Below are 115,037 nucleotides of genomic sequence, written 5' to 3' on the forward strand. Positions count from 1 at the left end.
ACACATTTTACGCCTTAATTGCTACTACTACTAGTACTGTTTTTGTTTTTCTCTTCTTTTATTAAACTTACAGCATTCATTTTTTTGTGTGTGAGTATTTTGTGAAAGGAGATATAATATGTGAACTAATTACTTCATTGTTATAATGTAATTATAATCAGTCTTGTTCAGATCACGTGGGTAACTTAAAACAATCAAATTATTTTGTAAACCCCTAAAAGTAGTTTTTTGTATATTTTATTTTTACTTACCACCATTTGACAATGGTATACTTCAAGGCTTTGTAATACAGAAACACTAAATGTCCAGAATTTAGGTTCTCCCTTGTAAGTAAATCAGTGTCTCTGTCTCTGGTCTATATAAGACCTCAAATTTTTACAGGGATTTTTGGAAAGTAAAAAAACAAAACAAAAACAGTGGGCTTTACCAAAGTCCGGCTTTACCCTTTTACACTCTATGGTTTAACCTTGGCAGCCACAGTTTTCTCTGCTTTACTTTAGTTAATACAGTTATTGTTACTACTGCAACATCACCAATTACAATAGGTAAATATTGGCATACATTTCATTACATTGGTGCTGAATGCCAAGTTATCACAGCTTTATTTTTTTTTTTAAAGTAATTATTTCTAAATAAAATGTTATGAACTGACTGGTCTGTGGTGACTTTTATTTTTTAAAATATTGCGTTTCCGGTTTAAAAAAAAAAAAAACGAGACAAGAAGAACAGCCTTCATCACAACTGCTGCTTTACAGACCTTCAGTGATCATTTTTTCCAGCTTGTGTAGGTGAGTTTATATAAATGGTGAAGACTAAATGATTAGTTTCTACGTAATATCTGTAATTTGATGATGCGTCATATCGTATTACTGCTAGCGGAAATATGGCGCTTAGCATCAGGCCCAAACGCAAACGATTCAGCATTCATGCAAAACAATCCCAAATTGCTCTTTATCTTTATGTTGTAAAAACGAACGCATTCCACGATTCCCCCATTGAGGTAGTTTATATGAAATCACCAGCTTTGACATGCAATCTTTTATTTGTATTTATTAATTTTTTTATAAATGCCGTTTTAATTTCTCTATTGTAACTTCATGTCAAAGACTACATAAAAGTGCTTTGTAAAAATCATGTTGAAATGAAAGCAAAAGTGATTAAAAGTTGTGGGGAGACTACACAACAGTACTTTGTAAAACCATGTTGAAATGAAAGCAAAAGTGAATAAAGTTGTGGGGGGAAATTTTTTAAAGGTAAATGTATCCAGTTAAAGTTGCTTTCCTTTATCGCTGTGTATACAATTTAGCCTAAAATATTAATTAACTAAGAAAAGTTTATGGACATATGTATATCATTGTATTGATGTACCAAGGTTATTTACTTTACTAATTGTCATAGTACTGGCTTGATACAGCTGAAGTTTTAAAAAGCAAATCCAGTGACATCCACAAAGTGTGAATGATTTGATTTTTCATCTCAAGGTAAGACTGAAACAGGTGACGCACCTCACTGGATTCATCGGCAGATCTTTCACCTGGAGCTGACCTCTACAACATTTTAATATCAGTAAGGAGATTCTCCTTATTGACATCTTTTTAACAGGTGAGCAGCAGCCATCACTGCAAGAGTTGCTTTGTTTAGCAGTACCTGAAGGGTCCTACACTCATTTGACCACGTGGAACTTTGACTTTGAGACATGTCTTACAATCATCCATATCGAAACCCGCCAGACGATTTCAGCGCAAACAATGACAAGTACAAAGACTCGCAACGAATCCATCCCCGGGAGTCTAATGCTTACATGTCAAGAATTAGGAACACATCTCAAGAGCAGACTTCTCTATCTTCATCAGAAATGTCGATCTTCCCACCTGGTAAGGCTTTGTCCTTTCTGCATAGCTGTGGACTGGATGCTGAAGACCTGAAAACTCTGGCCGAGCTTCCTGAGCATCTCATCACAGCCGATGCCCTTCCTGACCTTCTTGCAGAGATCAAAAAGAAGAAAATGTCTAGCACTTCTTCATCTAGGTCCAGTGCGCTCCAAGCCAGTACATCAACTCGCTCCTGGGATGATAGGAGCCACACTCAGTCGGTTGAGTATTCATTAGATTTGCCCGTGCGTCAGTCGTATTCCCTTAATCGAGAGCAGGTTCCAACCTGGGATGACCGCTGGGGAGATGTCCAACAAACAAGCTCTCAAACACGCACATACACCAGTTCAGAGCCAAACTATGTGGTTGAGTACAACCATCTGAAAGACAAAAAGTCTTATTTTGATAATGCGTCGCCTTATGCCACAGAACCATCAAGGCAGAAAACGTCAGTTGTCTCGCAGTCTTACGCTAACTACAGCAGAGACGTCGGTCAATCATCACATCTGTCCAGTAGGGATATAGGTCAATCCTCACATCGCTCTGGCAGAGACGTCAGTCAGTCCTCGCATCTGTCCAGTAGAGACGTCAGTCAGTCCTCACATCTGTCAAGCAGGGACGTTGGTCTTCCGTCACTCCTGTCCAGTAGAGATATCAATCAATCCTCACAGCGCTCTAGCAGAAACGTCAGTCAGTCCTCACATCTGTCCAGTAGAGACATCAGTCAGTCCTCGCATCTGTCCAGTAGAGACATCAGTCAGTCCTCGCATCTGTCAAGCAGGGACGTTGGTCTTCCGTCACTCCTGTCCAGCAGAGATGTCGGTCCGCCCTCAGTTTTTTCCAGCCGAGGCATCGGTTCACACTCACTCATGTCCAGAAGAGACATCGTTCCCCCTTCAAACCTGTCCAGCAGAGACATCGGCCCACCTTCGTTCTTGCCCAGCAGAGACGTTGGTCTACCCTCACTCCTGTCCATTAGAGATCTTGCTCCACCGTCACGCCTGTCCAGCAGAGATGCCAGTCAATCTTCACATCAACGGAAGAAACCGGTGATTCATATAGTGCCTACAAGGAAGGAGGCGTCAGATTTCCATGGGAAAACTCCACCAGTGTTTCCCTATGCATGCGTACTCTGCGAAATCACTGTCCTCTCTAACAAGGTAAGTAGCCTTTTTGTTCTCAGATTCTACATTACCAGCTATTTACCAGACAATTTCAGGCAAAATACACATGAGCGTACCTGGGCATATGAGGTAAGTCCAAGTATGTTTATTATCCATGTAGGAAGCAAAGCATTAAAGGCATAGTTTAATCCAAAATGAAAATGTATTTATCCTCATGTTGTACCAAACATGATAAAGACAAAAGTAACATAAAAGCAGTCACCTTGCACACTATATGCCAAATTTTCAGAAGCCTATAGCTAGACTAAAGTCGTTGTCCCTCTGCCATTGTCTTTAAATCTCATTCCCGCTTTCACATATATGCGAATTTGCTGCATCATGACCGGTCACGAGACATGCAAGAACCAACGAAGTAGATGTCACTGATGCCATACAGGGTGTGACGCATGCTCCTGCAGGAATGAGATTTTAGAAATACGGTGGAATGTAAATTTTTCACAGAATAATGACTGGATAATTGACTTACTGGTCATTGTGCTTTTGTTTGACTTATTCTGTTTAGAAATAGAACACCCAAAATTCAAAATCTAGTTGAATTTGATTTAATATTCAGTTGGAGGGCTTGAGATTTATCACTGTGAAATCAGCACAAACAGTATGCATGACATTTGTAAATGCTTTCATTTAAAATTGACATCCATAATCCGTATGGACACAGAAAGTCTATACATTTACTTTGTCATATTATAAATTATGGTGAGTTATAACTGAATATTGAGAGATGTTACTTGTGTTTTAGGACTGGTCTGTGCATGTAAAAGGACCCCAACATGCTAATAGTCAACTCAGTCTTGTGGAAAAGTAAGTTATCTTCAACTTTGTTGTCAATCATGTTGTCGCTAGATATTCATTTCTGGCCAACACAAAATGTCAAGTGGTTTAAGAAACATATTTGGAATGAGGACGGTAACAATGTAACATGAAACATAAGTCAATGTACAAACAAAGGATGTGCAATTCTTTGCGACATTTTATAAAGGAGTAATAATATTTTGTATTTAAATCTGTTTTTATAATGTTGTATAACCTCTTTGTGTACCATTAGGTATCCAGAGTGGGATCAGACAATCCAATCTGCTCGAAGGTAGAATTATTCCCCCATTATATCTTTCGTAAAAACACAGCACAATTCCAGAAATGTGTTGGTTTACATGCTAAACGTATAACACTGTTACAGAATTGAGTCCCGTTCCGAGGATTCAAAGTCCAGATCGACGCAGGAACGAGGTAAAGCCTTTTCCCCCTCAATAGTCATTTGATCATCTTTAAGATGTGCTCTTTTATTTTGATCGTGTTTTGTTTTTTTCAGGTGGAACTTCAAGCAGTAGAAATGGATCGTCAAGCAGCAAAATTGCAACATCGAGCAGTAAAAGTGGATCATCAAGCAGTAAAAACCTGACTAAAACCCAAGCCACAACAAAGGTGGGTTTTTGTTTTTGATGTTCTGTTTGATTTGCTGTTAGCAAAAATAAATTGTAAACACCTGATAATTTTTTCTCGTCATGAAAAACATGGCGTTTGCTGCTGTAAATATTATAATGTTTTGACAATATTTGAATACAGTGCAAAGTGGTGTGTGTAAAGTTCGAAGTGGATGAAGTGGACGAAGCTTACCTGAAAAAATTGCTTGGCCAGTTTGGAGCGATTGTCAAAATTATCATGTTTCCTAAATTGGTATGGCATTTTATTTTTCATTTATATATGGGCCATTCTACAGAATTTGTTCAAATGCAGAGTTGGAAATATCTTGAAAAAATATCAAGAAAAATAAGTATGTATGTATAACAATTTTATAATATCCCAGGTACACATTTCTAGTAATTGTGCACTTAATTCTCATATTGTATTTTCAGAAAGTTTTGTAATATTTTTCTTCTTCCCAAATTTGTCACTACCAAAACGCAATAATATATAATTTAATAAGAAAGGTTATATTGAGCTATTAAGATTTTCTTTATATCTTCTACCTTGTGTGTGTGTGTATATATATATATAAATATATATATATATATATATATATATATATAAATATATAAATATGTTTGTGCTATTTTATTAAAAAGGTTTCACAGGTAAATCAATTAAAATAGCATTTTATGGAATTACACCCCAAAAAAGTATGCTTACTTGCAGAAAAAAGTGTTTGGTAGTGACGTTCCTTAAAGTTACACACAGATTTTCAGACTTTTGAATACATTTACCTCAAAATGATGGGATGTAACTATGAGAGAGAAGGACAAAAATATAGGGGTGTGGTTCAAATCAGTCTCAGCCAATGGACTAAAACATTGGTTTTGGTAGTGACATGAAAATGTGGGACAAATTTGTTTACATAAAGTGTAAAAAGTAAAGTAAACTTTACATAAAGTAAAAAACAAAAAAACAAAACTGCAAACTTTTTAAAAACAAAAAGTTTTTATAAGTTCGGGACACCCACCTCTCATTTGAAAGTACCCAATAAATGATGTTTATATATATATATATATATATATATATATATATATATATTAGGGGTGTCGCAATATATCGGTGTTGACGATAATCGTGATATTCAAAGCATGAAATATCGACATCGTGTTAATTTAGAGTGTGACAATATACCGGTATTGGCGATAACCATAATGTTTAAAATGAATAGGACTCTTATGATAACATGACACATAAATACTCCAGCGCCAGTACCTGGTTGACCTCTCAGGTGGCAGTATTGCACCCGCTGACACCTGTCAAATAAGAAGACGACGCAGCGCTCGTCCGCGCCCGCGCAGCTAGAGTGGAACACTGTCCACACCCGAAAAAAGTAAGCTCGCCAGTATTAAGAACAGAGTTCTTCGGCTTCAAAGAAAACAGCACCTTAAAGGTGGTCGCACACCGGACGAGAAGCGCAGCGCCACGTCTTTAAAATTCGAGCACATTCTCTATGAGTGTAACTTAAGGCCAATTTATACTTCTGCGTCGAGTGTACGCCGTAGTGTACGTCGTAGGCTACGCACGTAGGCGACGCCGTCGTGAGCATTTATACTTCTGCGAATGTCTGTGTTGCTCTGCAGTTACACCGCCGAAACGCTAGTTGGCGCGGGTGGGTTTTAATGTTCCACTGTGTTTACATTCCTCGCGGCTGTTTTGAGTTTAGGTTTCTACGAGCAATGGCGACTGAAGGAGTCATACAGATGGCTGTATTTCCGCACTTCTTCAAGCAATCTCTCGGTCACTTGGTCTATTTCCATGGCTCTTCACTGATCTTCGGAATTTAAAAATGGCGGGCGGGCGGTGCAGAGTGCAGAAGATCATTCCGGAAATGCGCATTCTCTATGAGTGAACGCGATGCGAGTGAACGCGATGCAAACGCGATGCTATCCAGCCGACCAATCACAGATCTTGCGGTCCGCGTCGCCGCGACGCGTAGTTACATTTTTGAGGAGGTGCGCGTCAGGGTACGGCGAAGGGTACGACGTATGGTACACGTCAATGCGTATGCTACGCTGTACCTTCTACGCGTACCCGACGCAGAAGTATAAATTGGCCTTTACACACACCGGCGGCCGCGACGCCCAGCAACGGCTCAGGACCATGCTCAAAATCCTGCCGCGACACAGAGCGTCATTTACATCGTTTTATATTAAATTTACATTATATTTGTTTCAAATCATCGTAAATGATTTCACCCTGTGCTGCAATATACATTTAATTTTACATTAATTTACAGAAATCAGCTGCTTGAATGAAAATTGCTGATGTTATCGGATTTTCAGGTGATATTCTTAAATTCATTCAGTTAACGGACGCTCTGAGGTAAAGTGTTCAGATCACAGACACAGCAACTATTATTTAATTGTACAGTGTAATCATAACATAGTACAGACATTATCTCAATTCCATAATGTCCTTAAACAATGATATTGCTGGCCATAAACTGTGACGCGCGTGCGTGTGCGATACCTCGAGTTGTCATAGACGCGACGCGGCTATTATTTTACTAGTCATGGAATGGGAAACGTGACATTAACTGTTAACGGGGTTTCTGTGTTCATATATTAATAAAGGGTGATTATTCAAATTAAGAACCCCGTTTTCTTTACTCATCTTATTTTTGTCTTTGCACTTGATTTTTTTTATTCAAATCTGCTATCTGCATGACTTTATTGGCGCCGGTGCAACAATAGGTTTAAGAGCTTTTCAGTTCTTTAGGAAACCTTCAGACAGTGTTTTGCTTCAATTTGAAACCAGATAAACGTCACATAACATGCTTGTCTTCCTTCACAAGAATTTGCCATAGATTGAGTACGCAAGAAGTAAAAAATGCATGTGCCTTGTCTATCAGTATCCTTATGTTTGTTGGGTAAAAAAGAAAAACTACTGTATATAAACAAAGTAAAAATGAATTTGACTGATAACTACCCGAAATAGATTCTATAGATATCGCGATATATCGATATCATGAATTCTTTTGGCCACAATAACCGTGGTGTGAAAAATCTAACATCGTGACAGCCCTAATATATATATATATATATATATATATATATATATATATATATATATATATATATATATATATATAATATCAGTAAGCTTTATATATATAAATAGTATTGTGGGTTCCAATAGATAACAGAAGGATCTTAGTAAACATCTAAGATTGTAATACTTAAATGCTTTTTAAATGTGTTTTTTGGTTATGGACAGCAGTTTGCACCATTTTTGTAGAATGGCCCATATAACTCCTTTAACACATTTATTTGAATCTGTTTTATGCTTAAATGGGCTTTAATAATTGTTCTTGTAATTTGTCAATAAATATTTACTTTTTGTAGGCTTTTGTGGAGATGGGAACAGCAGGCCAGGCAGAGGATATAGTAAAATATTTCTTACACAACCCCTTGTGCATCAGAGGAGAAATGATAAAATTTTCTCTGTCTGCAGCATTCAGTTTCCTACAGGTGAATTATGATTTTGGAATTTTATGTTAAATGCTTATGTTGAAAGATTGAAGGTGCTGTAGACTAGACCACCAAATATGAGTACCCTTTTCCTCAAATTTTAACTGCATATAAAGCTGGATATGATGATTACATTGAATAATTCACTTCAACTTAAAGGGATAGTTCACTTTGAAATTAAATTTTGGTATGTTTTAGCTTACCTCAAGGGCATCCAAGATGTAGGTGTCTTTCTTTCCGCAGTAGTTTCAATTTTGATATTTTTAGGTCAAACCGTTCTTGTCTGTCAGTCATATAATGCAGGTCTATGGTCACGGTCTCAAAGAGCATGCAGTCCAAATTAAAACAATTCCCCATCGTCCAAATTAAACAATTCCCCATCGTAAGTACACATTGATGGCCTAAGACACGAAACGAGCGGTTTGTGTGAGAAAGCGGGATGTCGCCTTGTCTACGGCAGTTCATTGGAACGAATGTCTTTAAGGCGACATCTAGTGTATATATCTATGCACCAGTCTGCGTACACGTCACACACCAGGATGCACGAGCGCCCTCAGATCACTTGGACGTGGCTGTGTATAAGAGCTAAAATCGATATAAATACTGTTCGTTTTCTCACACAAATCGCTCGTTTCGTGTCTTAGGCCATCAATGTGTACTTACGATGGGGAATTGTTTAATTTGGACGATGGGGAATTGTTTTAATTTGGACTCTGTGCATGCTCTTTGAGACCGTGACCATAGACCTGCATTATATGACTGACAGACAAGAACGGTTTGACCTAAAAATATCAAAATTGAAACTACTGTGGAAAAAAAGACACCTACATCTTGGATGCCCTTGAGGTAAGCTAAAACATACCAAAATTAAATTTCAAAGTGAACTATCCCTTTAATGCGCTCAGCTTCTTGCTTCCCAGTCTAAAGGCCCGTACACACCGGGACGAATATCGGCGCGCGTTATTCTCCAGCGTTTTTCAACGCGTTTTTTATGTTCACACCCAAGCATTTTTCGCTGACGATGAGCCGAGTGAACATGCAAATTCATTCCCTGACATTAGATGGCGCTTAATGTAAAACAGAAATACAATACCACTCCATAACAGTCTATACTCTGCAATACCACTACATAACAGTTCTCTTTTAACAAGATTTTTGTAGTCGCTGTCGCGTTTGTCATATAGTTCTTTATTCCGACACCAACGAGACCAGCAGCTCTACATTCATCTTGCCTTGCATCTTCCTCGTCATTTCTTCCCGGCAGTGTCTGTCTATGGGCAGTGTAGACGCTACTTGGTGTATATCTTCTTCGCTGTTACGTATGTGTGCTCGGCAAGACCGTTTTGTGTTTGAGCGCCCCCAAGTTGTGTTTTACTGTAACTTCAGAAGCTCCAGACACGTGAGCAAAAGCGCCAATCTCATTGGTCGGATAGTTTTTGACGCGGCGCGTCAAACCAAAAAAACGAACCCGAGGCGTTTAAAAAAAAATTACGCCTATTACGCGTGCCGTTTTTCGCGTCGGTGTGCACACTCACATTGGCGCCCTTTGTTTAGTCACGAGGCGTTAAACGTCGGCGAATATCGCGCGCGAAATTCGTCCCGGTGTGTACGGGCCTTAAGGCACCTAATTCAGTTATATCTGGAAGTTGTCAGGGATATTTTCCAAGTGACTTAAATCCACTTGATTTGTTTTAGTTTAGAGATTCGGCACTAATGTAGATTGAATGATTTCCTTTGTTTCACAGAGTTCTCTTGTTGTGAGCTTTTCACCATTACCTTCTGGAGAGGGCATAAGCTCTGAGTTGACGGCCATTGCTAAGCGTTTCGGATCAGTAAAACATTCGCTGTTTCTGCCAAGCCGGGTAGCCAAACTTATTATTGTGCAAATATTTCTATTTACTTATTCTTATGCCATGTTCTGTCTCTTCAGTTACCTATATAGTGTAAAGACTTTGTATTTGTACAGGGATATGTGGAGATGGCCAATGTGGAAGAGGCCAACAAATTGGTGGAGCACTATTCAACCAATTTACTCAAATTAAAAGGAAAAACCATTAATGTTTGCTTCTCAGCTGAGTACCAGACGCTTGGGTAAACCCATTCTGCTGATTTTAGGCTGACTTGTAAATACAATATTTTAAATTTTTTGTTGCATTTTGACAGTACTATGCTAGTGATATTATGAACTTAATTTGATGTAAAAAAAATAAAATAATCCATTCTGCTTCTAAAATGTTAACATGTTTGTTATTTCACTCCATGGTCCAGTGATGTTGAAAAAGAAAAATCACCAGTTCCTTATAGCAGCAGGAGGAGGAGGAATAGCAGCCCAAAAAGGAGATCCCGTAGTTCCCGAAGAGACTCTCCGAGCCCCAAAAGAAGAGCCTCTGAAGAGAGGTCGAGGTCTCGCAGGAGTCACGACTCTAAGAAACGTGAAGAAAGTCGACGCTCTCGGGAGAAAACCAAGGAGAGCTCTAGACGGGACAGCTCATCTAAATCCCATTCCAAAAGAAGCTCTCCTTCAAAAGACCAGAAACAGAAAACAACAACAGAAGAGAGTGTGGAGGAGATGGTTGAACAAGACAACGATCAGTCTGACATCATGGGGGATGATAGTGATCTTGAAGGAGTGGCAGTTATAGCAGATGACTGTGAAGAACTGAATTCAGAAGATGAGCTCACAGTAGATGACGAGCTAGATGATGAGGAATATGATATCACAGATTCTCTGACAGAACAGGATACACTTGAAGATGTCCAAACTGTGAAAGAGTCAAATGATGAGACTAAACCTTCAGATATGGACACATCGAACGTACAGTCAGAGACATCAGAGTGTGTACCAACTGCTACAACTTCAGATAGATCAACTGATTGTAAGGAACCCCAGGAGCTTCAACAAGGAGGGAAAAAAGAGCTTCAACATGGTGAGCAAAAAGAGCTTCAAGAAGGAGAGCAAAAAGAGATTAAACAAGAAGAGCTTCAACAAGGAGAGCAAATAGAGCTTCAACAAGAAGAGCTTCAAGGAGAGCAAAAAGAGCTTCAACAAGGAGAGCAAAAAGAGATCCAACAAGAAGAGCTTCAACAAGAAAAGCAAAAAGAGATTCAACAAGAAGAGCTTCAACAAGGAGAGCAAAAAGAACTTCAACAAGAAGAGCTTCAAGGAGAGCAAAAAGAACTTCAACAAGGAGAGCAAAAAGAGATCCAACAAGAAGAGCTTCAACAAGGAGAGCAAAAAGAGATCCAACAAGAAGAGCTTCAACAAGGAGAGCAAAAAGATGAAACAGTGGAAATGGAAGAGGTAAACACAACTGAGAGTAACAGTTACATACATTTTGAAGTTTAGCAGCTAGGGAAACCAATCATAAAATTGTCATGCCAACCGTCAGTCTGCTATGAGCGAGGGATGAAGAGGAGGTGCGGTAAAGTAAAATCCCTGCCCTCAATATGCCATTTCACTTGGAAATACTGTGATCAAGATCTTGACCAAAAATGTATGCACCTCTTGATGGAAATAAATGTTGTGATGTTATTTCCATCAAGAGGTGCATCAATTTTTGGTCAAGATCTTGTATTGACAATGCTAGAGTCGAGCACTGTGTAAAGTCTCCTCCAGCACATCCCAAAGACTTTCACTGAATTTAAGGTCTGGACTCAGAGGTGCCAATTCATGTGTGAAAATGATTTGTCATGCTCCCTCACAACCATTCTTTCACAATTTGAGCCTGATGAATCTTGACATTGTCATCCTGGAATAAGGCCATGATGTGTCTTCCTACATGGTTGATTAAGAAATGAAAAGCTACACACTCCATCAATTTTCAGGTTTAGAAGAACTGTTGCTAAACATATAACATACTAGAAACAATAATGATCCAGTCCTAGACTCTCAAGTTAAATCCAAACAGTGACTTTTCTTACTTGTTTTGACAGTGTATTGGCAGTGTATTTGAGTTGATTTGGTAGTGATACACAGTTATTAATTGCATTATATATTTAAAAATATAAAGAAACACATCTTTTTTGTTCTGTTTGTGTAGAAGGCAACAGATTTTACAGGGAATCTAGAAAACTTGCCCACCCCAGATGAATTTGAGGAGGAAGTGCTGAAAGAACAAGGTATTTATTTTGCACAGTTATTTAATAATTCAACCATAAAAACAATAAAGTTCTGCTGTATGTTTGTGTAGTTTTTTCTTTATTAATTTTGGATATTTCAGAGATAATTGAGGAAGTATGCTTATTCTGTTTTAGGTAATAAAATGGAGATCTCCGCTTCAAGCACTGAGGTTAGTCGGTTTTCGCTTCAAAAGCGTATGTGATTTCTTTATTTAAATTTTTTTTTTATACGGAAAAAAAATTATGAATTTTGAGTTCTGTGTAATTTGCTTAATTTCTTTAGGAAATGTATGGCAAAGTTCTTGAGGTGGCAGGTTTTCCAATGGCTAAAAAATTCAGTAAAAAAGATTTGCTGAAAATTGGGGGGAAATACGGAGATGTGGTAGACTGCTGTTTGGTTCGCTGCAATCGAAAGGTAAAATGATTAAATTCAACATTGAAGAGAAGGAAAAAGTGTTTGCAAACCGTCAAACTGTTCATATGCAGCCATTAATTCTTGTATTTCAGTTTAAACCATTATACTTGCATGCATATTAAATGTGCGCCTCTTTTAAACTCGCACAAAAGAAATGGATGTACCAGTGTACAGTTTCAATCGATGTTATCAAATACTTAGCATCTTAACATAGTCACAAGTCCAAAAATAAAGAAGTCAAATGATACAATCTTAGTGGAATTATTACCAAAAGTAATTTATATAAATGAATACATTTCAGAAGATTCTCATGGTTGGTTATATGATGTTTTCATTGCAGGTGGAGAAGGCATTAATTGAGATGGTGAATGCTGCTGATGCTGCAAAACTTGAAGCTGATTCTAAAAGGCAGCGCATTAGACTAGGTGGCAAAATATTGAGGTTAACTGTGTCAAAGACGTACAGCCAAATAAATGAAGGGTAACTTGAAATTTCTCAAATAAAATCCTTTTCCTATTGCTTTATTGTGCTTTGGTGTTCTGATGTGCCCAGTCAAATGAGAATCACAACAGATGATGTTTGATTCCGTTTCAGGAAAAGTGGTGACTCTGACTCTGGGAGAGCGGATGGTCAGGAACACGTTGAAGAGAAAAATAAGGAGCCCTCATGCTTATTGACATCCAGTGAGGAGAGTACAGTAGTGATGGCCTCTGAAGAAGCTGCTGAGACCAACATGGATGCAATCATGCAAACTTCTAGTGATGAGGAGGTAAAATCAAGAAATGATTTAACTCTGGGTCTAAAATGAATCTCTAATATAATAAAATGGTCTTTTTCTGGGGGCTACAAAACATGTGTAAGCATTGCAGTATCATTCTTTTTCCAATACTTCAGGAAGAGTATGGTAGAGTCCTCCGGATCAGAAATCTTCCAATGCCTGATGATTACAATGATGCAGATTTTCTGAGCATCGCAGAGCCATATGGGAAAGTAAAACGTCATTGGATGTTTCGCCTCCATCGAACCGTTAGTAAATATAACTGCCGTATATATTTCAAACATATTCAGTGGTTTCATCAATGAAATCTTAAAATTCTCTCTATTTTTTCCCCAGGGATTGATTGAAATGGAAAATGCCTGTGATGCTGAGAAGGTTGTATCTGCGGCCAATATGAATAAAATTACAGTCGCTGGAAAACATCCCAAGGTTTCAGTGTCTACCAAACATTCCCATTTAAATAAAAGGTATTTAATTGAATTTATGGACTTAATGCACATTCAGAACTTTGAACCCATATGGAGAATCTTTAACTAAGAGTCAGGGTTGCAAAAAAAATTTATAGTCAGCAATTCATTGAATTATCAATTAGTCAAGTGATGTCACTTTACAGTAATGAAAGATGCATTTCTATTGGAAAAAACATTTGAAATAAGCTGCTTTGGAAAAAGTGCACAACCCAACACAGTCACCATTAGATGTTACTGAGCTAAGTGCAACAGAAAAAAAAAGTTAAGCATGTTTCACTGCACACACTTTTGAAATATTTATTATAATTAAATAAATGTTGGATGTTAAATGTAGGGTTAATTAAATCCTACATATAACAGGTATATAAAAGTCTCTTACAATCACAGGAAATATAAAGTCACTGTTCTTCTGATTGAAAACTGGAAAAACACTTAGTTTTGTGTTAAAGCATTCTGTTTATTTATTTTGGGCGTTTTAGCCTACAATGTGCACATAGTTTGAAGGAAAACAATGTATTTTTTCATAAAAGACGTATAATTCTGAAAATAATAAATCATTGTGTCACTATACTGATTTAGCATCTTTCTGTCTTGTATTGTTTGCTAGGTACTTTCTACATGGACCTAGTGATGGTTCTGTACAAACATCTACTGAGTTGGAGAAGGTAAATGATGAATCCAAAACACAAAACTGTTTTTTATTTGTGTGCAGCCATCTATCCAAACATCAGTGAATGTTGAGGTCAATTATTGTCACTATATTATTTTGCAATTTAAACACCTGTCAAATCCCTGTTTTGTAAGCTTTTAGCTGCTGCTCTGCTGTATACCTACTGATACTGTGTTTGTTTAATGATGAATTACACTGGTTTTAGGAGTTTTGGAGTGATAATCAGGATGTCGACTCAAAGGAAGATGAGAAGCAGGTTTCTGACGTTGATGGTGGAAATGGAATGGAGGCTGAAAATTCTGACAGTTTGTCAGAGGCACAAACACCCATTCTGGATCCAGTGGGTAAGAGCATGTTTCACTGCACACACTTTAGAAGCTGCTGTTACAAGCCCAACCTGGAAAGATCTGAGTAGGGTTCCACAAACCTGGATATAAGGAATTTTAAAATTATGATTTCCAGACCTGAAGCTGCCCTGGAAATACATAGCGATGGAAATATCTATAGAGCTTCAATGCATTTAAAGGAATTTTTTACTCAAAAACTCACCCTCAAGCCATCCTCGGTGTAAATGAGTTTCTTTTTTCAGCCGAACACAATCAGAGATATATGAAATAATAGCCTGGCTCTTCCCAACTTTGTAATGGCATTGAATAGTGCCCGAGTTTTTGAAGCTCCAAAAAGTGCATTCATTATAATAGTAATCCATACGACTCCAGTCTCTTAATAAATGCCTTCTGAAACTGTGCACGTATGGCCTTTACTGAAAGCGTTCAGGAGAGAGTCGAGTTCCGGCGGAAGGGTGACCTCTGACCCGACATATGGCGTATGATGTAAACGTAGTGTAAACTTAGGTGAGAATTGACAAAAGCAGAAGCGCAGAGTATAGGGAAAAACAAAACGCCAGTCACGAATTAGAAGTCTAAAACGAGAAGTTTTAAGTAAAATTGCCAAACCACATGAACGCGTGGGTTCAGAGGTCACCCTTCCGCCAGAACTCCACTCTCTGGTGAACGCGCATAAGGCTATTGCCGGTAGACAGTGATTATAGTTTATAAAGTTTTAAATATGGATATTTTTCTCTCAAAAACCCTCCGCTTCGCTTCAAAGGGCATTTAATAACCCACTGGAGTCGTATGGATTACTTTTATGATGAATGCAGTTTTTGGTGCTTCATAAACTCTGGCACTATTCAATGCCATTACAAGCTGGGAAGAGCCAGGATATTATGTTAAATAACTCCGTTTGTGTTCGGCTGAAAGAAGAAAGTCATTTGCACCTAGGAAGGCTTGAGCGCAAGTAAATTGTGGTATATATTTTGGGTGAAATATTCCTTTAATGAAAATATGTGTGTGTATGTAGCTAGTATTGGCTACCATATAAGAAAAGCAGAAAGGCACTCATGTCTGTGCTATATGCATAATCCAGCTCTGCCTCTGCACAACTGATCTGTTGCACTTTACCAACAGGGACAGAGTTTATTCGACCTGTGGTGGGTTACTTCTGCAGCATATGTAATGCCATCTATGCCAGTGAGGAAGAGGCCAAGGATAACCACTGCAGGACCCCCTTGCATCATCAAAAGCTGAAGGCATAAATATTTTGCATATCTATATATCTGTTTGCATGTGTATCATATTTGATATCTTATTTGTAATGTGGTAAAACAAAATCTACAGGATTTACATATATATGTTCTTATTCTCTTTCTCTTAGGATCACAAGGAGTGAAACAGTTCATCATAAACCTTGACTATAATCAAGCCAATCAAAGAAAATCCTTCATAGACATTCATGATGATAGCATACTCTAGTTTAAGGGATAGTTCACCCAAAAATGTTTAATTATGTTATCATTTACTCACCCTTGAGTTGTTCCAAACCTGTATGAGTTTTTTCTTCTGTTGAACTAAAACTTCTGTTGATCTTTTGAAAAATGTTGGTAACTAGACAGTTGACGGTAGCCATTGATTTCCATAGTAGGAGGGGAAAAAATACTATGGAAGTCAGTGGCTACCGTCAACTGTCTGGTTACCAACATTCTTCAAAAAATCTTCTGTTGTGTTCGACAGAAGAAAAAAACTAATACATGTTTGGAACGACGTAAGTTTCATTTTTGGGTGAACTAACCCTTTAATTCACATATGTTATAAGTGTTGTGATTTAATTTCACCCTCTTTGTTGTGGTGTTTTTCTCTTTCATTAATGATTTTATTAGTAATCTAAAACAATTTTATAGTAATCTACAAAAACAGTCCTGTTGTTGTTAAAAAGGCTTGTATTTTCTTACAGTGTACTGTATTAAACTTATAAGTAAAACAGAATACAGTAATATCGGTTCTGCTCAAATAAAGTCATATCAAGCTGTCAAATACGCGCGCTTGTTTTCTTGATGCGGGTTTTGATTTGACGGATGGTGTCTGTCTCCGCCCACAATATGCCGTTTCCATGGCGATCCAACATGGCCGCACACGGTAAGCAGGACGCTGATGTGTGGGATTTTATTGTAACGACTTGATTTTAGCTCAATGTCGTCACACATTAACCTATGTTTTATTGTGAATACAGTACGTGTCTTTAATGAAACCAAATAAACTGTTTTGTGAAGAAACAAGCAGTCAAATAGTGACCTTCTGTATCGGATGGAGAGGAAGCATCGTCTAGCTAATGGTAGACATTCACAACACTATTGTGTTGTCATGGCATGCAAAGAAAAAATTATTACTGTTTTGAATTATCTGTTGTCTATGAATCTCAATGTCTTATGAGCTGAACGTTTCGAAATTTTTAATTCATCTGCTAGATCGGGGATGATTGAATCGGGTTACTGACTAAGTTAACGTTAGTTGTTACCGCTTGTGACACAAAACATGGTGAAGCTCGACTCGTTTTGTCATTATTGTAACATACCCACTTTGTTCTTGTGGTATTTATGTGTTGCTTCTGTCTAATAGACACTGTAGAAGTTGCAACTAAAGCTCGCTGTCTGAGAAGACTTCCAAAGGCGTTGTCGTTTCGGTAGTGAAACTTTAAACTGAAAAAAATTTAAAAAGATAAATCAACGCACCAACTAGGATTTTTTCGTTGTTGTTTAACGTTATTAAAAAAAAAAATGTAAGAAAGAAATTCATGAGACTGAAGAATATTGATAACCAAATGTTTAATGTTAAAGATTACCTAAGTATTTTCATGTATTCAACATCATTTCTTTCAAAAACAGATCTATAAATATTTACAGTGATTAGATTTGTGTTAGATTTAGGACCAAAACACAGAGATCCTCCAGACCTACGTTATGTTCATTAATTCAGTATTTTTTACTTTTGCAGGAAAACAACCTGTTGTATCCTTTCAGGTCTTTCATCCCTTCACTTGACAGTTTCCTTGTTAATTACACGTATATATATTTTATGTTTCTTCTTAACAAAGTCTCTCAGCTGTCCTCCACACCACTGCAGATCCTGTTTCATTTGAACGGCTGGTATTTTGCAGCATTCTTCATCGCTGAGATTCTTATGTTTATCTATAAAGGTGGGGTACGGACTCATATATGTACTCGAGTTTATATGTGTATGTATATATTTGTGATGTAATCACTGTTTGCTCTGGCTTTTGTAGGGGTGATACTCCCTTACCCACAAGCTAACCTGATATTAGATGTTGTCCTGCTGCTCCTCTTCTTGGGCCTTGAGACCCTCAGACTCTTCTATGGTCAGTGTGATAAAATGTTGTTTTGTGAGCGGTGCTTTGTACAAGTTGCAGCTGTAGAACTGACTCTTTATGTCAATCTGAGGACTGAAATGATCCTCATTGGGGAGCAGGGTTGATCAAAACTTGAAATGCCAGGCAGAGCGATTTGCTGTGTTGCCGTTCAAAGAAATAAAATAGTCACACAACAGATGTATTAATCTTATAAAAGTTTTGCGAAATAATAATATTAATAATTACACTATTCATTTTCATTAATCGCTTATTTTTTCCTTGATATGTACAATACATTTTTCTCTAATTAACTAATTAGACACTTTTTTTTTTATTAGAATTTTTTTTAGTTTGGGGGAAATTAATATTTTTATTCAGTAAGGAAGGATGCATTAAATTGATCAAAAGGGGTATCACAGTTTCTACAAATATATTAAGCTAAAAAATTGTTTTTAACAAATATATTTTTAATAATCAAGTAATTTAATATATTGATAGAGGTTATTTTGAATTGCAATAATATTTAAAATATTACTGTTTTTACTATATTACTGTATCAAAATTCAGTCTTGGTAAGCATAAAAGACTAATTTCAAAAACATTAAAAAAATCTTACCAACCTCAAACTTTTAAACGATAGTGTATTTCTAATTAATTAATCAGAGAAAATATATTATACAACGTACATATCAAGGCATAAAAAGCCATAAATAGTTAAATTGAATAATGTAGTTGTTATTATTGTGCAAAACTTTTGTAAGACTGATTCCTCTGTTGTGTGACTATTACATTTCTTAGAATTGGAATGCAATAAATTCCTCTTACTGGCATTTAAAGTAGTGAAAACTAGGGAACGCTTCAATATAAGGTGACATAGGTACGCATTACCACATGTACTTACTTTAGTAATGACAGTAAATTATGCATAATTACAAGTAACTAACCTTAAACCAAACCCTAACCGTATCTCTATAGTAACTACATGTAGTTCATTAATATTACTCAGTACTTATAACTACAATGTAACCACATCACCTTAAAATACAGTGTTACCGAAAACTAAATTCAGTTCAGTTCAGTTAGTTTAGATATATATTGTTTGGCTTGATTTTGAAGACATAAATTATTGCGTTATGGAAAATTGGAAACGTGTCTTTCCATTGTCCTTAAAATAAATGTAATTTTTTTCAACTATAATGAAACATTAATGAAATGCAAAGAACAATACAGTAATAATTCATATGAAAATGGAAAATATTTAAAAACTACTTGTTTTACTAATTATTATTATTATTATTATTATTATTATTGTTTTTCTGATTGCCTACCATTTGAATTTGATTTGCAATTCTACATTCTGTTTGCAGCATCAGTTTAAGTTCAGTTAGAATTCTGGAATTTAATTCTAAAGACATTCTCTGCTCAGCTCTGAATGCAGCACAAACCCTGCTTTGGCGATGAGTGGATGATTGTCATAACAGCTTGATAACAAAGATTGATTGCCCTTTTTGCTGAGTACACTTTGTATTGGTGAAAGTGCATTGATCCATGTAGCAAATGAAATAATGGCGTGTGAAATGTGACTTTCAGGCTGGAAGGGGAACCTGTGTCAGCGCTCTCTGGCTCTGTGTGTGAGTGTTGGTGTTCTGGTGCCCTGTGCAGTGCTGAGCGTCTACTTCCTGCTGCTTCAGACCTTTGTTTTACGCCTTGAGTTTGTACTCAATGCTGTGCTGCTCTGCTTTTACAGCTTTGAGCTGGTTCTGGGAATGATGATGATCTCTATTTTTTCAAGGTGACTGTTTTTGTATCTTTTTTAAAACATATTTATCCCATAGTATTAAAGAGGCATACACATTATACAGAGACATATACATGGATTAGAATAGATATATGAAAATGGGAATTTAGAGAAGCACTTTTTGGAACATAATTCTCAAGGTAACAGACTTGCTTATTAACATACAAGGTTTTTTAAAATACTAGATATTTATACCCAGTATTTTTTCACTCTCTTTCAGGGCCAACATTTATTAAGTCCATCTGCTTTTTTGATGTCAGGATGAACAATCTTTCAGACTTACTGCTGTCAAAACATGTATGTTTCATCAAACAGACATTTCATATGTACACTTTTTCAAAAATATAAATGAAGCGCCTTAAATATGTAGAACTTGGTATGTTTTAAAAACTTTTTTTTAATGTAAATATAAAGATTGCCATTATTAAATGGTAGAGTTAAACAATTGTCGTCATACATTTACTAAACACACACACACACACACACACACATATACTCTGCCGTTCAAAAGTTTGTGATGTGTAAGATTTTTATGTTTTTAAAGGAAATCTCTTATGCTCACCAAAGCTGCATTTATTTGATTAAAAATACCACACAAAAAAAAGTAATATTGTAAAATATTATGATAATTTAAAATAACTGCTTTCTATCTGAATATATTTAAAATATAATTTATTCCTGTGATGCAAAGCTTCATTTTCAGCATAATTACTCCAGTCTTCAGTGTCACATGATCCTTTAGAAATCATTCTAATATGCTAATTTGATGCTCAAAAAATATTCATTAAAAATATCAATATTGAAAAAAATTCTGGACAAAAAAATTTCAGGATTCTTTGATGAATAGAAAGTTCTATTTCATTTATTTGAAATATATATTTTTTGTAACATTATAAATGTCTTTACTGTAACGTTTGATTATACTAATTTAACGCTTCCTTGCTGAATAAACGTATTGATTTCTTTTATTTATTCCCCCCCAAAAAATTCTTACTGACCCCAAAGTTTTGAACGTTGGTGTATAATGTTACAACAGATAAATACTGTTCTTTTGAACTTTCTATTCATCAAAGAATCCTGAAAAAAAAAATGGTACATATCTGTTTTCAACATTGATAATAATAAACGTTTTTTGAGCAGCAAATCATCATATTAGAATGATCTCTGATGGATCATGAGACACTGAAGAGTAATTATGCTGAAAATTCAGCTTTGTATCACAGGAATAAATTACATTTTAAAATATATAAAAATAGAAAACTGTTATTTTAAATTGTAATAATATTACTATTAAATAGCTGAATATGAATATATTTTAATATATAAAAAAAAAAAAAAAAAAATTTTGTCACAAAGCTGAATTTTCAGCAGCCATTACTCTTCAGTGTCTCATGATCCATCAGAGATCATTCTAATATGATGATTTGCCAGTCTTTATTATACTCCAAATATGCTGATTTGGTGCTCAAAAATATTTCTTATGATCATCAATGTTGAGAACTTGGAAACCATGATACATTTTTTGTAGGATTTTTTGATGAATAGAAAGTTCAAAAGAACCACATTTATTTGAAAAATAATATGTAAAAACATATTACTAATACATATTACATATATGCTAATATATTAACATTATATTGTATTATATTTAATGCATCCTAAATAAAAGTAATTATAAAAAAATATATATATTCTTAACAACCCCAAACTTTTGAAAGGTGTGTTTGCATTTTGAGTAGGGATACAATTTATGAAGACCCTCTTGTGCTTTACTGAAAGACAGTCTTGTTGTCTCTATGCAACCTTAATCCTAAAACTAAAGTTACACATTTTTCAGATGTTCTAATTGTGTCAACAAATGTTTATGCAAAATGGCTGTGGCTGCTGTCAGGTGAATGTCATAATCCTTATTACAATTGGACAGGATTATGAGCACACGTAGATGCTTCTTTAAAACAATCTCCAGTAATCCCAAAGGTTTCTCGGCGTCCTGCTGCCAGGTTTCATAGGACAACTATAACGCAATTTAGAAAAGTGTAATACTTCACTGACAGCTAAGATAAAATGGCTGCAGTGGACAAGGATGTGGCTGAGAAGTTTTTGGACAGTAATCCAGCATTTGCCAAGCAGTACTATGACTCCAGGTTCCGGGCGAAGGTCATCTCCGAACTTCTGTCGACCACCAAGAAAACAGAAGTGGACGTCAGCTCTTACCATGACCTGAGCTCTACTGAGGAGTGCGAGATCATTTTCGATATGGTGCGGGACATGCAGGAAAACCTGCAGATGGAGAGGGCCGTGTTCAACCTCATGCGGCATCTCACCTTCATGCTACGAGCAGACCGCATGAGTCTCTTCATGTACCGCCAGAGGAACGGCATAGCTGAACTGGCCACGCGAATCTTCAATGTCCATAAAGATGCCACATTGGAGGAGTGTCTGGTGCCACCGGACAGTGAGATTGTGTACCCGCTGGACACAGGCATTGTGGGCCATGTGGCCACTGCCAAGAAGACTGTCAATATACCTGATGTCACACAGGTAGGATTATGGAAACTTGTTTCTGCCACAGAATAAAAAAAAGGTATTTACAACTTTTTATCTTACAATTGATTTATTTTCTCGTAATTGCAAGTTTATATCTCATAAATCTGACTTTTTTCTCAGATTTGTGACCCAAACTTGCAATTCTGAGATAAAACGTCAGAACTGCGATATATAAACTCATAATTCAGGATTGTGGGGGTAAAGTCGCAGATACCTTTTTATTGTTTTATTATGTGGCAGTATATAGAAACAAGCTTTCATTTAGGAATAGGATAACTAACCATACCTAGTTAAGCTGTTATATCATAAATACCTAGTTAACTTACAATGTAAAAAAGTGATCAATAAGTTACACTGATCAAAAAGTTATTACAACATATGTTTTTACATTGCTTTAACTCATCAAAGTTATATTGTTATATTGTTATACATAAGTTATGCAAGATTCAACTCATTTTAATGTCAGTTTAATGTAATTTAAGTTGAAATGACTTGAAATGAAACATCCAAGTTGATTGTACTTCAAAATGTAAGGCAGCAACACTGTATCTCGGTCCTGTGAGTTATTAATATGAGAGTGCAATTCACATTATTACCAGTAGAGAGCAGTGCAACACTAACATTTTATATTCATATTTTCATCAGTTATGATCAGACAGACCAAAATATAAGTTAATGACTGTGTGACTATTCAAAATTTCATTTTTATTAGAAGAATAAATTGTCCTTCCTGTTTTTATTGAATTATGTATGAACCGAATTTTCTCCCATTAAAAAAAATATATATAAAAAAATAAATTAAATAGGCCAACAGACACTCCTTATCTCTAAAATAGGATTTTATGCTAATTATAAGGGCCCATTGCTGATAAATTTGAGAAATGTGCAGGAGATGATGTTGCACAGACAGATATGACTGAATGTGTTGTGCAGAAACAGCCATGAAATCTCCCTCTCTCTTTGATTATAAATTACTTTTTTCTTTGGCACACAATGTGCTTTACTGCTTCTCAGACAGCAATATACTTTCCTCCGTACTGCTCATAATCACTTAAAAAAAATGGGGTTTCTCAATCTTTGACAAAGGCGTTATGTGACTGAAATACCAAGTAAGCCTATTTGAAACCCTCAAGGTGGCAACAGCATCCTATCTCAGTTTAAGATGTCTGCCAGACTCAGATGTGCTGATATTTGTAAGCAAGCACATATGCGAAAAGCGTTGCCCTCTTTTTAAGCGTAACACATTGGACAGTGTGTTATTTTTGTAGGCTACATTCTGAGAATCATATTTCTTCAATTTTTATGTGTATGGCACTGTAGCTCAGTTATTAAAATGCAAGGCTAGTGCTGGTGGATTAGAGCAGGTCAGCGCTCTTCCTCAGTTTGTTATGTTACCAGGTCTGGAGGGGATAAAAGTATTTAATCTGAGTTGAATTAGAGCGATCCTGGATTAAATCTAAAGGTCAGTGCCTAACGCCATGTTCCACAAGTCAGCAGAATATCAGTGCTTACATTAAACTCTACATTTAACATTCCCTTTCTATTGTTGATGTGGAACAGAATATGGAGAATTTAATGTTTCAAATGAACCTGTGTGTTTATTAATATCAGTTATTCAAATATTATCTAGAATTATATTTTTGTCTGATATTGGCCAATAGAAAAAAAAAATGGTTTCACTTTATGTTAAGGTATGTAATTATGCATGTAAATACTGAGTAATATTATTTAACATTATGTACTTACTATAGGATTAGGGTATGATTTAGGGTTAGTTGCATGTAATTATGTATGATTTAAAGCGTTACCAAATATTTAAATGCATTTCATTAAATACACTGCAAAAAATGATTTCTTATCTGTTATTTTTGTACTGGTTTCCAGTACAATTCTTAAATCAAGATAAAGACAATTGCTTGAGATGCAAAATTACATAAGATATTAAGTAAAAAAAAAATTTTTTTTAATTTCTGGCTTACAACAAAAACAAATATATGCCAGTATCGCAAAAAAAAAAAAAAAAACTTTTCCCCTTTGAATTGAGAATTTTTTTTTACCACGTTGGCAGATATTTTTTCTTGTTTTAAGCTCAAGCTCACTTAATTTTGATACACTTTTTTTTAGAAAACAAGTATTACTATCATTCAAGTTGCTTAAGTAGTGTTATCTTGATTTAAGAATGTGTAGATATTTTAATCGGAAACCAAGACAAAAATAGTGAGTAAGAAAATGTATTTTTTTTTGCAGTGTAAAAATATTTGGGAACACTTTACAATAAGGTTCCATATGTTAACATTAGTTAAATGCTATTAGTTAACATGAACTAACAATAAAAAAATACTTCTAAAGCATTCATTAATTTAAATTAATGTTCATTTCAAAATGTACTAATACAAAAGTTGTAATCTTTTAATATTATTTAATGGACCTGAGGTTGATTTAAATTTTTTTATTAACTAACATTAAAATACAACAAATATGTTGTCTATTTATTTTTAATTAATGTTAATGCATTTTTATTATTGTAAAGTGTTTTACCATTTTACTAGGCATTGTAACTGTAGCAATAAATCCTCCAAACTTTTATTCAAAGGTAAATTAAATGATTTAATTGTGCGCATCAGTGACGCTTTAGCTTAACACTGATTTAACGTTAACATTCTCACCATGGATAAATGTGCTTCCCTCTCCAGGACAGCCACTTCAGTGACTTTGTAGACACCCTGACAGATTACCAGACCAAGAATGTGCTCGCGACTCCCATTTTGAACGGCAAAGACATGGTGGCCGTCATGATGGCGATCAACAAGATCGGTGCTCCACATTTCACTGCTCAGGATGAAGAGGTATTCACTCATATCATCCTCTGTAATACTAGTGAGTACAGCGCTTTGGGTTTAAACTCAACAATAAGTCTCGGTGAGGATGCCAATTTGAAATGTAAACAATGCAGAAAATAATTATATGCATTGTTCTCGCCACCCATATTTTTAATCTCAATCTCAAAAGTTATGACAACAGTTTTTTTTACATTGCTTTAACTCATCAAAATAAGTTAAGCAAGATTCAGCTCATTTTTGAATCAGATTAATGTAATTTAAGTACAAAATTTAAGGCAGCAACTTTTCGATTAATATTAATACAGTGAAAGCACTTTGATTAAACTGACTTCTACAGAACAGATGAAATGCTCTATTGAAGTAAATCAAACTCTGTGTCTTGTAGACGCTGAAGAAATATCTCAGCTTTGCCAATCTTGTGCTTCGAGTGTTTCACCTGAGCTACCTGCACAACTGTGAAACCAGAAAGGGACAGGTAGGATTTCTTCAAGACATTAACCATTAACAAGACTTTAAGACATTTACCAATAAACGCTGCCACTTAAAGTCTTTTTTCATTTTTCCCTCATATCTTCATTGAAGGTGTTGCTCTGGTCTGCCAGCAAAGTGTTTGAGGAGTTGACTGACATTGAGAGACAGTTCCACAAGGCCCTCTATACAGTCCGAGCCTTCCTCAACTGTGACCGCTACTCCGTGGGCCTCCTCGACATGACCAAAACTAAAGTGATTATTTATTTATTTATTTATTTATAATATGAACTATGCAGCTGGATTTGTAACTTGAGTTTGTAACTATTTGTAAATAGTTTGGGTCACACTTTAGTGCACATTCATAATTTTTTTTTGGGTACGTCACTTTTGCTGCTATTGATGTAGGATACGGGTAAGGTTAGGGTCCGGTTTGGTGGTATGGGTAGGTTTAAGGGTGGGTTAAGGGGTAAGGTAAGGGTCAACAGTGTAATTAGATGTAATTACATGCTGGTATTTCTTTAAAATATAAGTACAATGTAAAAACATCTATACGCAATAAGTGCATTGTATCAAATTATTAATTATTTTGTCTTGACAAACCAAACTCGGGCCAGACTTTCAGACTGTTCTGACTCGGTTCTGTTATTTTCGAACTGATCCGATTTATGTTAAACGGATGATCAAAACTACGAAAAGTTCCATAGACTTTCATTGAGGGGGTCAAAACTTTAATACAGTAACTCTGATAGAGTATTTAAGCTTCATCCACTACATATCTTTCACTTGCAACTAGCTTAGGACATGCTAGCAAAATGTTAAATCATGCTAGCAACATTCTAAATCATACTAGCAACATGCTAATTAATGCTAGCAGTGTGGTAAAACATGTCAGCAACATGTTAAATAATGCTAGCTGTGCTAAACATGACAGCAACATTCTAATTCAAGTTAACAACATGCAAATTATTGTTAACAATGTGCTAACATAGGCCAGCAACATAATAAGAAAAGTTATCAATGTGTTGAAACCTGTTAATTCATGCTAGCAAAACGTTAATTCAGGTTAGCAATGTGGTAAAACGTGTTAGCAACATGCTAATTCATGTTAGAAAAGTGTTGAATCATGTTAGTAATGTGGTAAAACATTTTATGTGGTAAAACAGTAATGTGCTAAAACATGCTAATTCATGTTAGCAACATGTTTAATCATGCTAGCGACAGTAAAACCTTCAAACTCAGAGCTTTTCAAAGTTAGTTTAAACTTTCAGAGCAAGCCAACATCAAAGTTTGTCATCTAACTTTACTCATCTAGTTTACTGTTACTACATCGTAGTTAAAGACACTTAAAATAAAGTGGGACTGTAAACTGTAGTTTTTATTCGCTTGTATATTTCCCAGTTGATGCATTTTGATTTTTTTTTGTTGATTTTTGTTATTTCTTTTGCCTGTAGGAGTTCTTTGATCTTTGGCCCGTACTAATGGGAGAGGTGCCCCCATATAGTGGACCAAAGACACCTGATGGCAGAGTGAGTGATACACATTGCATAAATAGGAAAAGTGTATTTAGTTAATCATGTCAAGAGCAACACAAAATTTCCCTGAATGAATCCTTATGAGTTCTTACTTGCTGTCACGTCTGTTGTGTTTGACTTACGCTATTATTTATGCTTCAGGAAGTGATTTTCTACAAATTGATTGATTACATATTGCATGGAAAGGAGGACATCAAAGTAATTCCGTAAGTTAATTCATTTTTATTGCCTGTTAAATTTGACTGTGCGCTACCATTTGGCATTTAATTAAGCCCACATGCTTTATCATGCATCATTCTACATTACATGCATTGTAAATGTTGTACCTTATAAACATATTAAGAAATGGCAAGATGCAAGCTGGCCAGATAGTTTTTGGGTGTTTGCAAGGTTGGACCAAACTGGCCCTCCTGTAGAGCCAGATCTGAGCAATAATGATTTTATTATTTTTTGAGATAACTCACTGTTATATTCTTAGCACATGTACTCTATTCTTATTATTTTATTTAAGAAAAAATAAATTATTTAAATTCAGTAAGGATGCATTAAATTGGTCAAAAGTGACACTAAAGACATTTATAATGTTACAAAATATTTATTTTTCAAATAAATTGTTTCTGCATTTCATCAAAGAATCCTAAAAAAAAAAAAGAAAAAAAAGTATCACACAAAAGTATTTAGCAGCAACTGTTTTAAACATTGATAATAAGAAATGTTTCTTGAGCAGCAAATCAACATTTAAAAATATATTCAAATAGAAAACACTTATTTTAAATTGTAATAATATTTTACAATATTTTTATGAAATAAATGCAGTCTTGGTGAGCATGAGACTTCTTTCAAAAACATAAAAAAATCTTACAAACCCAAAACTTTTGAACAGCAGTGTATATTTTTGATTTCTCTAGACCACCTAGAAAATGAAAGATGGGGTTTATTATAGGAAAGTTCTGTATTGTTCTGATCAGACGCATATTCGTTGTCGTTACAGTAACCCTACTCCTGACCACTGGGCATTAGTAAGTGGGCTTCCCACCTACGTCGCAGAGAACGGCCTGGTGAGAGTCTAGACCTCCATCCTCCTCCACTGACGCCACAGTAGTCAGACAATTTGAAAGCTATTATGGTTTATAATGCTCCTGTCATGTGCACAGTGAGGGGGAATAGAATGTGCTCCCACACTGAAATGATGGATAATTGTAATTTTGTGAACAGTAATTAATCAGCAAGCAATACCCCTTCTCAGTGAGCGTGACTGCTGCTTTCCCTTCACTCTGTCTTACAGATCTGTAATATCATGAACGCTGCTCAAGACGAGCTCTTTGACTTTCAAGTGAGATCACCTTAACTTATGCTTCCTACATAATCCATTCAATTAAATGAACAGTCTTCCAAAAGCTGTATATCTTACCTTTTTTGTATATCTACTAAACTAAATATGTTCCTGAAATATTATTGAATTTAATTATTTTTGTCCTGCCAGAAAGAACCTCTGGATGACTCTGGATGGACAATAAAGAATGTGCTCTCTTTGCCCATCGTGAACAAGAAAGAGGAAATCGTTGGCGTGGCCACATTCTATAACAGGAAAGATGGAAAGCCTTTTGACGAACAGGATGAAACACTAATGGAGGTATTTGAGGCCACAGTATAGACCGGTAGTGTGTCATAGCTAAATATACAATAATGGATGAATCAGCAGACTCTGCATTATTTATCCATAGTGTGTTTTGCCCCTTGAAAGCTAAACCAAAGCTCTAAAGACAAAAAACTACTTAATGTCTCTTTGAGCTACAGTCCATAGAAAGCATTTTAATTTAGTTCAACCATTCTTTGTGGGCACGTGACATTTTTTTGTAGTCTTCAGATTCATTTCTGACTGATCTGTCTTTTTTTTTTTTTTTTATCTTCGTCAGATTTCTGTCAGATTCATACTTTATCTCAATGTGAATCTGAAATGAAATTGTGAATCTAAACCCGAATCTGAATTTGAATCTGAATCTCAACCTTCAGTAAATGTGAACCTGAATTGAAATGTGAATCTAAACCTGAATCTGAACCTAAATGTGAACATGAATAAAAATGTGAATCTAAACCTGAATCTGAATGTGAACCTACAGTAAATGTGAATGAGAAAGTGTATCTTTACACGACAACGAAATGCTTAAAACGGAGAAGTTTTTCCTTTGAGTTTTCTGCGTACAGACAACACCATTATCAAAACGATCCCCATTCACACGGATCTGCGAAAACGAATAAAACCCCCTGTATTCTGCTGCCAGGCCATTAGATGGCGATGAAACACTAGGCTATAGACTGAAAACGTAATACGCATGTGCATGACGTCATCGTCTCCACAGATTTGCATTTTTGTTGTTTACATGGAGACCGTTTTCAAAAACTTGCGTTTTCAGGCACCCAAAACGCTGTTGTCGTGTAAACGAACGGCCAAAATGCATAAAAAGTTTTACGTTTTTAGTTGAAAACGGTGTTGTGTAAACAACCCCTAAACCTGAATCTGAAACTGAATCTCAACCTACGGTAAAAGTGACCCTGAATGTAAATGTGAATCTGAACCTGAATCTCAACCTAAACATATGAACCTGAATAAAAATGTGAATCTAAACCTAAATATGAATGTGAACCTGAACCTGAATCTCAACCTACAGTAAATATGAACCTGAATGTAAATGTGAATCTAAACCTGAATCTCAACCTAAATATGAGCCTGAATGTAAATCTAAACCTGAATCTGAATGTGAACCTGAATCTCAACCTACAATAAATGTGAATGTAAATGTGAATCTAAACCTGAATGTGAATCTGAACCTGAATCTCAACCCAAACGTGAGCCTGAATGTAAATATAAATCTGTATCTGAATGTGAGCCAACCTACAATAAATTTGAATCTGAATGGGAAAGTGAATCTAAACCTGAATCTCAACCTACGGTAAAGGTAAACCTGAATGTAAATGTGAATCCAAAACTGAATGCGAACCTGAACCTGAACTTGAATCTCAACCTAGAGTAAATGCGAATCTGAAAGAAAAATTTGATCTAAACCTGAATCTCAACCAGTAATTGTATCAATACAGTAAATATAAACCTGAATGTAAATATGAATCTAAACCTGAATTTGAGCCCTGAATGTAAACCCCAATCTGTGTCTATTTCAGTCACTCACTCAGTTCCTGGGCTGGTCAGTGCTGAACACAGACACTTATGACAGGATGAACAAGCTGGAAAATCGCAAGGACATCTTTCAGGACATGGTCATGTACCATGTCAAGTGCAGAAAGGATGAGATTCAGAATGTCTTGGTGGGTTTCTCCAACTTGACAGGGCTTTTTCCCTAGTATGCACTAATTAAAATAAATTACAGTACATTGGAAATGCTGGTAATAGCAGTACATCATATTTGTACAGTATGAATTAACTTGATCATGTGGAGGAGCAGTGCCGTCATATATGACACTATGATTGATGGTCTGATTAAAAGGGGTTGTATGAACATAAAATAATCATCTTGGAATATCAGCAGTGTGAAACTGACTCTTTTTTTGTGTGTGTTCAGAACACACGTGAGTTGTATGGGAAAGAGCCCGATGAATGTGAAGAGGACGAGCTGGAGAATATTCTGGTAAAACACAAAAAATCATTATTGGTTTAAAGTCTCGTTGTTTCATAGCTGTGTGTCTTCATGCTGGTGTTCTCTACAGGCTGAAAAACTGCCAGACTCAAAGGTGTCAGAGATCTTTGAGTTTCACTTCTGTGACTTTGAATTCAGTGAGCTGGACCTAGTGAAGTGTGGCATCAAGATGTACTATGAGCTGGGTGTTGTAGACAAGTTCCATATTCCACGTGAGGTGAGTGGTGATGCCAAGTTAGAATAAAATAATAAAAATTCTATCATAAATCCCAAAAGGTTAAGTGTTTAATGAATTTATTGGGTTGTTTCATATATCAAGCATTACAACATAACACTAGCTACGTTTAATATTACTAGGGATGTGCACAAGTACTCTGAAGGAAAACAACAATGATCGATAATGTAAAAAATGATCATTTTGCACTTTGAAATTTGAAACTCAGTTACAACTCTGAGGCACAAATGAATGCAACAGATCACTCCATTTAAGGACCTTCTCTTTAAGTAATATATGGCACAAAATGACACCGAGTGCGGAACTCCCATCAAGCTTGTCACAATGAAAATAATATGGCAGCTTATTATGTTTTTACACTAATCTGCAGGCAGCACAAAAAGATGGCCTTTGAGGTGTTTTTAATTTATTTAATCACAGTCTTCAGAAAGAACCACCATATAGTCAGATAACTCTACTGATAAGTTAATAAAATATTTCGAGAACGTCTAAGAAATATTTCAAGAATTATTATTTAGGAAGATTTTCATGAATCAAGCCCCTGGTCTCTAAATATTGCTTGGGTACCAATTTTTGCCCATTTTATCATTTGCAAAACGAGATATAATTTATGTCTACAACACAAATGGTGCAGGGCGAGATATGCACCAAAGTTATCATCATTGTCTTATGTATGTACACCCTAGCGAGTACCCAACTATTGCTGCTACAAGTCATTAAAGAGATACTGAGTTCTAAGACACTTTATTGCACATTGTAAATACAATATTTCCAGTGCCTTGTAAGACTGAAAGCTGACATTGCTTTTTCTCTAGACCCTGGTGCGCTTTGTGTACTCAGTCAGTAAAGGTTACAGGAAGATCACCTACCACAACTGGAGGCATGGCTTCAACGTTGGCCAGACCATGTTTACACTGCTCATGGTAAGAGAAAACTCTCTCAGAATAATTTTTTTTAGTTCTAGACCTAATTAAGAGGGCCCTAAAAATCTCCTCTCAGTCCCCTTAAAATCTGTGCTTGCCTAAGTTACAAGTGTTCATCTTGCTAGAGAAACCCTACTTTCCTTAACAAACAAACCAGTCCTCTAACCCTTGTAACTAAGCATTTGATAAATTTGCCTCTCTGTTTGGTGGGTGCTAGAGTCGTGGGCCTTTTTTTAGGTAATATGTTTAATGATACGGCCCACCTCCAACGTATATCCTCTGAAATGGCAGACCCTTCTAATTAATCATCCAAGTGTAAACCTGCTTCTGGTAAAGTCTGTAATCACAGTGAACTGTCCGTACATCAGGAAGGACGGGGTATTGGAGTGCTGGAAGAAATGCAGGCCAGGCATTTTCTTCACCGAGCCTAATGAGCCCTCAATTGTCAGCGTCTTGCTCTGCAAGAGTGTCTTAAGGAGGCTTCGCCTTCAAGCCCATTAAACCGGTTCTCATGTTTCTCAGACAGGTGACCTGAAGCGCTACTATACGGACCTGGAGGCGATGGCGATGGTGACCGCTGGGCTCTGTCATGATATTGACCACCGCGGCACTAACAATCTCTACCAGATGAAGTATGTACTCATTACTGTCAACGTACCACTGCTCTTATCAAAGAAAACTGTGAATGTATAACAATATTTAGAAATACTGTTTGAAGACTTTCTCTCTTTTAAATCATCGTTGTTGTTTTTTGAGAGGACACCCGTGGAAGTCATGGGTCACATTGTTATCAATGCAGGATAAGACATGTCTACATTTAAAAAGATGGTCACACTTTAGAATATGGTCCAATTCTCACTATTAACTACAACTTTTGCCTCAATAAACTACTAATTACTGCTTAATAGTAGTTAGTAAGGTAGTTGTTAAAGCTGCAGTCCGTAACTTTTGGCGCTTGAGCAGTTAATAAACAGCTAATGGTCTAAAATCGAATATGAACACTTGTTATAGGTGTAGCGTAGTGATTCAGGATAAGACAAGAACACGGTTTGGAAAATGGATTCATAATGTACTCGTTTATTATCTAAATTTTGAAAAATTTTAACACAAAGTTTCAGACTGCAGCTTTAAGTTAAGGTATTGGGTAGGTATTGTGTAGGATTAAGGGATGTAGAATATATATTTCATGTATGTCAAAAGGCAACATTTAGATTTGATTGATTTTAATAATGCTGAATTTTGCAAGCTGAAATCTTAGATTGCATTATGCTTATTTACATTCAATTTGATTGAAAGTCTGTGACCTCCTGGGTCTTGAGAATAATTTTCTGTGATGATTTTGCCAGGTCTGGGAATCCACTGGCAAAGCTGCATGGTTCCTCCATTCTGGAGAGGCACCATCTGGACTTTGGAAAAACTCTACTTAGAGATGATGTAATGCTGAAAATTTATTATATATCTAGACATTTTTCAGAAGGCTTCAGACATCATTACAATTTTGAACTCTGCAGACCATTGAGAATGTACATCTAGTTGATAAGCCCCATAAATAACTGCCTCCTCACTCACAGCCAGCAGTTTCCTCACTGAAATAATTTGTTTTCCAAGGCCTTAAATATCTACCAGAATCTGAACCGAAGACAGCACGAACTCGTCATCCATTTGATGGACATAGCTATCATCGCTACAGACTTGGCCTTGTATTTCAAGTAAGAAATTTATATTTCAGCCCTGTGGGATATACTTTGTAAATTATTTATTTTGAGTTAAGCCCCGTTCACACCAAGGACTATAACTATAATGATAAAGATATAGTTCCAAAAATCATTCTAAATATAAAAGAATAGCAGAGTCCACACAACACTTATAACAATAACGGCTCCGAGAAACAATATTGTTGGAATCATTTTCAGAAAGATTTTTTTTCCAGCTGATGTATGGTAAAAACATTGACAGCTAATCAGAATCCATCCTGCTTTAACCCTTAAATGCATGAATGTTTCGCCAATCATTATTATATATTCGGGTCTTTAGTGACCCGAATAAAAATAAAACACTCCTGATATTAGAATAAGAATTACAGAAGAATAAAATAAAGCATATTTTGTTACGTTTTGGAGTACGGAAGGGTTCAGTTTGAGCAGACGTTTTTGTACCATCATCACTGTCCTCGTCAGAGCTAATTTCCCTGTACAATCAGCATCTGGCTCATATTCGTCATCTTAAACATATTTATTCTTTTATTTTCTGCCTGCGGTAACTATGAGTGAAACGACACTTCATCCGACATTTCCACCTTGTGAAATAAAGGTGAATTCCACTTATTCAGTCATCAAAGATTCAATTATTGTTGTGCAGAAAAAGATACACTTACACTGTTACACACCTCGGGTCGTTAGCGACCCTATACAATTTTGTACAAAATGTATGGGAAAACAGGCATTCTTTTATAAAAAAAAAAATCTTGCTGCATTGTTTATAATGAATTTATTGAGGAATACTAAGAAGGTTGATGTCTAACTTTAAAAAATGAATGAGGCGGATGGTAGTGAATGACGTCCCGGGTCACTAAAGACCCGAGATATGCGTTTGAGGCTTAAAGAGCTTGAGCATTTAAAGTGCTAGATGCCATAACTGCAGCCTGCGATTAGAATAAACAGAACGATATTGTGTGTTGGTGTGGACACCAATATAGTTATCGTCCTTGGTGTGAACGGGCCTTTAGTCTTGCAGCTAGAGGCTGTCAGAGCTGCATATACATGATTAACATGAATTTAATCATGATGCGCCTCCACAGGAAAAGGACCATGTTTCAGAAGATTGTGGATCAGTCCAAGACCTACGAGAGCTGGGACACTTGGACCAAATACATGATGTTAGAAACAACTCGGAAAGAGATTGTCATGTAAGAAAATAATGGGTTACAAATTTTATATCAACCATAATTTCTGCTTGGCAAATAAGTTGATTTATATACTTGCAAAAGAAAATATGCAGCACGCTTGAATTTGGTGCCATTTGGGGTTCATAAATATGAATTCACAGCATGGTATTTTGGTTTTCCTCACCGCAGGGCTATGATGATGACTGCCTGTGATTTGTCAGCCATTGCCAAGCCATGGGAGATTCAGAGCAAGGTTAGATATTCCTAATGCATAATGCAATGTCACATGCAAGGCCTGATACTACAGCAATGTATTCAAACATCTAGGGCAGCCAAGGGTGTGACTGCATAAGAAAATAAAATTGCTGGGCTCTCAGCTGGCATAATGAGTCTGAAACCCTATTCATATGATAATGTATCCATGGATGGGTTGTTTACATTCATTGTTTAACACTCATTATTATATGCAGTTCGCAGCAGACGGCACTGTAGATAATCTCACATGCGTGAGATTATATTGAGCTGTATGTCATGCTTTAAAAAAAAAAAAAAAAGAATATTGCTTCAAAATGTTTTTTGTTTTTTTTCTGGTAATGCTATTACTATATTCATGAAGTAGATCCAAGAACAATGATGATAGAGTTAGATTTCATAGTTGCAAATGGGACATGTGCCAGGTCTGTTTCAGTGGACATTGTTATGGAGCGATTTCTGCTTCTTCTTTAAGTCATTAATGGTCTCTAATGCACATTTAATATATTTTACATATAAAGTCCATATTTGCTTCTCTCCAAATGCATCTACAAATCTAAGCTTAATATTGACCGTGGCTACTTGCTCTCTGTCCTGCAGGTGGCGCTGTCTGTTGCTGCAGAATTCTGGGAGCAGGGTGACCTGGAGAGGACAGTGCTGGAGCAGCAGCCCATTGTGAGATAGCGCCTGGAATGAAGGGGTGGGAGGTGTTGGGGGGGGAGGGGGGGGCTGAGAGAAAAGGAATAAGAATGAAAAGTTCCCATGGGTCATGTCGTGATGTACTGCCTATTATGCGGTGCAGTGAATCAGAAAGAGCGGTCACAAAGGCCCAGTCAAACAGACTGCTTCCAAACTCCCCATTTTCTTTAGCTGTGATTGGAAATGCAGGAATATAATGTCAACTTTGGAAAAAGTGCCACTGAACTTTCTGCTTTAGTCGAATGGATCTTCACCACCGCTATGTATTCAGTTTGCATCAATATGTTGTGGGGTTTCATTTTGATACAAATTAAGCACATGCTGTTTCGTCTACAGCCCATGATGGACCGGAACAAAGCTGAAGATCTTCCCAAACTGCAGTGTGGTTTCATTGATTTCGTCTGTGCTTTCGTTTACAAGGTGAGGTCCTCCATTTCGATTAGTAAACAAAACGACATATGGGAATTCATTGATCTACACTTTTAAATGTTCACAGGATCCAGACGAGAGTCCATCAGGAAGCAGATACATAATCATCAGCATAAATGCACAGCGATTGTCTTGATCAGATGTCTGTATACTTCATTTTTATTGACTGTGAACGTCAGAATGCAGGCCTGCTGGAATTAGAGAAAGTGAAGTAAAGAGTCACAGAAGTAGGGGTGGGGGGGAAATTGCTTTACATATGAATCGCGATTCTATCTTCTACCGATTCAAATCCTTTACAAATTTCAATGTTAGTTAATAACAAAAATAAGTGTGATGTAGCTTATTTGAATGCAGTTAGAATGTCTTCTAATCTTTGAGAGATTTCGGTCTCTCCATTGACAGCTGCGCAACTACTACTTTGATGCTTCAAAAAATTCATAAAGAGATTGTAAAACTATTTGAATTGAGCAGTTTAGTCCAAATTTTCTGGAGACACGATCATTTTATATGATGAAAAGATTGAGTTTAGGCTTTTATTCACATATAAACATTCATCAACTCACACATTAGTTGTGGTAAATGGAGGCTCAAGTATGTACGCTTGACGTGCGAGAACCAATGAGGTTCATTCTCGTGTTATGCAGCACATTTGAGCTTCCGCAAGAACCAATGAGGTTCATTCTCGTGTTACGCAGCATGTTTGAGCTTCCTCAAGAACCAATGAGGTTAATTCTCGTGTTACGCAGCACGTTTGAGCTTCAGCAAGAACCAGTGAGGTTCATTCTTGTTACGCAGCACGTTTGAGCTTCCTCAAGAACCAATGAGGTTCATTCTCGTGTTACGCTGCACGTTTGAGCTTCAGCAAGAACCAATGAGGTTCATTCTCGTGTTACGCTGCACGTTTGAGCTTCAGCAAGAACCAATGAGGTTCATTCTCGTGTTACGCTGCACGTTTGAGCTTCAGCAAGAACCAATGAGCTTCCACAATAACTGCATTTAAAGTTTTTATGATATGGATAGCTAGGATAACAAGATCTTGAATGATGTAGAAGTTTCTTTATAATCAACAATTTTACCCACCTCAAATAACTCCCCCTTAACTCATGTCCCATCCCTCTTGCAGGAGTTCTCTCGCTTCCATGTGGAGATCACGCCCATGCTAGATCGTCTGCTGAACAACAGGAAGGAGTGGAACGCTCTAAAGGAAATACACGAGGCCAAGTTAGCTAAGCTGGAAGAGGCCAAGAAAGCTAAAGAGGAAGCAGATGCTGCCGCAGCAGCTGCCAGACAAGGTAAATAGTGACTCAAACAGTGTCTCAATGTTCCTTAATTGTCATTTTGGGATTAACTTTTCCTTTTTGCTCATTTACATGTTGTTTCAAACCTGTATTATTTTGTTCCTTCTGCGGAACAAAATAAGACGTTTTAAAGAATGTTTACACTGATCTTTTGAATAGAGTGAGCACAAAATGATGCAATAGAATCAGAAAAGTCCATGCGTCTACTGCGGAATTCAAGATTTTTAGTGAATAAAGACTTACATTTCAGTGATTTTCCCCCCACAAAGCTATCATATGACTTTATATGGACTACTTTTTTGGTGTTTTTTTTGCATTCAATGTAAGGAAAAAAGCAACATGAACATTCTTCCAAATTTCTCATTTTGTGTTCCACAGAAGAAAAAAACTTTTTATGGGTTTGAAACAACTTAAGGGTTTTAAAATATTTTTTACAAACAACTGACAATTGTCATTTTTCTGCTTTTCCATATCCACATTCTCTCTTCACAGCAAGCGCGGGCCAATCCTCATCTCAGTCCAAGACCTGTGTAATTTCCTAGACGTCAAACTGCGCAAAAACAGACAATAAGAATGTATGACAATGTACCCATAATTTGGGCCACTTTTATTATTTCTCTCTGCAGGATATTCCTTTGTCAATTATTTACACTAGTCTTGAGCTTAAAAGTAAAGAATACCCTTTTAATGTGTTTAAGTAACAGACTATTGCAACATTTCCCACACCAGGTTTATGTCATCAACGGATAGTTTTCTTAAAGCTATAATTATCAAACTTTAGTGAATATTGGCTGAAACTGTACAGAATAGAATTCTTACATACTAAATAACATCTTAGAGAGCACAGTATGAATACACTTTGAAAGTCCACATAAACAATTTTTTTTTTAAATTATTACTGTAGAAATGTATTAATAAAAGTGAGGAATTGTTGAACCTAGCCTTGTCTTTTTAAAGCTTTGTAACTGTGTTGCTGTGCAAAATAAGACTTCTGCCCCTAGGATGCAGTATGCTCGGTTGCACTTGTGTGTGTGTGTGTGTGTGTGTGTGTGTGTGTGTGTGTGTGTGTGCGTGCTAGTACTAACTGTCCCACTGGGACATACATAACAGTCTTACAAAAGCATTGGATAACACCTAGGGGGTGTTGGCCTAATCGACTGAGAAGGATGAGAGCGGATTGGCAGGACAGCAAATAGAGGCGGACTCAAAGTTAGCATTTACGTCACGTAAGACGCAGTCACTCACGTCAACGACTATGATGTCACGTCTTCTGCTACATTTACCCCACTCCCACAGCAAAGAGGTGGAGTCATGAAAATCTGCAACCACTGCAAAAGCCAAAATAAGCTCTGACGTGACAGCAAATACACACGCCTATTCAGATAGATGTGCATCCCCCACATACACACACGCAATGCCTTAGGGAATGATTATTCTGACATCCGAATCACAAACCAGCAGAGCGGCAAATTGCCACCAGCTCTCCGAATGGCTGCATTAACAGTGGTCTCATTCAGCATGTTCTGCTACATACCCTCAGTGAAAGGAACTGCCACAATTAGCTAAAAATTCTAGGCAGTCAGCATGGATACAACACAGAACACCATTTGCTATTGGCTGCCATTTCAATGCAGTAACCAATCAGACTGTTTCCAGCTGAGCTATTCTGTTTACGCAATACGCATTGTAATGTCATTGGGGGAAGTGACGGTCTTAAAGCAAGTGCTGCTGGGTTTTTCAAAATCCTCTTTTTCAAGTTGCTGTTCAGCACTCGTTCTAAGAATAGTGTTGATTTCTGTGGAAGGTATTATTACGGTTTACTGCAACATTCAATGTTTATTTTCTGGCTTACAGATAGTAATGCAGTACATGAATGAATTACAAAGCTGAATGTTCATTATGGATTTTATTTTTTTGGAGGCAAAACAATGAATATATGTACTTTTTTTTACAGTATATGAGGATCAGTTTCTTTCTACAGTTTAATAATGTAAACAATCTCGGAAGAGAAATGTGTTCAGTTTAAAAGGAAGCCATCATTTGCTTTTTTAAAACTATTTACATGAATTAAAATATAATTTATGACATCAAATAATTCCACTATATAGATTTGATCTAGGAAACTAGATTTTAACAATTTAAAAATACTGAAATGCATTTGTCTCCACATTCTCAAGATGTATGAAAATCACACAATACCGAGAGAGAGAAAAAAAGTTGAAAATAAAACGCATCATTTCAAGACATCCCAACCTGGACAAATATGCAACCTGTGGCATATAAATAAAAAAACTCAAAATGAAACAAATGTGTAAAAATATAAAATCTTACTAGAAGTATTTACCAAAAACTACGTTAAAAAAGAAAAATCATAGTGAATTTGATAGTCATTAGATGTAAATAGTCCAAAAAAAATCATTAAAACAATACAATGAAAAGAAAATATGCCCTTTGACTAAAATTTTGTTTCCACAAAAGACAAGGTCTTGAAGCAGCAAAACAATGCGACATGGATGTGGTGCGATTCATTATCTGATGCTCTGGCACCGTAATGACAAACTTTAGATCCCCTTCTTGATAAAATGATCCAAGGTTTAACACAGACAATATAAACTTTGCCCAAATATAATCTGCTGATTCAATTGGAAAATTCTCTCCAATCTTGCAAGAGCATGTACTTTGTGAACAACAAATTGCAGGGCCATAGATGTAGTGAATTAAAAGTGATGTTTTGTATGAACTAAAAAAAAAGAAGAGTGGAACAAATCAGATGTGCACACACACACACACACACACACACACACACACACACACTCACAGGGCCAAGCCAAACGATCATGACATTCGTGAAATGGATTTGATGTGATACCGCACTTCTCCTGTATCCAAACATCAAATGTACTTTTTGGTCAACTTGTCTAGCGATTGCTAAAATGAGGGCTGGAAAAAATGTATTGCATTGAAGAAGGTTCCCTTTGGAAGTTTTATTTTTTTAATATTTTTTTCTTTTATTTTTAATTTGGATCTGTACATTCTATATTGACAGTGTTGAAATGTATTGAAGTGTTCTGAAACACTGAATAAAATGATCTATAACAAATTATATCATCTATATATTTATCTACACAAACACACAAATATATATATATATGTATATATAATTATATATATGTATATACCTTTTATAATATGGCTGTATTGAAAAAGTTTACTTCAGTAAAGAAAACACATTGGATTGTAAAGGAGATCAGATAGGACTGATAGCTTTGTTTTCCCCTAAGGTTTAAGGCTCTCCTTGTGAGATTGGGCTGTCTGTGTATTTTCCTTGAAAAAAGTCCTTAAACGCCGACCTTCTTTGTGAACGATCTAAGCCGCATACAACATACAATACAAGATCCGATTTCCCCTATAACCCTAAAACGACCAATCTCTTCAATGAGAAAGGCTCTCTTAGCGATATTGCATCTCAATTGCATAAAAAAGAAAAACATGTTAAAGTAATTAAAAAGAACCATTTCTAAAGGGACACTTTATACAACAGTGTTTGACTTATGAAGCCATATCAATGAAAATTCCCTTCTGGATCTCCCTGTATTGCTTAACGCTGCATCATCGGGTTCACCAATAACCAATCAGACCCACCATTTAAAACCACATGTTTACCACATCGCTGTACAGCACATAACCATACTTCTCATGTTTACACAAGACACAGTGCTATATACACATTATATACTTCTCTTATTTATATATATATAATCATGTAAACCAGCACATCTCTCACTTAGTATACATACTAAGCACAAACACTCATTCAGTTTGTTTTCTCAAGATCTTATTGGGCGAATTAGTCTGTAATATTCAGAGGCCGTGTCCAAGTAACAGCTCAGTACCGTAAAAGGGAAAGCCGAAAGGCACGTCCTGATAGGGTACTTTAACACTGAATAAGGCGTTCTGTACTTAGTGTGCGCTCTAGTAAAAGTCAAAAGAGAATTCAGTCATGTAAACATTCAGGTTTGGGTAGTGGGGGTGTGTTTCGGGATAAAGGGGAGAGGCAGGGAGCAAAGAGAGGCCAACGGACGGCCCTCCCTAAACCAGCACGCACATACATGCGCACACTCGCTCACAACTGCACTAGATCCACAGGCCGAGGGTTCGAGGAGACCCCCGCAGAATAAAAACAACGGGTCCCAGCATATAATATTGGACAGAGACCCATCCCTAGAGCCCATAAAAGACACGGACAACACACAGTTATACACTGGTACACGTTTAGACTTCAAAAAACACACACAAAGGACAAATAGAGAAGTAGCCACAAGGTAAGAGCTAGAAAAAACCCGCAGATCTTCCCCTGTCAGAAAGGAGAGAGTAAAAAAAGAGTGTTTGAGCTTAGAGAGAGCAAGATTATGAGAGAGTGACATGTAAACAAAGCAGAGATACAACCGTATCTCTAATGAGATTGAGCTCCGGAAAGATCTTCCTCCTAGTTTACCGCCACCCTTCTCTCAACCGATGACAGGAGCGCTCCAATGAGGCAACCGCCTGGATGCCGGTCAGGGCTTTGCTACTGGCGGAGTCCAACCACTCAACTGTACTTTCAAATCAAGACCAATAGGATGTGCATTACAATCGCATTTGTGATGGGTACATTCCATTTCTCGGGAAACAATCAAAACCTTTCTGTCACCCACTGGAATGGGTCGCGTTCTGGCAACTAAAACAGTAATAGAAACTGGTAAGTTAAAGGTGAAGAGTCATTTCTGTGTAAAAAAATGGAAACCGGTTAACAATTGGTCAGCCAAATAGATAGCCCCGCCCCCAAACTCACACCATTGGCTGTGTCAGGCTGCTCAAACAAACAGAGCGATATTTTGATACACTTTGCAGGATTTGTGTTAACTTGAATCTCTTCATTGGATAGGAGAGAGTATTTTAATGTCAAAAAATAAGCTTTAAGGTAGTACAGTCGGGCTTGGACTCCAGCAGCAAAAGCCCCTCCCACAGCAGAGGAGGGTAGAGGCCAGACCAAAGAAGCACTACCTTGTTTGAGTGCATAGATGAAATCAAGGAAGCACTAAAATTACAAAAAGACTACTTTTTTCTTGACTTTTTGATTTGTAAACTCTACCTTGTAGGATTTTTTTGTTTGTCGTTTTTTCCACTTTTCATCATAACACACGCGCACACGCACGCACACACACACAGAGTTGAACATCCACAAAGTTTTGCTAATACAAAGCAGTTATTGTTTATATATTTGTACGACAAAATGGTGAAAGCACCTTGCAGGTCTATGAATAGAAGACAAAAGGGGTACGAAAAAAAAGAATAAAAAAATAAAATCACACGTCACAACTACCAATGGAAAAGAGTGCGGTTTGCTACGAAGCCCGAGCCGCTCGCGACGTCATGAATGGCATCAAACACACACGAGAAGCAGCACTTGTGTCCGGTGTCTCAGAGCGGTTTCTGCTCATTTGTAATCCTGCCACCCCAATGTCCTCCGATTCCTCAGTTAGAAGTGACAAGGTCTATTTTTTTAATCCAATGTTCAAAATGTAAACATGAAGAAGTGCCTTGGTTGAGGTGCTGAGGCGAGTCTCGGACGGGGCGTGACGCTGGAGGCGTGGTAAGGCGTGTCAGCGATGCAGGCTTCTCTGGGCCTCTTTCAGCAGAGCGTCAAAGTCCAGTGCATCATACTTGCTCTTCACCGGACCTGGACCCGCCTCATCTGAACAGCAAAACACTCCGTTAGTTTGCAACACTAAAGAAATCTGCTTATATCAATTTAAAATTATATTTGGTTACAAATAAAAAATAAAAATAAAGTATTAATTCTACACATTATTATATTAAGTTGTAAAATACAATAAATACTATAATTGTGCATAGACAGAATAGCAAGAAAACTTTTAAAAAGGAGAAAATGCTTCCTGTATTTTTTGGTTGATGTTTGAATGAGCTTTTATTTTTACATTTTCAGTTTAATTTTAGTTTGTTTTAAAAATTTTAGAGTATTAATTCAAGTTTTTCCTCTAATAATTCAATTCTATTTCAGCTTCTTTTTAGTTACCATAAAACAATTTTTAATAGTTTCAGTTTTATATAATAACAACAACACTGTTTGATAATACGGTTATTACTATCTATCTATCTATCTATCTATCTATCTATCTATCTATCTATCTATCTATCTATCTATCTATCTATCTATCTATCTATCTATCTATCTATCTATCACTATGAGGACAGAATTTTTGTAATCTTTATACCCCACCAAACTTTAATATAGGCTAACTAGAATGTGACTCAGCACATTAGATTGGATGAGTTAAACTTAAAATTGAACAAATCAAGCAAGCTGCTTTTTCATTATCATTGTCATTGCCTGGAACTGACTTCACACGTTGTTTAGTCCCTCGACTTGATGTTATAGCAAAGCACTGCAGTGTACTGGCCTGACTATAATTAAATCGGCACCCTGCTTTTTCAAGTGGGCCAACCAAGAATCAAGAAGTCTTTTTTTCCTATTTAAATGCAAATGAAGTTGAATTAGGCCGTTTATTAGCTTAGAAATGAGAAGACACCTTCCTCTGACTCAGAACAGAGCACCAGACGTCTGATGTAAAGAGGACATCAAAGAGACAGAAAGCTCTCTGTTGTCTTACCCAGATCTATGTAACGCTTCCTGCCGAACCGCCGGCTGCCGTTCCCTCCGCTCGGACCAAGCGAGTCCCACCTGTGCCGTGAGGTCTGGCCGTTCTGAGTGGGCCTCAGCGTGATCACTCCACAACGCTCGCTACACAGGCACACAAACACAGAGAAACATCAGCACTCCTTTCTCCCACTCACTGCTGAGGGCATGATAAGGTCAGGCAACTAGACAGAAATGGAACCCACTCGGTTTTGATGACCACTTTACAGTCCTCTGGAAGGCCGAAGGCCTCGAAGCGCTTACGCAGCATGGACTGAGTGACGCTGCTCGGAAGGTTGTGAATGTAGATCACTTGGCACTTGTTCTGCAAATGCACAGCTTATTAGAACAAATACGCTCCACAGCACTTAAAGGAAATGAACAAGACTGCAGATGCATGCATGCCTTTGATAATAAGGTTAGTGCTGCAAGTTGGCTTGAAAACTCAACCTACCACATCATTCTCTTGTCCACACTTTGTCTTGCTCCTTTTTTCAGTTGCTTCGTGGCATGTCTCTGAGCTCTCATCGCTGAAAGAAGGATAACAGGGCTGAGTTATTCAAAATGGCAAAAGAAAGTAGCTAGCGTCCTGCTAATAGCAAGCTGTGCTGGGATTTATGCAGCATTTAAAGACTGATGTAGGATATTCCACCCTGATATTACGAAAATTAACCATGGTTTTGATATAGTAAAAGTTTATGGTTTTTGGCGGATTGATTACCATTTGTATAACCACAGTTTTACTACAAATACCACAGTTAAACTATGGTTAGTGTTGCAAAACCATGGTTAATTTGTGGTTACCATGGTGGAAGAACCATGTTTTTTGGGGGGTTTATTTGTAGTGAAACCATAGTTAATTTTTGTAAGGGATCCCTGACTTCCAAACATTAAGGTATTTTACTCCTGCCACTCAAATTATGACATATAAAGAAACAAAATGGAAATGCTAACATTAGCTTAGCCATTGTTTGACTGTCAACAAACAGTCTTAGCAAATGATAAAAGATGTTCTGTAAACCAGATTAACTTTGTATTTTAAATGCATCACTGGCAAACATGTTTTCTTATGTAATGCTGGTTCTGACATCGATATCGTTCCTCTGTGTTGTTATCGTTATAGCTGTGATGTGGATTTCCCTATTCTCCCTATTAGAAATTAGAATAATTATTAAAACTTTATAGTTATTGTTATCCTCCTTGCTGTGAACGTGTCTTGAAACAAGTAACACTCTTTATGCCTTATTAATAAATAAACAGTCATTATGTAAATGCCTTGTTAATCAATAAATGGTTATTAAAAGTTTATTTACAGGACATTAGACATCAGTTATCCAACTCTGTGCTAGCTACATGTATGGTATGTCTTTTGTTTATTTTTAGATTAATCTTGCATCATTAAAGGGATAGTTCACTTTGAAATTAAATGTTGGTATGTTTTAGCTTACCTCAAGGGCATCCAAGATGTAGGTGTCTTTTTTTCCGCAGTAGTTTTTCCGCCACGAAACGAGCGGTTTGTGTGAGAAAACGAACAGCATTTATATCGTTTTTACCTCTTATACGCCGCCATGTCGAAGTGATCTGATCTGACGTGTACACAGACTGGTGCATAGATATATACACTAGATGTCGCCTTAAAGACATTCGTTCCAATTAACTGCCGTAGACAAGGCGACATCTAGTGTGTATATATCTATGCACCAGTCTGCGCACACGTCAGATCAGATCACTTCGACATGGCGGCGTATAAGAGGTAAAAACGATATAAATACTGTTCGTTTTCTCACACAAACCGCTCGTTTCGTGTCTTAGGCCATCAATGTGTACTTACGATGGGGAATTGTTTAATTTGGACGACGGGGAATTGTTTTAATTTGGACTCTGTGCTTGTGTTTTGAGATAATGACCATAGACCTGCATTATATGACTGACAGACAAGAACGGTTTGACCTAAAAATATCAAAATCGAAACTACTGCGGAAAAAAAGACACCTACATCTTGGATGCCCTTGAGGTAAGCTAAAACATACCAAACATTAATTTCAAAGTGAACTATCCCTTTAAGACACTAACAATAGTCAATTATAGGAATTATTAAATTATCACTAGATAACAGCTTAACTACATTTTACTGCAGCCTCAGCCATTCTTCAGAACTCTCAACTCTTCTACATGGTCGTGAATGCTTTTTAGAAGTCGAAATCCCATCATTAATAATTCCGATATGGCATGAACGCACCTTCATCAAGGTATTTCATTTCCCTGAGTGCTGCTATGTTTGTGTGACATCATATACGTGCATTTGGACTTCAACTGGCGATATATTGCACTTTTCGAAGTCGGAAGTCAGAAAGTTCAACAAAACACAGCAATAGAAAAGCCACCAGAGTATTCAGTACCTGAAGGGGAGTTTGCAGCTGGGTGAGGGGGGCGAACAGGAAACTGGGGACTGGGCGTCCAGCTCTGGGGTGGGAGAACGGACAGGTGAGGGTTCACTGGTCTGCTCTGGACTGGGCGTGAACAAAGCAGTGGTGGATTCGTCCTCAGTCGTTTGCTGGTAGTCAGGGACGTTCATTAGGAGCCTCTCCTCCTGTCCCTCAATCTCCCAGTTCTTCACATCCATCTCATCCTCCTCCTTCTCCCCCACTTCCACATGGCACTGAGAGCCGAGTGCCGCAGCCATTCTCTTGCGACTCTCTCCCAGGTCCAATAGGCAGTAATCATGGTCCCCGTACGCACGTTGCATCCCACCCTTAGAGTCTGTGTCGCCCGTTTGGCCCATCCTGCGCAGCTGGGCATACAGTTCTGTCTGCTCTGGGAGCTTGCGTATGTGCGCCCGCGCCAGGCACGAGCTCTTGGTGGTGTGCTCAGCTTTTCCGTCTGGTTTGAAGAGCTCATCCTCCACTGGTTTATGAGGGGGTGTGGTGGGGGGAGTCAGGCCTGGAAAACACACGCTCATTAATCACTAAGACACGCACATGAGCGCCACAACCAAATGCTCTAGAATATCACCAAACATTCTGTTATTAGTCACAGTGCACAGCAGGCATTCAATGAACATAATTAATGAAGAGTCAAACACAATATTAAGCATGTGTAATATATAATAATGACAAATTAACTTGAATCAGTTATTGTTTTTAGTGGTATCTCAGGCAATTATCACCATTGCTATTGCTCATAAAAACCTCTAAAACTAAGTTCAGCAATGTATATACCATTTTTTTAAAGAAATTAAAACATTCAGCAAAGACACATTGAATTGATCTAAATTTACAGTAAAGACACTTTTTAATATTACAAAAGATTTATATTTCAAATAAATGCTGTTATTTTGAACTTTCTATTCATTAAAGAATCCTGACATTGATAGCATCAAATCATCATATTAGAATGATTTCTGAATGATCATATGACACTGAAGACTGGAGTAATGATGCAGAAAATTCAGCTTTGCCATCACATAAATAAATTACATTTTAAAATATATTAAAATAGAAAACAGTTCATATAAATTGTAATATTTTGCAATGTCACTGTATTTTTGATCAAATAAATGCAGCCTTGGTAAGCAATGTTCAAAAACATTAAAAAAAATCTTACTGACCCCAAAGTTTTAAAAGGTAACATAAATATAGAGAATACTCATTATTTTCTATGTAGATGGTCCAGACTTGAACATTTGATTTGACAGGGTTCAGTAATAGCACTAAGCCCTTTACCATTCAGTTCATTTAGACATTCACTAACCTAATCTAGAAACGTCATTACCTACATTCTAAATCCTGTGCAAATACTGGCAAGCTACTAGCATGCGTGAGAACATATGAGGCGAATCTAGTGCTAATTGCTCACACAATGCCAAAAATGGCAACACTTATAAAAATACCCCTGACTAAGTGCGTAATATTACCTGCTGTGCCACACAATTCCACACAGAGAGTCTGCTCAAAGGGCTTGTTGACATACTGCGTGTCTCTGATCAGGAAAATATGGAGAGAGAATATGGAATATATTAAACTTATATGGACAAGAAAAGGGATAGAGTCACAACAACACAATGCATTAGATTTACTGCTTAAGAGTTTTCTATTTGTAGCAGGGTTTGATTGATCTGGGTTATTTTACTCCACATCACGTCTGAGCTATGTATATGCATAAAACAACAAATGACTGTAATTGGTAGAAGAACCTCAGGGCTATTTATATAAAAGTTTTACTGTGAGAGACTGAGTGTTTTGTTACGTAAAAACAGCGACTCTACAAGCCTCCTCTAGGCAATTTTAAAGATGGATGGAGTCCAATGGTGGTCTTAAACTTCAGTCCTGGAAGTGTTCCAGGACTCTAGAATAGATTAGATATGAATGGAACACATACCCATTGGATGTGGACGCCAGCGGCAGACAGAGGCAGGACCGTTTCTCTACAATCAGAACAACAGACAGTGTCATTGTTAGAGATCAGCACACACAGTAGAGTACCTGAACTGGCTCTCTGAAGATACTTAATGGAAACGTGCTTAATGGTACATTATAGGTTCTTCAGATAAGCGTTTGGTTTCTGGGTTCTTTAAAGCACCAGTAAATAGATGGTTTTCTAAAGAACTACAGATCAAAAACATTCTTTGAGGAATTTAAAAGGATAAAGGAAAAACCATACCATATTTTTCTTTTCAAACGTTTCAAACCCATCGAGGTTTTTGGGGTGTAAAACGAACCTAGCTAACCTATGTATGATCTATATATCTATATCTATATCTATATCTATATATATCTATATATATATACTGTATATATATATATATATATATATGTGTGTGTGTGTGTGTGTGTGTGTGGGGGGGGGGTTATTTCTTTATGTTTTAATATATTTTATATTATATTATCTTATTTTATTATTTTTCCTGCATGTGACAACAAAATATAAATTCCTGCACGCTACACCACACTGACAGAGTGGACAAAAATGTTCTAAATAGGAATATTTATGTATACAGTATTTGATAATTTTCTTTTCTCAGACAATCAGTAATTTCTTTTTAAACTTCATTCTCAAGACGGATAAATATCAAAATCTAAATTGAATTCAGCAACTGAAAACATGTTCATTATGAATAATGATTTTTTAATATTTTTTATCAATTAACAAATTCAGAGGCAAAAAAAAGTGTCTTTTCATGTGAAGCTATGGAGTACGTGCAGAATTTTTCCCATGTATGTATTGAGGTGACTAATGTCTTACCGTCCCTGCTGGATGGGTAATGGCCTTCAGAAGCCTTGTGGGAGTTGGTCTTCTGGCTGCTATCAGAAGGAGGCTCAGTGGGAGGATGTTTGACCACGTTTTCCTCTTCCCTGGATTGCCCAGCGATAGGCTCCAACCGCCCACAGTTCTCACGGACTTTCTTAGCAAACCGGCTGGGGAAGGAGGCTAGCCGGCGAGAACGCCTGACTGAAAAGGAGCCTTCCTCTGGCTCTGGGCTTTTGGGGCGCTTTGTGGCCTTATGCGAGCTCTCACAGTCTGAGTCTTTAGCTTCAGCTTTGGGCTGACGTGCAGGGGAGGAAGAAACGTCAGCGCCGGGCCGAGTCGCAGCCCCTCTGCAGTGGATATAAGGGGGGCTGTGCATTCTGTAAGGCTTGCTTACGTCAAAGGAACTGACTGCCTCTAGCATCTCCTTGAGCAGGGAGTGGGCTTTGGTTTCCCTGCGGCGAGTGAAGGGCACCCTCGGCCTGGTCCCATTGCTGGTCTGGGGAGCCGGTCTCTGAGAGCTCTGAGGGAGGCCACGTGGGACCTGCGAGCTCTCAGGCTTGGACTTTCGCGCCAAAGCCTCACGCTCTTTGCGATCCCAGCTGGCCTGTTTGCGTATCGGCAGGCAGTACGTGTGCATGTATTTGATGAGCTCCACTACTGAGTGCAGTTCCTTCTCTGAGGAGAACTGGGGCTTTGCTGGCTCAATGCACACCATGCTCTCACTCTCGCTGCTGGATGACTCCTCCTCTTCCTCCTCCGAGTCACTGTCCTCTTCATCCTCCTCTTCCTCTTCCTCTGTGTCCTCGGCCTCCCGTGCGGTGGTGAGGTGGCGGTGGAGTTCAGTGCAAAGACGACCAGTGGGCCTCACTGGTCGTGGCTTGCGCTCCTGTGTGCTTGATTTGTCCTTCTGTGGAGGGAGGAGGAGACATTTAATTAAACCTTTTGATATTAAATACAATATAATATAATAAATATTATAAATCAATAAGCCTCAAGAGGCTGTCCATTACATGATTGTATTATGCTTGAGAGATTCTGTTTTTCAGTGCGTGATGCAGAGTGGTGGATTACAACTTTTATAAAAAAAATATTTCAAATAAATGCTGTTCTTTTGAACTTTCTATTCATCTGGAAAAATTTATCACGGTTTCCGCAAAAATATTAAGCAGCACAACATTGATAATAAGAAATGTTTCTTAAGCAGCAAATCATCATATTAGAATGATTTCTGAAGGATCATGTGACACTGAAGACTGGAGTAATGATGCTGAAAATTCAGCTTTGCATCACAAAGGTATAGAATACATTTTAAAATATATTGAAATAGAAAACAGTTTGTTTAAATTGTCATAATATTTCACAACATTACTGTTTTACTGTATTTTTGGTGCACATAAAAACTTTAAAAAATCGTTCTGACACCAAACTTTTGAACGGCAGAGTATGAATGTATAAATTAAATATTTTACATACATTATAATTGTGTACTATTTATATTTTTTATATTTTATTATGTGTGTGTGTGGTTCAGGTATACCCTATATTATCCCCACATAGATGGCAATATCTGAAATCCTTTCCTTGTGGGGACATTTTTGGTCTCCATGAGGAAAACAGCTTATAAATTATAATAAGTGATGTTTTTTGAAAATGTAAAAATGCTGAAAGTTTTCTGTGATGGTTAGGTTTAAGAGTAGCGTTCGGGGACAGAATATACAGTTTTTTGACCCTCACACAAAATGATCAGCTATCATAATTTCACTAATCATATTCTCAGCATATGGGAAAGTGTGAACAAGTACTAGTCAGGTGAAATCACTTTATCATTCTGACTGGATTATAAGAGCAGGCTGCTATAAAAGGAGGGAAGAAGTGCTTCCAATCATTCCGTTCTTATTTAAGCAATGGTTACCTCCAAGGAAATTGCTGCAAAGAATATTGCACCTGAAAGAACCATTTACCAGATCATCAAGAACTTCAAGGAGAGAGCAGTGAAGAAGGCTTCAGGACATCCAAGAGTGTCCAGCAAGCACAAGGACTATCTCCTCCTCAGGAGTCGGCTTATGAAATCGTGTCACCACCAGAGCATAGCTTGCTCAATATAGCAGACGGGTGTGAGTGCATCTGCACGCACAGTGAGCAGAAAACTTTTGGACAATGGCCTAGTGTACAGAAGGGCAGCAAAGAAGTCATTTCTTTCCAAGAAAAACATCAAGGATGGACTTAAGTTCAGAAGAAAGTACAAGGATTGGACAGCAGATGACTGGTGCAAAGTTATTTTCTGATGAAGCCCCTTTCCAACTGTTTGGGACATCTGTAAAATGGATTGTCCGGAGAAGAAAAGGTGAACACTACCATAAGTTCTGTCGTGCCAACAGTGAAGCACCCTGAGACCATCCAAATGTGGGGCTGCTTTTCATCCAAGGTAGTGGCTCTCTCACAATTCTGCCCAAAAACACTGCCGTGAATTAAGAATGGTATCAAAACGTCCTGCACTTCTCCCAACGACCTAGGAGCAATTTGGTGATGATCCATGCATTTTCCAGCATGATGGAGCACCATGTCACAAGACAATGAAGTGGCACAGAGATTATTTCACTGAAATTTTGGATCTGTGGCCAGCCAACTCCCCGGATCTTAATCCCATCAAGGAGCTGAGGTCAATCCTCAAAAGGCGAGTGGAAAAGCAGAAGCCCACAAATTGTGATCAACTCCAAGGCATAATAAGGCAAGAATGGATCGCTACAAGTCAGGATTTGGCTTGGAAGCAGTTATCCAGCAAGCCAGAGCGAATTGCAGAGGTTATGAAGAAGGGTCAACACTGTAATTGACTCTCTGCATATATTGAATGTTTTTGCCAATAAAAGCCTTTAAAACTTATGAAATGCTTATCATTGTCTATTATCAAATATTCTACAAATACTGAAAGCAGCAAACTTTTCAAAACAGAGAATTTATATCACTGCTAATACTTTTGACCACAACAACAAACCGGCTTCAATCAGATTTTACAGAAATCCAATCAGATTTTAATTTGTTTTACAAATTTACACAGTTTTGCTGTCATAAAATAAACAAACCACATGCGCCAAAACAGTTTTAGCACTATAATGACAGAAGTAATAAATCGAAACACTTATAGTGATAGGCATCTGCTCATCTATGTGGAATGTAACGAGCTGTCTTTTGTAACACCCTTACTAACTGACCAAACATGCGAGCTACGCAGTGCATCTGAAACCCCTAGAGGCAGAGGCATTTCAGAGTGTATTTTGCTCTAAGGTTACTGTGACAAATGTGCCGAGGTTAGTTTCGAGATATTCTCTTGGTATCTGAGGAACTACTGCCTGTTTCTTTTTAAGTAATCTCAAACTCAGTGAACATTGCCCTTTAGGCTGTGGCTTTGGCATGACAGATGGCTGCACTCAACTCTAATGCGACAGCGGCCTTAGCCGTGGTGCAATGTGCCAAAGCGTAGGGAGTGAATGAGGAACCACAGGCTTCACAGGCTTTAGAACTTTGAAGCGCAAATCCTCAGTGTGGTTTCTAAAGGCTGGCATAAGCTAATTAGGCATTAGCATTGCGGTGGGAATTCGCCGCAGCGTAAACAGGTAGTGAATGGTATGCACGCTTACACTGAGGTTGTTAACTCTATTTCCTATAATGTGAAGTATTCTGTTTTTTCCACATGTTTTGAGTTAATCCTGCAATCACAGTGGCTGGAACTTCCTCTCACCTTCAGCACGGGCCTCACGGGCTTGACGTGCTGGTTCCTGCTGCTATGGCGATGCACGCTGCCGTCTTTGTGCGACTCGAGGCCCGCAGGCACATTAGGGGGCGACAACAGGAGCTTTTTTAGCTGTGGAGGGAATGAGAGGTGAGGGATTAAAATTTGATGGCACACGATGCATTTAAAACACAGACAGTGCAAACAGAATCAATCTATGACGTCTGCTTGGCAAAAATAGGTTTGCATTTTGTCTTTCAGTACTCAAACACGACACCAAAAGCTCCTGTATAACGTTTAAAGCAGTTCTGTGCTCTTGCCACTGAAAGAGCAAGACAGTTACTGGATATTCAAAAAAATCTGAAATGGAAGTCTGCCAGTCCTAAATGACCAGCGCAACCAGAGAAAGCAAAGTAAGAAGCAGCAGCACTGTGTTGTTTAGTCCCTTAAGCGATTGTTAATGTGCCAACTTGGCAGGTCTGTCCATGGCTCTCAGTGTCCATTGAGGAAACTGAAGGGGCGCTGAGGGTTTCAGCTACTGTGTACCAAACTGTTTTGGCATGCATCGGCCATCTATGCCATGAAAACATGTGCTCCACTGTCCCTGTTCCTGGTGCTTCAATGCACCCCTTGTTTCGCACACAGACTGGCCTCATTTAGGGGTTGAGGTGTAACTGTGACCATTGCCAGCAGAGGGGGCTCTCAGCTCTTGGGTAAGACAGTAATACCCAGACTAAACTTTAAGACTTGAGGAGGAAGCTAAACTATACTGGGACAATTCCATTGTTAATGAATCATCTTACATGGAAATCTATCTTTTTAGACTTGTCAATTTAAGGCATTTTTAATAAGGATGCTAGAATCAAAAGTGTCTGAAAAGGTTGCAAAAAGACTAAATAACTGACAGGAACTTTACAACATTTTGTAACTAAATGTTAACTAATGTTAACAAATTGAACTTTGTTGTAATATAAAAGTTTACATAAAAATATCTATAACAATACCTCTTGGTTTAATGATCATTTTGTTATATACACGACTGTTAAAAAGTTTGGGGTAGATACGATTTTTAATATTATTCATTACGACTAATGAGAGAGAGAGAGAGAGAGAGAGAGAGAGAGAGAGAGAGAGAGAGAGAGAGACTTATATAAACACAAACTCTTTTTTTTTTAAATGAATCGTGACTTATAGATTTGACAGCACTACTATATACAGTATATATATATATATATGTGTGTGTGTGTGTGTGTGTGTGTGTGTGTGTGTGTGTGTGTGTGTGTGTGTGTGTGTGTGTGTGTGCTAATATGCTGATTTTCTGCTCAAGAAACATTTCTTATTATGATCAAAGTCCACAAGAACAGCATATGTTTGAAATAATGTTTTGTAACAATACAAAAGTATGATCCAATTTAATGCACCCTTGCTAAATAAGTCTTGATTTCTTAAAACAAAATTTTTTATATTGACCTCAAACTTTTAAGCAGCAGGTTGTATTAGGCTACTGGTATGTTTTGTCCTAGTGGCACCATAAAACTACTAGTCTTATTCCCAGATAAATGCACATAATTGTCCTCAATTTAGGAATAATTTGTCCCTCCTTCAGACATCTCTTATATAATTTGGTCCTAAGTTATCCTTTTTTTGGTAACTCTGAAACAAGTCCAAAAAGAGGCAATAATTATCTCAGTAATCAGATGGTGCCCTTTCATGGAAACCAAACAATGTGGTCCTAGAACAATGTGAATTGTGAAAGGTATTGAGTGAAATGTAAGACGGTCATTACTTTAAGTACTACCAATCTCTATGGTAAAAATCCCAGAACACACATGACAAAAAAAAAAAAGCTTCATTACAATACAGGCCATGCCAACCAATTGTTCAGCATTACAGGAAAAAACTGTGAAAAAAGGAGGGGAAAAGAGAGTAGAAAAGAAAAGCAGTCAAACAGGTAATAACTGTTATAACTGGTTTCACAACGTACACAGATTAAATTGCTGAGCTGAGCTGAGACGAACAGATAACAACACAGCATCTTATTTCAGGAAGTGGCGTCTTAAGAAAGAGATGAGCAAGAGAGAGTGGGGTCCTCTCACAAAAGGTGGGAAAATGGAGGAAAGAGCGCTACTGTAGAAGTCCATTTTGTCTCCTAAAGGATTAAGAGATCTAGGAAGTAGACATAAGCATTCCCCTAAAAAAGTACCATGGTATTGCCATGTTTTTGGACACTATCATGATGGTAATGTCATAGGATTTGTTGAAGTACACTATAGTTCAAAAGTTAACTGTTTTTGAAAGAACTCTCTGTATTTTTTTATCAAAAATATTGCAAAAGCAGTGATATTGTGAAATAAGAACCACTCATTACTCCATTACTCTAGTCTTCAGTGTCACATGATCCTACAGATATCATTCTAATATGCTGATTTGGAGCTCAAGAAACATTAATTGTTATTATCAATGTATCTATATATAAATATAAAACATATGTTGCCAGGTATCCATGTTATTGCCACCTGATACCACCACAGTACTTTCTTATAAGGCTGAGAGGAAGATAAGAGGAATGGGATGTGTGGGAAAATGAAAGGCCAGAAAAAAGTCAAAGCCATGTGTCCATGTTCCTCATCCCTGCCTGTGAAGAGGATTCTTTGTTAGATTGGTTGCTTAAAAAGAAACAAAAAGCCCAAAATGAGAAAAATTCAGACCTGTGTTGCCTATCATACCCATGCTGTGGGGTAGTCAGAGGCCCATCCAAATCCACCTTAAACAGGAAGGAAGGGTTCTTACTAGAGATGGTTCTTCCGTCTCTGGGCTCAGTGAGCCAGGGAGGGGCTCACTGTCCAAAGGGAGATCATCTTCCTCCTCCTCGCCCTCCTCAGGGTCGTCCCCTAGGGAAGGGAACACAGACAGACCCGCGACTCCATCCTCAACAATGCCGTCCAGGCTGTCTGTGAGGGCAGCGAGCAGTGCCGCATTTTCTTCCTGAAATAACAAGAAAGAAATTAAGGCAAATGCTCTGCAACGCAAAGATCAGGAGAACCTACATGTACACAACTTCCACATCTAGTATATGTCTTTTTTTATACCTATGTATAAGACAGAAAAAGTGAAGAATGACAGTGGTTATTCATAAAAGAGGGGAAATCAGGATTGGGACATGTTGCAGGCTAGACTCAAACCTGCAACTCTCACATGAGCATCATTGCTCAAAATATTATCACAATGTATATATGCACTAACCACTATACTGTGGCTATGTGGCTAGCAGTGATATTTTAATCTTATAACATTGTTATTCAGTAAAAGGTTTACTAAACTAGGCTTTAAAGGATTAATTTGCCCGCCAAAAAGTCTATTCTGTCATTTACTCACCCTTCATCTTCGAAACACAAATGAAGATATTTGAAATATACTCTAATCATTTTTCCATTGATTGAAGTTCTACGGAAACAAAACTTTCACATATCAAAAAGTACAAAAAGGCATCGTAAAAGTAAAAAAAGGCTTTTATTCACATATAAACATTGATCAAGGCTTTTATTCACATATAAACATTGATCAGCACACATACTGTACATATAGCACATTAAATATGGTAAACAGAAGCTCAAACCTGCTTGCTTGACGCCTGAGAAGAAATGAGGTTTGTTCTTGTGTCAAGCAAGGGGGAACCTGATTTCACCAAATGCAAATTGTTCCTGGATCAACATCTTTGTTGGTCCTGGAAGAACATTCTAATCAACCAATCAGATTTGACGGACAAGTTTACAGTTTAAGTCAATGTCAACAATCAGGGTTTGGTGCTTCTACATCAGAGTTACATATTCACATATAATTTCCCTCTGATTTTAGGGATAATTTATGGGTAGGGTTAGGATTAGGGGTAGGGATATTCTTGGGATTAAATTTTCGGATAGGAATGTTGTTCCAGGATCAAAAAAAGATCTTAACTCGGCAAAATCAGGATGTCCGGGGTTGAGCTTCCATTTACTGTATGTGATCTATGTATGTACATAGATCAATGTTTATATGTGAATAAATAGAAATAATTAAATCTGTCCTCCATATAAAGCAACTGTGTCTCTTCTGAAGCCTTGGATTAAACCTCTCAACTCATATGGATTACTTGAACGATGTCTTTTTGAACTTTTTGAAGCATGAAAGTTTTGGTTGTGTGGACTTTCAATTGATGGACAATGAGAAAATATAAAAATATAGTCTTATCGGTTTGGAACAACATGAGGGTAAATGATTATTGAAATTTCATTTTGGGGTAAATTAAACGTTTAAGACTAATGTTTTCCCTATAATCTTTCCCAAATTGGGCCCAAACTTGAAATTCTGAATCGTTTGTTGGGTAGTGAACACACAAACGCCATGAGACTGCAAAATCAAGAGCACCATTTGGGACAGGGGACTGAGGACTGCCATGATTATTGTCCATCTAAAAACAACCAATCAGAGGGCAAAAATATATATTTTTTTTAAACTAAGACCTAGATTTTTAATATCCCCTAACTTTATAATAATAGTGCTGTTTTACCACTTATCAGAACAATCTATACGTGCACAATAAAGGAAGTACAGATGATGGTTCCCACCTCAAATAGCTCTGGGTCTCCAGCACTGTACTGTATGGATGCAGGGGAGTGATCTGAGTGCTCGTTGCACCAATGCAGCTCACTGAGGCAGTTCACTGAGTCAAAATCACTGGCGTCCAGCTGCGAGAGGTCAAAGTCAGGGAAGTCAGCATCAAGGCGGTCTGAGCAGACCTCCTCTTCCCCATACTGAGAATGAAAAAAAAATGAAAAAAATGATAGGTCAAAAGGCCAACATCAGAGGACATCTGAAAAGAACGCACTCCGCTGTAAACGCTGGGAAATCAATAGACATGCCGTGACTGGAGATCCTGAGCTTGTAACAGTCATCTGAATTAGTACTAACCTTCAGCACAACTTTATTAAGGCTAATGAACTTAGAGTTGAAAGAAGACGAAACGCTGACCCTGGATTTAACAATGGTTGCACATCCTTGAATTGAAAACCACAGCAATGGTTTTTTGGGGGTTTGCTGTGAGAGGGAACTGCTAAGATATATGTTTTAAAATGTGCACACGTTAGGAATAAGTCACAATGGTAGACTAGTCACCCAACACCACACTAGTGTTAGTTCGTTCTTTTAGTTTTGATTTTTAGAGTGGCTGCGCTTTATTTAACAAGCTGACTTTAGCTGTTAGACAGTTTTCACGGTAAAAACCTTCTCTCAGGAGTTGTGCTTTTAAAGCAGCGCTGCTATAGCCAGTGAGTGTTTCATGCTAAAAATAGTTTAGAAATCACTTTTCTCAAGACCTCTGCTTTCTGTTCCATGATGCTGTACTCCGTCAAACCGCTTTTGAACATGCATCTGATTGGGGTCAGGTGAACCCAAACCAGTTTAATAATATGGCTTCTTTAAAACAGATTAGTTGACTAATTGTTCAGGCAACTTACACGCTAGTTGATTTTAAGCAGTTTTGCACATTCACAACATGTGTGAAGAGAGAGAAAATGTGTGTGTGTGTGTGTGTGTGTGTGTGTGTGTGTGTGTGTGTGTGTGTGTGTGTGTGTGTGTGTGTGTGTGTGTGTGTGTGTGTGTGTGTGTGTGTGTGTGTGTGTGTGTGTGTGTGAGAGCGAGAAAGTTAAAAAAAATGTGCGTGTGTGTCTGTGTCAATAAGTACTGTGAGAAGGGAAGTGGTCTAAACCCCAGGGGTACAGCAGAAAACCACACATGCCTTAATATCTCCATGTGAGCGATGGAGCTTTGCATTTTGCACTCAGATCATTTGGCTAGTTCCTGTCTGTTTGTAGAGAGGATACCTGGAGGACACCTGGTGTGATGCTGCCTCGGTTTACAGGAGGCCGTTGCATGAATATTCTACAGGGCCGCTGCGATGCATTTTTGATGACTGCTTGCACAATTTCTCCCCTCTCTGTTTCACAGAGCTGATGATTGCACTTACTCAGTTCCCTTTTATTTTCTTACACTAGGCCTGGTCAAGCGGGTGCCATTTATGTCTGTTCACCAAAATGCTGTTTTAAAATGCAGCAAATCACATGGAATCAAACAGCAAAGATTTTCTACAGAGAGTCTCTAAAGCACCTACTGTATTACCAGCTGCTGAGCTCTGATGAAATGAGGTCACATACTGTAGCCCATACCTCTGCACTGTTTTAGCCCAATCTTATTATATCTGCAGCATTTTAATCTGCTTCACACTAAGCTATTGTTGAAAAATTCTTCAGATGAAATCTGGTGTTGAAAACAATGAGAGAGAAGGATACCAATACATTTACCTACTGTGTACCATTTATGAGTTTAAGTGATTTATAATGATATTGATTTTAATCTTTTTTTTATTTTAATAGCATTTTTATTCAATTGATTAGTCATTCATATATTTTAGACTACCGTTCCAAATTTTGGGGTTGGTAAGAGTTTTTAATGTTTTTGGAACATTATGCGCACCAAAGACGCATTTATTTGATCAGAAATACAGTAAAAAAAAAAAAAAACGGTAATATTGTGAAATATTATTACAATTTAAAATAACTGTTTTCTGTTTTAATACGTTACAAAATGTAATTTATTCCTGTGATGGTAAATCAAAATTTTCAGCATCATTATTCCAGTCTTCGGTGTCACATGATCCTTCAGAAATCATTCTAATATGCTGATTTGCTTCTCATTATATATATATATATATTTTTTTTTTTTTTTTATTATCATCAATGTTGAAAACTATATAATATAACTATAATAATTTTGTGGAAACCTCAATACATTTTTTTTTCAGGATTCTCTGATGAATAGAAAATTCAAAAGAACAGCATTTATTAGAAATATAAATATTTTGTAACATCATAAATGTCTTTAACTTTATTATATCAATTATAATATCAATATAATGTGTCCTTGTTGAACAAAAGTATTAATTTCTTTTAAAAAAATCTGTCTGAGCGCAAACTTTTTGAACGGTAGTGTATAATAATAATAATAATAATATGCCATTATAAGTTGTTTTGCTATCTGAATGGTCACAAATTTAGAAATTGGGTAATTAGAAAACTAGATTAGCAGAAAAGTTTGAATATCGTCAAGCCTATTATTTGTCTGTCTCTAATAAAACAGTGAGATGTGGTTATAAAATGAATGCATGTTTACATCAATGTCAAAAGGAATCACAGCAGTAAGGCTTCTGCAAATGTGAAAAAATTAAATAAAATAAAAAAACAGGAAATCCATTCCTACTTGCAGCATTTTAAAGGGACTACTTAAGATGCCCTGAAGGAGCACGTGCATGTGCACGAATGCAAGTGTAATGAAGGTGTTCACCCATCATCCAACATGCAAACACGCACACTTAGCGCTCTCTTCGCATCCCCCTCACATGCCACTGACTCATCTCCGTCCTTTGAGACCCCCTCCCCAGGAGCACAAGAGCTCCAGCTAATCAATCTTTTTTTCCCCAACCTTTTTATTCTCTCTTGCTCTCTTTTTCAGTGTTATGGAGAGTCTCAATATCAATCAATAAAAATCTCCTTGGGCTCTGAAGGTTTAAGGTCACAAGCACGAGTGTGAATGCTGCAACGGTAGGGCTGGGCGGTATGATGGTATATACCACGAAACAGTAGAAGTGACTTTGCTATTCCGGATATACTGTCGGTTTATCCATTTGACCATCAATATATACATTTACATATCAATTTCAAGTATGCAAACAACATGTGTTACAGTGATATAAAATTACACATATTGTGATATACCATAAAAATCTGGGTCATATCACCCATCCCTATGCAAATGCAAACAGAAGAGCTCCATGACTGCTGATGTTCCAGAGAAGCAGCATATGTGACCTCTTATCGGATGCACACGTTCCATGAAAAAGAGCAGCAGAGGTGCTGTTCACACGTGCTGGAATCGTCTGCATAACTCACACGCTGATAAAACCTCCGGTTCACCCTATTAACAGAATGATCATGCTATTATGAGGCGACAAAATGCAGTCACATTTCCAATGCACAAAAAAAGTCCTACCAGCTAGTGCTGGACTGATGCTATTAAATGAGCAAAAGTTAATGAGCGTAGCTGACCTACTCAAGGTAAAAGCGATAAGGACTAATCAGTGATCTGTGTAGTCAAGAATGACCTTTCTATTCACTCTCCTTTAAAAAAATATAACTGTTCCATGAATCTCATAACAAGAAAGGTCATTACACATTAAAATCAGGCAGTGAGGGGTGATTTACGTACATACTGACGTATAAGAATATGCACAGCAAGCCCGAGTCCAAGGGCACACCAAGATAACTCAAAAACAAGCACGTTGCAGCATATAGGTTTACATCATCCCCCTGCATGTTACGAAAACTCTAGCCATGTGGTGCAGGAGTACTTGATCCGCAAAACAAACCATACAAGGTTGACCCACTGTTGACAGTGTACTGTCAGTCCCTGGGCATCTTTTCAAGGTATCTGGGGAATTTTATGAATACATTTAACGATAATTAGAGGCAAAGTATGCAAAAAAAAGAGAGAAAAGACACTAAGTGTGACCTTTACTTTGTTTGTCATTTCCTACTGCAGGGCGATCAAATGCAGCATCTAAGACAGAACAGGTTATCTGGGATTTCTGTTATGGATGTATAGATAGACCGATTGATTGGCTGATTGATCTGAGTGCAATTCAGTCACACCGCTATTGTAGTAAAGCTGCAGGTTACTCATTCAATCCTTGCATTTACGAGCTAATAGGCTCTTATCTGGGTGCCCTGTCCCTTCTGAGCCTACTCCTATCTAAGATGCGTTATATATAGCTGTTATCCTCAGTCTCATGACTGGCTCTTACACAAGCTGCTTGTGACGGGCCATGCTTTAAATGCTGCCCATGCCAAACGCAGATGGAACTAGTGGCTCTCTCCTAAGCCTCCCTCCCCAGAAACAAAGACACAGACATGCACACATGCAGCCCTTTGAGACACATCCTGCCTGGGCTGTTAAATGGATTCCCTCACGACTCAATCCATAAAAAACTTGGGTGTAGTAGCCAGCCTCAAACAGGAAGGATTTTGTAGCACCATTTCTCCAGAAGCAACGGGTTCCCGAAGTGCACAATACATCTTGTTGACCTGTACATCCTCACTTACTGTTTGACCTTTGCTCACGTGACGGTAAATTAAATAACGATGTTAAACCGCAACTCTCCTAAACCCCAAATTGGTGGCTAAACTGAAACAGGAGCGATTAAATTAGCTCTTTGCATATAGTCTTTAGAGGAGATTTCCGCCAAGGCCTTTACTGCAAACCCAAATTAACAGCGGACCGATAGAAGTAGGGCAGTTAAAGGAAGATCTGGGCCACTCGTGTACAGTTGAATGAGACCGATAAAAGACAGATTCATGACACCTCATTGGCCAAGTCTCAGGTTTGGCAGGTACCTTTCTTTTCTATCCCTCTAGGAATTAACTGTCTGCAGCGCACACAACCTTACTATCCCAGCAGGCCACCTTTATCTTGTCTGTTCTGAAACCAACCTAACCCTTTAAATATAGTGCTTATTGAACCCATTCATCCTTCAGACCTTTGCTAACAATTCCCATGTAGTAAATTTCCTCACACACTCTCTCAAGACTCCCAATAGTCTAAGTTTCGCAATCAACTGTTGAGACATTCAATTTCATTTCAATTTTTCAAAGAAATTTAATTTATGCCTCATTTTAACACAATTTCACCATGTTATCACCCTTAACTTTATTGAGTCAATGTATTAGATAATTAAGTATTAGACAATTCATGGCCGTTTAGATTCTACATCTTCTAAATTTCCCTTTTGACTCATCAGATATTCCACTTCTCATAACTGGCTTAAACATATTAACCGCCCACTTTTATTGGAGACATCTGCAGTAAGTCTGCATCCGCACTCGCTGTATAGCCTTCATCTTGAGCTGTTATTCTCTAAAAAACATTTCAACATTAACTTTGACAAGTCTGAGGCTGTGTACTGGAAGTTTTCTGAGAGGCAACCTAACAGCCATTGAGCCCAATTTTAATCCTACTTAATTGTTTTCAGATTAGCCGTCAAACTCAGTCTATATCTTCTAGGCTGAGACAGGTATCAAGTGCAAACCAAGGACATCGCACTGGTCCGAGTGAGACGCTATTATGCAGAATGTCTGAGAGCTAGTGCCCTCGAACGCAACCCCACTTCAGCCAGGTAGGACAGTAATGAGATCTGATTAGAAAGCGGATTCTGTGCTTAGAGACAGGACTTTGATAGACTGCCAGTTGAGTTGTGACTTTGGATTCACATGGGAAATGGAAAATAGGCTTAAATCCTTTAAAGCTTCATGTCCAAGCCCAGTTCCAGCATTACTATAGATAAATGCATGTTTCGTTTGAAATAACTCCCTCGTAAACGAATTATTCAAGTAATGGTTCATGAAAGTCAAGATGTATTGCATTGGATTAAGTTTATATCTTTTGATCCTTCTTTTTATTTACTTCATCTGAACTTATCACATATCTATATGTTCTTCCTGTCACATGTGATGTCTAAGGCATGACAGTCACTATTTCAGCCTGATTATTCTTAACTGACATCACTTGATAACCCATAGACACTAAAGGCATGTTTGTAAGTCCTTAACAAGATTAAGAGATGTAATAACCAAGTTAAGAGAGGCCAAACATCACAAGGGTTAATAAATAAATAGATAAAAAACAAGAAAGTGGGATTTTTGGCTGCAGTACAAAAAATACCTATTCTTTAAAAATATTTAATAAGGCCACTCTGGCTCAGTTTATAAAGTTGGTCAAGATAAAGAAAAAAGTTGTCCGTGAGGGCCTCAGGTGTTATGTACTTTAGTTGAATGATAGGGCCAAATTGATCATATATTGCTAACATAACATTCATAACACTCTTAATATGATCCTCTGAGAAGAGGTATTCAAAAATTACCAGTCTCTTTTATTATTACCATATAATTACCAGTCACAATTATTAGTCTCTTTTAAAGACATTAAATATGGTAATGCTGCACCAGACCAATCATATGACTGAAAAATGGCACTACATTTAGCACTACATTGCGCAATGTGTGTGGGGGGGAAATGGATGTTGGTAAAGGGGCCATAAGTTCATAACTTATTGGCATTTTCTGCCTTGATATCAGCGCTGATGTCTAATTCATCCAAGCCCACTGTTCTAAAAATAGTTGTTTTGGTTAGAAGACGATCCTAATAGGACAGGCTGCTGCCAGCTTTCGTTCTTCCATTAAGTCATCTCCGAGAGTGGGTGACCATGGGGAGGGGGTACAGGGATGCTTGTGCACTTAATAGAAAATCACAGCAACTGTTATTAATTTGCAGTTACTCTCATGCTCAGGAAATTTGCTATTCTTATCATGTCAGATCATCATTGTGTCTCAGTTTCTGTTCAGTGTCCAAGGAAGAATCTGTTCTCTAGTCCTGAAATCAAAAAATAGATTAGGGATTTGCAACTACATATTTATAAAAACAACTAGATGAGTAAATGGCAAGTTGAGTAAACGGTCTTAAACGAAGACCTGCATCATTTGGCTGGATTTGAGTTAATCTCACCCACAGTTCTTGTGTTTAAAAACAGCTAGACAACAGATAATTTATTCTTATGCAGGGATCAAGAAAAAAAAAAGAACAAGATGCAACAATAACCAAAGACATATACCTATTATACATGTTAACTAAAAAGACAGAGGATGAGAAGATACCTTAGGCCGAGATGCAGAAAAAAATGCAGTTTAAAAAAAAAATCCCAGACTCCAAAATTATATAAAAAATACCCACTTGTTTGTAACTGTGGTGAAAAACTTTAAAGGAAAAAGTAAGTTTTATAGGTCTTGCTTATATCATACTTGAAAGCTATTTATAACATGCCATCAAAAAGACTCTGGTACTGATAATCTACTGCAACACATGCCTGAAAATCCACCTCTCTGCCTCAGTTCATGTAATAGAATTATATACATATAATAAGTATACATTAAACTGTATATATGCACATCATATTCTTGTCTTAGCTATGGCAGCTAATAGCGACATAATCTCCAGCTTAAATATTTGACATTCAGTCACTGTGAAACCAAAGCTCTCAAGGTCACCCACAGTTCAAAATGCATACCCCAGCAAACATGAAAGCATACCCAGCACGGATGTAAATATAGGCACCAGCGCATGCATTAGAAGTCAATGCATGCCTGCAGTAAAAAAAATAAAAACCTGAGAAATCATCAGGAGATCCAAAAGGTAGTCAGCAATTCTCTCCACTGCTTCCAACCTGGATCCATTTCACTGACACAATGAGAGCACTAGTCTCAAGTTTCAGAGCCTTGTATAAGGTTGTTGACTGGTGTCAAATTTTCCTGCACAATTGTGTAATGCAATGCAGACTTTGTCACAAGACTGAAGGTGAGCAACCCCTCATTATCTACAATGGGGGTCCGTCGCTACTCAGACTGAGGTTTACCTGCAGTCACGACTGTGGGTGAGGGGGGCTGCAGGACAATACAAGCACTGTTTCCAGGCAGAAACCAGTCAGCAGTATCTGTAATTTAAACAGCCAGAGAGAAATATCAGACTCACCTTGACTACAAATTACCAGTTGAGTTTGATAAAGATGTGAAAGTAAAATAAGTAAAATGCTCTCATTGGATTACGGGTAGAGCTGCTCTCATTGTGTCTAATGCGTTCAATCTGTCCGGCTGACACAGACGGGATGAAGGGAATATGTTCAATTACACCTGAGAGAGAGAGAGTTAAAAGAAGGAAGATGCAGGGAGACTTAGATGCAAAATGAGTCTTTTCAGACTTGGGTGGCCACAGACAGATCATGATGCCTGAGGAAGATGGCATCAACCCAACTTGTTTCTAATTCACTGGGAGCAGTCAGTGTCTGAGCTCTTAGTCGATGTTCATGGCTGTAATTAAATCAAAATGCTTTTGTTGCTCACTCTCCTTGAGCATGAGGGCAGAAGACACTGTTCGGGATAAGGGGCTGTCTAGAGTGACCATTCCCTGCAAGCCGGGAACCAAAAGCTGTGATGTCCTTGGCATTGTTCTCCATGATGCATGTTTCATATTCCACTGTGTTCCCAGACAGGTTTGCTCCAGAAAACACCAACCCCATTTGGGAATCACAGTGGGAAAGCCTTATTGCACATACTACTGCAGCATTTCATGCAGTTCTGCAGTGACCGTACACAATATAGATAATGCATGTTGCATTGATAGGTGTTTTGCAGAGAGATTGGGATAATAGGATTACAAGTCCCTTGTTTCCATCTGTTGCGAAGGTCATGAGTCTGGGTCAAACAATAACAGCTCATGACCACCACTAGGGGCCAGTCGAAACCTCTAAGTCCCCTGTAAACAGTCCCTCCACATAACCATGTAGACAACATGTGCCTTGACATGATTGAGAACACTTTATAGCAGTTATTTATAGATGCCTGGTATCTATTTTAGAGCATGCACATAAACCTGCATGCAGTGTCAAGGAGAGAACCATGGCTCATAGTAAGTGGCACTCAGCCGTAGGTCTTTGCCTCAGATTTAGAACCACCGATTCTTCATTCGACTGCACCAATAACTGAGTGTGCATCTCCAAGACTAAATATGGAAAAAAAATTCCTCTGCTGTGGTCCAGTGGTTGCTCTCCAGCTGTCCCTAAGGATAATGTTCCAATGCAGCAAAGTGAAAAAAGGCGAGAGAGTTAAACATTAGTTCCTGAATTCCACCAGGCTAAGCACAGCATGGTGGTTATTCAAAGGGGACAAAAGAACAAGGCTAAGAGCATTGGTGCTAAAAACACTGTCGTGCAGAATGTCATGGCTATAGCTATTAATCTTGATCTCCAGTTTCTCTCGCTACTGGCCAAGAAATCAAGGTAAAGAATATTCCCATCTCTATTTTAGGGGGTCACTCAGCAAGCACAGGGTTTGTTTTGAAATCCAAGAATAGACCGTAATGCAGAGATGACATTTGCTTCTTGCATTCAATGGTTGAAAGGACAGTGCTTAGACAACTGTTTAAGTTGCACACACAACAATGCGGTAGTGCCCTGATGTGAGTGGTTAGATAGAAAAGAGATAAAAAATAAAAAGCAGATCTAGTTAGAAGTAAAATTGATGACCTCTGTCTCTCTGAGGCTATATATGATGGAAAAATAATGTTTTGGCAATACAAGTGAAAAAGTCATGTTTTGAAAAGAATGTGAATGTACAGTACAAACATCTGCCTAAACAAGGAACCATTTTGCAATTCGTATTTTAAAGAACACCTAGACTTCAAATATGAAAGTGATGGAGGTTTGCAAAACAAGACGTAGACAAGGGGTAGCCAAACTTGCCCCTCGAGGGCTACCTTCCTGCAAACTTCAGTTCCAACTCTGCTCCAACACACCTGCCTGTTATTTTCCAAGTAATTCTGAACAACTTGATTAGCTAATCTCTTCAGGATGGTATCCCACCAGCAGCAGGGTTGGTTACCCCTGCCGTAGAAAGGCAAAATATACCTGCCGTGCCATCAACAAGTGACCTTTGAGAAAAGATCATCCATAGAAAATCTGCCTGGCAACTGCATGTATGCTCTTACTTTTCTATCCAATAAGGACGTTTAGCTGGCTCAACCTTCTCCCCAAATACTCGCGCTGACTTTCTGAGTCAGCACTGCAGCATGTGGTCTTCAGGCAAATATTGAGTGGTCCACAGGACATCTCTGCGCTGGCTTTCTGGGTGAGCTCTGAAGCGGGAAGATGACTCACCCTGAATTCCTAATGCTCAAACAGAAGGCAAAGCCATCTGCCAGCCCTCATCTTTAAGCCATTGCTTTAGCAGCAAGCAGAGTTTGTTACTGTGCGATGTTCTGACATGAATTGTAAGCTAAGTGTGTTGTCTCCTGGCCTTTACGTGCTGCTCGTCTCAGAATCTGAGCAAATATTAAATAGTGATGAAAAAATTGAACAGAGCTTACCACTTGCCAACTAACCGATAGTGATGCTCACATCATTGCAGGTGTTTAACTGGTGGAAAGGTTTAGCGGTGCTGCATTCGGACTTTATGCATTATGGTTATTAAAGGTAATTACGGTAGGGTGATTCTTTCACTTCAGTTTCCCTCTGTGATAATGTGAGGGAGCTTTCATGTCAAGGACATTACACCAGCATAACACATGTGCTATGCTCAACCCCCAAACAGAGGGGGGACTCAAGGTTGTGACAGATTGGCTGCAGCACTTGGAATCATACCATAGAAATACCACTGGCTCCTTCCTTTTTTAGATGCATTCTTACAAGGTGTATTGGCAATTTCACTATCCACACCCATTTGGTGGTCCAAGGTTAATCGGTTTCCCAAAAGCTTTCCAAACCCTATACTGTACTACACAGGATAACAGTTCTGACAGTTCTGGCCTGGAGAGGTTCAGGGGAGCAATTTCATCTCTTTCATTGTTTTCTTTCCTGAAGACAAGAGTTATGGAAACATTTCTAAACAGGTATTGAATGTTTGTGACGGCTAAAATTAGCCTGAAAATATACTACGATGTGTCCAACATCTTATGATGGAAACACAGGAGAAAAGCTTTTTTAATTTTGTATTGTGTGTCCTGTATATGAAGTGTATCAATATTGTTTCTTTTAATTCCTTGAAACTCATTTTAGGAAGAGCGTCTATGTGAGTAGCGCAAGGTCTGAGGCCCCCTCATGCATTTACACTATGTGCACTCAACCATGACTGTTCAAACCCACACTAATTCCGAGTGAATAAATTGCTCCCTTTGACAAATTGTTATTAATTCCCATTTTGGCAGCCCACCAAGACAAACCTTCCCAACACATTTCTAGGGACATTTGTGTAGCATTGTGCAGTTCATGTTATCTTCCTTGTTTCCAAATAGATCCTTTAGTGACCAGATTTGTTTCAAATCAGGAAACCCAAATCTTTTGGATAGACATATCAACAACACACTATGTTAAGGAGTATAATTTTAGAGTTCCTCAGTCTCTGATTCATGTGCTAAATGCTTTAGGTGTTTGTTAGTCTATCAAAAGATGCCAGGTCTCATTCTGAAGCCAGACTGCCGGTCTGCCACCTGCACTTTTTCCTCAGTGTGAGCGCGAGTACATCGGATTTGTACTCAATATCCCTTGACAACCCGCAGTGTTAGTCTCAGCATTCCTCCTGGATAAGGTCAGGTCTTATTGGTGCAAATATCAAGATCTCTAGCTTGGGATGACATGAGTAACAGATCTCTCCAAATCTGTTGGCACGGAAAGGGAAAAAAATCCAGTATTAGGGTAACAATACCTGACTTCAAGTGTAAAACCCCACCAACCACATCTTAAAGTCCACCTTTGGCAGTATCAGATTAATGTGATTTCCTCCTCTGGCAGTACACATTAATAACAACGACTAGAAGAGCAGGCACTGAATGCAAGTTTTATTTCAAACAGCACAATCTACAATGTATTGTGCACCACTTGAGCCACATAATAAAAGCCTTTAATAGCCCCTAATGCTCAGCTGATCTCAGGCTGGGTTCTCAAATTGAAAACAAAGAGCTTTAAATCAGCACAGGCTAGTTTGTACTGTGTAATCCAGGGCCTCACTTTCTCCCCCAGAATCCTCCATAGCTTTTGTTGTGCTGCTGTGATAAGAAACATGAAAACACACAGGGAACTTGTTCATCTTTGAGGATCTAACATCAGTGAAGTCAGGGAGCAAGCACTCAAAGGCCACCAAATGTAAAAGGAAAAAAAACCTTTAATTGGCTTTGACTGTGGTCTTTGTACTTCCTTGGTAGCTTTTCAGTTTGGATGGCTTTGCCATGTTGTAGTATGATGATGTACTGACTATGAGATTTGCTCATCGTGCCAAAATGCTCTGACCCATTCATTGTCTCTTAGTAATTCAATAAGGTTTGGTGTGTTTAGCTACTGATGCCTAAACTTGTTGCTGAGAAACTGAAGTGGGATAAGGCCAAGCCTGGTAACAGATTTACAAACAAATCCACAATGGTTCTCGGAGGTGATTAATCTCAACCCATTCAGTCCTTCAACATGCAATTCACAACAGACATCGGAATTGGCTTTTACATATGAAAAAAGTCTACCTATTCCAAAAGTGCAAGGCCTGTTACATGAAAAATAAAGGTTATGTCACACAGGTTATAAAACAAACTAAAAATACCAAGCTGTCACAGAGCAGTGATCACACTTCACATCATTTGAGTGCTGTCGAGTACATGCTACTAAGTGAAACAGTAGCTGTGTCCCAATTCAGGGGCTGCATCTTCCGAAGGCCGCATTTGAAGGCCGATTGCGTCACAGCGGCGCGACGAAGGCTGTCCCAAGTGGAAGGATCCTTCTAATGTGGCCTACTGTCAGCGTTGCCAAGTCCGAGGTTTTCCCGCGGAACTGGGCTACTTTTAAGTTGTTGCCGCGGGTAAAAACAAATTCCGCTGGTTGATTTCCATCCCCTTCAGTGCGATTTCGACGCTCCAACACCCCCAAAACATCCCTCATACTAACAAATCCAGTGGAGAATTCGGCCGCCCGATGGAGAAGAGCCGATGGGCTTTTTGGGCTACTTTTGTTGCACAGACCTGGCAACCCTGCCTACCATCCTTCTTTCCCCAGGCCGCGAAGGATAGAACGAGGAACAGCAGCAGCCAAGAGAACCGAGACCGAGAGGAGGAGCTGATCGAGATATTTAGGGAGGACATGAAGTTTCAGAGAGGCAGAGCAGGAGGAGAATGGACAGATTGTTTTCTTCTCTTGACAGATTGGTAGAGAAATAAACTTTTGGTTATGTGAATTCAAATGTGTAAATTAAACAATCGTATACAGAATTTTTTTTGTAAGTTATAATTTGTAAATTAAACAAAAAATAATTTCCGTGCATTGTTTATTTTTGAAATGCAAGTTATAACTAAGAAATTATTCTGTACATTTATTTTTGTCATGTCAATTAATTTGTACATTTGATACAAAATAAATTGTTCTAATGAATTCTGGGGTAGGCAAGGCTGCGAAGGATCCTTCTGATGTATCCTGCATTCACGGGAAAAGAAGGACACATTTGCGTGCAGCATTTTAAAGGAGCCTTCGAAGGACCTTCGAATTGGGACAGCCTTCGTCATGCCGCGGTGACGCAATCGGCTATACTTTCACCTTTAAACGAGTCTCGGTGCGACCTCTGAAGGCCGCGTCGGCCGCGCACTTCGAAGGAAGCGGCCTTCAAAGGATGCAGCCCCTGAATTGGGACACAGCTACTATTCGGCTTGGTTCGGGCAATTTCTCTGCAGCTTTTTCTGTCACAGATGGAGGAAGTGACTACAGGGGTACAAGTCCTTCAACTGCCATCTGACCAACTGATTTGTAGAATGACTGATTAATTCCTTTAGTGATCAGTTCCTGCCTTTGCATCTTACCAGGCCCCTCGATTCAGCTGCTTTGGTGTCACTGTGAGAGAATAAAAAAGGCTAAAGGCGCTTGTGTCCTTAGCCGTCCCACGTACAGTTCACGTGACTGAAGTGAGAGCTGCGTGAGGCAGAAGTACAAGGGAGTGAGGGGCAGAGGGAATTGCAAAAAGAGCAAATGTTAAAAGGAAACAGAAATCAGAGCATCAGCAAACAACGAAGCAAGTAGGCCAAAGCAAAAGCTGGATGCTTTCAACAGACAATTTTTTCCTCCAGTTCTCAGCCTTTCACTATATCCCGGCACCATTACAAGGTGCATCACGTTTGTTCTTTCACAGCTCACTGCTCTTGCTCTCTCGCTTTTCCTTATTTCTCCAATCCTATTCACTCTTCTGCACCACAGCAGCTGTCTGTGAGCTGCTATCTGCGGCACTTGTGTCTAACAGACAGCTGTCGCCTGAGGTGACTCCAGATTCCCTTTTGGGCACCTAGCCCAAAGTGGGACATCACCTACCGAAATTCTGCTGATGCTCGCAAAGCAACGAGGGCAAACCCAGTGCAAGGACGCTATGTGCTCCGTCATGCGGCAGCCAGATCTGCATTACCTGTACTTCTGCCGTCTGGTAAGAGGCCTTGAGAAAGTATTCCTCTTCTCCAAAGACCTATTGCACTTGTACGGCCAGATTCCTTTTATGAGGATCTCACAAACACGTCATCTCCTCTTCCACTCTTCCAGTTTCTCTGGATATAAGCCAAAACAAATCCCTTGTTGATGCCATTCTTTAATCTCGTCCTCAATCATAATTATCAATTACTCCATTGGAAGTCACTTAATGAATATTAACACATTGTTACACCCGAAAAATTATGTTAATTGGACAGTGAAATGGATGGAGAGTGCATGGATAGCCCTTAACAGAAGAAAACAGAACTTAAGGCCAGAATATGCATTAGAGCAGCTGGTAATGCACCAAATGACTCTGTAATTACCGTAACCATAAATGACTGAAATGTAGAAATATGAACTGCATAAAACATTAAGCTATGATCAAATTACTCAAGATATCCTCTGTGTTGGTTTGAACACCCATCACAGTTGTAATGCTGAATGGTCATTTCATTACAGATGCATTTAATTAAACAAAGTGCGCTTCCAGACATCTGAGGCCTGCCGCTATCCCCTTGCTGCCATACGACCCCTTCCCTTAAAAAGCCACTGGTGATCTTCATTACTTCATCATTTCCCAAGCTGTAATTCACTCAGTTAAGTGATGGCCCTGTCAACAGTTATCTAAGGTTCACGTCCTTTAATAAAAATGCAAAAATAAGCACTGTTTGCACAGAGTATTCATTTGCTTTCGCTTTCTAACCCTTGTTCATGTTATCTTAGGGACTGTTGGCCACTATCGTATCCATATCTTCAAAGTCTGAAGCAATAATTCTGAAGTCAGCAGTATTTTTCTAACAATACAAGGATGGCTTTGAGGCTTATGATGCAGATAACACAGACTGTGTAACACAAAAGTAGGGATAGGAACCGGTTCAGATTTCTCCACGGTTCCATTAACTATTCTTTTAGTACTTCAAATATTTGGCAATATGAAATTTCTTTGTCAAGAGATCATTTAAAAGTTAAAGTCAAAAAACAGTGTTAAATACTTTGTGTGCAATAAATCCAGCGGCTGCCATGTTCAATGAATGCCACAAAGTCATAAAAGATGCTGTTTTTTCCCTCCTGAGCGCATGCTATTTATGCCTGTCAAGGTCTAGTCCGCTGACACGCAACAGAAGCTATGACTCTGCCCACACTCACACCACCTGTCCACAATGAACCCTGTCACTCACACACTATGGCAGACTCATAGTTAATCCTTCACAACCTGTAACTGCCATTTTAGAAGATCCTAGCATGTTTTAAACCAGTATTTTTATTTTATTTTATCTGGAGCTGTAATAACTGACTACATTCATATATGATATAAAGACACATTGTGTGGGAACTTCTCATAGTTTTCTATAAACAACAATGTTGAATCTTTTCACTATTTTACTTTATTTAAATGCTAGCTGGGCGCAAACATGAATCACAATGTGCTGTTGTGTCATTTGAGCTTGAAACTGCACACAGTTTAAATTGAAAGTGTGCTCAAATGACAAGCCCTCAAACACAAGCCCCCCATCTACTTGCCGACGTCTAGCTGGGCTTCTGCCAGCACAATCACCAGAGATGTCCTTGGGAGCCAAACACAACTTGAGGAATGAATCTGTGACACATCTTCAACGAGCCGCTAAGTCATTACTCACCTCTGCTAGTACTGCACTCATCATCTCAACCTGGTAAATCACCACCTGCCCACAATACAGCCCTCCGCCTGCTCGCCCTAAGACCCTCAATGGTCAGGGGTTTTGTGGTCAACTTGTAAACAAATTCACACATAATTTACACACTTGCGACTTGAGTTACAACCCTAAGATTCCCAGCCCAGCCCAGCCACAATGATTCCTGGCCACAGCTTGCAGTGTCTGTATCTAAGTGATAACGGATGAAATGAAGCACGACGGTTGACAATCTGCCTGTTTCAGGAGGCCGTTGTGCCATTCTCTATGGCGATCGACCAGCATTCGTTTATTTTCAGTGGCTGCAGATGACATTTGGGTGCTTTTCATTAAAGAGAAATGCGGAGAGATGCGTTCCCTAAGGCTAACAGCACCACGGACGCCTGGGGGAAGGGAAGGGGAGGAGGGCTGCCTAACCCATCTTTACCTCAGACGACACTTCCACCAAGGAGGATTTTCAGAGGAGCAAAGTGAATGCAGCATAGAATGCAGTGCCATGCAATTAATGTATAAAAACAAAGTGGATGGACTTTAAGCATGCTTATTTGGCTTACTTTGCAGAGTGGGCAAAGGGTCAAGAAGAATCAATCAAAATAGATGTTGTAAAGGAAGATTAACCAAATATGAGGAGATAACCAGTGCTTAGTGGTTAAGCTCTGGCAGTTCACAGGGTTAGAAGCGCTAGGTATTACACTAGTCTTTGCCTAACCTGGCCTCCTCAGTGCCGTTATCCTCTCTGAACAGGTGCAAAATGACTCTCAAATAGTTAAAAAAAAATCAGTTTAGACCATTACTACAGGCTAAAGGTTAAGTACAATCATTAATCTAGTAAAAAATACACTTCTGTCTGCAAAAGCAAACTATCTATTAAGTTCGTGTTAAAAGTAGGGGGAAATGCCTGAGGGGAAGAGATCAGTGCCGAAAACTTGTTTATATAGTCAAACAGTGTTGTTGAAACAGCAATGTCACTGATCTGTGTGCTCGCTGCGCATACAACTTTGGAGTTCACACAGTACCATATTAGGAATAAGTGCTGGATTGAGTCAAATAGAGACAAAGAACATTTGTTTCTCAAAGCAACAACTCCAGAGCCTCAAGGGACAAAGTGAAATCTAAGAAATGTTGTGTCAATGGGCTTGAAAATCAGATGTTGATGATAAGCTTTATGTTCTATCGATGCATCTGCTATCTAATCATGTGCAAAAGCACATGTGCTCTTTCGTACGAGCAGGGGTACTTTGAACTTCACAGCTGTCTGATCAAAGGGGACGGTCTTTTGAGTTTCCACAAACAACCAATTCCCTGATCTGTTGTCTCAATCCGCGCCTTCAAATTCAATCACGCCAGATTACATCCTGCTATAAGGAGCCATAACACATGTAAATATAATCTGCCAGACAAAAGTCTAAGGGCTATGAAACACCTGTTCTTTTTGATGGATCTGCCCCCCTCATTCTGTGACGTCCCTTTTTATCCCAAGCTCGCATTTGAAAAATGATGATAATTTGGCCTGACCCTGGAGAGAAAGGGAAATGTCCATCTCCCACTTCTTATAGCCATTAAACTGTATAAAATTCTGCCATTTTGAAGAGCACTGCAGCAAATCTCTGACAGGCAGGTTAAAACTGGATCAGGCTTTGCAACGAAAGCTGCAGAGGCCCCTAAAGCTCGCAGTAAATAATACAAGATGTCTGTGAGGTGCATCCCTTCCATCTAAGGACTGACTGTCCTCATGCTCACCTGATTGGACATCCAGTGGGTGTTTTATTCCACACAAGCCTAAATCCGCTGCCGTCTGCTCACGCTGCGGTAATTAGAGCACCAGCGAGCGTCAACGTCTGAATGACCAAAGAAAATTGAATTTTCCAACTTCCATGTCCATGTTTCTTCATTTAAAGGTCTTATTATCATCTATTCTCCACCGTTTACAGCTCACAGCTTGAGTTTGAACATGTAGTAACAATATGAACTCTTTCCCGTGTCCATATAAGAGATAAGAGCGATTGCAAAGCAGTGCCGTGTTGTGAAAGCCCTATGGCCTGTGAGTAATTCATCTCCAAGACCTCTTTCCTATATCACCCCACTCATCAGCAGAATACCACACCCAGCAGTAGGTCCCACCACACAGACTAGTCATCCTCTGTGTATAACAGCATTCCGGTTGGGCCCAACTGAGGTGGACCTCTAGGGCGCATCTTCTCTGGCACTAACAGTCAAGCCATTCTACTAATGGCTCCCTCAGGCACCTTCCACTGATATCAGTGAACTATATATGTCTATTATCTGCTCCCTATGTGCTCTTAATGCAAGAAAAGCAGTGTCTGATACCAAACCCCTGCATAAGGCTTTACATATTAATGTGTGTTATACACTGTAATGAAAGCAAAACAGCCCCTCCAGCGCCACGGATGCTCCACCGAAAGGTGCCGCGTAAATCGGGAAAGCTCTGTGTCACCTTAAGACCAAAGTATTCGTGGTTTGATGTATTTGTGGAAGCGAGTGGGTGTTTACATCTTTAGGCTTTCTGTCATTGTGAATTAGTGGGCGTCAGGAATTGTAGGATGCACTTATACATGTCAAGAGCTCTGCAATGGGAAAACAGAGTGGCGTTTTTAGCATTAATTTGCACACAGACATTTCCTGCCTATGCAATTAGACCTACACGTTTATACTTGTATATTTTTAAACAGAAACTCATTAGAATTATTTTAGTATTGTATTTAAGTCTGTAAAGACAACCAGTGTTGATGTGTGGGCAACTCTGTGAAGGCAAGAACGGAAACAACCGCAGGTCCCCAACAATCCCAGCTTTATTGGAGTTTTGTCCAAACTTGAAGAAAGAAACACTCTAGTGTGCCTCACCCATCGTGACGACTCTTTCATAAGAGACGCCCCCAAAAACATTCCGGTCACTCCAAGAGCAAGACAATTCTGTTGTGACACTAGCAAAACAAAGCCATACACTTCACATGAAAGACCATCACTACAACCTACTCATGACCCGACTTCTAAGTAGGCAGTATTACATGAGCTACCACCAGTTGGCAACTGTCCTGTGTCATGTGACTGGCCTTTTGTACACCATCATGCTGGCTGCCAGAGTCTGTGGGCATTTAAAAACTCGGATTTCCGCTTTTAAGCTGGGAATTTGAGTGAAAAGCAGTTTTCCATTAAAATCTGAGATGTAATGTAGTTTGATTATGAGAAAAGTGTGAATCTGCAATACAGAGTTTACAACATGAAATCCGCAGAAAGTTTTCAACACAGCTTAGCCTGAAGACTGAAAGTACATACGAGAAAAAGAAAACACATTACTAGAGACCTGTCACAAAAAGACTGTCTGGTGAACTGTTTTCTTTGGGTGAAATAACCTGAGGGAAATACATAAAAAAAAATCAATAACCCATCATGGGCAGGTTAACTTCCTCAATGAACCTCCAGCAATGTTTGTCTTCCTCATGAGGGTCTCACTGAGAAGAACTGAGACTGTACTTCATCCATGATGTGAAAATATGACATGTAAACTTCATATTTATAGATCTAGGTCTGGTTTACACCTGATATTTCACATCTAGGGCCTAAAATGACATGGGGTTTGATCTCCTGTAGAGGCTAGATCCTGCTAGACGTCTTCTAATCAAATCCTACAGATAAATCTGGTGCAGTGGTATCATAAATGCAAGGCAAATATTCAAATGACTGTAATGAAAATGCTAATGTAACCCATTGAGATTACTCCTGCTTTCGTCCAGGCATAGAGTCTAGAAATAGGGTCACACACAGCTGCGCTGCATCAGGGGAGACTCTGAAAAGCACATAGAGTTCTGCAAAAGTACATGAAAGGGCTAATGGAAGAGGGAGAAAACATTCTGTATAGTGGGACGAATTCAAGTGTTTGACATAGAATAAAACTGACTCTAGAATTTTCTTTAGTGATTGCTGAAATTTGCCCTGTGGCAATAAACAACTACTGTATCCAGAGCTTGTCTTAGACAGTTAAGCACACTCTGTTTGAGAAGGGCTACCTAAGCCACAGATGGACACTGCATTGTTGATTAGAAAATCACAGTATTACTGGGCATGTAAATGTGGATAAAACCTAGTGAGTGAATTTATAATTCATATCAGAGATCCATGCTGCAAGTAAACATTTCAGGAAGTCATCTAGTAGGCCTCTAAAAATCATCCATCACATCACTAATCTAAGTACCACATTAGTGCAATATTTTAGACATATAGTACCATAGTAGTAATACCAAGTATCTCAGCGTACCATATAAATACATTATATTTATAAATGTGGTAATCATTTAGTAACACAATACCAAAGTATTGATTTGTTTTCCAGTATAAATGTCTAAAAATTCTTATAACAAGTTAACTTTACCTGAGAAACAACACTGCTTCACATATTAAGACATCATCACATATCTGCACAGGCATATTTTTTAACTTGTTTATACTTAATATTAATGGGGGAAAAAGTTCAGTTTATTAGGACAGTAATACACTCATATTAAAGATAAATTCTCTGAAATGTTTTAATACCTTATGTACAGTTGTTTCTCTAGTAAATTTGTCTTGTTTTAAGAATTTTTTTAATATTTATATAACTGGATTTTAATACAAAAATACTTGTTAAGAATATGCTTTTTTGTATTTCCCAGATTACATCATAACACTCCTTCCTTATTTAGACATTTCCGACACCTGTTTGGGAGTGTCTATAACCCAATCATTTGCAGGTCCTCACTAGCGAAAGGAATGCTAGTGTTTCAAAACAGTCTTTGTACCCACGTTTGACACGTTCACAAAAAACTGGAATGTGGTAGAGGCTGGGTACAGGTTATTTTAATACAATGAAACAACAGGGAGGAGTGCTAACAATTACTGCGGCATCAGAAGAACATTTAGAGCCAGTTCAAGATTAAATTCAGTTTACAGAACAAGAATGGAAAGGTGAATGAATTGGACAGTGTATAAAGGTAATTCAGTCCAAGAGCAAACTACTACCACAGTCAGTTGAAATTGCCCAAGACTGACAAAATCCAGAACAGCAGTCAAATGTTGGTAAAGCTTGCCAAATCAAAGGTTCATTGTTGAATTAGGTCATAGTCACAGAGTGCACGTTTGGAGATGCTGGTTGGAGTTGGAGTTTTCGAGAGGGTAAGAGAGTCAGGTGCTCGATGAATTACAAGAGAGACAGAGAATCGATGCATAGTGTCTTTTGGTGTGGTTACTGTCCCAAGCAATAACATTCTGTACGGGAACACTGTGTATTGGCGTTGTTGGCATAGGAGCCAATAGTCTCCTCAGACATCTCTGACAGATGAATAAAAGAGCTTTGTATTAATAGTTACTTTTTTTAATTGCTAGAAGGCTGTTATGTAAAATACTTATTCATGCACACAACAGCAATTCTGCAATTCATGATGGGTTTGTATTAGGCCTACAGTCCTGTTGTGCAAGATTCTCTTCTAGAAAAAAACTGCTGTAACATTCCATAGAACAAGTAACTACAGTATGACGCAGCAAAATCTCCGACAGTTACTCAAGCATCACAGTAACACCTAACAGACCAGGAAATGGGTCAATTCAGTCCATACGATTCTGGGGTGATTCCTGATGTGTAATCACTGACAACACTTGACCCAGACTTGTAATTAAAACTTGACTGCAAATATCAAAACAGTTTAAACTGCAGTTTTCGCATTTACATTTAAGATCCTTGATTCAAAGTAATTATATCACAATTCGGTCTGTGCCTAATACAAAACTGTAATTTACATGTATAACACAAGTCATACAGTATGGACTAAGGATGCACTGATATGAACATTTCGGCCTATACGATAATTCTTATTATTTGAAAAGCCAATAACCGATATTTTGGCCGATAAATCCACATTTTATATAATTTTTGAGAGCCTGATTATAAAAACAAAAGTCTCACCATGTCCCAAGCAAACAACTATAATGATGTCCTCATTATAATTTTATGTAGCCTATATGACAGACTTGCGAAATCATATTTCAAGCAATTTAAAACCATCATGTCGAACAGTGCACATCTGAAGTGTCTCAGCTGAAGGAAATAATCCATTATTTATCGGCTTTAATATATCAGCCAAATTTTCTTATTGGGCCGATAATGATAACATTAAAATGAACATATATCGGCCGATACTGATATGGTGGCAGATATATCGTGCATCCCTAGTATGTTTAAATCCACAATACAAGCATCTAAACTGAAAATAGCCTTTCAAATATATAGGTGGAGTACAGATCTAAAGATAGAGCACTAGATTTCTCCTGGGTTACTATAATCCAGCTTATTCTTTTGTTTACTTGCGTCACTAGGTGCTGCTTAATAACAGATCTTATTTATTATCATATTTTAATTAACAGGAACACCAATTAGTGTCCACCAAAGTAAGTCAAACAATAATAAGTCAAAAACTACATAAAGAAACAGAGTATATGCCATATTTAAAATGTATATGCTGGAAGCTAGGGCACACCTTTAGCAGGTCTATGTCTGTGTACCGGCTGTTACACCATAGACTTGCATTTTATGATGCTTTAGTTTACATGTTCCCATTTGCCCACTGTAAGTCCCTGCCAGTCTGAGCTTGCCCTCCCCTGATGTCATGTTGCTATGGTAAGCCTGGTACGCTCCCTTCTCAAAACATGTGGAAATTTCCTTAACACCCAGTTTCAGAACAACAATGTGGCCAAATATGAACAAGAAACTCACTTATTGCATAATCTGAGATTTCAGAAATTAGTTCGGAAGTATAATTACTAATTATAAATATATAATCCAAATATATTTGGAATGGGGCTCAGCGATCAAACAGGCTGTCATATATTTGAAATTATTTTACAGGCAATATAAAAGTAAACTTGTGAATATCACGCTGATTTTAATGACCTTTTTATTTGGCCGGTAAGTTTCCCTGATAAGACCATATCATTAGACTTGAGCTGGTAGGATTGATCAATTCAAAAATCTGATTAATTTGATCCTCCTAATAAATAAATAAAAAATACATAAACTTTTAACCCATGCATTTCCGAGAATTTTCAGAGAATACATAAAAATATCAAATATCGTCAAAAGGCTGAAAAATATTGAGCCAAATCACTCCCAATTAGGATGTGTGTTTCATCTACAAGATCTAAAGACCAGTCCAGAACCATAGAATAATGAACATCCAAAATGTTATAGTCAGGTACATTCGATCTAAAGTACACTGTGTGCGTTATATAATCCTCAAATGTACTCGCCAGAGGAGAGGCTGAATCTAACACCAAGAGCTTTCTGTGCTTTTATTTTTATGAGGATGATGTGATATTCGAATAACACACCTGCAACTTTGTTTAGCTTGCAAATATACAGGCCAACCTGCAACCATGCAAATGGTTCCTGCAGTTGCCCTACTAAACTCATGCATACTACATTGATTTACACCACTTTTAATTGAGACCAAACAACCATTTCACACTATACTGTGCCATGTTAGTGCTTCAGAGATTAAGATAACTATGTCCCAGAATACAAAGGTTGCGTCCACTTAGGTCCATTTAGGACACATGAGCTTTAATACGTGTGTGCAACATGCTACATCTTAATGCCTCGATATAAAACAACAGCAAAATGATAATGCTAGTATGAAGCATTTCTCCAGGATACCTTATAAAAATCTAGTGAAAGCTTTAATCTTTCTCTAAAAAATGAGAGCTATTAACCAACACATATCCAAGGTGATAACAGTGGACAGCATAAAACGAAATGGCCACTTCCATTAAAACAAGGATAGTTCATCTAAAAATGAAAAATTTGATCATATAAGATGTTTAGAACCTGTGTAAATTTCTCTATTCCAGGGATTCTATGAGAATTGAGAAGTCCACACCACAGTTATAATGAAAACACAAAGGAACAGCCACCTGACAAATGATAAAAACATTGACAGCCAATCAGAATCCATCCGATTTTAAGAGTTGAGCAAATAAGTTTAACTGCAGCAATGCATGCTTATAATAAACAGAATAATATTTTCCCTGGGTGTGAAGTACGCTAAAACAGTTGTGGCTATAGTTATCTTTATAGTTGTTGCGCATGGTGTAAAAGGGCCTTTGCTCTCTTATGACTGAAGGAAAGAGTTTTTGTAATAACAAACATGGCTATCTTTTAATTGCTGTGAGACTCTTCAAACGCTGTTGCCAAATGCTTATTCACGCAATATTGCAAATCACAGTTTATCTTAAAGCCCTGTTGCACAGCATTCTCTTCTAGAACTGACGTTTTAAAATGCCAAGTTCCAACATGTAACTACATTATGAGTATGACACAACAAAAACCTCTTATCTCAGGCAGTTACTCAATCATCACATCTAAAAGACCAGGAACTGGGTCAATGATGTGTAACGAAAACTCCAGGACCCATTCATGGGAAATGAGTGACCAGCACATTGTTCAAAATTTCTCCTTGTGTGTTACACAGAAGAAATGCAGTCATGCAGGTTTGGAACGATATTACAGCAGAACGGTAAAAAATTGCTAACGTAATGAACACAGGCGTCATTTACAGAACACACTAAAGTGAATGTACATCTATAGATTGTCCTCCAAATAATCTATAAAAGAGAGTTTATGTTACAGCAGACTGAGGACTATAGTTACAGAAAATAGCATTCTAAATAGCACACATCCTATCCATGGTCCCATATTACCAGACAACTCAATGAAAGGGTTTTTTAACATTTGATGCTAGTTGAGCTCTTAGCTGATGATGGATTAGTACGGGTACATCATTGATATCAAGACCCCTTCTTTCCACAGTCTATCCCCTTTCAGTCCAAAATTGACATTGATCTGTTACAGAGCATTCCCAGACTTCCTCACGTCCCCAAAGAGAGATGGAGGAGCCAGATGAAGGACCTCTGGGGCTTCAGGAGAGGAAACAGCCCTTCTAATAAATACAAGTGTGCCCTGAGCAAGGCAACAGACAGCGCTATAAAGTAATTGGAGTGAAAAGAGCAAAACATAAACTGACGATCTTGAGGCTGCAGCCAATTTATCGAGCCACATTCAGAGCTAAAGCCTTTCTGTAAAAACCAAATCAAATTATATTCCTGTGATGTTTTATGGTATCTCATTTTACTCTCTCTCTCTCAGTGGATTTCAAATGAATAGACTAAAAATGTGCAGTTTCTTCAAATCTGATGTCAAGTGAATTCGAACCAGCAAACTCCGACCAGAACATCTAAAAAATCATTTCATTGCCGCTGATTTGATTTTATGGCTCAACTTCACAGCGACAAGGCAAATGATAGAGAAAATGTTTCAGTAAACAAGCAGACACAGAGCCAATTGTCTAAACTCGCTGTAAAGACCATGTCAACCCTGCATATTTATGATTTCGAACGAGCATAAAATTATGAGTGGAAATGAGAGGAGGCACAGCTGACTGACACAAGCTGTTGGATGTGGGAAGTCATTTCATGGTGTAAATACATTTGCCTGACTCTGTCAAGTTAGGTGACTCAGCCCATATCACGGAAGCTGAACACATAGTACTGCAGTGCCGCACATCACGACAACTGCGAGCTCGCCTGCATGAGAACTGGTGCAGTATAATGTGTTTCAAAACCTTCAAATGTTCAGATTTTATGAAGTGAATGTGTAAATGTCAACAGCAAAGATGCAGCGAGGCGGAGAAACAAACTGGACTGAAGGTATTGTTTCCCATAGCATTTATATAAATTATAGAATAATTAGAATTAATACAGAATATATAACTACATATCTGTCAGGCCGATAAATCGGATGATATCGAGCCATTGGGCCATTCTGAGATTATCAGCATCAGCATCATCAAGTTTCATACTGGACAATGCACAATTGTTTGCATCAATTTTGGATGAATTTTAAGTACTATTAAAATACAAATTGGGAGCTATGTGTGCACATTTGAATGCTGTCTCTGGCAACCCCGCTTCACTCGATTCATATTACTCATAATAAATATTTTCAAATCAATATTTTAAGCAACCATGTATTGTAATATGCACGACAACATGAGGTAAACTGGTCATTATTGCGAATTAATATGTGGCTCTCTGAAATAGCTACTCAATTATGATACATTGCATTATAATAATTTAAGTCGACTTAATACTCTATTGATTTTTTACATTTTTTCCACATAGATCAAAACATGGAATAAATTGTATGCTAGCCTACTGGACAGAGCATTTTGAAGATTAAAAATAAAACGTAAATCCAATTTAGTTTATCCCTAGAAGACGTTCCTGCATTCATCACTTATCTGCAGGAATACAAATAGTGTTTATAAATCAAAAAAGGTGCGAAGCTTATGCTCTTCAGATCCTCCTAGAGTGTGGATGGTGAATTATTAGTCGTGATCTGAACAGCTCCACTTTGCGCAGCGGCAGCAGTCAGTCAGTCAGTCACGTGCACGCCCGGAGGAGGGAGTGTGTGGCTGTCGTGGACGCGCGTCAGTGGTCCCGCCCCTTTTTCATTCTACTACGTCTAAAGGCGGCGAGCGAGCACATGACTGCAGTAACTGTGTTCTATAACTCCAGTCACGAGGATGGAGTACTATTACACTGTCCAGACTGCGCGCTCACACCAATAACCCGAAATGAGCACATTTACAGCGCTTACACTATTCCCGCTGACACAAGGACAAAGGACAAACACCACCGAGCGCTTTCTCACAGCGTCCAAATGTTTTAAGGTGTCCGAAAACGAGTCTGTGACACCTGACACACAGTATACGTAACGCGCGATTTATAAACATGCACAATTAAATTCGATTTAATTCGCGATACAAAAATCATAGCATACTTTTACAGCACGTGCAGAAAGCAGTCGCTTTCCGAATTTAAATGAATTAATGGCTGTGTTCCATGCCTCATCCATGTCTAAACATTACTATGCGTATAATTTCAGTGATGTAACGTAAAAGTGTCCGTATGTTTCAAAGTAAGCATTCTAAGCGTTATATTGTAACTCCCTATTCTGCGTGTATTGTATCTATAAATAAACATTTTGCAGTGCGACAACAGCCTGTTTGACATGACAAGCACGAAAGTGCAAAATGCACAGCGTTAATTTATTAATATCGACAGCACATAGGCTACTAGCACGTGATGACCGGATCGTTTGACTACTATGGCACCAAGCTCTTGTTCTGTAACAGAGTTACGCAAACGCTTACGAAAACAATACATAAGTCAAATGAGCAAAGAGTTCCGATCTCTACACTATATTGTACAAATATACTCCTATATCACAGCTGTTTGTAAACATGTATCCTACCGCGGATTAGTTTGTCAACTTTATACTGGCATACTGCGTTTGTTTAATAGCTTACAGTTTAGCTCAAACAAAACAGGTCAGTTATGAATACTGTGCAATTATTCATTTTTATCCTGTAATAACTGCATCAATATTAGTACCTGTACCGACTAAAAATTACTGTGATGCTTTAGACAAAAAAAAAAAAAAAAACCAAAAAAACCCATTAAAAAAACCCAGTTCTCTTGATCTGTGTTTACTTTTCATCTCTCACAATGAACTCGTATGGAATCAATGCGCTTTCGTTATTCAAACTACAAGATCCCATCAAGAAACTTAGTCAAGTTAAGAGCTCCCACGTGTCACACACTCACACACACACACACACAGAGACCGGGAAATTGGTGTGATTTTTGGCAAACTGTCGAACACACTTGAACTTGTTTCATTACACTTGCGAAGTCATTAACCTTGCTCTAATCGCTAATCCTCGAAAGTAGACTTAAAAAGAGCGATTATTTGTACATTATTCGTCTATAAGACACTTTTCGCATGCGTGCATTATTTCCTGTGAACTCCACGTGAAGCGCAGACGTCAGGGACTCCAGACGCCGGCTGAGACGCTGTGACAGCATCGATGAAATGATGGAAGTGTATCGCGCCACAGACAGTAACATGCAAAAATACACCCGGGGAATAACAGCCACGATTCCGTTCTACCAGAAATTGTGCGTGGCTTACCTGGCTTCCGGAGTTTTCAGTCAAGTAATTGAAGACAAATGAAGAGAGCTCCTCATCTAACAGTGAAGCGCAGTCCGCCATCTTCTAGAGAATGAGAGGAGAGGAGCCAGAGAGCGCTGCTATACTGCTCTCCCTCCCCGCATGCAGTAATGATCTCTAACCGACCGAGGGCAGTGTGCTGAGCTCTCTGTGCTTCCCAATCATTGCTGGATTAAATAAAACCGCAGAAACTTGAATTATTTGAAGGTGCAGGTGGGTTTAACACAGGTTGGTGGCTGAAGAAGGATGCATGTTCCTAACTGCAACTGAAGCTGCTTTTGCTGCCTACATTGCGGTGTCTATGACTCATTTATGATATGTCTAAAGTCCATGTCAGCTTTGTGCATATAATATATAGCGACCACACAACCCACCAAAGGATGCATTTGTTTGCATCCTTTAATATACAGTTTGCATACACAATACAGTAAACACAACATACAATTTTGGGGCTTTATGGTGCCCAAAAACATAAGCATAAGCCAATAACCGTGCTTGGTTGGTCTTTTGTATCAGCTCCAAATTCTAAAGACAGCTTTGTTAATCATAGTAGACATTTATGGCCGGTTTCACAAACAAGGCTTAGGCCTAAGCCTACTCTAAAATGTACGTGTGAGCTGTTTTAACTGAAAGCCACTTGCACTGACATTGTTTTGTCTCAAGATGCACACTAATGTTTTTCTTTTTCTTTTCTGAAGCACGTTTATAAAAAACTACTTAAATGCCCTAATTGAACTAAATCTTAATCCTGGCTTAATCTAAGACCTGTCTGTGAAACCAGGCCTTAATGTTTAAATTGGTGAATTTAGAGTGCTTGTTTGATTTAACAAATGTACATCTGACTGATCATTACATTGAATTAACAATTATACACTAGCATTATATAATTGGCCTTGGTCCACTGTAAATATTAGCAAAAATATTATTATTTATTATTATTTAACTGTACTAGAGAGTCTTTTGACTTTATATTTGAGGCACTTATCTTTGACCCTAATAAGTAAAATAATGAAAAAAATATGATAGATAAAAAGAAGTTGAACTGCCTACTGTAAGCCTGGTCCCAGCTTATGGTGATAAAGATATATGAGTAGAGCATTCAAATCTATGAAAACAATTAGGGTAATTACCCTGTAATCAGACTCATTGATTGGCTGCTCATGTCAAGTGCAGTTTTACAGTCACTCACAAGCTTTCGCTATGATTATTTTATTTTGTTATTATTCTATTTTGACAGCTTCAAGTAACATCAATGTTATTTATCATAAATCGAGCTACTTAATTGATTGAGTCATTTAATTCAGAGTGAAAACCCAAAGATCCCCAGTTGACTCTTACTCAAGAGAAGTTTAAGAGTCAACTGCCATATAAAAGATTAGCATCTAACACATAAATCTTATAGATATTAAGATAAACTTTTTACAAGGCAAACTAATAAATCTGAATTGACAAGCCCTCGAAGGACTATTACAACTTCTCAATCAAATCAGAAATTACCCCAAGGCCCCATCAGTCTATTGAACTGTGTGCTGACTGGACGGCTATCGACCAAACGCATGCTGTTTGAATGTTTGAGGTCAAAGCAAAAGTTTGATTCCAACCATGCCTCTTTGAAAACACATTGCATACAAAATATTATGCTCTTAGACACTTGATCGATAAAACGTAGGTTGTGCTAATTCTTAGAGCAAAAAAAGAAAACAAATGGGACAACAGATGCAACGAAAACCAAACGTTCAGTGACATTCGAGACTGAATTTAGAGTGGGAGTTACTTAAGCCAACAAGCCCACCTTCCATAAGAGTGTGAAAGGTCACCGGGGGGGATTTGTCCGCCCTGAGCGTCTGGAAGGTGTCTGACAGCTGTCAGGCTAGGAGTTTGTTGTCTGTTGGAGTTATCAGTCAAGAGAAGAGTCCATTTCATCAGTCATATCATTTCATTGATTATGCCCCAATGTATGGAGGTCAACAACATTGTGCCTTCAGCTGCAGTTGTCCGAGGACAGAAATCGATAGAATTCACACATTGTTTTCTGATCCTGAAGCATGCATGACGTTTTTTCATGTTTTTGTTTGCCTTGATCAATGAGACAGCATGTTGCATGTGCTGGTGTTGGAGTCTATGCACACTGCAGACATCTCTCACCGTGCTTTATGACTGGAAGGTGATTTAATGGGGGCCTCCGTGTGAATGGACAGGGCACTGAGAGGAGACAAATCAAAGAGCACACTTGCTTATGCACCAAGGGCTGTTGCAATAAATTTATGAAGATTGTCACGTTGGAACATTGGTTTCAATTTCAGAATGACACTTTCAGAGTCCCGATGTTGTGGAATACCCTGTTGGGGAGTCCATATTAGACTGATTGACTTAATACATGTACTAGATGGTCATTGTGAAGTATATTCTGCACACTCAATTTTAACTGCATCTTGCATCAGTGTTTACTGGCCTTCTTATGCCAAATCTCATTAATGTTTCCTTGAATACAATAAGAAATTTGCATTTCAGGGATCAGTTAGTTTTTTCAATCCAAAAAAATACTTTGAAAAACCTTGGAAAAGAAAAAATGCTGGCAACTGAAGTCAGCATGTTTCCTGCACTGCATGTAATGTCTGAAGACAACATTAAACGCTTTATTCTGTTCAGACTGAGCTATTTTAGTATCTTAACAGTTGTGTCCACGTAAACAAATGGCCCATACTCACACCTTATACAGTATGTGGAGAACGATCATCAGCTGGTCAGACATCAACAGCAGGCATCTTGCTGAAATGATGTTGCACTTCAAGAGTGATAGAGACAAAAAAAATGCAGTGTTTATTCATTCTTGTCAACAGAATCCATTGCTCAGTAATACTATTTAGTGTCAGCTCCTGAAGATCAAATGCATTATCCATTTATTTGTATTACATATATTAAAATTATACCATGGTCTATCTGAATACTCAATTCGGATTGGCTGGAAGGTGTGCATTAAAGCCATTTATAAAACGGATAGTTCCTGTCCTTGATTCTGATTGGTTGAGCAGCGTTCAAAGCCGTTTTAAATTACTCAACAAACATACACTTGTGACTGCATTACATTAGTATTACTGAGCAACTGCCGTTTGTGATTCTTTGTTGCTGCATGTGTTGCTTTGCAATCTCTTTGGAACTACATTGCTTGTTGGAGGAGTAAATGTGTTATAACATTATATTTTTTGTTGCTGCATGGTGTTTATTTTATGAATACAATTTTTATGGAGTAACCGTTTTATAAAAGCAATAAGCCCCTTGATGCCGTGTTTTACATGAATTTAGAACAGCTAATGGGGTTTTAGGGCACTCCGCTCTGCGTTGTGCCTAACAACGGCCCTTAGCTGTACTAAATTCACTGTAAATCACAGCTTTGCAGGGCTTATTGCTTTATTAATGCACAGGTACACTGTAAAAAAAAAAAAAGTTTAGAAAACTTAAAAGTTTAAGGCAACCAGCTGCAGGACATTTTTGAGTTTTCTCAACTTACGTGTTTGAGTTATCTCAACTTTTCTCAACTTTTTTCATGTTAAATAGTTGAATAAACTTTAAAAACTGAATTTGTCATACAAAACGTAAGTTGGATTTTTTACAGTGTAGTTCCAGTCAGTTTAATTATCAATGCACTGCTTTCGTCTGTGCATTAAAATCATTTAATGCACACATAGCCTTGGATTATCCATATTTGCCAATGAAATAATATTGGAACTCAAATGACTTAATCATATATAATGCCATATACTGTATATATATGTATGTTCCAAAAGTTGTATGGTAAAAATTATTTTCATGATTTGTTATCACAACTTTTTTTCTTTTGTCAAAACAACTTAGATAATTAATGTGGTTCAGATAACATAATATTTTGAGTTTCTGTTGATTAAATCAATCTCCTTCATTGTATTAACTCAAATTTATAATTTCAATGAACTCATACTTTTAAGGCAACCAGGTCAATTACTTGTTAACCAACAATAATTTTGTTTAAAGTTGTGATGTTTTGTTTATTACTTATGCATGTTCTCTTTTGCTGATTGAAAGGGAATGCTCATTCTAACCTTGAGCATTGCTAAGCTATCAGCTCAGAAGAGCAAGCTGATCCTGCTTTAGAACTACTGGAGCATTTAACTACAGAAATATGTGACTTCATTATATCCTAAAGGGTGAAGTCTAACTCGCAGAATGACCTGAACAAAATGTGCCACTGTGTATGGCATTTACAAGCAATCTGAACTACAAGGCATAGTTCAAAAAAAGCCAAGTCGTGATTGGAGGAAATGCCTGGGATACTACAGATATGCAAAGCATGCAAGGCAAGACACGCTGTGATTGGCTGGGGCTCCTGCTGTCTCTGTGCATAGTAGGAGAAGGAGTGAGTGGAGTAAAGCAGGCTGCATTAGAGACTTGCTTCCATGAGCAAACACGTGCATGCTTGTCACATGACTCCTTTTTCCATTGCCGCCTGACCGTGCATAGTGCTTACGCTTGCCATGTTGGTTAGATGAAAAGACAAGGATGATTGCACAGGTGAAAGTTGAAAGTAAAACTGTCAAATCTTACACAAACACTCAGGAGCAAAGGTGAAAAACAATTTGAGCAGGCTATTGCCATTTCCCCACCTAAATATTAATTTGAGACATATAAGGAATAGGGAAAGCATGCCACAATGAAGTGACCAAAAAATAGAGAATTATTTTATTATGTTGAATTATATCCTACTTGCCAACCAGTAAAAATTTTAATTTTGCCATGCATCTTCATAAAAAAAAAAAAATATATATATATAATTAATATTTATAAAAAAATATTAGAAATAATAAAGCAACTGTGCACTGGTGTGGTGGATGTACCTGGAGACTTTAAAGCAGCATCAAATACCATATTATGTTGCTGATCACCATATTATTAACTGATTATATGATTAACTGAACCTTGGTTGAGTGAAATATGTTTGAAATATTGACCTAAATCAATGCAGCATCTGTTGTGGTGTACATTGATCTTGGGCACACACACGCACGCGGGCACACACACGATTCATGGGGCCTTTCAATAGACATTATAGACATACTTTTATACTGTACAAACTGTATCTTCTCTCCCCTTACATACCCTAGCCCTAAACATACCCATCACAGAAAACTTTCAGCCATTTTACATAATTTTTTCTTTTAATTGTTTATATGTGTATGATTTATAAGCTGTTTTCCTCATGGGGACCAAAAAAATGTCAACCCCATAATGGAAATTCCAACCCCATAATGTAGGGTTTACAAGGCCTCAGTATTAAGTATTAAGTATGCCAAGTATTAATCTATATAACTTAGATAATATTTTTTCGAAGGTGAAATAACTTTAATCTGAGTAACAAATGAAGATGGTTGAAGTGTATTAATAATTAATATTTATTGTATCTTCAATTACCTTCTGTATATGTAAATAATGAATGAATTCTCCTTTAGAGATATCAGATTTAGAAATTAAATCTTTAAAGGAGATAAACTTGTTATAATAAAATAAATGAAGATGAGTAATACCCCTTTGACTCCATTTACAGAAATAAATAATCTTTTTGTTAAAATAAAAGTCAGGGTTATGCCAAATTGGAGAATGCATACAGGGATCCATCGTAGATTTGGTTATTTTTTTTATGTTACATGCAGTTAATATTGTAATAACTAGCCTATAACTTATGCATAATTATAACTAACCCTAAACCAAACTAAGTACATGTCATTACTTAATATTACTCAGTACTTAATGTATAATTACAGTCTAACAATAACACCTTAAAATAGTGTAACCAAACGGTCTTGCGACCCACCTTTGGGTCACAACCTACCAGTTGAGAAACATTATTTTAGGGTGCTTTCACACTTGGTTAGATTGCCTGGTCTGAACTCGAGTTTGATTGCTCCCCCTGCCCCCACTGGACTGTGTTCACATTATATTATTTGGGTACAAACCATAGTGTGTTTGCATCATCAAAGCAGCAGCGTAGTGTTGCACACCACACTCTTTTATTTGGTTTTTGAATCTTTGATTTTGTTTTCAAAGGGTCAGCACATACAAACCAAACTCTGACATAAATCGAAGCCTAAAGGACCCTTAAGTTAAATTGGGAAAAACAAAATACTTTAGAAACCTGCCTCAGTCGTCTTCTGGGAATAGGTGAAAGCCAAAATTGGAGGTTTGACCAAGAAGCTCAAATCCTCACTTTTATCTTTGACCTGAACTATCTGGAATTTCCCATTATTCCAGTGCATATCACAACAAGGGTTTGCTTTGAACAAAAGATAGAGGCCTTTTCTGTCTGGGGTCTGTGGGCGATTGACCTGCGGGGCCATGTGCAATGGTTTGAGAGTGTCTGAGCCTTAGTCATCCCAGCATGTGTGTACACTGCTGCATGTGTGGCATTCCATCACTAAACCTACCAGAGTCTTCAAAGACACACCCATCAATGCCTTCAAAAGTAACCCAAACACCTTTTTTTTTACTATTCAAAATGCTCTGTGTTTGTAAACTAGGCTTTGAGGAAAGTGCCTAAATTCAACATAAATATGCATTTACCATACTTGTAGCAACTGGCTTCTCCCCATCTGCATTTGCAGGAAAGAAGGTGGCCGTTATTGCTTCCGAATAATTAACCATGCAGTAATTATCAATATGGGTAGGAATGGTTGACACCATTGCTGCAAACCACCGGAAAGAAGTGTGTTATGTTTTTGTAGTGACACTGAGATGCTGATATCAGGCATGGAGTCCTTTAGGGAGTTGTTGACATGTGACTGTCACAGTGTTGGACAGCTGAGGGGTAGAGACCAGAAGGATATGCCCATCATGGTCAATCAGGATCTAAAAGATTCACTGTCCCAGAACGCCAAGAGAAGGTGCCAGCTGAGTTAGCTACATGCTATATAGCAAGGCCATCCCTTTCAGTCATCCCTTGAGTCTCTTGACCACCCAAGCGTTTAAAAATTAATGAGTATGAAATTTCCCAGACAAGGTTTCCTCTCCAATGAATATAAGTGGCTGGAACAAGACCCTTCTGGATTGGATTGCTAGTTTGTTTTAGTGGCAGTGTTGTAACAATTATCCATTTGGCAGTTGTCTTGATCCAAAACGACTTACAATCCATTCATGGTATACATTTTATCACTATACATGATCCCAGGAACTCAACTCAATAACTGCCTCCCATTTTGAAACCGTAACATCAGACAGGGTTGATTCGGGTCTCAGCTGGGTCTTTGTTTTGTGAAGGATCTAGTGTTATCAGGGCATGGGAGAGGTTGAGCTATAGTCTGTGCTGATAGCCCACCTGCTGAAACGCTGAGTGCACAGCCAGATGCCGCCCAGCCAAAGTAGGCCAGATTAGAATTGGAACCAATGTGCAGTCTAGTGCTCCTCCATTCTCACTTTGCACGCCCCAGCGCTACGTTGCTCGGCCTCCTCTGAGACACGCTGATTTATGGCCATGAGCACCAAGAGAGACAAATGGATCTAATCCCGACAGAACCGTTTCACAAGCTTAGTGACAAACACGTTTAGAAATATTGAAAAAATGCTTAACAATCAAAGTCATAAACATTGATCCTGTTCAATGAGAAGGAAGACCTTGAATTGCAAGCACTTGGAGACAAGCAATCGCACACACATACACATGTATGAGTTCACCGCATGAAAGAACCCACATTGGAGTGGAAATCTCTATAAATCTCAAGGACACAATAATGTGCTTTTTGAAGGACATTATATGAGTTCAGTAAACTGTCACCTTAGAGGGGGAACAGATGGAAGAGCAGGTAAGAATGGGAGATTTTTTTTTAGTTTTTAGGTTTTTGTTTTACATTTATGCAATCTTGGGTAGCCCAAGGGCCTATCTGGAGATATCGTGGGCATATCTTGACATTTACACAATGAAGAATTATCAACAGAGCAGAGCTTGAAGGAAGGTTAAACAGTGCAAAGGGAGTCTCTCTCCACATGTGACATTCACACCAATTTCGCTTTGCTCATGACTGAGCAGTAGGATCACATCACTCACAGTCTTCCAATATCCACCACCAGACCCACACTTTCAAACACATTTAGCATAACTGACTATGCAAAGAAAATCCACACAATAGCCTGTGATTACCTAAATGATTGGTTGCTTTGAGCCAGTCCCATCAGGATGACTGCAGATTGATGGAAGGAACTGACCCCTAGCCTCTCGTTTTCTCTTCCCTTCTCTGCAATTCCTTGCCACTTCTGAGCCAAGAGACATGGACCCTGATAACCCTACCTTCTTATCACAGAAGCACACTCCCATGGTGCTGAATCCGTAGGTAATTGAATCATGCACAAGGCTATTTGTATGATTGTGAATGGTATTTAAAAAGGGGACTGTCAGGTGGTGACTGGGTATGCTGGCTCCCTCTCTCTGAAAGATGCTATTGGTCCAATCCTTGCTGCAGTGGTTAGTCATATGGGGATTATACAACAGCTACAATTCACTTCATTCCATCTTGTGCTCACCAAGCAGGAAAATGGAGTTAAATATATCTGGTGGCATCTCTGGATAGGTCAAGAATACGTTTGCACCAATGAAGATTATCGCATGTAAACGTGACTCACTTCCATTTAACTCAGACCAAGGATGAGAATCATGGATTCTTTCATAACTCTGTTACGTAAGAGGCTTCACAGATTAGTTGTTCCCTAAAGATGATCTTTTCTCCCATTCACATCAAAGTCTTAAAGAGCTTGATGTGTACATTTCCGACTGCTAACTCCTTCATAACCCCTTTCGCTGTGATGATGAAGCAGGAGAGCTTGACTCTTGAATCAGGCCATTAGGTGAGCTCCACAAGATGCCGTTTGAAATATCTTATAACTTACATTTGGTCTCTACATTACAATCCCATGTGACTTAGATAATCCTTGACAACCAAAACAAAGCCGTTCATCTATTATCGGGATGGCTCGGCTGGGGGCCTCCAGCTCATATGCCCACATGCTGTCAGTGTTTTCACCAAGTGTCCGACCCTCAGCAACTTTATTATCACAAAAAATAGGTCTCCAGCAGACAGATTCGCTTACCGGGGAAGGTATCGAACCAAACCGCTTAACTGGTTGAAATGACAAACTGATGAGTTTTCCATTGGGATTCATAGTAAATGCCTGTCCCTTGACTGGAACATAGATGCTTTGCTTCATCAAGAATATTACTGCAATTAGGAATGGGTCACTATTCTTGTTTCTCTTAATGGGGAAAGATGTCTAATGCAATGTCAGTGTCTTTGATTTCCTCTGTCTGTCTCTCTCAACAGCTGTTGTTGGAGGTGGACCAGAACACTAGCTTACTAAGTCTGCTTAATGTAAGCACAGCTCTGCAGGGTAGGGGGAGGGTCTTTGGCTTCAACCATTGGCTCATCCTGCCCAGAGGACATCAACCATCGCAACATAATTAATGTGTATTTGCTCATCTGTTAAGGTACATCCGTTGACCTTAGAGATTGAGGGGCTTGGCCAGTGGAAGAGTGAGATGTGATGAGAGAAGTGAGGAGAGCACAGGAGTTGAGCGAAAAGAATGATGCTAATAAAACCAAAAGAAAACAGATAAGAAATATATATTGTATTGTACTACCTATTGCATACTCCCATTGAAACAAAGCCTTACCCAGGAGAACTCTTCGTGAGCTGCTGCTATGAGATGAGAGCTTTTGCAATTACACAAAGATTATCCAGCACATGACCCACTGAGAAATCCCCAACCCCACAAAATCGGCAAAAAATAAGCTAGCACAAAAACGCAATGACAAAACCTGTTCTAGTTTTGGAATTTCATGAAAATAAAGCCAAAAAGATGAAATATGGGGAAGTAGGAGTTTCCCTCCTTAGGGGAGTGTGAGAATCAATCAGGTTGAAACAGGTCTATGACAACACATTCCCAACAAGACAAGGAAGTGAATCCTGATTCATCGGTGGAGGAGGAAGTGCAGCAAGCTCAGGCAAGATCCCCCCCTGCAACGCAGACATGGTCATCTAATACTTTAGTAGACACATTCATCTTCCTGTCTCTCTCTTTTGGACATATCAAGAATAACACAGAAATCAGGAACATAATTCTGCAGCCCTTAGTTTTGGTCCTATGAAACATGACGGCTATAGACATTTGATATTCAGCATGGAATAAGGAGCAGCCTAACTTAACTGACATTATTGTTATCAAGTTTTGTTATTACTGCAGTACTTCATACACATCTTTAAGCAGGTTAGTTGAACTCTGGTCACTGTGATAGAGTATGAGGCCCATCCTTTTTTCAAGAACTGTAAACGTGGAGTTTATCTTTTTTATAATTGAATACTTATCAAATAGGAATGATAAAATAAGTATAAAATAGCCTTTGAAAGAGAGCAAAGGGTAAAGAGCATGTGTGCCAATAAAGACTACATTTACATCACCTTTCACTCGTAAAGCTTTGTGATGTCCAAAATAAATGCAAGGAAAAAAGAGAAACCAAAATCAGAATAAAAGGAACAGAATAACACACACACAGTTTATACACGTCATTCTTCTTTGCTATTGTGTTTTTCTGTGTAAGATGCTTTCTGCATCTTATAACAAACCAGTATCAGTAATGTGATTTAATTATACTCTCAAATACTATAGTTTAGACAGAAACAGGAAAGCATCCAGATTTACAGTAATTATGTGAATCAAAACCTATTACTTTTTCCCAAAAGTTTTATGATAGCATGCAGCTAAGCGAATGGGACAATACTCTATAAGAATAAAAAAAGATAGCATTAGCAAATATTGCGTGAAACTATTTTGTTTTTATTGATACCTTTCGGATTGAATGAATATTGATATTACTGTATATACTATGAATCTATAAATCATATGATTTTGTATTAATATAATTAAAAAAATTATATATATTATTAATATAATATATTTATATGTAATAATACATTTATGATCAGCCTGTATTTGTCTTAAAAGATTTGTGATTCAACTGTATCTCTCTTCTAGTTCCTTTTTCCTCTTAGCCATCTTGTTTTATTTTTTATTTCAATTAATATTGGCATGACTGGCGTGACATCGTCATTTATTAATTATTCTTCTGAGAGGATCCAAGGGCAGCGCAAGTTTGGCCAAGTCCTGTGATATCCAAGACTGCCAAGTTCTCTGCTGCCCTCCACGCCGTGCAACCTCGGGTGACTTGGAATGTTTGCATTCATTATCTAATCTATCCTGATGAAATCAATCTGCTGATAAGTGTTGAGGCATTGAGGAAACGCTGCATACATCATAGAAGGGAAAAAAGTCATAAAAAAACGCTGTTGGTTATTGTCTACAAAAGAAAGTGGAGCTCATGAAATGATTCCAAGATGCTGCTCTAATTCCTTTTATCTACAGATCATTATTCACTAATGCTTTACTGCTTTATGGATGAATACCTCAGAGATTGTCTGATTATGAAATCACTTTACATGGAAGTCTGGAGCTAATAGACACCTGTGAAGGTACTAACAGGAAATGTGGAATGTTTGAAAGTTCTGTTCCAGATGAGGGATTGGGTGTCACAATAACTGCATTAGTTTTATTTGTACAGCAGCTCCAAATCACAACTGTCAGATCTCTCAGTTCAAAAAGGATCAAATTGAGATTTAAGAAAGCTCTTACTAGCTTTTTGTTCATTTAGTAATCCGCCCTGGCTGAGGTACGTCAAAGGTCAGTCGGCTTGGTTTTATGGCACAAGAAAAAAAAGCATCTGTCAGCAACCCAAGCTCAAAACACTCTCATTACTCAAGGACAACTGCCACAAGTGGAAGGTTAGTTCCACACGAATGGCCTGGAATTCCAGGGGTGTCGCTCCATGTCTGAGAGTCAGCTGCTCTGCCAGGGTGACCTCCAAGCCCCATTTACATCAGAGTGCCGCCTGCTCCCTGGGTCACATGTGGCTGTCCCATTTCAGCAGCGTCTTGAATAAGGATCTCTGTTCGGAACAACCCTCTCCCTCCCTGAAGTTTCTCCCCAGAGAAAAGCACTGAGTGAGACTCTGGTTTAGGTCAGTGGAGAAGCAGCCCACAGATCAATGGCTGTGCTTGGTCACATGGGGAGGGGGATGCTGGTGGAGATGATAAGCTTCCATCTAATTACACTGCAAGGCCATTTCAAGGCCGCTTAGACCCTTATTCACCACACCTCTGAAGGAATCAGCATTCATTCTGCTGCGCTAAAGCAGGTGCTTTATCAGAACCCTGCTGTAAGCTGTGTAAACACAGGAGAATCAGAACGAAGACAACAGAACTTGACAACTAGATTTCTTTTTATTTTCTCACCACCATGTTGCTAGGGCATTGCTCAATAAGCTAATGTCCCTACATTGTGAAACGTTGTTTATTAACAGTAATCATTACTAATTTGTGAAATTAAACAAGGGCACATTAAAATAAAGTTTGACCGAATTATGTTATTAACATTTTATTTTAAAAATAATTGTATTTTTTTATTTGAGAATTTATTCAAATAGCTCATTTGTTTTTCAGAATTTTGCATCACTTTGGGTCAAGTTTGTTTTGTTTTAAATGTGTCATATAAATTATTTTTGACTTGACCAATGAATAACAGTATATTTAAAAATATCTGAGAGAAATCTGAGAGATTTTTTGTCCCTCCATTGACAGCTACGCAACTGACATTTTGATGCTTCAGAAAGTTCATAAAGAGATCGTAAAATGAATCTACATGAATTGAGCAGTTTAGTCAAAAGAGACTCGATTTCTGAAGAGACTCGATCGTTTTATATGATTACCAGATTGAATTTAGGCTTTTATTCACATATAAACATTGATCAGCAAACATAAACAGAAGCTCAACCAAACCTCAATGGTTATTGCAGAAGCTCAAACGTGCTGCGTAACACGAGAATGAACCTCAATAAGGGTCTAAGGACAAGTTTTCTTGCGTGCGTCCGTTTTTAAAGCGTCTTGACTGTCGTACAGTCTGACATTAATGACAACTGAGATCTTACAGTGTGACATGGCTTTCAGCGATGATCATGTTCGTACAGTCTGACAAGCAACAATCGTAAAGGACTATTATAAATCGCAGTGTGCACCGACTTTGTAAAGTGTTTTTTTTTTTTTTTTATAAAATGTGAAAATCTATATTTCCTCTGGCTCACAGCTGTACTTTTCCTACCATGTGACTAACCAGAACCAGTTGCCAACTTCCCAGGATATTTGGACAGTTGGAGTGGAGGAATTCAAAACAAGAGCGTAGCATCCTCTTACCAAAGCACTGTGGCCACGCCTTTTGGACATTCCCCCTTGTTATCATAACGGCATGTAAAGGTTAAATCCAACATTGTTTGTTTAAAATACACACATGGATGATAGCGCGGAAAACAGACCTCACATGATCTTTAACACTTTGCAGGTGCAACAAACTTGTGTTGATGTGCGGGTAAAGCCCGTATAAGGCAGCTGTGCTTGTGTTGGGTTGTTACGAGGGTCCCATCTTGGTGCAAGGATGAAGCTATATGTCATGATCTGACACAGACAATTCAACTCACCCTGAGTATGCCAGAGATTTCAGTTCAGTTGACTCTTTAGTCATATGGGGCGACTGTGGCTGTGAAATGTTTCCCTGTGAACCGAGAAGAATAGAAAACAGAGAACATGGAAAACACATTGAGTTGTGCACACATGCACACAGCAGGTGTAACCAACAGATGCAGCTCCATTAGATTAGCTCATAAAGCAACGCGCTGCCGGTAATGTGAGGAGTTCAGCATGTTAATGCGACTCGTGCATCTCTCTCGATCGCACGCATGTGGAGGGTGAAAAATACTCAGTGCATTTAACACAACAAGAATAGAGCAGCTGGGAGTTTGGTGAGCAAGCGCATCTCACCCTTCAGGTTCTGTTTAAAGTTTAAACACATCCAAATGCGCAGTTTGGCTCCAGTCTGGCTGTTAGTGCATAGGCTGGTGTCAGTAGGGATGTGCATGCGTGCTTATTGTCATGTCATGTGATCAGCTCTGGAAATAGCCGCCTGTCACAAAGGAGGAATGGATCCGTGTGCCCTCTCCGGTATGGCGGAAATACAACTCTCAAAGGTGAACTTCAACCCCCTCCGTTCCCGAAATAACCAATGTAATTTCGATGTCTCACAAACAGTGCAACAGAGAAAGGGAAAGGAGCGAGTGAGTGACATGCCAGGAAAGAGCAGGAGAGCTGATTCTGTGAGAGCGAGAGCGATACGGTTCAGCTTTGGTTTCAGGGGATGGCAGCAGATTCAGGCCTTGAATCATTCAGTATTGATGAAGCGGATAATGGAACGCGGTACATCTCTACTGCATGTATGTTTGCCGTACAGACCTGCGAACGTGTGCTGCTGTGAATGTTTAAAGGGATGAGAGCAAAGAGACACATCAAACCGGAGCAGAACACAGCTATGTTCACACTGCAAACCAGTGTGCGATTCTTATTTATTTTCTTAGTAGCCGTTCACATCATATTTTAAATAAAGTTCATTACAGATAGTGATCTCATATTAAATATGAATTTAGATGTTTTGATATTATCAGTATTCATATTTTTTTCGGTTATCTTATAACTTCAATTCCTGCTTTTTTTAATTCATTTTTTATATTTCAATAGATTTTTTTTTTTTCATTTTTAGTAATTTTAGCATATTAAACGTTTTTATTCAGTTAGTTGCCATATTTCAATTTTTTAAAGTCTAATTAAAAATTTCTTTGTAATATTGTTTGTCAAATCTGTTATGGTCAAATTCTGTTACACACTTTCAACATTGTTATTCAGTCTTGTTATACAATTTAAAACCTTTTAGCCAAAACTTTAGCCACTTGCTAGCATAAATGCTAAGAACACATAGCACTAAATAATTCATGATTAAAAAGACTTTTAAACAACCCACTGTGTGATCAGTGATCAATTCGGTTTTCCTTTTGACATTGTGGTAACAGTTTTGACGTTTTACAAAATAACTCTTGGTGTAAGAACTTTTTAGATTCAAATATTATCTCAGAGAGAGCACACATACCTTTCAGTCTTCAGATCTTATCAGTGATGGAAAGTGACAATTTCCTGTATCTTGTGGAAATGACAAAAAAAATGTTTTTAAATAAATGAAACATTACCAAAAGAAAATTTTGATTACAAAATGAAACATGATGGAAAAATTGACTAAGTTAACACTGACTAATTCAGACAAGGAATCATGATTTTCAGTTATATAAGACACTTTTTATGGAAAACATTATATTGTTATGGCCTGTACCATCAATTCATGACAATGAGTAAAAAAAAAAAAAATTATTAAATAATTAAAAATATAACCAATATAACAGAAAAAAATAATGACTTTGGACACCAAATTATTACCTGCAATTATAGAATCACCCAACAACACTGATGTTAATTTTGGGATATTGCATAAAAAAGCTAGATAAAAACCCTATGATGTGAATAAAAATTCAAGACCATGCATAACAAACAATCAGAAAACATGTGCTTGGTTAAGATTAAATAAACTCCTTTATGTGTATAAAAAACACATGACAAACACGCTCCATGACATTATAGGCCTAGCTATTGACATAAAAAAATCAAAAACCAAAGGCTTTAGATATTTCTCATAATGTAATGAAATCATCAAGTTGTGGCTGACTGTAAGAGATTAGCTGCTGAAAATGGCAACATCTTGTTAACACTCCAAGGTTTCAACCTGCTAGATTCAATAATTTGACTCTACAGGCTAACAGTGGGAGCGATGATGAGCCAGACAGACTGTGGGTGAAACATATATTTATTTTAGAAGACTATGAGAGAGAGAGAGAGAGAGAGAGAGAGAGAGAGAGAGAGAGAGAGAGAGAGAGAGAGAGAGAGGGAGAGGGTGGGGGGTGGGGTAGTGTTTCCATCTTTTCCTTTGCTCTCCCTGTGGAACTGTTCCTGTCAGAACAGTGTCTCTGCATTAGCTCAGCGCTATACGCTTCCAGCTAGCTCAGCGAGGCTCACATCGTACCCCAGGCAACCCCAGTCACCTCAACACCTGGCTGAAGGCTTCTCATTAGACACAGTGCAAGCCATGCACCTGTAAATCAGGAGGGAACGCTTGCTGTAGGGCCATTCTGTTAGCATACACGCATAGAAACCCACTTAGAGGTTTGATTAACATTTCCAACATGACACAACAATCACTGAAGCAAAGAAAGTCGCATGTACTTTAGCCTATTAATATGTATAGAACGTTTAAAAGTTTGGGGGTCAGTATTTTTATATTTTATTTTAATTATTACTTTTATTCACCAAGGATGCATTAAATTGATCTGAAGCAAGGGTGTCAAACTCAACTCCTGGAGGGTCACAGTCCAGCTCTGCTCCAACACATACCTGTAGTTTCCAAATAAGCCTGAAGGATTGACTAGCTGGATCAGATGTGTTTAATAAGGGCTGAAGCTAAACTCTGCAGGGCTGTGGTCCTCCAGGAACTGAGTTTGAGTTCACTGATCTAAAGTGACAGTAAAGACACTTTAGATGCGTTCACAAAATATTAATTAAAAACAACGTATCTATGGCATTCATCTCAAACAAACTGTATTTACATACGCTGCTTCCTTCTAGCTGAGTGACACATTACCATATCCAACATAACTGGAAAACCAAGGAAAATAATATAGCCTGCTAGTTTGTAGTAAGAATGATTTATATGAAGGCAAACATTGCAAGCGTATTTGGTGGTTTTCATGATTCATGCAACTACATCCAATAAAGGAGTGACTATTTCTTTGTCTGCAACCTCTAGCGATTAAACGCGGATATGTACGTGAATGTGTGTGTTTTTGTGGGGAGTGGGTGGAACGGCTGCACTGACTCACTATAGCAGAGACCAAGATCAGCTAAAACGCTGATGACTAATGGAGAGAGAAGCTTGCCTTAAAAAAGAAGCAAGGAAACAGAAGAAGAGGTGGGCTTTGAAAAATGCATGCACCCCAAACCCAACACTGCTGGGTTTACCTCAACTGCTGCATTTCTCATAAGAACATGCAGATGTATTATTGAACAGCACAGTTCCGGCCCAGGACATAGAGGTCACCACATCAATGCCGTCAGCTGAAATAGCCAGAAGTCAGTGTGCAAACATGCACATGAGCAGCATGTGCACTGAGCTCAAAAACACTTCATTAGCATTGCCCTAAATAGCCATAAAGTCTGTCCTCTAAATAAAACTAGCGTTAAATATGCACGTCCTGTCTGGGATCTTTTTAAGAATGTAAAATTTAAATGTAAACATGAATAGCGTATGGGTGGGGCAGCCTGGTTGTATAAAAGCAATGTAGACATCATTGATGACAGGGGCGTTTTCTATTGCATTCAGTGAGGGATTTTTTTTTTTTTTACTCAAGCTCATTGTAGTAAAAGGGTTTGGCTGTGTTTGTAGGAATCTTCTGCAGAACTTTGGAATGATGTTAAAGTAGATATGGAGGCTATAAAGAAGACTTGAACTAGTTGCTACACGCTTTTAAGGTTAATGCACATAAATGTTACAGAAATATTCACTAAAGTCTTGACAACAGAAAAGCTACTGAATATATACACCATATATCCATATCCACCAAAGCTGATATAGCATGTTAAAGGGATAGTTTACTGATTTAAAAAAAAATAATTCTGTCAACAGTTAATCACTCTCATGTCATTCCAAATCCAAAAAGCTTTCGTTCATCTTCTAAACACAAATTAAGACATTTTTAATAAAACCTGAGAGACATTACTGTAAAATAATTTGGGTGACTCTTTTATTTTAGGGTGTAATCCTCACTATTAATAGTCACTTATTATCATGCATATCACTAGGATTTGGCTGTTTATTAGTACTTAAGCACAAATTAATGCCTTATTCTTCAAGACCATATTCTACATCCCATAATCCTACCTTAACAATACCTAAACTTAACAACTACCTTACTAACTAAGCAGTAATTAGGAGTTTGAGGCAAAAGTCATAGTTAATAGTTAATTAATAGTGAGAATTGGATCCTAATCTAAAGTATGGCCAAAATGTTTTGATACAGTAAAAACCATGATTGGTTTTAATTGGTCAAGTTAATTGGTTGACGTTCCCTTACTATATACGGTGAATTACTGTAATAGATCTAACCTTACATTCCCTGTAATTTTACAGCAAAATACTGTTAAATGTACCATTTTGGAAGTAAAAAGAACAAATCAACTTATAATTTACAGGGAAAAGTCATAAACTGACATTTTCAGAATTCTCTGTGCGATCTTTATAACATATGTATCTTTTATGTATCTTATGTTGTTAAATTAATGTTTATTGCCTTAGTGTCATGACTGTTACCATGATTGCATTTTGTATTTGTGTGTATGACACTGTGTACCACTGTATATATATTAGTATTTACTTCAACTTGTGGAAAAGATACTTGTGATGAGATTTGATTCATTGTGTGGTTTTCTCTTGGCCATGGTTTTCTCTTTCTCTTGCACCATGGCCTTGATAATTCATCAGAAAAGGGCTGTTGGATTTATCGGTTTATTTATTTATTTGTAAATTACTGTTTTAAATTGTAAAATGTACAGGTTGTTCTGTTAATATGTTTGAATTTTTATTGTATTTTTTTCAAAATTATTCTGGCAACTTCAGGTGCTGGGTTTTTCCTACCCCAACCCCCCAATTAAAAACGTTAAGATTTTGTTTTAAAGAAATCGTTAAAGTAATCTATAATCAAGTGGTTTAATCAAAGCATTGACACAATCGCTTTATATGATAAACAGATTTAATTTGGGCTTTTATTCACAGATAAATATTGATCAACGCACATACATAGAGCACATCAGATATGGTAAACAGTAGCTCAAACCTGCTTACTTGCACATTCAAGTTTATGTTTATATTTCATGTGCTCTATGCGTTGATGAATATTTATCACTTTTTGGTGGATTAGACTTTCAATGGAGGAACAGAGATCTCTCATCTTTAATTAAAATATCTTAACTTCTGTTTCAGAATGAACGAAAATCAGGTTTGGAACAACACAAGGGTGAGTATGATGACAGAATTTGCAGGAAAACTATCCTTTAAACACAGTAGCAGGGCATGATGTCACACTGGAACTTGCCATTTATATTGTACACCCTATTACAGGCTTTTCAGAAAATTTGAAACAATCATGAATCAGCCAAATAACACGTTACAACTTAAATTTGGAGGATAGAATTAACAAATGATCCTAAATTAAGACCTAGGCGTTTGAAACCAGCTTACAAAACCATTAAACCATTTGAGAAACTGGACTTTTGACTCCAAATCTTATAGTTACTGAGATGCATGTGACAACTAGAAATCTCCCCTATACTCAACTCTTCTAAATGAAAAAAAGAGGCATATTTCCATGCTAACTGCTAATGCTTGTAATTTTAATATCCAGAGGTCACAGCTTTCTTATCTGTGAAATAATCATTTACAGATTGTGCTGTCAGCTACAGGCTCACCTTTATCCCGATAAGCGTTCACTGTTTTGTTAATAGTTGGCTTTGAATGAACCATGTGGTCTGCTGGTTGACTTTTGCATGAAGGGCAAGTGGGTGATAAACAGGTCATGGAGGTAAAAGAGGCTGAAAAACAGAACCTGTACACATTAACTCAGGCTCTTCCTGGAATTAAGGGACCAAGCAAACGGTCTCTTGCTGGAGGCTGTGCTGTCATAACAACGTTATGAGCTACGCTATAGCTCACGGGATGGAAAAAGAAAATCATCCTTGCTTTATCCTCGCACACCACACCACACACGAGACGGTGTCTGATGTCACAGTGGGATACACTCTGGGATTACATCGTGCATCAGCTGGGAGGATGAATTAGGCAGGATAAACATCTGCCTGCATGCTTATCAGATTAGAGGCCAGAGATGGACCGTTGGAAATATGGAAAAGTGGTTTGGTTTTATGATTACGGTCAACTTACATTTAAAAATTATTTTTTCTATGAACTGAACCCTTAACATGTCAATCTGCCCAGTCAAGTATTAGATGCAAACAGCAGGACATTGGTGCATTCAAATAACAGTACTGGTTTGCACTGTCAGGGTTTTCCCTAGCTCTGACCAGTGAGGTTGGAAAGCACTGGAAGACTGTCCTGTCCTGTCTTGTCTTGTCTTTGCTGTGGATTGCTGGACTGCTGAAGCGGCCATCCATTATTCAGCTCGTGGGGATGGGCGGCTTTATATCCTGGGATTAAGAACTCAGCACTGATGAGCACATCACGCTCTCCACTGACACACATACACACACACACACACACAGCAGGAGGCAGGGACACAGAAAACACACCTCCTCCGCATGAGTGCATCAATTCTGGAGTGAAAGCCTGGATATCTGGATCGGAGCATCTAAACCTTGGCCATATCTTGAAGGCTGCTCTCTATGCGGTATTGGACGCGTATAATTCATAACACAAGTATCAGCAAGCGCAGGCATGAATGCATGACCAACATATTGCACTAAGTCCCAGGGTCAATACTTAGTCAGCATGAAATCAAAATTCACCCTGTGTATTTTCTAAATGCATTTTACAGATCTTATTGTGAACAATTCATCCATGGATATGTATCATTAATCAAATGTTTTGACCTTGCAATGTTTAATCAAAATGTCGACAGACTTTTCTCTGGTGATACGTGCAGCGACCTTAAAAGGACAGTTCACCCAAAATGTTTTATTCTGTCATCATTTACTCACCCTCACGTCATTCTAACCTTGTACAACTTTCCCACGTGGAACACAAAGAGAACTTTTTTTTTTTTGGACCACAGTGACTTTCATAATATGGACGAAAGAGTTGTTTTTGTAATTATATTTCATATAGACGGTGTAAGTGATCCTTGTGCCTTGCTCTTTAATGTCCTAGACTTTTACCCCTGGTTTCACAGACAAGGCTTAGTAAAAATGCTGTTATAACTGAATTTGACATGAAATATCTGAAAATATGTCAGTTCCATTGTTTTGTCTCAAGATTCGCACTGATAATGTTTTTTCTAAGGCATTTAAAAAAGCTAAATGTCCTAATTGAGCTAAGGCCTAATCCAAGCCTTGTCTGTGAAACCAGGCCTTAACATTGCTCAAACCAGTATGCCATGTCCATTTATTTACTTTAATTAGCTGTGTAATAAGAGAGATAATGTGCAGTCATGGTCATTAATAAAAATAAAAAAAACCTTTATGGATTTATTTTGCAATAATGACAGCTGACTGTACATTATGCCTTACTTACTTGATTCTTCCGATGTGAGGGGGTGGTTTTGAGCATCATGTTACATCCAGGAAGAGTTACAGGAAATAAGAACAAATCCATTTTCTTTTTTTGCATCAGCATATCAACATTGTTCCACCTTAGATATAGGTTAATAAAGGCTTAGAGCACGAGCAATCGATCGAGTTATGCAACGTTATCAAACAATCTCAACAGATAGTGTTCTGCGATCAATAGTAAAAGCATAAATCACAAATGCCAAAACATCTTTGGGAAAATATCCAGCTCTCACTTTAACCTACAGAGCATTAAATCTGTAGTGTATTCAACAGCAGTGCTGATCAGAAGAGCCATCTGTTAGATTAGAGCCCAGCCTACAGGTGTTCTATTCATGGCGTCTTCGCATCACTCATCACATACGTAGATGTGCAGAGGGCTTTTAGAAATCACACTGCAGCTCATGTTAAATTGCACATATATTAAAATTTAGACCCTATATTAAAGTTAGTTCGTCATTGCGGTTTTGGAAAATACAAACAGCGATGGTTTGTACCAAATATCTCTGACTATGTTCGGAAAATAATGTTTCCATACAGCAAAATACTGTTTTAAAGGTCACATCCTGATAGCGATCAATAATAGAAGTGGTCTAAATATTTAAGATTTAAACACCATCAACACCGAAATGAATGTGCAGCAGTCAGGTGGAAAAGGTCAGTGCTCTTTAAGATGTTTACATTCATTATTATTGTAATGTTATGTGCTTTGAGACATGAGGTAATTTAACGCCGTCTCTCGTGACGCTTTGCATATTCTGCTGTGTGTTCATGTGTGGCGTGGCTTTGGAGACGCACTGGGATCTTTCGAAGCTAGCTCTCCGAAATTGCCTAGCCTACCTTTAAAGGCAATATACAGTATGTAAACAGTATGGTGAATAAATATCTCAAAACTTAATATTCGATTTCGAAATTGTTTTCACATGAACTCTGCTTTAAATCAGAGAGTCTTTTACAGTTCTTTTGTATTTGTACGGTAATCATGTTTAAAAAAATTATTTTGCGGTTTCAATAAATGAATTATGATAAAAACAAATCGCTTATGAATACTTTGCCATACTAGAGATGAAACATTGAATACATTGCATTGTGGGACAAAGTATGCATATTTGTACATTTTGGCAAAGGTAAGTCAGTCATCATATTTCACGCATAGAGAAAATGTGCATATATGGATATATATAGTAGCCTATACATATTGAAAACAGTGCAGTCATAGTACCGTAAAAACAATCAAACAAACAAAATATAATGGTACAGTGTATAGTACAGGTATGACAACTATACTATATACTACTATATACACAACACCGTTCAATAGTCTGGGGTAAGATTCACCAAGAATGCATTAAATTGGTTACAAATGTTTTCTTCAAAGAATCTTAGAAGATTGATAATAATAATAAATGTTTCTTTAGCAGGAAATCAGAATGATTTCTGAAAGATCATGTGACATTGAATCCTGGATTAATGACTACATTTTAAAACATATTCAAATAAATTATAATATTTCACCGTATTACTGTTTTATTGTGATACAAAAAAAATGCAGCCTTAGTGAGCATATGTAACTTAATTTTTTAAAACCACAAACATTTGAATGGTAGTGTACATTATTTTGCATATTGCTCCAATAATGTGTAAAACCGTCTTAATTTTGACATATTGAATAAAAAAATAATCCACAAGATGTCTAAAAGTGTTGATATCACTGCTGGCTCATTCTTCACAGAAATCAAAGGTAAAGTGAAGTGTGTAAGAAATAGTCTGCCCCGACCCATATTCCTGTGGTTGATCATGTTCATTCCCCAAAATGGCTTAATTATCATAGAGAAGTCAAGTCAAGTCATCTTCATTTATATAGCGCTTTTAACAATGTAGATTGTTCCAAAGTGGCTTTACATTGATAATAGGAAATTAAAGTAACAGAGATTGTTTTGGCTTTACAGCAGCTCTAGAATAAAGTTATTGTCCAGATAAAGTTAGTTTGATTGATTCACTTCCGTCGCAACGATCATTGGTTATTAACTTAGGGGCCGCTAACACGACACCGTTTTAACAGAAAACTTCAAAAACGCAAACCAGTGAGAACCCAGATGGCGTGCACATGCACATTACGAGTTCAGTCTATAGGTATGCGCGTTTGAATATATGTGCGCAGGCGTGTAGTCCTTCCCTACAACATACAACATCAACCCTCAACATTCTTGTCTGGAAATTTATAATACAGAATTTGTATTGCTTCCGCGTAGCCACACGAACCGGAATTATCCTGACAACGCTTTATCTGTTGAGAGGTGAAGAACAAAGTCAACCAGTTTTATTGTTACTGCCCCATTTGAGTGGATCACACCATGTGCAAATGATTATCAACTGTAGAACGGGAGCAGGTGAGGTGAACTGAGAACCATCTCAGACAACGGGAAGTCTGAACTTAACATACGCTACAATAAACTTAAACGTCCTTATTTTTTTCTTACAAGCGCATTGCATCATGGGACACGGTAGCCCATATCCAGATGGTTCTGGTTGTACGTAACGTTTTGGCAAAATGTTAAGAAAATGTGCATACTGTGTAAAACATCCATACTGTAAAAATAAGATCGTTTTAGTATATGGTAAAAAAAATAAAAAAATTAATGTAAAATATATAAAGACAAAATAGTTTGGACAAGTTCATGGCCAAGAGAATGTGCCTCCATAGGGAATTTGCCCAAATATTTGTGTGACATTTGGACAGGTGATGTATATAGTCATGGGACCAAAAACTTAGTGTTGACAAAACTAAATTTCATCATCCTTTTTCCACTGTGTCAATGTTTCACTGGACCGGTTAAAGCGGAGGACGGAAAAATGTCTTCCGGGACTCGTGTCAGACATGAGTGCTGTCGATCATGATGTAATTAAATTAGGCTTAAGACTCTTAGGGCTCGGTTTGCCATAGACCGAACAAACCTGGGCGACTTCAGGCATCTGCAGCAGCACAACGCAAAAAGGGAGGGAGAAACGGAGAGCAATTTCCTTGCAAGCCATAATCTGACGCAAATCCCAGCAGGGCAGCAGGGAACAGAGGTCAAGCAACTGTGGGCACTGAAATGACCCTGTCTCAGTTTATGAAAACTCGCCAGTGCTTCAGCACTGCACTCATGCTGACCTGCCCCTCTGTTTCCATATTGACAGCAATAACAGTAAACCGAAGAAGAGTGCCGCTTGATGTCATTTCATGCTGATAAATTATTTTCTTCTGAAGTTCCTGGTTTTTAGTGACACTGTGCTCCACAAAACGGAATGATTTCAGAGTTCTGCTCACAGATATCAACTCTGTTTTTTCATTTCTTTGCCTCGTCATTTTTTCCCCCCATTTAATATCAAAGAGCTGTGGAGAAAATGACTGGTTAATTTAAATCTCTATTCGCCACAGGCGGGAAGTCGAGGACACCTTAACCTTCAGATATGGCGCGCTGCCTCAGCAAGTGTGTGGAGCGTTTCATTACTGCCACTATGGAAAAGCATTATCTGCTTGTTATGATTTGCAGGCAGATTATTACAGATGAGACATAAAAAGGAAGGATATTTATTTGTTTTGCTGCAATGGCAGACAGAGCAGAACAAAACTCCCCCTAGTGGTCACATTAGTAGACCATAAATACAGCTCCAGACAGTAATGGGATTCACAGTTCCTGCTTCAGCTCAAAGGCCAGGCGGTTATTACACAAAAATGGCACATTTTAATATACTAATACTTTATATTCAAGCACAATAGGATTTACATCTTCGCTCCGCCTGACTGTCTTTATGAAAATTCATTGAGTTAAAATGAGCAAAAGGACTTTGAATAGGCTAATTCAAAAAAAAAGAAAGTTAATTTTCCTTCATGACTTCTTGGGATTAGTTTATGTTTGAATCAAAACTGGTTTAGGCAGTGTTTTTATTTCTAGTTATCTCCTGCAGATTATTTACACTGAAAACAGGGTTTTGTTGCGGGCTGTGTTTACACTCTAATCATATTACAGTAGGGGCAAAACAATAAGTCCCAAGTTTGCAGTATGTTGTACATCTGTGTGCAGAGGGGCCGGTTTTTTAAAAAAGGCAGTAAATGCCAAGATTAGACTTCAAATTCCCTTCATCTGCACTAAAGATTATTTTGGCGAATTGAAACAGGTGTTTCTGCCAAGAGTGATTACTGTGTGACGAGCCAGAGGTGACCCCATAAACGGAGAGGTCTAAAAAAGCTCCATTGCGGTTGCTTGTGGTTATCGCATTCAGCCCCATGAGGAGCCGTAATCTCTCTGGGCTGCAGGCTGCATGGAGCACTGCCCTCATGACAGGGACCAACGACATTTTTATTGCAGTTGCATTCCTCGACTGTCAGCGCTATTGTGCGGCTGACCTTGAGATGCTGAGCAACCTTGACCAAGAAGCAGCAGGGCAGCTGCTACAGCGAATGTGAAAATGAAAGGTTACTTAATGAGATGGACAGATACCAGACCAACAGGGGGAAATGAAATGATTAAATGGCTTAAACGTGTGAAATGAGGAAGCTGTTCTTGGAACGAAGAATGATTGGTGGTGCTTGCTAAGGCATGCTTCACTATTACTACTGCTCATGCTTAAGGATTTAAACTTCACTGTGTAACTCGTCCCACTCAATTTGTGCTACAGACGTGAATGATACCAGAAATGGCTTGCTATGTTCACCCAGTGGACATTCAAACGAGAGAGAGAGAGAGAGAGAGAGAGAGAGAGAGAGAGAGAGAGAGAGAGAGAGAGAGAGAGAGAGAGAGAGAGAGAGAGAGAGAGAGAGAGAGAGAGAGAGAGAGAGAGAGAACCATTCCAGCAACCGCCAAGTAACACATTAGCAACCACCTATCAATGCCCTAGATACTACCCAGAACACCCCAGCAACCACCTTAGCAACCCCAGAATGCGCTAACTACAACCACAACACATTTAGCAACTACACAGAACACCCTTGCAACCACCAGAACACCCTAGATAATACATACCGGTAGTAACACCCAAGCAACACCTACCAATTGAAACTACCCAGAACCTAGGAACCATCTATCAGCCTTAACAACCAGCAGAACACCCACGCAACCACCAGACCACCCTAGATACTACCTAGAAACACCATAGCAACCACTCAGAACAACCTAGAAACCATCTATCAAGACCTTAACAGCCACCAGGACACCACAGCAACTACCTAGAATTGCACTAGCAACAACAAGAATGCTCTAACAACCACCAAAACACTCTTAGCAACCATATTAAAATGCACTAACAACAACCCAACGACACCTTAGCAACCCTACAATGCACTAACCACCACCACAACACATTTAGCAACCATCCAGAATGCCCTATTAACCACATAGCAACACTTTAGCAACCACAGAATGTACCTACCATCACAAGACATTTAGCAACCACCCATAACACCTTATTAACCACATAGCCATACATTAGCAACCAAAAGAAAGTGATAACCAGCAGAACAAACTAGAAACCACCAGAAAACATTTAACAACCACCCAGAACATCCCTGCAATGCCTTCACCAGCACCCAGAAAACCCTGGCAACCACCCATAATGCCATATTAACCACATAGCAACACCTTAGCAACCACAAGAAAGTGCTAACCACCAGAAAAACTAGAAACCACCAGAAAGCAACCAACAGAAAGTGCTGAAGCGCTAACAATCACCTGAACAAACTAGAACCCACCCTTGCAATGCCTTAACCACCACCTAGAACACCCTAGCAACCACATACCAACACCTTTACAACCACCATAATGTGCTAACCCCCAGAACAACCACCTAGAAACTTCCTAACAACCACTTATCAATGCTTTAGCCATTAAAAAACCCACTGAAAACATCTTCGCAAAACACATTGCAATGAATTTGCAATCCCCCTCCCAAACAATCTAGTATTGTGGTGGTAAATGTTATCTTTTATGCAAACATCTAGTTTACATTTATAACACACCAAAATGTTTCCCAATAATGCTAAACAGATCACATTAGAAACAGATAGATGCTTTTGGACAGACAGGTTTACTGACATTTAATGAAAGTGTGTTAGGAGCAGCTCCCTTGAGTTTCCATGGCAGACAGTTCAGTGTTTACATTCTGTTCTTTATTAATCTCCTCTGAACATTCTCAACGTTCCTCCAAGCAAGTTCTCAAAACATCACCATGTGTGTAACTAAACAAAACATAGTCTACCAACAACAGCTAAACCCAAATGATGTCTATTCGTTTTCCCATCAGGCCCATTAAGGTGCGGATGGGAAAAGCAACTAACTCAAGAAAAAGGAGATGATGGATTCGGGAAGACAGGAGTTGGGCACATGATCACTGTGTCTCAAAACAAACTGTGAGATCAGACTTGGGCAGGGTAAAGACATGGGATCCGCAGCAGCAGTATTCCCTCCCCTCTCCCGCCTGGATACTTTCCCAGCCACCCGCCTTTGGGAAGGTGAACGACAGGGCTATTTTCCTCACACTTGTATGAAAAGATTGCGCATGTCAGTTTTCAAAGAATGATGGCTGCTGGTATTTGAGCTGCCAGCAATAACAGCTCTTCGCCAGCACTGACGGGATTGTCACAACAGAAATAAGCAGCATGCAACCAATATTATGAGCATTCCTAATTAATACACAGAGTAAATATCTCTGAATTAATTAGAGGATTCTAGGTAAGTAATGATTTGACAAATCTAACGAACTGTAAAAGGCCTTAAAGGAATATTCTGGGTTCAGTTCAATAGAAAGCAGTGGAATAATGTTTACACACACACACACACACACACACACACACACACACACACACACACACACACACACACACACACACACACACACACACACACACACACACACACACACACACACACACACACACACACACACACACACACACACACACACACACACACACACACACACACACACACACACACACACACACACACACACACACACACGGGACTCTCCATAGACGTAATGGTTTTTGTACTGTCCAAACTATATATTCTATCCCCTTACACTAACCTGACCCCTAAACCTACCCATCACACAAAACTTTCTGCATTTTTACATTTAAAAAAAACGAATTCTGTATGATTTATAAGGTTGTGTACCCATGGGGACCTTAATTTAGGTGACACGACACAGTGACACGAGTCCCCATGAGTCTGTGTGCATTCAGAGTTAAGTCCCCACCGGGATAGAAAAACATCAAAAACACACGTTAACACACACACACACACACACACACTAAAATAGTCACTGTTTCTAAAGTATGGAAAAAAGACACTGGCAAA

At 38.2% G+C, this 115,037-nt stretch overlaps 4 protein-coding genes across 11 annotated transcripts; 3 read left to right on the forward strand and 1 right to left on the reverse strand.

Annotated features, from left to right (window-relative positions):
• Window positions 1–666: 666 nt before the first annotated feature.
• On the forward strand, window positions 667–53,353 carry matr3l1.1 (matrin 3-like 1.1). 6 transcript variants are annotated; one of them, XM_082177244.1, is made up of 22 exons: window positions 667–788; window positions 1,482–3,031; window positions 3,795–3,856; window positions 4,101–4,139; window positions 4,233–4,282; window positions 4,365–4,477; window positions 4,619–4,729; window positions 7,870–7,995; window positions 9,741–9,857; window positions 9,962–10,086; window positions 10,264–11,296; window positions 12,036–12,114; window positions 12,250–12,284; window positions 12,398–12,529; window positions 12,870–13,009; window positions 13,124–13,298; window positions 13,424–13,555; window positions 13,644–13,774; window positions 14,385–14,442; window positions 14,653–14,791; window positions 15,917–16,039; window positions 51,680–53,353. In XM_082177244.1, the coding sequence occupies exons 2-22, from the start codon at window positions 1,697–1,699 to the stop codon at window positions 51,754–51,756; spliced, it is 4,332 nt and encodes a 1,443-aa protein (XP_082033370.1). In that variant the 5' UTR covers window positions 667–788; window positions 1,482–1,696; the 3' UTR covers window positions 51,757–53,353. The 6 variants fall into 6 exon arrangements, with proteins under 6 accessions (XP_082033370.1, XP_082033372.1, XP_082033374.1 ...); XM_082177246.1 differs by having other exon boundaries at window positions 686–3,031; window positions 10,264–11,173; window positions 11,213–11,296; XM_082177248.1 differs by having other exon boundaries at window positions 686–3,031; window positions 10,264–11,155; window positions 11,219–11,296.
• On the forward strand, window positions 17,728–20,392 carry tmem216 (transmembrane protein 216; the record flags this gene model as incomplete). Of its 2 annotated transcripts, XM_082177312.1 has the most annotated exons (5): window positions 17,728–17,790; window positions 17,885–17,978; window positions 18,066–18,158; window positions 19,740–19,941; window positions 20,168–20,392. In XM_082177312.1, exons 1-5 carry the CDS (start codon window positions 17,743–17,745, stop codon window positions 20,181–20,183), a joined length of 453 nt encoding a protein of 150 aa, XP_082033438.1. In that variant the 5' UTR covers window positions 17,728–17,742. The 2 variants fall into 2 exon arrangements, with proteins under 2 accessions (XP_082033438.1, XP_082033439.1); XM_082177313.1 differs by lacking the exon at window positions 20,168–20,392 and having other exon boundaries at window positions 19,740–19,945.
• On the forward strand, window positions 21,381–42,465 carry pde6a (phosphodiesterase 6A, cGMP-specific, rod, alpha). The gene is made up of 22 exons (XM_082177268.1): window positions 21,381–22,488; window positions 25,188–25,340; window positions 25,720–25,809; window positions 25,917–26,057; window positions 27,257–27,331; window positions 27,479–27,543; window positions 28,329–28,395; window positions 28,623–28,670; window positions 28,821–28,970; window positions 30,515–30,658; window positions 30,913–30,978; window positions 31,058–31,204; window positions 32,038–32,145; window positions 32,668–32,777; window positions 33,492–33,579; window positions 33,754–33,854; window positions 34,943–35,050; window positions 35,219–35,282; window positions 35,882–35,956; window positions 36,317–36,400; window positions 37,533–37,701; window positions 38,200–42,465. The coding sequence occupies exons 1-22, from the start codon at window positions 22,012–22,014 to the stop codon at window positions 38,247–38,249; spliced, it is 2,580 nt and encodes an 859-aa protein (XP_082033394.1). The 5' UTR covers window positions 21,381–22,011; the 3' UTR covers window positions 38,250–42,465.
• On the reverse strand, window positions 39,597–86,547 carry ppargc1b (peroxisome proliferator-activated receptor gamma, coactivator 1 beta). 2 transcript variants are annotated; one of them, XM_082177269.1, is made up of 12 exons: window positions 86,290–86,542; window positions 57,983–58,168; window positions 56,169–56,363; window positions 53,388–53,510; window positions 49,646–50,558; window positions 48,782–48,827; window positions 48,318–48,382; window positions 46,804–47,344; window positions 44,859–44,934; window positions 44,611–44,729; window positions 44,379–44,509; window positions 39,597–43,441 (listed from the first exon to the last, which is right to left on the reverse strand). In XM_082177269.1, the coding sequence occupies exons 1-12, from the start codon at window positions 86,368–86,370 to the stop codon at window positions 43,350–43,352; spliced, it is 2,568 nt and encodes an 855-aa protein (XP_082033395.1). In that variant the 5' UTR covers window positions 86,371–86,542; the 3' UTR covers window positions 39,597–43,349. The 2 variants fall into 2 exon arrangements, with proteins under 2 accessions (XP_082033395.1, XP_082033396.1); XM_082177270.1 differs by lacking the exon at window positions 53,388–53,510 and having other exon boundaries at window positions 86,290–86,547.
• Window positions 86,548–115,037: the final 28,490 nt, after the last annotated feature.

This window comes from Leuciscus leuciscus (assembly GCF_965113295.1).
Source record: "Leuciscus leuciscus genome assembly, chromosome: 8".
Classification (NCBI taxonomy): Eukaryota; Metazoa; Chordata; class Actinopteri; order Cypriniformes; family Leuciscidae; genus Leuciscus; species Leuciscus leuciscus.

Bases quoted from the DNA above. Each gene is read 5' to 3' on its own strand.
- pde6a (XM_082177268.1), top strand. From the start codon at position 22,012: ATGGCTGCAGTGGACAAGGATGTGGCTGAGAAGTTTTTGGACAGTAAT. The intron at 22,489-25,187 runs GTAGGATTATGG...TTCCCTCTCCAG, and splicing joins ATATACCTGATGTCACACAG to GACAGCCACTTCAGTGACTT. The intron at 32,146-32,667 runs GTAAGAGAAAAC...CATGTTTCTCAG, and splicing joins CCATGTTTACACTGCTCATG to ACAGGTGACCTGAAGCGCTA.
- ppargc1b (XM_082177269.1), bottom strand. From the start codon at position 86,370: ATGGCGGACTGCGCTTCACTGTTAGATGAGGAGCTCTCTTCATTTGTC. The intron at 58,169-86,289 runs GTAAGCCACGCA...TTTCATTCTCAG, and splicing joins CTGAAAACTCCGGAAGCCAG to TATGGGGAAGAGGAGGTCTG. The intron at 43,442-44,378 runs GTAAGACAACAG...TTTGCTGTTCAG, and splicing joins GAAGCGTTACATAGATCTGG to ATGAGGCGGGTCCAGGTCCG.
- matr3l1.1 (XM_082177244.1), top strand. From the start codon at position 1,697: ATGTCTTACAATCATCCATATCGAAACCCGCCAGACGATTTCAGCGCA. The intron at 10,087-10,263 runs GTAAACCCATTC...TCCATGGTCCAG, and splicing joins GCTGAGTACCAGACGCTTGG to TGATGTTGAAAAAGAAAAAT. The intron at 12,115-12,249 runs GTATTTATTTTG...ATTCTGTTTTAG, and splicing joins GGAAGTGCTGAAAGAACAAG to GTAATAAAATGGAGATCTCC.